Here is a 144,179-nt window from a genome sequence, read left to right as displayed (position 1 = left end):
CGGGGGGCAAGTCAAAGTTGAATCCACAGGCTAAGGTATTTGTGCCTGGACAGGGTCATAACATGCAATGCAACATGGTCGTGTTCTTACCAGCAGATCTGGAAGCCAAGGACAACACTCCAACAGCCATGGAGGGAGACGTTGTAGAGATGGGGCAGACAGCGGAGATCTTAAATGAGTCCTTCTCTGTAGGACTGAATGGGCCTTCAGTGATCGTGTTGAAGGACGAGACCGAAGAGAAGAATGAAGATCGTGCGGCTAGCGTGATCTTTGAGAAGCCGAGTCCTACGATGAACAAACACATCAAGCCCTTGTACATTGCTGGTTGCCTTGATGGGATGCCAGTGAACCGTATCCTGGTAGACAACGGTTCAGCAGCCAATCTCATTCCTAAGGCCATGATGCAGAGGCTCGGGAAGACTGATCAGGACCTGGTTTCATGCAACGCCACCTTGACTGACTTCACTAGGAAAGAGACAGCATGCCAAGGTATTTTGATCATGAACTTAACGATAGGGTCCAAGACTTTAACAACACCTTTCTTTGTTGTTAATTCACACTCTTCCTTCAATGTTCTACTGGGGAGAGATTGGATTCATTCCTGTCTAGCGGTCCCCTCAACCCTTCACCAATGTCTTATTTTTTGGAATCAAGACGACGTGGAGGTAATATGGGCTGACCGTAGACCATTCCAGACCTCTACTAACCATGCTGAGGCCCACCTATATGATGAAGGGGTTGGTCCAATGAAGGTGGCAGGCCTTGATAAGTATGGCCGCCACAGAATAGCCCCTATTCATAATAGGAAGTCAGCTGAAGAAGTGAAGACACTTTTTCAAGAATTAATCGGTCCAATATTACGGAGTCCAGTAGGCCGATTATAGCTTCATCTAAACACCCTTCTCAATGTCAGTAAGCTCTTCAGAAGCAGAGAAACATATGGCCCTTCAGACCACATTGTCAAAGTTTGAAGCCTATTTACTAGAGAAGAGGCTGATGGGAAGTCAAGAGTCTAAGGAAGATTTTTCGGCCTGTGCGGCCGAAGTAATCAACGAAGACGAAAACCTAGTTGAAGATCTTGATGAAATCCGCCTGGAAGACCTTGAAGCAGCCCCAACCAAGTTGGATGATTTAAGGGCTGACGTGCAAGATCCTTTAGAAAAAGTTAATTTGGGAGATTCAGAGATCCCAAACCTGTATATATTAGTCAACTTCTGCCAGAGGACGTGAAGGAAAAGTTCATCCAGCTCTTAAGGGAATTCAAGTCCTGTTTTGCTTGGACTTACGGAGAGCTGCCAGGTCTGTCCAGAGACATAGTGGAGCACAAGTTGCCTATACAACCAGAATTCAAACCTTTCAAACAACCGCCAAGGAGGATGTCCAATGAGGTTTACTTATAGGTCAAAGATGAAATTGAACGCCTTTTCAATGCTGGATTCATACGCACAGCCAGGTATGTTACTTGGCTCTCTAATATTGTGCCAGTCCTTAAGAAAAACGGCAAGGTCAGAGTGTGTGTAGACTTTAGAAACTTGAACTTGGCTTCCCCAAAGGACGAGTATCCAATGCCAGTCGTAGATCAGTTGGTAGATGGAGCTTCTGGTCACAAGGTTTTGTCCTTCATGGACGGACATTCTGGTTACAATCAGATCTTTATCGACGAGACCGATACGGCTAAGACCGCTTTTAGGTGTCCTGGAGCCCTAAGAACCTTTGAGTGGGTCGTAATGCCCTTCAGCCTAAAGAATGTTGGTGCTTCGTTCCAACGAGCAATGAACGCCATATTTCATGATTTCATGGCCATTTCATGGAGATCTACATTGATGATATCGTGGTCAAGTCTCAGTCCTATGATGACCATTTGGAACGCTTGAGGAAGTCTTTCTTGAGAATGCAACAGTTTGATTTGAAAGTAAACCTTTTGAAATGTGCCGTCGGAGTCGTCGCAGGCAAGTTCCTTGGATTCTTGGTCCACAACAGAGGGATTGAGGTTGACAAGAACAAGGCCAAAGCAATCATGGAAGCAAAGCCTCCTACCACCAAGAAGGAGTTGCAGAAGCTCTTGGGTTCATTTAACTTTTTGAGAAGGTTTATCTCAAACCTAGCTGGAAGGGTTCAGGTCTTTTCTCCACTCTTAAAGCTGAAGGACCATGACGTATTTGTTTGGGAGGCAAACCATCAAAAGGCCTTTGATGAGATCAAAGGCTATCTAGCAACGGCTCCAGTCCTTATGCCTCCCATCAAGAACAGGCCGTTGAAGCTCTACATCTCAGCAGCTGAGGGCTCTATTGGAGGCCTCTTGGCTCAAGATAATGCTCAAGGAAAGCAACAGGCGGTTTATTACTTGAGTAGGTTGTTGACTCCTTGTGAAAGGAGGTACACTCCTATTGAAAAGATTTGTCTTGCCTTGTACTTTTCAGCAATAAAATTGAGGCACTACATGCTTCCTGTTTTGGTTTACATTATGAGTAAAACAGACCTAGTTAAATACTTGCTTTCTCGGCCAATCATGAGAGGCCGAATCGGCAAATGGTCTTTAGCTCTAATGGAGTTTAGTTTTCAATATGTTCCTCAAAAGGCTGTAAAGGGCCAGGCCTTAGCGGATTTCCTTGCTGATCATCCGTGCGTGGATATCAGCAATGAGTCCGAGTTAAATCTTAACGCCCTCGAGATATCACTTACTCCTTGGACACTGCTCTTTGACGGATCAAGGACTCAGCAGGCCTCAGGCTGTGGAGTAATTATTATTTCTCCTCGAGGCCTGAGGATTGAATTGTCCTTTCAATTTGATTTCCCATGTACAAATAACCAAGCTGAATACGAAGCAGTTGTTATAGGCCTTGAGATCCTAAGAGATTTAGAGGCCAGAGAAGTAAAGATTATTGGGGATTCAAACCTTGTAATCAATCACTTGGCGGGAATGTTCAAATGCTATAGTGAGGACTTGGTTCCTTATTATATGGCAGCAGTGCAATTAATTCAAGATTTTGATAATGTAACTGTCAAACACGTTGCAAGGAGTATGAATACTGAAGCCAACAGCTTGGCTCAGGCCTCCACAGGTCTGAAGCTAGCTCCAGAAACAATCCACAAAATCATCACAATCCAAAAAAAGTTGTTACCTTCTGTTAGAAGGAGAGGTCTAGGACTGGAGATATTTACTTCTGACTTCACAGGTGAAGAATCAGATGATGAACCAGAAAACGATTGGCGTACACCTATTATTTCCTTCCTAAAGAGGCCTCATCACAGAACTTCTAGGAAAGTAAGGAGAAGGGCTATGAGCTATATCCTCGTGGGTGATGAATTATACAAGAAAAGCTTTGAGGATGATACACTTTTAAGGTGTTTAGGGCACCCCGAGGCCATGAGGGTCATGAGTGAAGTCCATGAAGGAATCTGTGGCGCCCATCAATCTGGAATAAAGATGAGATGGCTAATCAGAAGGTATGGATACTATTGGCCAACCATCTTAAAGGATTGTATTCGTTTTTCTAAAGGATGCCAACCTTGCCAAGCCCATGGCCCAATTCAGCGTGTTCCTGCAGCTGATTATCATGCTGTGGTCAAACCTTGGCCATTTAGAGGTTGGGCCCTTGACGTAATTGGGAAAATTTATCCGCCCTCTTCAGGAAATCATACTTACATCTTGGTAGCCACGGATTACTTCACCAAGTGGGCAGAAGCGGTGCCATTAAAGTCTGTGGATCAACAAGAGGTAATCAAGGTGATCAAGGAAAGAATCATCCATAGGTTTGGACTGCCTGAACACTTGGTTGCAGATAGGGGTACGATATTTATGGGAGAACAAGTGGTTAACTTTGCTGCACAGCAAAATATTATTATCTCCAATTCTACTCCTTATTACGCACAAGGAAATGGCCAAACCGAATCCACCAACAGGACTCTTGTCAACACTGTCGAGAAAATGGTGAAAGATAATCTAAGGGCCTGGCACGAATTGCTTTCTGAGGCCTTATGGGCCTACAGAACCTCAAAGAAGGAAGCCACCAATATAACTCCTTATATGTTGGTATATGGGCATGATCCAGTCCTACCAATGGAAGTAGCAGTAAAGTCAACAAGAATAGCATATCAAAATGGCCTCACTTCTGCAGATTATACTCAGGCCATGCTGATGGAGCTTGAGGACTTGGACGAAGTTAGGCTTGCAGCCCTTGATCACATGTTGGTTCAGAAAAGAAGAGTCGCTAGATCTTATGACAAACGTGTAAGGAAAAAGAGCTTTACTGAGGTGACTTGGTTTAGAAGGCAGTCTTCCCCTTAGGGGAAAAGAATCCAAGATATGGCAAGTGGTCTCCAACCTAGGAAGGACCGTACCAGATTGCTCAAGTCCTTAGAGGTAATGTTTATCTTCTTATGGACCTAAATGGTGATTTATTTAAGCATTTAACAAATGGAAAGTACCTAAAGCATCATTATCCTACTATGTGAGAGATGAGAGACTTTGGAGAAATTCAATCTACCAAACCATAAAGAAATTTCATGGCAAGGCCTGAACGGAGGCCGTAGTACTTACTATGCAAAATTCAAAAAGACATCAAGTTCAGGCCGCCTATCATCAAAATCAAACCATTGCCTTGGCCAATTAAAGGAAAGTTCCAGGCCAGGCAAGAAGCAGATTAACTAATTATTACAAACCAAAGTTCAAAAGTGAAAGTTTTTGAGGTCAAGACCTACAGAAGGCCTTCAAGACTGCTTTTGAGGTTTGCCCACGAGGTGTCAAGGTTGGCCAGCCGAGCTTCAAGTGTATCCCGCTGCCCACGAGGACCTGGGACTTCTTCAACCAGGAGATTCAGCTTCATTTTCTGACTTTTTGATCCAGCCTTCAATTTTTCATGATGTTGGGCCAGGATTTTGGATTCCTTCCGAAAGTCTTGCAGTCGGCCTTCAGCTAGTGCCAATTGGGTTTTGAGATCTTGAATTTCATCGGAGGTGGCAGTGATGTTTCCTTCATTGACCTTGATATCTTCCTTGAGCTGATTCCATTCAGAACTGAATTTGGTAAGCTCCACATCAACCAGATCCAATTCTGCCAACTTGGCATTAACCTTGTTAAGCTCATGGGTGGAAGAATCATGAGATTTGATCATGGTAGGAAATTCTTTCTGGAAATACTGAAGGAAGGTCTCCTCCGTACCCAAGGCCTGGGACTTCACCAGCACCTCCATGGCCTTCTTGATACTCGAGGCTCGAGCTAGATGGACAATAGCCTTGAAGTTCTGTAGAAGGGCCATCCTAAGAGCTGTTTTGGCCTCAGCAATTTCATCTGGTGTAAATTGAGATTGGGAAGTTGATCCAAGACCACTACTTGAGGTACCAGAATTGGCTGCCTTCAACAAGTCCTGAGCAGACTGAAACAAAGTATCCAGATCTTCTTCTTCTTCTTCCTCTATTACGATGACAAATTCAGGTTCAACAGGAGGATCAGTCGAGGGGATAGGTTTGGTTGCTGGAGAGTTGGGCTTCTCTAGAGTCCTAGAGGATGCTTCATGTTCAGGTTCCTGGTGAGGCATATCCAGCCCTTTGTCTTCTATCTATGTCTCTTCTTCGAAGTAATCATCAAGTTCCTTGGGGTTAAAAACAAGAGGGATTAGATGATAGTACGGGGCCATAAATGCTAAAGAGGACATGTCATAATACATCCTTACGATGGGATTGCCTTCTGTGGCAGACACGGTATTTTCAGAGTCAATTGGAGTAGGTTTTTTTTTCCTCAACCTCTTCTTGGTTGGAGCAGAATCAGCTTGCCCTTCCTTGATTTTGGAGGTGGCCTGTCAAGAGGAAGGGGATTTAGCAAAAGGTTTCAATGAGGCCAAGGGCAAGGCCAAGAAGAGTACAAACCTTCTCCAAAGGGTCAGACTCAGGAGAACTATTTTTGGCACTACTCCTTGTTCTACCAGCCACAGTGGTCTGAGAGGCCTGTGAGGAGATTTAAAGCATAAGTAATGTACGGAAGGAATGGGGAAATGCTAAAGAAATTTTACCTCTGGCGCCTGCTTGCGTGCGAGCATCTTAGTCCTTTTCGGTTTCTGTGGGGCAGTTTCAGCAGGGGTCTCATCGGGGATACTCTCTGGACCTGGAGACAAGGAAGAGATTAGCCCAAATATTGATAGAGTTCAAGATGTTTGCAACAGCAAAGGTGTGGATCTTACCTTTTCTCTTTATGTTCAAGGATGGAGAAGGACTGATCTGTTGCAAGGGCATGGTAATGCCATGCTCAGGAACTCCAGTAGATTACGGCAGAAGTGTGGTTAAGACCTCCAGGTAGGGTTTGACGAAATGCATTCTTGTGTAACCTCCCCACCAACTATCAAATTTGGCTCATTTGTCAGTACGTTCAGCATAGCTGAAGGGGGATGAAAACAATTGATGCTTCGGATCACCTTGGATTGCAACGGCTTATTCGTGCCTTTTCACCGGAACCCTAATTTGTCGTCGGAACCCTAATCTGCAAAATAGACAGAGGGTGAGAGCACCTTTGCCTCTCGTGGCAAAAGCCCTCCGATGGCAAAGTTAGTATCACGTACTAAAGAACCCCTAATTATCAGTAGGAAAATATCGAATAATGCAATGTATTGCGTACCTTTTACCTTTAGGTTTACCTCATATTTCTAGATTTGCATATGCTTGTTGCCCAAGCATCCCTATTGCCATAGGATTCTCATCTCGTATAGGAAACCCAGGATATCAAGGATTCTCGTTTCCTTTATCAGTTTAATAGAAAAGAGTCCTACTCGGATTCTTTTCCATAAAAAGCCGAACATCCCATTCTCGTTGGGTATCTATTCTAGATCCTATATACTTGGGATCTCATTCCTTTACTAAATATCACTGTTCCGGAACCTTCTAGAACATTACTGCCGTCTCACGTATTCAGAGTATCCTCGTTTCCTGTTCGGCTATCTTACTGCCGAACAGTCCACATGGACCAATGACCTTATATGTATTTGGTCCTTATCATTTGTATTTGGACAAATGGCCTCTCATGCCTTTTATTTTTATCAGCCGAACAGACTGCATGGATCAATGACTTCCCATATCATTGGTCCATATCGCCGTTCACCATACTGCCCGGCGATAAGCCTTGTCATACTTTCCACGTGCTCCCAAACGCCATGTGTTCGGCAATGAAATGTATCTGTTTGGGAATACCTCCCTACAATTGCTCCCTAGCTTCATTTACATGCCACTGTTCGGGGGCAATACATGAAGCTTTTTAGAAACGAATGTTTTAGACCAGACTCTTCTGATCCTGCGCAGTCATTGTTCTTAACATTTCATTGATGCATTTTGGCGCCTCTGTCATTATACCATTTCGGGGTAATGACTCCATGTGGCATGTTTCGTATGCCTTTCATTAATTTTGAACTGATGTTTTATCAAACGTCGTTAGAACGGCACCTGCTTTCCGTTACTTTAACTTGTAACGGAGTGAGTCCCGTCGGTTCGTCTCCGTGTGGCTCCCTTATAAAATCTTCTCAGGGATGCTTTTGTTAGGGCTTTTATCTTTTTACTCAACCCAGACGAAGAAACTTCACATTCCTCCGCCATTGCTGCTGCCTGTAACTCGTTCGTGTTCCAGGAAAACTGCTCTTTTTGATTTCGTAAGCATTTTACTTATCGTTCTAATCCATTTTAGTTTCTAGGATTTTGATCTTAGCTTTTTCTCCGGGAGTTTCATCTGTTTTACTCTCTAAAAACCTTCTTTCATTTCTGAATCAACAGTCATTCATGGCGGATGAAAACGAAAATATTCTCAAACCCAGTAAGTTTAGAAAACTCTGTGAGACCCCTACAGCCATGGCGGCCTTTAGGGCTGAATACAACATTCCTGACAATGTAGGGCTCGAACTCTCCCCCTTGGGGGCGGATAGGGATGGCGGCTCGTGGGACAGAATGTGCATTCCAATCGTAGCGATTGTCAAGGGTGGAGTCCGTTTTCCCCTTCACCCACTCCTCCGCCAGGTCCTGAATTGGTACCGCCTCACCCCCATGTAAGTTTTAACGAATGTTTTTAGGCTGGTAATGGGGGTCATAGCCTTAAATGAGATTCTAGGGACCCAATTAGGAATCTGGGAAATCCAATGGTGGTATAGTATAGTATTGAACCCTGAGTACAACACGTACTACTTCAAGGTTAGGAGGGCAAATAGACGTCTCGTGCTAAATATGCCAGATTCTGCTCGTGATCACGAGATTGACTTCCTCTATGTAACGAAAGCATTCGATCCAATAGGGGAAGATGGTCAAGTGGTGGGACTCCATTGCCCCCACATATGGGGCTATCCACGTATGCTCTCGATTTCGACTTCGATATTCTCTGTTTAACGCCTTCTTGTAGTCTTTGAATGTTTCTAATTTAGACTTTGAATTTTGATCTTGCAGCTGACAACGCTAACAAGCGTCCTAGACGAGAACCGAGTTGGGTCCGAACAGAGGACATCAATAAGATTTTAAAGTATACAAGAGAACCTGGTACCCGAACAGCAGGTCGAGGTCGTAACGCCGAAGTATTGCTGGAATACGACCCGTCGTACAGAGGGGTTATCGACAGAAGGCTCGCCCATCCAAGCATCAGTACCGCTTCCACCTCCACTGCTCCCCGACCACGGAGTTCTAGATTGCAGGTTGGAGTTACCCTTGCCGGACAGCCAGGTGAAGTTACTATCCCTGAAGGCGTTCCTCAGACACGCGTGGTGTTGAGAAGGTCTGAACGACGGCAAATCATCCCAGAACAACGCGTTCCTCTTTGCGTGTCCAGCGAGTCATCTTCCTCCGGCTACTCCCGATCTCCCCCAACCCCAGGTACAATGACTCGCCAACCTTTGAACCTAAGCACCCTTCTCACTGTCTCAACTCGGGGACGTGGTGCTGCCAATAGGGTGGCATCAACTGGCCCCCCCCCCCCCCCCCCCCCCCCCCGATCTCGTCGTAATAGGGGGGGATCGACACGATCTTCTTCTTCTCCTCGGGAACACGATAGTTACCTTGAGGCTGTCGATGCTCATCGGGACAAACGTCCCAGGAGCGAAGAAACTGGAGACGCCCCTACCCAAGCCACTGCTTCAGTCCAGCAACCTCCTTCATCGAGCATTCAAGTGCTTCCTCAAAGCTGGGCCCCCAATCTCATTAGGGGTGATCGGCTTGTTCACTTTGGGGATAGCGCCAGCTCTTCGAAAACAGCACTCGCCCTTGCACAAGGTCTATTGCTTCCTATTGACATGCAAAAGGAGTCCGAGGCCGCACCTGATCGGCTTGTTTCCACTGGACTCGTCAGTGGTATCAAGGTAATGTGACTTGATCTTTCCATATAAGTTGTTATGTATATTTCGTATACCACATATCATGTATTGCTACACCCGTTACTTACTGTTCGGTGTTTTGCCAGTTCATTCAAAAGATGGTCACACTAGGCCAGAAGTTCCAAGATGCTGATAATGAAAGGATCACGCTGTTGAACACTAACACCAGGCTGCTCCGTACCATCACTAGACTAGAGAGAGAGAGAGAGACAAAGCCAAAGCTGACTTTGAAGAGGGAAAAGACAAGCTTGGAACTGCTGAAGACAGCCTCAACCATGCTTTGGTTGAAATAGAGCAAACCAAAAAAGCTGCATTCGAAGATGGCTACCAGAAAGGCTTCGACGCTATGACGGCCAGCTACGTGGAGCAGATGCCAATCATTCAAGACGAGATCTGGGCTGCTTGCTGGGAGGCGTGTCTAACGAAGGTAGGTGTAGCCGAGGATTCTCCCCTATGGGTAGAGAACGATCTACTAAGCCGCCAAGTTGCAGCCCCAACTGACGATGTTGATCAGCAGATTGACGACTTTGCAGATGCTGATGAAGAAATACAGGTAGAATCACAAAATGATGTTGAGCACTTATCTGTTCGGGAAGTGACCGCCAAGATTGTCGTCCCAGAGGAAAATACTGCTGCTGCTGCTGGTTTAGCTGGAGCTGATGTCCTTCCAGAGATTCAGAACCTGGATTGAAATAGCAAGCAGGTAAGTTTTTGTGTTTCTTCTTTTTGACTTAAACCATCTGGTTGGTCCTGCGAGACCATAGCATTTCAACCCTGCGTGGTACCAGTACTGTTATATACTTTGATAACATAGGTATTTGGTCCCTTGTGGCATAACTTATATGATTTGTTCGGCTATCCTCGTTTTTGCATCTGTTCGGATGCAAATAGTTTAATCTTTAAGTATTTCGTACTTTGATCATATGCTTTGCTTGTGTATAAGTTTTTAGCCTATATTGTGAACATCATCTCTTGTTCTTTCTCACATACTTAGAAACAATTGTTTCTCAGTTTCTCGTACTGTTTACAAGTTTTTTCATACTTGTACTTTTCACGTTGTTAAAAAATACATACAAGTGTATTCATACTTGTATTCTTAAATCATACAAGTGTTGTCATACTTGTATTTGTAAGTTTCACATACTTTAATAATCATACAAGTGTTTCATACTTGTATTTTAAATCATACAAGTGTTGTCATACTTGTATTAGTACTTGTTTTAACTTTTAAGTGTCACGTACTTAAAAAAAGACGTACAAGTGTATTCATACTTGTTTTAACTTTTAAGTGTCACGTACTTAAAAAAGACGTAAGTTTTACGTACTTACGTGTATAAGTGCCCGTTCCCTGCTCCCCAATACGAATGAGGGAAACCAAGCCCGTAGTTCGTATTTTGAAAACAAATACCAAGAACACAATATTTATACTGCAAAAAGTGATTTTTTTCATAATCTATAAAACTCAAGAGGGCGTTATTCATACCCCTTGCAAAAAATAACAAAACTAGAACAAGGGAATTATATTCGTAATCCCCACACAAGTACGTAGTGCAAATCCAAAACAGAACTTAATGCTTTTTAAACAAAGAATTTTCGTAGATTATGGACATTCCAAGGCCTTGGAATTGGATTACCATCCAGATCTGTCAATCTATAGGCCTCTATGCCTACAATCTCGATTACTCGATACGGGCCTTCCCAGTTGGCCCCCAGCTTGCCTTCATTGGCCACCTTGGTGTTGCCAAGCACCTTCCGAAGTACGAGGTCCCCAACACTAAACTCTCGAGGGTGAACGTGTTTGTTATAGCTTTTCATCAGCTCCTCTTGGTAAGAAGCCAGATGCACCAGGGCCCTTTCCCTTTGCGAGATCAAGCTCAATCTCGAGGGCTCTGTCATTGCCTCCACTTTCAACCAAAACGGTCCTGTTGGTCGGCAGACCTACTTCCAGAGGTATGACAGCCTCTGTTCCATATGCCAATGAATAGGGGGTCTCTCCCGTAGACCTCCTAGGCATTGTTCGGTGAGCCCACAAAACTAACGGTAACTCGTCAGGCCTCTTCCCCTTGGCTTTGTCCAGCCTTTTCTTGATCCCATCAAGGATAGTTTTGTTAGACGCCTCTGCTTGCCCATTACTCTGAGGGTAGGCTGGGGTGGAATAATAATTTCGTATTCCATACTGGACACAAAAAGCCTTGAATTTCTTCTGAAATTGGGATCCATTGTCTGTGATCAATGAGTAAGGGACCCCAAAGCGAGTGATGATGCTCTTCCACACGAACCTTTCTATCATGGGTTCAGTGATTTTGGCCAATGGTTCAGCCTCAATCCACTTAGTGAAATAGTCTGTTGCGACTAGCAGGAATTTTCGATTCTCAGTTGCTTTGTGTAGCGGACCCACGATGTCCATTCCCCATTGAGCAAACGGCCATGGACTTGTCAAAGGCACCAGATCCTCGGCGGGCGTTCGAATCATTGGTGAGAATTTTTGACACTTCTCACAAATCTTCACATACACCTTTGCATCTTCCTGCATGTGTGGCCACCAGTAGCCTTGGGTAATTGCTCGATGGGCAATGGATCTGCCTCCAGCATGGCTCCCACATGTTCCCTCGTGGATTTCATGAAGAAACTTCTGCACCATCTCAGGATGTACGCATAGCAAATATGGACCTGTAAAGGATTTTCTGTATAACTTACCCTTTGGGGACAGCCAAAACCTAGCAGATTTTATCCTTATCTTATGAGCTTCCTTTTTGTCAGAAGGGAGTATCTCGTCTCGTAAGAACTCCACTATTGGGTCCATCCAACTTGGGCCTTGGTTCACGTCCAAGACCAAGTCCACACTTCTTCCAATGCTCGGCTCACTTAGATATTCGACTGCTACCTTCCTTTTGAACTCAGCTGGTACAGCTGCAGCCAACCAAGCTAATGAATCTGGATGAGCATTCTGTCCAGAACTTATTTGTTCAATGTATACCCTTTCGAAGGTATCAAGCAAGTCTTTGGCTGCCTGTACGTAGGCTACCATCTTTTCATTTCGGGTTTCATACTCCCCGGACAGTTGATTGACCACAAGCTGTGAATCACAATATACCCTAACCCGTTCTGCTTTTAGGGTTTTTGCACTCCTTAATCCAGCCAAGAGTGCCTCATACTTAGCCACATTATTTGAAGCGCTAAAACCTAGCCGAACAGATAATTCAATCAAAACTCCTTCAGGGGGGAAAAAGGACAACCCCAATTCCTGAACCAGTGTTACATGCTGATCCATCAACGAATAACTTCCATTCTACAGGATCCTGTTCAGCTGAGGACTGAATCTTCTCGGGAGATGTCTTAGTCACCTGTTCCTTTCTCGTAGGAGGTAGGGGAGCCACCGTGGAAGAAAACTCTGCCACAAAATCAGACAACACTTGGCCTTTGATTGCCGTGCGTGGCTAATAATCCATATCGTACTGGCTCAAATCGACGGACCATGTCGAGATCCTTCCCGAGAAGTCTGCTTTTCGTAACAGTGATCTCAATGGAAACTCAGTGTAAATCATAACCTTGTGGCTTTGGAAGTAGTGTGGCAGCGTCCTTGTGGCTGTCCTAAGTGCCAGGACAAGTTTTTCTAAAGGCAGATATCTCGTCTCTGCATCTAGCAATGTCTTGCTAACATAATAAATAGGGATTTGTTCGATTCCTAAATCCCTCAACAGGACTGCACTTACTGCATGCTCGGAAACAGCTAAGTACAGAATTAAAAACTCACCTGGCTGTGGAGTTGATAAAAGCGGGGGCTCGGCCAGATACTTCTTCAAGTCCTGGAAGGTTTGTTCACACTCTGCTCCCCATTCAAATCCCTCCCTCTTTTTCAACAATTGAAAAAAGGGTCTGCATTTGTCACTTGACTTGCTGATAAATCTATTAAGTGTTGCAGCCATTCCAGTCAACCTCTGGACTTCTTTGGTGGTTTTGGGACTTTGTAGCCTTTGTAGGGCCGCAATTTGATCGAGGTTAGCCTCAATCCCTCTCATGGTCACCAAATGGCCCAAGAATTTTCCTGATCCAACTCCAAACGCACATTTCGAAGCGTTGAGTTTCAGTTTGTACTCCCTCAAGATTTCGAAAACTTCTTTCAAATCAGTTATATGCCCCCGTTTATCTTGACTTTTCACCACCATATCATCTATGTAGACTTCCATAGTATTTCCAAGGAGCTTCTTGAACATGATGGTTGCAAGTCTTTGGTATGTTGCCCCAGCATTCTTTAACCCGAACGGCATAACACTATAGCAGTACAACCCTCGTGGTGTGATAAATGAAGTCTTCTCTTGATCAGGCCCAAACATAGCAATCTGATGATATCCTCGATATGCATCAAGAAAACTCATTCGCTCGTAACCAGCGGTTGCATCAACCAACTGGTCAATTCTTGAAAGAGGAAAACTATCTTTTGGACAGCCTTGTTCAGGTCTGTGAAGTCTACGCAGACTCGCCACTTTCCATTCTTTTTCTTCACCACAACGGTGTTGGATAACCATTCTGGGTAGTAGACTTCACGTATTGCTTTAGCTTCCAGTAAACGATCGACCTCCTCAATTACTGCATCCACATGCTGCATGGCTGCTCTCCTTTTTTTCTGAATGATCGGCTTATGCTGAGGGTCAACGTTTAAATGGTGACAAATCACACCTGCATTCACCTCGGGCATTTCCTCTGGCACCCATGCAAATACATCAACATATTCCTTCAGAAATCTTATTGATTCAACCTTTTCCTCTGCTGGTAATGATTCCCCTACCAAGAAATATCTTTCAGGATCAGTTTCGTTGATCTGGATTTTCTCCAAGCCTTCAACCACCTTTTCAGCCGGACTCCTTCCAACATCCTCGATAGTTGGTTGATCTGGTACTTCTAATGTATGAACGTGGTGGACCTTTGGGCCTCTTTTAATGACTGAAATCAAACATTGTTGTGCCACTTTCTGATTGCCTCTAAGTACCTCAACCCCATTTGATCCTGGGAACTTCACCATCTGGTGATAAGTCGAGGAGACTGCTCTCATCTTGTGCAACCATGTCCTTCCTATAATCGCGTTATAGGAAGAAGGAACATCGACAACTAAAAAATTAGTCCTCAACACCACTGATCCAGCCCGAACAGGTAGTGTTACCTTTCCAAGAGGTCAGACTGCTCCTGCACCGAACCCAATCAGAGGTGTTGTAGATTGCTCTAAGTCTGTTTGGGCCAATCCCAGCTTCTTGAATGCATCGTAGTACATCACCTCCGTACAATTTCCTGAGTCCACTAGAATCCTTTCAATGTCATATTCCCCAACTCGTAGGGTTATGACCAAAGCATCGTTGTGGGGTATTTGGACCTCTCCCAGGTCATCATCAGTGAATGCTATGCTCTCATTGCACACATCATTCTCTCGCCCTCTCTTGTTTCCCAATCGCATCACATACTGATCGTGCTTGACTTGCCTTTGTAACAGCCTAACCTCATTTCTCGTATAAGGTGTGGCCAACCCATGTATCATATGGATTACTCCTTTAGGGTTTTGCTCGTAACCCAATTCCATAGCTTTTCCTTTTTCCTTTGGATCCTCCTGGATAAATTCCTTGAGATAGCCCCGAGAGACCAAATCATCAAGGTGTCTCTTGTACATCTCACAATCCTCAGTCATATGGCCCCAATCTTTATGGTAACTGCAGTGCTGATTCGTAGCACGTTTTGCATCCTTGTCTCCGCCTAGACTCGGGGGCCATTTAAAATATGGCTGATTCTTTATTCGATAAAGAATCCTGTATATTGGTTCCTTCCAAACCGTAGTGATAGAAAAGAAAGACTTGGGGTCAGGAGCTTGCTTATCCTTGTACGGCTCTTTCTTAGCCTGCCCATATTCCCTTCTCTCTCTATAAGTTTTGGGTTCTGGCTTATCTACCTTTTTGGCAGGCGCCTTCGGCTGTTCGGCGACAGTCCTGCCATCCTCACGGAGTATGTCATCCTCCATTCTGGCGTGTTGCTTTATCCGTTCCATCAATTTAGCCAAAGTGGCTACCGGATGTTTATTCAATGAGCGACGCAGCTCTCCCCGAACAGGCAAACCAGTCTTCAAGGTGGCAATTGCATACTCCTCACTGCAACTTTCAATCTCATTGAAAGTTTCCCAGTACTTTTTTGCATAATCCCTGATCTGCTCGTTCTCTTCCTGTTTCATGGTGGATAGACTCTCAAAGGTCTTTGGGGATTTTCTACTCGTTAGGAACCGAGCAGTGAATTCCTCAACCAACTGCCTCCATCCTCGTATGGATCGCGGGCCCAGTTTATGAAACCAGGCTAAAGCCACCTTGCCGAGACTGGAGGGGAACATCTTGCATAAGATGGCATCATCCCCTTCATGCATGAACATAGCCTGCTGATAATGCTGTATGTGAGCCACGGGATCCGTATTTGTCTCGTAAAGTACGAATGTACCGTGCTTCACTCTGCTCGGCAACCTAGCCTCTTGTAGCCTCTTTGCAAAGGGGGAGGCTGCAATATTACTTAGGGCCTTGCGTGCTGCTTCTCGTGCAGTCACTGTCCCATCCTCGATCTCCTTAGATTTGTGAGCCGTAGTTTTGGCCCAATCAGCATCTGGTCTTTCGTACCTATCTCGATGATGTTTCCTGGTCTCCTCCTCCTCTGGGGTGGAACTTCGGTCTCTACTCCTCCTTTTTTGTGAAGAAGCCCGTCTCTCCGGTGTTCAGCTTTTACTCATGCTTCTCCTTTTTCGTGGAGAAGCTTCGTATCGCCCTTTATTAGGACTCCTGCTTCTTCTCCTTCGTGAATGAGCTTGCTTATGGACTACCAAAGTCCGTCCATCCTTCTGGGAATTCCTTCGAGAAAGTTCAGAATCTTCTGGGTGCTCTCGTACCCGTTGCAATTCCTATATTTCGTACTCTCGTTTTCTGATTAAACGAGCATACTCCTCGATTTCCCTTCTCTTTTTATCAAGGACATCGTTATCATTGTGTATACTTCTTGAATGTGTAACTGACTCATCTCTTCGATGAGACTTACTCCTTGTCGTGGAGCCAGTAGCAGTTTTATCTCCTTTTTCTTTGGAGTTATCCCCGTTATGTCTACCAGTGGGCTTCCTCGGAGCACCTGGTGGGGATTTATCTCTTCCCCCACCCAACTGGTCCTTTGGACTAAACGGAGTAACTGGATCTTTTTCCATCATGATTATTTTTCTGAAAAATGGTTCGTTTCCCACAGACGGCGCCAATTGTAGGGGGATGAAAACAATTGATGCTTCGGATCACCTTGGATTGCAACGGCTTATTCGTGCCTTTTCACCGGAACCCTAATTTATCGTCGGAACCCTAATCTGCAAAATAGACAGGGGGTGAGAGCACCTTTGCCTCTCGTGGCAAAGGCCCTTCGATGGCAAAATTAGTATCACGTACTAAAGAACCCCTAATTATCAGTAGGAAAATATCGAATAATGCAATGTATTGCATACCTTTTACCTCTAGGTTTACCTCATATTTATAGATTTGCGTATGCTTGTTGCCCAAGCATCCCTATTGCCATAGGATTCTCATCTCGTATAGGAAACCCAGGATATCAAAGATTCTCGTTTCCTTTATCAGTTTAATAGAAAAGAGTCCTACTCGGATTCTTTTCCATAAAAAGCCGAACATCCCATTGTCGTTGGGTATCTATTCTAGATCCTATATACTCGGGATCTCATTCCTTTACTGAATATCACTGTTCCAGAACCTTCTAGAACATTATTGCCGTCTCACGTATTCAGAGTATCCTCGTTTCCTGTTCGGCTATCTTACTGCCGAACAGTCCACATGGACCAATGACCTTATATGCATTTGGTCCTTATCATTTGTATTTGGACAAATGGCCTCTCATGCCTTTTATTTTTATCAGCCGAACAGACTGCATGGATCAATGACTTCCCATATCATTGGTCCATATCGCCGTTCACCATACTGCCCGGCGATAAGCCTTGTCATACTTTCCACGTGCTCCCAAACATCACGTGTTCGGCAATGAAATGTATCTGTTTGGGAATACCTCCCTACAATAGCGATGAAGGGCAAAGGTCTTCCTAAGCTCAGGGAGAGTGTTCCTGACCCTTTCTAAGTCCTTTGGTTGAACCACTGGCCTGTCAGTGAAGTCCTCATTCAAGGACTGGTATGGAGGTAATGGAGTGAGTTGACAAAGGCCGAACTGTCTGGCAAATTGGGCTGCATTATAGTATTCAACTCCACACTTGTAATTGGTAGGAGTATAGGCCATGCCATACATGAGGTCCCTGGAAATCAGAAAGCTGCTCCAGATCTCGAAATGGTCATCAAAGTCATCACCCGGATTTGAGGCTTCTTGTTTCAGCCACCAGGGTACCGTGTCCCTGACAAAGGGCAGCCAGTTCTTCCCCATCCCAGTGAGTTCATGGTAGAAGAATTTGAAGTAGGTCCCGAAAGCGTATCTAGGGCTGCGAGCATCAGTGTAATGGAGGCCGTAGCAGGTGTGTTCTGACTTTTTGACCATGGGTGGGCCAAGTTTAGGGAAATAAGACCATAACCATAGGGTCATGACCCACAGGGGTCCAGGAGCAAAGATAAACTTGTTGCTGATCAGTTCCTTCATACCACGGTAAAGATGGGCTAAAACCAAGGGGCCTAATGCCAGCTTCTGCCCAGAAGCTAGGGCACAGGCCAAGTCTATAAAATCCTTGGTGACCCTATTCGCAGAAACACAGAAGATAAATTTGTTTAACCAATACAGGAGGAAGGCCAATGTGTTCATTATCCTCAATAGGTCCCTTTTTGGCATAATGGTTAATGAAAGGGGCAAAAGACAAGGGTTCTTTATACTCAAAGTAAGAAGTTTTTTATGATAGAAAGTAATTGGCCTCTATCCCATGGGGACGGAGGCCTGTCAGGAAAGTCAAGTCCTGAAGGGTGGGGCTCATGAGGCCTACCTTAAAATGGAATGAGTTTGTGGTAACTGACCAGAATTGAGAAGCAGCCATGAAGAGATTTTTGTCCATATCAATAAGTGATCGACTGAGCAGAATGGCGTCTCGGATCCCTATTTGCTTCCACAGATCACCCTTGGCCTCAAGCATTCGATCAAGCCACTCTACGTACTTGGCATCAGGTCTGTGCCAAAAGGCGATTGGGAATATCAGAGTTGAAACGATTCCAGTCAAGGGACGGAGATTCAAAGGGAAGGACTTCCTCAGCCAATGGGTACATCGGGGCAAGTTGGGAGGGAAACCCTAATTGAAACACAGGCCCCAACCCAACTCGATCAGCGTTTGCAATGACCAGGACGTCGTTGGTAATCGCTATGTGCTCTTCGTCAATAATCTTGCGGATTTGGATGGCGAGGCTGTTGGGATTTGGAGGAGCAGCATTAGCTTTGTGGGTCGCCATCTCTAGTGCAGATCAGAAGACTCGAGTGAAAGAATGGCAGTTTAGGGCTTTTTTCTAGACTTCGTTCGTGCAAGAGGGGAGGAAGCAGAGAAGATGTAGAGAGAGAATGAAAAGAAAGAATGGAGCTTTGTGGATGGCGGCACAATTGATGCCGTTGTTTTTTCCTTTCTATCTCTATCTCTTTGATCGAGATTGAAGAAGCAACTCAAGGGTTGGACTCTTGATTGACGCAAAGAGTCCTGACGATTTGAAAAGCTGCATGGCAGCCAATGCACGGCCTGGGGTGATGACATGTGTCCCTCAGGCCTAAAATGGTGATAGTTGTTGCTGTCAACAGGACTCCTTAAGGGGTTGTTTATCTCAGAAACTGTTGAGATTCAAAATGGAGAATTCAAACCCAATTAATATACGTGCTTTGGAACTTAAAAAGTTGTTAGGCCTAAATATGGCCTGATTATCTTTTTAAGTGTAATTAAACATTTGAACTTTTGAAAAATTCTTAGGCTAAATAAGCCTAATTATTTTTCAAATCTAGCGATAAGAACTCGTTTGGTTATGCTAAAAACCGTACTTTGTCCTAATTTACAAGCCTAGATCTTGAACAAGATCAAGGCCTAGGGGCATTGTTTACACCCGTTTTTGGCACCCAGTCCTGGGCAAGCGTTGGAAGGCTATTTAATTATCTTTTAATTAAATTGGGCCAAAAAAATAGAGATGAATTGGGTTAAAATTAATGGGCCAAACCCATGTTGACTGGGCCCAATTAATTTTAATTTGATTCGGGCTCGAGTTTGGAGGTTTTGGGCCAATTTATAAAAAATTCGGCTGGCCCAAATGTTGGTATGGGCTAAAAATGTTAGTAGGCCATTTAATTTAATTAAATGGTTCATTACCCAAGTGGCCCATGAAAAGTGGAAAGAAAGAAAGAAGTTGTTGCCTGTTGAAAGCCATTTGACTGAATCAAAGGGCTGGGAGTTTTTGCTACCCACAAAAGAAGGAGAAGAAGTAGGCCCATTATCCCATTAATTGCCCATGATCAAATAAACACATGGGTAATTGTTATTTACCTCCAATAACTACCCATGATCCCACTAAATATGTTAATGGGAAGTTACTTGGGACACGTGGCAACATCTGAGGCCTATTCGGGACACATGTCAGCTCGTGGCGAAGGCGGAAAACTCGGCCCAGATCTGGACCAGTGCACTATTTGCCCATGATCTTTTGTAACTTCCAATAACTACCCATTACCCCATGATCTCATGAAGGGGAAGTTACAAAAGACACATGGCGCCATGAGAAGAGGACAACAAGCCCTTTACATGCAGAAAATCGAAGACCCTTGGCCTATAAATACTAGAAGACAAGAAGAAAAAAGGATTCCCACACCAATCAAGCTCAACGCTTAAAACCAAAGCCTTCTCAGCGAAGCAACTATCTCTATTTTCTCACCCTCAGTCAATTACTTCACCAAGTAATTCGGGTTTCTATCTCTCTTGTACCCCAACTTTATTATTACGAAATATAATAAAATTATTCATATCTCTCTTCATCCATTACTTTATTATTACGATATAGTAAAGTAATTCTACGCTGTTACTTTCTTTCCTACACGGTTACGAAATTATTAAGTCCTCCCACGAAGAGGCAAAACCACGGACCTTCACTGCAATCCAGCCCTTAGGTTGCAGCACTATCGCCCTCTCAGATCTAGAAGTCAGAACAGGGACGCTCAGCCCTTTACGTTAGGCGCGACAAGTCTTGGCACGCCCGCTCAGTCCTTGAGCCACCTCGCGCGCGAACACCATCCAAAATGTTTGTTGTAGAGATGTACATACAACTTTTGGAGTTTCAGTTATTTTCAACTTTGGATTATAAGTTACTTATTATAAGATCATTTTTAGCTTTTACTACAAATGTTAGTAGGTTTTTAGTTTTCATACAACTTAATTCATATTCACGGTATTTATTTTTGAAAAAGTTTGCAATTTTTAAGAACATAATTTCATGAAGTAACATTAATTTTTTTTATCCATATCTCAGGGTGTCTGCACCTTGACTAATCTCTGGGGGACCAAATACAATGTGCCAATAACTTAGCAAGGTAGCACGCCAGAGTTATCAATTTTGATAGAAATCTTCCCTTATCTATCCATGTTTGTTTGATGGTTCTTGAGTATTGACTCTGCTATAAAAATCTTTTAATCACTAATGGCCATGTTACTAGAACTTCATAGAGCAACAAAGACGTAGCAAAGTTACATGTCATTATGATAGAATTGATGAAAAGAGTTAATTTCCCCATCTTTCCTTGTTGGTTCCATTTATATAACAATGTGAACTTGATTCATTCAATAAATCTTTCGATCACTCATGACATATTTCTTGGAGTCCATAAAAAATAAAGCACCAAAGACTTGGAAAAGCCCTATGTTATAAAGCTGCAGCAAGGAAATATGAGGAGATGATATTCTTGTCTATTCTTTGTACGACAGCTAGCAAAGAAATATGACTTTTCCAAGTCTTTAATGCTTTATGGACTCCGAAGACAGTACTCTTTCACTACTACAAAATGGTATAAAGATCACGGTCTAAAAACTAAAAAGATCTCACTTTTTGTAAAAGTATTATAAAATGTTATGGACTATAGTTTTAATCTCAGTTATACGAAAAAACTGAGATGGAAAGATTTTTTAATCTCAGTAATCTAAAAAATGAGATTGTAACTTGAAGATAGATCTCATTATCAAAAAACTGAGATTATATATAAAAGAATATATCTCATTTTGAAAAAAACTGAGATGAAAAGATTTTTGAATCTCAATAATCTAAAATTGAGATTGTAACTTAAAGAATAGATCTCGTTTTTGAAAAACTGAGATTGTATATGAAAGAATATATCTCATTTCGGAAAAACTGAGATAAAAAGAACCTTTAATCTCAATCATCTAGAAACTGAGATCGTAAGTTAGAGAATTCATCACATTTTTTTTAACACTTGAGATGAAAGCTCTTATATACAAAAAGTTGAAAGTTGCTTACCCCTTAATCGACTCTGCGCGCAATACCTCTAAATAAATGTCACTCTCAACCATTCTACAAAAATATTTCGTTAAAAAATGGGGTACTTTCGGCGATGAAAATATATTTTGTCGCCAAATGGGTACCCTTTGGTGACAAAATTTATGAAGGTTGCGTTTTGTCGCCAACTGTATTTCGAGTATAACTCTATGCTCATAACTCCATTAATTGAGATAATTGAAATTGGTTTGAACAATAACACAAAGGGTACAACTTTCATATTTATCAAAATTTCTAATTTTAATATTTAAAGATTCAAAATGATGTTCGAAATATTTTAATGTTAAACGCATATGTTATACATTAAATATTTCAATTATATATTGAAAAGTGCATGTGGTGCAATTGGTTGAAGCTTCTATGCAAAACTCAAGAGACTTAGGTTCAAAACCCACCAGGATAAATAAAGTGGGATTTTTTCCCTTAGGAAAATGCCACTTTTAATCTCGGTTTTTTCAAAAACAAAGATTATTACTCTCTAAACAACTACAGTTTTATAATAAAACTGAGATGTTAAGCTATTAAAGGTCACGGCTTTGTCATTTTAATCACAGTTTTTTTATGTTTTTAGTCACGGTTTTAACGAGTTTTAATCACGGTTTTTATCCTGTGGTTAAAAGATAGGGACTTTAGGTTACACTTTGATAGACCACGATTTTGAATGCGAGATTAAAAGTGAAAGATCACACCAGATGACCGAGGTCTTTATCTATTTTTTAGTAGTGTTTGCTTTACGGGCTCCTAGTCTTTGCTTTATGGACTCCAAGTCTTTGCCCTATGTTATAAAGCAGCAGCAAAACTCTATGTTATAGCATCTCCCCATTTTCCATCTCTGTTTTGTTTTATTATAGTGTGGGCATGATTTGAAAAATCTTGCAACCAATGATGGCCATGACCTTAAGACTCTGTACAAAAAAGAAAGTGAAGACTTGGCAAAGCCAATTCAGTGTCATTATCAAATAATAGAACTCGTTAAAAAAATCTTGCAATCAGACTCTATAAAGCAGCACAGACCTGGTTGGGAAATGCTATGGTGTCCCCATTATGTCTTTGTGTGGTTCCATATTATGTCATTGCGTGGTTCTATATTTTGTCATTTTGTGCACTACAACACGGAAGGCCTACTGCGAGGAAATATGGCGAGGAAAAGAGATTTCGTCACTAAAAGTACACAATCTGCGAGGAAATTCAATTTCGTTGCTAAAAAGTTACATTTAGCGAGGAAATTTAATTTCCTCGCCAAAAAGTTACATTTAGCGAGGAAATAATAATTTCCTCGCAAAAGGGTTACATTTGGCGAGGAAATAATAATTTCCTCGCCAAATGTAACCCTTTTGCGAGGAAATATGTTTTTCTTGCTAAATGTAACCTTTTGGCGAAAAATATTTTGTAACCTTTTTTAGGACTCATTAAATTTTTTATATGTAAGTCATTATTAATTATGTTCATGTATCTTTAATATCACGATGGTAAGGGATAATCAACTACATAGTTCAATATCATTAGCAAATTTATTAAAATAAAAAAGTGATAAATGGAAAAAAATAGTTTCCTCGCCAATCGCATTGAATTGATGAAATAAAAAATATGTTTCACACGAATTACATGAATTCACTTTTCCCCTACTGAAATTAATTGTTAACAATGTCAGTATGTTCAAATTCTACTAAAATTTATTGTTTGAATACAAAGATTTTTAAGTCGCTCGGGGTGATTTAACCGTCCAATATATTAGCACCAGGGATCAAATTGCTGATATTTTTACACAAAAGGACTTGCGTCTTCCCGCATCGGACACTGCGTTTCAATCTGAAGGTCATGCCTTGACCATCAGCTTGCGGGGGGATGTCAACCAATCAGTGCAAATCAATTGATCAAGAAAAGAAGTCCTAATAATGTTAGCCAGTTCAGTGGTTATATTTTATCATTTGCAATATCTTTTGTAAAGCTTGTCACTTGTAACCGTATTTGTATATAAATACCCAAGGAATAGAACACTCTAGGTAACAGAGTGCATTCATCAATTATATCGTATTGTTCTTTTGACTGTTATAAACCCAAAAACAGGATTGGACATAGGGATTATAAATTTGTGGATGAATGATGTGCTTTTCAGAAAAAGAATGCATGGGATTTATGGATTGCTTTTCGTAGAGATAATTGATTATTAATTCATACAAAAAAAATTAATGAAAAGCTAAACAAAAGATAAAGTACTTAATAATTGCGAAATGTATTTTCAAAATATCACTAATCTATTTTCAAAATATGTAAGGTTAACCCCATTTAAAAAGAAACATAACAAATTATTACTATTGTAATATTGTAGTTGAGTTAAAATTGTTATGGGCGCATATACACAGTAAGAACAGATTAACCCACCAAAAAAAATATCGTATTTGCAGAAATTTAAAGGGCTCAAACTAATTTAGGCACTACAAAAGATTACTAAACTTAGAGAGAATTAAAACGAAGTATAAAATAAACAAATTAGAAAGGTATAAAGATTTATTAAAGATATATAACAAAATATTAAATTATAAAAAATTCAATAAATGCAAATAATGTTAATGATTTAAAAAGACAAGTTTAAAGAAACACTACGAAGGAACTAAAATTAGAGAGAAATGTTTAAAGAAACAAATTTAGAGAGGTGAAAGGATGTACAAAATGTTTATATATAAAAAAGGCAAAGATTTGAACTGGAAAGGAAGTTGGTGTGATGGATGGAGTGAATGCCTCCATACAGGAGGCCACGGTTCGAATTCGCGCGGAAGCAAATGAGCTGGAGAACTATCTATTTTTAGTTTCAAGAGTTTTAGCGAGGAAAAATTTCCTCTCCTAAACTATAATTCGCGAGGAAAAAATTAGTTTAGCGAGGAAAAATTTCCTCGCCTATTCTGTAAACATCGTATTAGTCTAGTGAGGAAAAACTATAGCGAGGAAAAAATTCCTTGCTAATGGGGTCAGAATAAGCGAGGAAATTTTTTTCCTCGCAAATTCTTTTTGCGACAAGCTTTTTGCGAGGAAAACGGGCGAGGAAAAATTTCCTCGCAAATACATTTTGCGACGAAATCAGCGTTTTAGTGAGGAAACTAAATCCTCGCTACAAGCCTCTCATGTTGTAGTGGTGGTTAGTTATACAAAAAGACATAACAAAGGGGACACCGAAAAAAGTAAATTAAAAAAAATTAAAAATGTTATTCCATTATATTTTCGGTTTTATGTTACGCCATGTTATGCCCTCCGTATGGTTTATGTTATGCCAAGTGGTAAAATGGCATAACATGATGCACGCATTGATATAACATGTTATTTAGTGGTTTTGTTATACCGGTGTCTCCAAAAAAGGGAAGACACCATATCACTATCCGATTTGGTAATGTCACTTATAGTTAATTATTGGCGATTTCGTAGCAATAATTAGGAAAAACACTTATTGGAGACTGTATGCAGAGAAAAAGAGTTGGGTCTCTAAACCCAAACCGAACACAGTCCTAGAGATTTTGACCTCCACAATGGTTTTCTATATATCTATAAAAAACTAAGAGAATGATTTCCATGGCTCGCATCACCAAGGTCGCTGATCATTAATTTAAAGGTTACTGTGTAAGAAGCTTCATCTCCACCCCCAGTGACTCGAGCAAGACCTCAGTGATTCGAGCTAGGCATGGAAATCAATATCTTGAATTTGCCCTGTACGAGAAACACATAACAGGGTAACTAAATGAAAACATGGGCTACATTAAGTATATTAGTATGACTGGTGTAGTTGTGTGCCTTGTGTTTAGAATAAGAGAATATTGTGCAATTTTTAAGAACATAATTCCACGAAGTAAAACTAGTTTTTTATCAATATCTCAGGGTGTTTGCACCTTGACTAATATCTAGGGGACTGAATACGTACGACGTGACAATTACTTAGCAAGGTAGCATGCTAGAGTAATCAATTTCGATAGACATCTTCCCTTATTTGTTTGTGTTTGTTAGATGGGTCTTATGTAACACCCCGTCCCACATCGGAAGTCTACATGGATGATCTTGGACATATAACAAACCTTGTGGGCTACTACTAGTACTTTGTGCTTAAGCTTTTGGGCCATGTGGTGTGGCTTGTGGATCAAAATCAGGGTACTGGGCCAGTGGTCTGCTTGGGGCGTTACAGGTGGTATCAAAGCCATCCATGTACACGACCGTGTGGGCCCTTGGAGTTTAGTTTGATTTGGTTGTTGGTTTGATTTGTATTGGTGATTATAGTGCTCAACCCCTCGCGAGGGCGCGAGGCTATAAAGTTGGGGAGATTGTAACACCCCGTCCCACATCGGAAGTCTACATGGATGATCTTGGGCATATAACAAACCTTGTGGGCTACTACTAGTACTTTGTGCTTAAGCTTTTGGGCCATGTGGTGTGGCTTGTGGATCAAAATCAGGGTACTGGGCCAGTGGTCTGCTTGGGGCGTTACAGGTGGTATCAAAGCCATCCATGTACACGACCGTGTGGGCCCTTGGAGTTTGGTTTGATTTGGTTGTTGGTTTGATTTGTATTGGTGATTATAGTGCTCAACCCCTCGCGAGGGCGCGAGGCTATAAAGTTGGGGAGATTGTAACACCCCGTCCCACATCGGAAGTCTACATGGATGATCTTGGGCATATAACAAACCTTGTGGGCTACTACTAGTACTTTGTGCTTAAGCTTTTGGGCCATGTGGTGTGGCTTGTGGATCAAAATCAGGGTACTGGGCCAGTGGTCTGCTTGGGGCGTTACAGGTGGTATCAAAGCCATCCATGTACACGACCGTGTGGGCCCTTGGAGTTTGGTTTGATTTGGTTGTTGGTTTGATTTGTATTGGTGATTATAGTGCTCAACCCCTCGCGAGGGCGCGAGGCTATAAAGTTGGGGAGATTGTAACACCCCGTCCCACATCGGAAGTCTACATGGATGATCTTGGGCATATAACAAACCTTGTGGGCTACTACTAGTACTTTGTGCTTAAGCTTTTGGGCCATGTGGTGTGGCTTGCGGATCAAAATCGGGGTACTGGGCCAGTGGTCTGCTTGGACCGTTATAGGTGGTATCAAAGCCATCCATGTACACGACCGTGTGGGCCCTTGGAGTTTGGTTTGATTTGGTTGTTGGTTTGATTTGTATTGGTGATTATAGTGCTCAACCCCTCGCGAGGGCGCGAGGCTATAAAGTTGGGGAGATTGTAACACCCCGTCCCACATCGGAAGTCTACATGGATGATCTTGGGCATATAACAAACCTTGTGGGCTACTACTAGTACTTTGTGCTTAAGCTTTTGGGCCATGTGGTGTGGCTTGTGGATCAAAATCAGGGTACTGGGCCAGTGGTCTGCTTGGGGCGTTACATCTTAAGTCTTGCTATAAAAATCTTTCAATCACTAATTAATGGCCATATTACTAGAACTCTATAAAAGCAATAGAGACCGGCAAAGTCATATGTCATTATTATAGAACTAATGAGAAGAGTCTTTTCTCATCTTTCGTGGTGGTTCTGTTTATATAACAATATGACCTTGGCTCGTTCAAAAAATCTTTCAATCACTCGCGGCATATTTCTTGGAGGAGAGAAACTTAAATAAGTTATTCACCGCTCCACACAATTTTGACCATCAATTTCGGTAATTAATGGTTGAGATCTTCTTTTTAATTTTGACTAGTAACAATTAATTTTTATTGGTCAAAATTGATTTTCAAATTGGACCGTCCAAAATACTTTTAAACGCGCGTAGTTTAGCACCGTAAAAATTATTTATTAGTTGCTCCGTAAAAAAGTTTTTCACTTCATGGACTATTATGCAGTGAGCCCAGCAAAGACTGACATGACCAACAAAGACTCCTTATGGAGTGGGCCCAGCAAACACTGATGACCAACAAAGACTCCACAAAGTCATTGCAATCCATTAATGGAGTGGGCCTTAAATGATGACCGGCCGGTACGTTAAACGCAAATGATAAGTCACAAAGACTAGGGGAAATGACGATCCAGAATGTGTTTTGATAATTAACACTCGCTAAAGATATGTTGAAAATATTTGTTAATATTGAAAATATCCTTAACGGATATTAATTATCAAAACACACTATTGACCGTCATTTTCTCCAAAGACTAAGGCCCCGTTCTAGTTTGTAGAAAAAATATTTTTTGAAAAAGAAGACAATTTCAAGCTCAAAAATTATGTATTTACGCAAAAATAATTTTTCTATCAATATAGATCTTATTTGATAGATCTCATTGAGATCTTTTATACTGTGCAAAAAAATAAAAAAATTATTTTTCATTTTCATTATATTTGAGCTTGAAAATTGAAAAAAATAAATTTTTGAAAAGCAAAGTAAACCGAAACTGGGCCTAACATGACCAGCAAGGACTCCACAATGCCCTTGTTCGGTTGTGAGTTTGGAAAAAAATTTCCAAATCCAAATCCACTAATTACTTATATTTTCAATCATTAATTTCATTTCTCTCTTCACTCATTACTCCTATATCCAATCATTTATCTCATTTATCTCTCTACTTATTATCCATATCTTCAATTATTATCCTATTTTCTCTCCTCATTTATTACCCAAAAATCAAACCCAAAATTTTTTCAAACCTACAACCGGATAAGGCCAAAGTCATTGCAATCCATTTATGGAGTGGGCCTTAAATCATAAAGCCACAAAGACTTTCTAACAGTCACACAAAATTGTTGTCAAAATGAGAAGTCTATTCCGCCCATCCAAGAGTCTTTTATTAGAACGTTAGTTGGTTTGGCACCTTCTTTTTCAACTTCTCATTTTCCCTTTTTTATATTTTGGCTGTTTGGTTATTGATTCTCAAAACGGGTTTCAGTTTCCCTTTTCATTATTGCCTTTTCCTATTTTGGCTGTTTGCCACCCCATTCTGAAATTGGGTTTTGGGAAAACACATTTGCTCATTTTGCTCAAGGAGAGGAGAAGTAAGAAAGCGGTCAGAAGGAGCTTTTTGTATTTTTGACTTCTCTCAAATACTATTCCTCTTGCAAAATACATTCTGCACATATTCATCCAAATACTTATCAGGATTCAAAATACATTATGCCTATAATCTAAAAAGCCAAAAGGCAAAAAACTGAAAATGAAAAGTCAAAAAGTAAGCTTCCAAATATTCTACCAAATTTAAACTACATTCTGACCAAAAAAAGTCAAAAAATTGAAAATGAAAAGTCAAAAAGTAAGTTTCCAAACACCCCATATGTCTTAATGGCTTATTTCCCCTTCTTTTTGTACCAATCAAAACTTAAATGAACTATTTTCCTCGCAATTTTTTCACAATTCCTCATTGACCGACCTAGTATTTTTTCTTCATCGGTAATGTCGTTGGTATAGTAAAGTTGTTATCACTATTTTTTTTCTCCAGAGTGACTCAACAGAGAAAATAAACAAAGACAACAACAAAACAGAAGGGGCAATGCGGCATATCTCCAAAGGTGAATCCATGGTTCCACGTTGTGTTTTAGATCTTCATCGAATGTGAAGTGACAGTCAAATCAAATGCGGAATTGATGGCAAGAATAACAATCGAAAACTAATGAAAGATACTTCCATTAATCTCCAATGGTGTATCGACACATACAAGAAAATCAGATAATAGAAATTCTGATTCCTATATATGAGGCACAATAGTTCATTCCATGCTTTGTATCATTTGCAAAAATGCGGTGTTCTACCTGTAACTACTTACTGTATATATATTTGCTTGGGCTGAGCACTAATGAAACGCAAAAGATCAGTAGATAATCTTACCGGGGATTTTGATCAAGGAAAGACGTAATCTGCGAGAAATATCTTCCAACATTCAGTCAAAATGCAAGTAGGTATGCGACCATGTTCAAGAACTTTCTCCATTTGATCAATTTCTTTTGAAAAAATTGATTTTCAAACTCCCTTTTTTTTTTTTGTACAAAAAAAAATACTCCATCCGTACCATAGATTGGAATATAGAATATTACTCTTTCACGTGTGAAGAAGCAAATTAGCAATGAATAAATGAAATTGGAAAACCGGTCATTTCGTATAGAGAGAGCAAAAAATACAGAGATCTTTCTCTGTAGATTCTGTACACAAGCCGAATTCCATTCTATATCCTGGTTTTTAGGAACGGGCTTAGCATTAAAATTTCCTGCTTGCAAGAAATAGTAGAGGTGTGAAACGGGCCATGCCGGCCGTTTAGCTCTATGCTAATCGTGCTTCATGCCGTATTGTGTCAGTCCATTTACTTTATCGTGTCGTGCCGTGCCGTGCTAACCCGTTTACTTAATTGTGTTGTACCATTCCATTTTTTAATGGTCTCGTGCTCATGTAGGCACATCTCCAATCGAGTTTCATCAGGAAAAAAAATTCTGAAAAGTGTATAAATTTTTATCAACACAAAAAGTGTTATGTTACCGTATAAAATAAGAAATTAATATTTTTTTTGGTACTCCTTCCGTCCCTTTTTAAGAGTCTCATTTCGTAAATCTAAATTTTAAGGAGACAATATGATCATTGAAATCTAAAAGTTATACTCTCTCCGTCCCTTTTGTAGTGTCCAACTTCGTAACACTTTTACTTACTCCCTCCGTTCCTTATTTAGAGTCCAATATTTCATTTTGGATTGTCCATTAATAAGTGTCCATTTTGTAAAGTTAGTAAGTAAAAGTTGGTGTATTGTCTATTTTGTCCTTAAAAGTAGATTCAATTTTAAAAAGTTAGTGAGTAAAAATGTAATGATAATGGGTAAGTAGGGAAAGTGCAGGAAAAAATTGATGTGAAAGGTATAATGATGATGTCTTTTTAATAAGTTGGAGTTACGAAGCACGATACTTAAAAAGAGACGGAGGGAGTACTAAATTTTCAAAATGGAATATATTTTTAGGGGCAAAATGAAAAATATACCTACTTTTATCTACTAATTTTACAAAATAAACACTTATTAAGGGACAACTCAAAATGGAATACTAGACTCTAAAAAATGGATGGAGGGAGTAATATAACTTTTCCATTTACCCTCAATGAAAATATTATCATTATATTTTTATTCACTAATTTTCCAAAGTGGAATATATTTTTAGGGGCAAAATGAAAAATGTACCAATTTTTACCCACTAATTTACAAACTGGACACTTATAAAAGGGGCGGAGAGAATATTACAATTAATATTTGGTGTGCCATGCCCGTGTTGTGCCCGTTGAGAACCATATCATGTTGTGATGCGCCAGGCCCACTTTCGTGCAGTGCCCATGCCCGTGCCGTGCTAGTCTAAAACCGTGTCAAGTCGTACCGTGTTCGTATAAAACCGTGCCCATGCCACATTTAAATGTGTTGTGTCTGTATCGTGCCGTACCATATTTAAACGTGTTTTGCAAGTGTCATGCCATGCCAACTTGGTCCGTATGACATCTCTAGATACAAGTACGCCAATCATATTTGTTATACGAATGTGAAATATAATGGAATAAATATGGATGAGAAAGAAACTACTTACGAAAGGCAAGTACGCCAATCATATTTGTTATACGAATGTGAAATGGAATAAATATGGATGAGAAAGAAACTACTTACGAAAGGCTATTATCTTCAAGATATCTGCAATGTTTTAGGGAGTAAGCTATGTCAGCGAACGGCAAATAAAATAAGATGACATAATTAAACATCGATCTCAAAATGACATCTGCATGCAAAAATCTTCTCCCTCAAGTGGGGAAAGAAAGAATTGTTTAGCGTTGTTTTGGTAATGCAGGGTTTCCCGGTCTTGTCTGCTCAAAGCTAAGACAAATTCTATTGGGCCTACTCCCACTTAGGGCTGCAAACGAGCCGAGTTGAGCCGAGCTTTACGGTGTTCAAGCTTGTTTATTAAGTTTTTAACGAACACAAGCTCGAGCTCGAGCTCTCAGTGAAAACTTAAAGAGTCAAGCTCGAGCCGAACAGGCCTTGGCTTAACTCATGCTAGAGCTTGTTCATGAGCCTTAACGAACAAACGAAAAATGTATATATATATATATATATCCTCGCATAGGCCTAATACAACCAAAAATATTTTGATTGTGAAGGTATATATCTTTCATTTTCCTATGGAGCGAAGGTGTACTGATATGCGTGTGCTCTCGCTTCCCTTGGTTGGCTAGAAAGTGAAAATGGAAAGAACAAATTATAAAATAACAATAAAAATCTTAAACTTAAGCATATACATCCCGGCTCGCGAGCCGAGCTTATCCTAGCTCGAGCTCGGCTCGTTTACTAAATGAGCTGAAAAAATCGGCTCGAGCTCGTTCGTTTAACTTTCGAGCCGCAAGCCGCTTGCGAGCGGCTTGGTTCATTTGCAGCCCTACTCCCACTACCATTTGACATGCTTACACATGAAAGGAGAGCAATTTTGTTTACCCACGGCGAGGATGTACTCACTCTGCGTCTCACTTCAATGATCGAAACCGTTTATTTTGTTTGGAGTCATTTGTTAGAAGACTATGGCAAATTACAGCTCAACCGAACCGAATATCGACAATGGTATCATCTAGAAGTTCATTTTTCTGTTGAAAATTCTCAACTAGAAATTTGAACTCTTAGATCAAGTTCTTACTGATATCGCTGATTAGTCTCAATTTTGTCATGGTCTCTAAATGAAAATCTGGACCAAATGAATTAGTTAAATTATCGAAGTGAGATATGGCATGAGCATACTCACGCGAGGGTGAATGGTTAACAAAATTGCATGCTCTCTTGTGAAAGTGTGGGTGCCTAGCTCCAAGAATTGATTAGTGCCCACAAGAAAAAAAAAGTGTTATGGACTAGTAGAATATATTTACTCACATGTATAGGGCCGCATGTTGCACTTGACCTTGTAATAACCATAGTCGAAGGAGTAACGGCCTAGTCCTGTGCTATCCTCACACAGAATGCTGTCCCACGAGACAAGAAACCCACACTCCAATTTTTTGTGGACTTCCGCCAAAGATAAGTTGTTTTTGGGTTCAGGATTTTTACCATTAATATCTCTATCCCTCGACCGCGGCCGCGGCGTCGTAGGAAAGACCTTGTCTACCCTGCAATGATCCGCCAAATCCCCGGCTCTCATGTCGCCTGGCACTACGTAGTACGAGTACCTTTGCCGGTCGTGGTCGTGGTCGTGGTCGTGGGAAGAAGATGAGCCCACTAGTACGTCTCTGTTAATACTACAATCTCTAGAAGCATTATTAACGTCAACGTACTGTGGAGATATCACTGGTTTTTTGCAAGTCACGAACAGGGCTGCATCCGTATGTTCCCAAACAAACATATTCATTATCAATCCCTTCTTATTAACAATCTCTGCATCTGTAAGTAATTTCTGTTATAGTAGAAACAACCCAAAAAAGAGGAAGGCATGGGGATGGCCCTAAACCCAACAGTACATCAAAAGACAAGTAAAGAGGCTATACATTTCCCCATTCCTGGATTGGGAAATCCTGTAGTGCAAGGCCCTGCAAGACACCCTGTAGGGCACACACTGACCATCGATCTTGATAATGAATGATTGAGATATGATTTTGAATTATGACCGGTAAGAATCATTCATTACCGGTCATAATTGATTTTTAATGTGGACCATTGATTGATGAGATCGACGGCTCTGTGCCGCCGTACACGTGCACTACACGGGGTTGCACTATAGCACCCCCGAATCCCCTATTCCTAATGCCCAACCAGTCAGCAGAGTTCTTTGTCCAAATCCAGGAGCTGAGACAAGCTCGGATATCCCTCATGATGCTTTGCAACACCACCATTTGGTCTCCTCACATGGATCTAAACATTTTAGCATTTCGCTAACCCCAAATATAGTAGATGGCAGCAGCAAAAGCTCGCTAGCTTAAGCAAGGTATTTGCAGCAGTTTTTGTTAAAACATATGCGAACATTAAGTCCCACATGGGACAAATAGAAAAAAGGTTGAGACAAATAGAAAAAAGGTTGGACCTTAATATACAATTGGGTGACTTATCACAAGGCTTAGCCAATTGGCTCTTATTTAATTGCTTTGTTTTCGTACAGCAAAGTTGTTGGAGTAATAATGTAGGAATTCGACTAATTTGAAAAAGCTTGCAACCACTAATATGGATAATGGAAAGACCATGACTCAAGGCACTCCATATAAAGTAAAGAAGACTTGGTAGACAAGATCTAGTGCTTCCTCATATCTCTATCTTGTACAGTACTGTAATTATCACAATATAAGGCTTTGCTGTGCTCACATAGAGTTTGAAACCACTAAGAAGGCCGTGTCATGACGCCGACAAAGAATTGGCAAATTTACACGCCAATATTCTCAGAATATTGATGAACAAGTGTATTTTCCAACACTTGGCTAAGAAGGGATTGTCTGGTTTCCATAAAGCCAACGAAGACTTGCCAAAGTCGCGCCAGTATTGTCCATCCTCAACTACGAGTCTTAGTTGTAACAAAAAACTACGAGTCTTTCCGTCTATTAATTAGTTTGTGTAGTGTGTGTTAGTTGGCCATGGATATGTCTTCTGATGTGCTCACGAGGTTAAGGGTTCGACTTCCAACTCCTACACTTCCCATGTATCTTTTGGAAGACAAGAAAAGAACCCTGATCATTGCAAGAGTACATCAGAAAAAGTTCATGTATCACGTTCAAGCTCCAATGTTCTGAGATGTTTATCAATGTTCAATCTTTAAATCATCTCTAGTTAACCATTTTCCAAAAGCGCGCTTATAAGCATCATTATAATTAGTAGATAATAAACCAGATCGTCGGTAGCGAAATTTTTTTCAATGCAACAGTTATTTACAACGCCCTCTCACATAATGTGAAGAATAGACATCTCACACACACGACAAATTATGGAGTGCAGATGCCAAAATTTTCTACACCGCGCAACAGAGAAAAGAATAGCAAAAAATAATTGCCCCATATGGATAAGTGACATGGACATGCATAGATACATGTAGCACTAGCAGAATACGGTGGGAAAAAAGTGAGTAGATAAAGAAACACAGATTCAGATTGATCATGTCAACTAAAGTGAGTAAATAAAGAAACACAGATTCAGATTGATCATGTCAACCTAATAATAATTTGCTAAAAATGTCTTCCATGCTATAGCTTAACGGGCCACTAACCTGATGTGTTACTGATAGCACATGAAATTAAAACCTCACTTTCGCTGCTTTTCTTTAGAAACTATGCTTGTTTGGACTATGTTTTGAAAAAAATTTCTCAACTCAAAATATCCTCATTATCCCTACTTTCAATCATTACTCACCTATATCTCCAATCATTATTCTCATTTCTCTCTCTCTCTCTCTCTCTCCAATCATTACATTTACTTTCAATCATTACTCTCATTTATCTCTCCACTCATAACCCTACAATATTTCTCAAAAACTCATCCAAACACAGCATAGATATCCCCAAGATATCTTTCTCATTTCTATAACAGCAACAAAACATGACTACCAAAAGGGACTCTGGCGAAAGATATCATTGACAAAATATGAGAACCAAATGCCATTAAAAGTCCAAATAATCATGGAAGTTAGATACATAATCCCCTGAAGAAAAAGTGACAAACACATACCTCCTATACAATAACGGTGATTGTACCAGTCAGCAGATTACAGAAAGTCTTTCTAAGAAACTTTAAGTAAACTAGTAGCCAGATTAGAGCATAAATATGTTCTTGTTGTCTTTCTCTAGTTTTTTCCTCTTTCACTTCTATAGATAAATCGAGGATGAAAAGGTTCACTGCATAGCTTCTTTGCTCGTAAGTTACCCTTCTCAACTTTTCTTTGCTTCCTCACATTGATCCTGCTGTCCCGCCACAACCCTAACAAACAGCAGTTCTTGATGTTAGAAAAATAAAAAATCACTTAAGTTTAGAACTTACCAACTAAACAAGTTGAACACGCGACACATATCAAATTCTGGGGAAAAATGCATTGACATCAAAGGCTTCGAACATAGATAGTGTCACAAGATTCAATAACAGCCTCATGCGAATACGAAGCATTAACCTTGAGTAACGACAAGAATAGCAGATGCACAAAATTCAGGTTAAGTGGGAGATGTATAATGCCTGGTTTTTGCATCTTCTTTGCTTTCTATTTCTTCTCTACACCGAACTTCAACCTCCTTTTTCTCTTCACAGGCAACTTCATCCTCCATTGTTTGCTCCGGCCTACCAAGTAAAACAAGGCTTTCCACATATGCCTCTGTATGAAGTGATTCCTTATACCAATCCCCTATATTGTTGTGAATGCCAAGCCCCTTTACTTGTACATCTCTAGGTCTAAAAGAAATAAGATCTTCTCGAGCTTCGATTAGGAGTTCACCTTCCCTTCGAAAACCAATTAGCCTGTGGACAACTTCACCAATACCTACATCAAGAAGTTTAGTACAAGAGCTTGCCACGCCATAGTCTTTCATCACCCAAATGCACCAACTTTTTTCTTGACCATACCCCTTATTCTCCACAAAAGAAAGTGATCCTTGAATAACAGCAGGCCTAAGGTACCAATGCCAATATGGTATACCTGCTGGAAGTGACATACTGTGAAACGACTCATCAGCCATATGGAATGACACAAACATCATGCATTGCCTTTCCCTATCGGCTCCAATCCAATGAGTAGCCCCATTCAAATAAGCCTGTGTTGCCCTTCCACTAATCAAATAAGGAAGACCCAAATGGCTAATGTTTCGCCAAGTGCCCGTGCTCAGTGAGTACAAATCAATCTCTGGCGGGACCTCTCATTCAAAATCAAGAAGATAAACAATCCTGACCACCTTATAGTCATTGGCCTTAGCATCAAAGCCGAAGCCAATTGCACGATCAAACGCTCCGTGTGAAGTGAAGGTAACCGTAGGCTTCGGCAATCTCACCCACTTCTGAATTGAGGGGTTCCGGGTTCCACATAATTGTGTTGTGCACATATGACATCTGATCGTCCGTGAGGCATAGAACCCCGTTGCAGCTTCCAACTATCCGAAAGAACATATTAAAAGCCTTACTGAATGGAAAGTGTAGCTTGGCATACTCATCGAATGATTCGTCATCACAGTGAAGGGAGTAGAGCTCTTTCCCTCCATCATCATCAGAGGAGCAGGTCCGCACAAGCAAAAGGTGGTGGGCATTGTTATAGGTTTGAGTAGGTGGTCGATTGAGGTGGGAATCGATGAAACTAGGGTTTACGATGATGGAGTACCATGATTTGCAGACAGAGGTGCATTGCAAGAGGGTTTTTATGGTTAGTCTGATGAAGATGTTGACTAGCACATCTTGGGGAATGTAGTCGGTCATTTTCTTCTGATTTGGGATTTTCAGGAGTAGAGAGTTATCAACCCTACACTATTTTGGCTTCAGAAATATATGAAGACCCTGATATTAACTTTCAGCCTTGCCTTTGAAACCCTAGCTATGGAGCTCGACAATCTTCACCCTTGTTGTGGAGTTCAATAATATTCTTCACTATCCAAATAAAATTAGTATCAAACATTGCGTTTTCATTTTAGTCTTACTTGTAAAAGTGCACGTGCGGTACACACGGTTGTTTCTTATGGTACTTTTATAATGATATCTCTTAAGCATACAACTTTAAAAAGGACGTGAATTCGACCCCCAACAACTCTGCTTAGGTAATAGATTCTACATGATTTTTGCAAAAGAAGTCATCGAATTAGGAGAAGCTCTCTCTCTATGTAACAAACGACCACACACATAATTTGAAGAGGAAAGTCTCTTGAAAGCAAAATAGGTAGTGACGTTTTATTGCGGTATAATTTCCAAAGCATTACAACCAAATATGAACTTTCATTAAACTTCGACAAAAAGTAATGAACTTTCGTTGCTGCTATACATAAAAATTTATCCTAGGAAGATTCAAACATTGTCACCTACTTGGATCATGTATAAATTTAATCATTGCCAGCGCTTCTCATTATATGCATTGTTCATCACTATTACAGAATTGTTGCTTTCCAGAAATCTGAAAGGTTAGAAGTTGAAACTTCAACAGCATGATCCAAATATTCCCTTCATTGCAATTCATGACTACAAAAGAAATGTAGATTACCCAAACTCTACTGTATGGAATTAAAGGTTAAATGGTTGAAGTTAAATATCTATCGAGACGTTGTGAGATACTTTACATAATTACATGTGAAAATACTAATGCAGGTTCACTGTTTAATGACTTATATTGAGCCATTTTATGCCAATGGATGTTTATGTAACCAAAACAATTTAGCTAAGAATATGGAGGACAATTCCACAGCTACGTAGATATTTGTAAAGGTTTATGTGAATCAATTAACTCTGTTAAAAATACTAATTAGCTAGCTGAACATCAAAACTTCACCTCAATGTGGAATGACATGGATGAGGTGAACTAAATCTGGAGTGATCTTTATTCTCTACTATGATCCAACAAACCATGAATCCCCAGAAAAAAAAATTGGAGATTTAGTTGTACTTTACATCATTCCTAGTACTTGGGAGGGAGCTCCGGCCAGAAGTCAACTTCTCTTTTTAATATGTTGGCCACTATTGTTGTCCCCCTCCCAAATTTAACACAATCCTCTAAGATTTAAAACATGCATTTGTACTTGGATTTGGATTTGGATATGGCAAGATCTATAGTAGGAATTTTCTTTCTCCTTCCATGGTGAAGGTATCAAGAATTTGCGACATAATATCTATAAAACAGAAAATGTACTTATGATCAAATGATGTTCACTAAGTATTTTAATCAGAGTAGCAGAAAAATCAAGCGCGGATTATATGCTTGCTGGTCTTGTAAAGCCTTTACAATGTGATGCATGGAGCTACTAGAGGCAAAGGCAAAAGCATAAGCATCTTGTGCCATGAAACCAATTGACTTGCGCCAGGAAACCAATTGACTTGCTCATTCTACCAAGGGATCTTCTAGAGAAATCTTAGAGGTACCACAACACCCTAAAGATGGAAAAGAAAAGCATAAAGGATACGTCTATAAAGAAGAAAATTATAACTTGGAGTAACTAATCATCTATGGCAGCTAGAAAATCAAATCCAAGAATCAGATATTGGGATGCAAATATTTGGCTTAGTTGATGAAGGATCCAAGCTACAAGCCATCACGGCAAAAGGCACGAACAAAAGTGTAACTCATTTCATTAAATAGTCTAAAATCAAAGCTTAGTTCTAAAAGCATGTTAACTGTAAAAAAATATCCAGTCCAGCTAACTTCTACAACAAAAGGACTACTTAGAATGGGTACGCGGAGAGTATGTATTGTGTACCTCTGAGGTACAGAAAGAATTAGGAAAACATTCGATGTGATTCGGTAGTGAATATGCTCCAGAACAGCACCTAAAACAATATGAAAGTGAGTTGTCTTTCTTCACATAGTGAACCCAATTCAATGCTCAGAGCAAGAAGGTTAATGCCTACATTAGCAGGCAAATAAAATAGTTTGCTAGTAGCTATCTATAGAGGTGTTTTGGTACATAGTGCCGTTAGTGCTATTTTACCTAGACCCTCTTGAAAAAAAGTATCTACGCTTCAAGGTTTACAAAGAGAACATCCAACGGCAAAAATTATAATCCTGCCCAAGCATAATTTTGGCATTTCCCTTCGTTGTTTAAGTTCAAACGTTTGAATAGAGTGGAAAACCACTCTCCAGCACCGTTCTCTTACACGCAAATTCTCCGTACTCTTTTCTGTGCATTAGTGAACTCATGGACCATTGGGTTGTGAACAAAGGCTCTACCAAGCAATTACAATTCATTTTGCAAAAACGAATGCAAAAACAAGTGCCCTACAACGATAATTGATAACTCTGCTGGCACGTTTAGAGTTCAGATTCAGAGAGGCGTTTCTACGAACTTCTTATGAGCGAAACCACTTCTAAAAGGGAAAACAAGGAACCAGGAGAAGGGAATCAGTACAGCTCGTAATAAAATAGATAACTCTAGGAATGGAAAATGTAGTTTCGTTTAGTTGAACTTACTACGCAAATTTTTTTTGGAAGCAGGAACGGGATAGTGGTGGCGAACGTCGGCGGGTTAGGGTTTCAGTGACAGTCGTACATCGATTTGAAGGTTGGAGAGGAAGACGGAAGCGAAACCCCGCCAGTTCTCTTCCTTCCTAACAACCCTTCGATGGAGTGATTTCATCAGAAAAGGAAAGAAAAAGTGATTTCTAGCCGAGGAAAACTTAGGGCAAAGTCTAATTGCACCGTTCTGGTTTGGGTCATGTTCAGATGTATGTCTGTGGTTCAAAACTGTGCTCATAATTCTTATGCTTTTGAAAATATGTTAATAGATTCTCTGTCGTTATGTTTTTTATCAATACTAGTGCTTATCCGTGCCTACGGCACTACGTACCCCAGTTGAAATTGTCCGTGCCTATGGCACTTGCTAGCTAGTGACTCAAACACTAAATCAATTCATTAGTGTGTAGTATGTGATCTTTTTCTTAGAGGCACTAAAGAGAATTATCCGTACTTACTGTACTCCCCCAACTAAACTTTTAAGCTAGTTATAAATAACTATCAATTTGCTTATGGAATCCCAGTAAAAACCAAATAAAAAAGTAAAATAGCACTACTATGGATCTCCTGTAGGGGGATGAAAACAATTGATACTTCGGATCACCTTGGATTGCAACGGCTTATTCGTGCCTTTTCACCGGAACCCTAATTCGTCGTCGGAACCCTAATCTGCAAAATAGACAGGGGGTGAGTGCACCTTTGCCTCTCGTGGCAAAGGCCCTCCGATGGCAAAATTAGTATCACGTACTAGAGAAACCCTAATTATCAGTAGGAAATATCGAATAATGCAATGTAATGCGTACCTTTTGCCTTTAGGCTTGCTTCGTATTTATAGATTTGCGTGTGCTTGTTGCCCAAGCATTCCTGTTGCCATAGGATTTCCAACTCATATAGGAAACCCAGGATATCAAGGATTCTCATTTCCCTTATCAGTTTATTAGAAAAGAGTCCTTTTAGGATTCTTTTCCATTACTGGCCGAACATCCCATTCTCATTGGGTATCTTTTCAAGATCCTATATTCTCGGGATCTTATTCTCTTATGGGACATGACTATTCTAGATTCTTCCAGAATATTCCCTCTGCTCCTACTCTTGATTGGAGCTCTTTCCTTGTTCGGTCATCTCATGGCCGAACAGATGGCTTGGACCAGTTACTTCACATGTAACTGGTCTTTTATCAATTATTTGGACTAACGACCTCACATGCCTTTTGTCTTTATTAGCCGATCAGACTACATGGATCAATGACTTCCCATATCATTGGTCCATATCGCCGTTCACCATACTGCCCGGCAATAAGTCCTGTCATACTTACCACGTGCTCCCAAATATCACGTATTCGGTAACTAAAAGTATCTATTCGGGAATACCTCCCTACAATTGCTCCCCAGCTTTACCTATTTTTCACTGTTCGGGGGTAATGGGTGAAGCTTTTAGAGACAAACGTTTAGACCTGAATTTCCTCTAATACCGAGCAGTCATAGTATTCAATACTTTTTGATGCTCTTTGGCGCCTTTGTCATTATACCATTTCGAGGTAGTGACTCCATGTGGCATGTTTCGTATGCAATTCATTAATTTCAAACTGACGTTTTATCAAACGTCGTCAGAACGGCACCTGCTTTCCGTTACTTTAACTCGTAACATCGTGAGACGAGACGTTTCGTCTCCGTCTTTTTCATTTAAATCGCAAAGAGGGATTTTCTTTGAAATTTTTATCCAAAACACTGTGTCCCGTCTTTCTCTTCCTCAAAAGTCAGGCGAGAAAAAACTCCCTTTTCTACCGCCATAGCCGCCGCCTGCAACTTGCTCGTGTCACAGTGACCTTTTCATTAAACTCGTAAGATCTCTATTTCTTCTGTTTAGGTTTTCCATTAAGATTTCTCTCCTATTCCATTTGTTTCCATCTGAGATCTCATTTCTCAGATTTTGGATCACTGCTAGGGTTTCAATTCGTACCCATTTCGAGTTTTCTTTTTCTTTGAGTATACTCATGGCGGATGCACATGATCCCAAGCCCAGCAAATTTAGGAAACTCTGTGACACCCTTGGTGCCATGGCGGCATTTAGAGCAAAATATAACATTCCTGAAAATGTAGGACTTGAACTTGCTCCATTAGGAGTGGATAGAGATGCTGGCTCTTAGGACAGGATGTGTATCCCAATTGTAGCTATCGTTGAGGGCGGAGTCCGTTTCCCCCTACATCCATTACTCCGCCAGATTCTGAATTGGTATCGTCTTACTCCCATGCAAGTTTCAACCAATGTTTTCAGGCTGATAATGGGGATTATAGCCCTAAATGGGATTCAAGAGACTCAATTAGGAATCTGGGATATCCAATGGTGGTATAGTATAGTACTAAACCCCGAGTACAATACTTACTACTTCAAGGTTAGGAGGGCAGACAAACGCCTCGTACTTAATCGACCAGATTCTCCTCGTGACCATGAGATCGACTTCTTCTATGTAACTGGAGCATTCGAGCCTATAGGGGAAGATGGCCAAGTGGTGGGGCTCCATTGCCCCCACATATGGGGCTATCCACGTATGCTCTTGCTTTTAACTTTTGCAATTCTTCTTTTACTGCTTTCTCGTAGCTTTTCTATGTGTCTAATTTTGGTTTTTCAATTTCGATCTTGCAGCTGAAAACGCTAACAGGCGTCCTAGACGTGTACCGAGCTACGTCCGAACAGGGGACATCAATAAGATCTTAAAGTATACAGGCGACTCTAGTACCCGAACAGCAGGTCGGGGTCGGAACGCTGACGTGCTGCTGGGATACGACCCTTCGTACAAAGGGGTCATCGACAGAAGGCTTGCTCAACCAAGCACCAGTACTGCTTCTACCTCCACTGCTCCCCAACCACGTAATTCAAGACTGCAAACTGGTGTTACCCTTGGCGGACAACCGGGTGAAAGTTGCTATCCCTGAAGGCGTACCTCAGACACGTGTGGTACTCAGAAGATCTGAACGCAGGCAAGTCCTTTTCGAACAACAACCCATTCCTCTCTGCATTACCAGTCAGTCATCCTCCTCCGGCTACTCACGATCGCCCCCAACACCAGGTACGATGACTCGTCAACCAATTGATCTTAGCACTCTTCTCATTGTCTCCACACGGGGACATGGTGGTGCCAGCAAGGTGGCTTCAACTGCCCCCCCCCCCCCGATCACATCGCAATAGGGGGGGATCTGCACGGTCATCATCTTTTCCTCGGGAACAAGATAGTTCCCTTGAGGCTGTTAACGCTCATCGGGACAAACGTCCCAGGAGCGAAGAAGCCGGAGATACTGAAGCTCCAATTACTTCAGCTCCACTGGAAACCCTGGCGCCGAGCATCCAAATTCATCCGGATGTCTGGGCCCCTCAACTCATGAGGGGGGACCGGCTCATAAACATTGGGGACAGCGCCAGCTCCTCGGAAACTGCACTGGCCTTGGCACAGGGCCTATTGCTACCTGTTGATGTGCAGAAGGAGTCCTCGTCTCCCCCTGATCGGCTTGTGTCCACTGGTCTCGTCAGTGTAATCAAGGTAACAAAAACTTCTTCTACCTTTTTCAAGCCCTATTAAAAAATTTTAACTTACGTTTGGTATTTCTGCAGTTCATCCAAAAAATGGTCGTATTGGGCCAGAAATTCCAAGAAGCTGAGGCGGAAAGAATTAGGCTTTTAAATGACAACACGAGGCTGCTCCGAACAGTCTCGAGATTAGAGAGGGAGAGAGATAAGGCCAAAACAGATCTTTCTGAAGCTAAAAGTAAGCTCGAGACTACTGAAGACAGTCTTAACCAAGCTATAGCTGAGATTGACAGCACAAAAAAAGGTTGCATACGAAGACGGCTATCAAAAGGGCTTTGATGCCACGACGGCCAGCTATGTGGAGCAGATGCCAGCCATTCAAGACCAGATCTGGGCATCTTGCTGGGAGGCTTGTCTAACGAAGGTGGGGGTCACCGAGGATTCCCCCCTCTGGGTGAAGAATGATCTTTCAAGCCGCCAAGCAGCAGCCCCTCAAGAGCATGATGGTTCCCCAATTGATGATGTCGATCAGCAGATCGACGATTTTGCAGATGCTGATGAAGAGATACAAGTGGAGTCTCAAGATGTTGTCGAGCATTTATCTATTGGGGAAGTGACCATTGAGACTTTTGTTCCAGAGGAGATTGCTGCTGCTGCTGGTAGCTCGGCTGGAACTGATATTCACCCAGAAGTTCAGAACCTAGACTGAAAGGCAAGCAAATATTTATATGTTTTGTTTTTGTTGACTCAAAACAATGTGGCTGGTCCTGCGTGACCATAGTATTTCAACCCTGCGTGGTACCAGTACTTTCTCTTAGTATGGTAATACTTTTGATAATTCAGGTTTTCGGCCCTTTGTGGCACAACTATATAATCTGCTCGGCTCTCCTCATTTTTGCATCTGTTTGGATGCAAATAGAGTAATCTAAGTATTGCGTACTTTGATCATATGCTTTGCTTGTGTATAAGTTTTAGCAAATATTGTGAACATCATCTCTCGTACTCTCTCACATACTTAGAAACAATCATTTTATGTTTCTAAGTTTCTCGTACTGTTTTGAAGAGCATACAAGTATTTCATACTTGTTACAAGTTACAAGTGTTTTCATACTTGTACTCTGTTAAGTTTCATGTACTTAAAAATCATACAAGTGTTGAGTCTTAAAAATCACACAAGTATTTCATACTTGTGTTTAGTGTTTAAGTTTCACGTACTTAAACAAGACATACAAGTGTTCTCATACTTGCTAAGTCTTAAAATCTTAAAAATCATACAAGTGTTTCATACTTGTGTTTAAGTTTCACGTACTTAAATGTATAAAAATCATACAAGTGTTTCATACTTGTGTTTAAGTTTCGCGTACTTAAATGAATAAAAATCATACAAGTGTTTCATACTTGTGTTTAAGTTTCACGTACTTAAATGTATAAAAATCATACAAGTGTTTCATACTTGTATTTAAGTTTCACGTACTTAAATGTATAAGTGCATGTCCCCTGCTCCCCAATACGAAGGAGGGAAACCAATCTCGTAGTTCGTATTTTTAAAACAAATACCAAGAACACAACATTTATACTGAAAAAGTGACTTTATTCATAATTTGTAAAACTCAAGAGGGCGTTATTTGTCACGCCCTCGATTTTCAACATAATTAAGTAATACATTTCAATAAAAGAGAAACCTCGCATATCATATACGTTACCCAAATGAGTTTCCCACCTGTTTAATTTACAAACAAGTCCTTAAGTTTAGATAATTACAACTTTAGTCAAAAGAAAATTCAGTAATAATTAGTTACAAAACCACCTTTAACAAAATGAGATCTTCACAAAGATGACGAAATAACCAGTGATGTCAGCTTCCAAAAGTCTTTTACTGTCAAGCACATAATGCATGCAATCTATTGCCCGGCATCAGAACCTGAAAAGAAAGATTTGGTTGAGCTACACTAGCCCAGTAGAAAATTCTAAACTCAAGCTATATGCAATTTGAATGAACCATGCACCGAGAATAAATGAGTACTGACAGATACGCCTATACCACAAATGACTACCAACAAGCTGCGAATTATCGCCTAAGAGTCCTAGACTTCAGATCAATGTCACTATCCGTTTACTTCTTTAACTAGTTATGTTATTAAACTCACGTCATCCCACATTTGTCTATAATCAAATCAAAACATCTTATTCTTCTTTGTACGGTAGTACAATCTTTCTCGTGTCCACATTGACCTTCATTAAATCCCTTTATTGCAAAACCTTTCTTTTCTTTTAATCCGGTATTTCCCATCAATCATCACTAGGGTCACCTCGGGTCTAGTTCCCTCGAGCGCAGGGTCACCCCGAGTCTTTTCCCTCAACAATAATAATCAGGTGGGGTCACCTTGGGTCTAGTTCCCTCGAGCGCAGGGTCACCCCAAGTCTTTTCCTCCAATAATATGAATCAGTTGGGTCACCTCGGGTCTAGTTCCCTCGAGCGCAGGGTCACCCCGAGTCTTTTCCCTCAATAACGACCGCTTTGGGTCACCTTTCACACTTTTCACAATCAACATCATTTCATAACCAATTTCATCATCCCTTTGATGGTTATACCACTGAATTTTAATTAATCATTACGTGACTCCACAAATATACGTGTTCATGCCTTTTCATTAATTTAGCCACTCACGTTTGACATAGCATACTAAGCCCGTACATATAATCCTACCATACTTTATCCGTTAATTTCTACACTTGAGCCTCATAGAGAGAGTGTCAAAGGATTAAAAGGCTTGACGAGTCGAGAGGACACTAGTTATTTTATCATCTCAAACAATTCTTTCTCACATCAATTTTCACTTCAAGCATTCCAAACAATCTACCAATCTACCACGTTGATTTACATCTCAAACCGTTCCTAACTGTCATCCATATCAAGACTCGGACTAATTTATTATTACACGCCTATTCCTTTAAGTACACCATAATCTCACGCGTCCTCACCGTACCTCTAAGTACATTTCCCGTACCTTCGCACACCACATATCAACCCACGACTAGACTCTACGATGCCCGATTATCTAGTTTCTATACTCGGAGTCCGTAAAAGAACGTACTAAAGGAATCTAAGAATTTTATGAGTCGAGAGAGAGAACGGATTGCACTACTACTCGTCGAATCCCTAGACATGTTCGCTCTAGTCCATTGAATGCCACTCTAAGTCAGAAACGAGTAATACTCGCCAAAACACTTGGAAGGATGCGTAAACAATCCCATTAAAGTCAATGAAAAGCTTCGACATGCGAGTTGAAAGATATATGGAAGCAGCTGAAAGATACTGCAGCAGCTCAAGAAAGCAGCTGAAAGCAGCTCAAACTCCTAATCTCCTACCGGTAGGCAGGCAAGTCGTCCTACCGGTAGAACTTGAAAACAAAAGGGCCAACATCTGAACAAAGCCGCTTGACCTACCGGTAGGTAAAAAGTTCCTACCGGTAGAAGCACTTGACCTACCGGTAGGTGAGAAGTTCCTACCGGTAGAAATTGGGAACAGAAAGGTCAACAGTTGAACGAAATAATTTTTGTACTTGACCTACCGGTAGGTAATGAATTCCTACCGGTAGGAATCGAATTCGTTGAGCAGCTTTTGAGCTGCTGCTGTACGTTTGAGCTGGTTACGAAGGAATTTCTCAATCGTTCTACCGGTAGGTGAAGAGTTCCTACCGGTAGGGAATCGATTTTCTGGTAAATTAACAACGTTCTACCGGTAGAAAGGACGGGCCTACCGGTAGGAATCCAGGAAAAATAGACAATTCTGACAGCGACTACGAATTTTCAATCCAAACTTAAACACGACATTACAAGCACGATTCATGCACCAAATCACTCATAAAACATATAAAGAGAGGTAGAATTCCCTACCTCAAGTCGGGAAGCGAAACCCACGCAATTTGAGTAAGCCCTAGCTTCCGGAACCTCAAAATCAGTTGAATACTCCTCTCCGAGCTAGACCCAACTGAATACACGCTCAAGACCACGTACGGAGGGTGGAATGGAGGTCAATCTTCATGAGTTTTGAGAGTGGAGGTTGATTGGAGTTGATTTTGAGTGGGAGTGGAGGAGAGCCGAGAGAGAGATATGTGAGAGTTAGAGAGAGAGCCGAGAGATAGAAATGAGAAAGAGGAAAGCATTCCTCTGGGAATAATAGAGGTGGGGGAAATAATCCCATGCCCTCACACCACACACTCACACATGCACCTCTCATCTATTTACCTTTATATCCTTCCACAAATGCGTCAATCCATATATCCATACCGTTTATCTCGACAAGCCGTACAGTTATATAAAAAAAAAAAAAAAAATATAGGCCTAAAATACGGGTCTCTACACCCTACCCTCCTTAAAAAAAATTTCGTCCTCGAAATTAGATAAGGCAAGCCTAATCATGCCAAGCATCACATCAACATACTCCAACTGTAACACTATCCATTATACAACAATTCAATTACCATCAAAGTCTATGTCTAGATTCACATCAAGCAAACCACAACAAACACGCGTATATCTTTCGAACTTCGTACCCCCATTTCCACGTAACCATGCACTAACAACATCGGCTTACCTTTCAACAATGGATTACACGAGTCTACGGTACGCATCGGTTTCTCATCATAGGACACTTAAGCTCCTAATTCAATTTCGGACCTTTCTAACACATGCAAAGGATTTATTTCATACCTCCTCAATCTCCGTATACATAATGCGTCATATATTTTGAAAAAGTTAGGCGGCAACGTCAAACGGTTCACAGTTTCTAAACTTTTCTTTATTATACAAATCCCATACACAATCATCTATCTCACCATTGAGATCTTACCTCCTAAGTATAACCAGATAATCCAATTGACTTCCCGAGACTTCCATCTAGAATGGGCGGTGATCAAGCGCCTCTTCCAAGTGGATTTCACCGGTTGTCGCCTGGGTATCCCAAAACACGCACATAGTGTCCGACACTTAAACTATCTTTCTTACGGTGAACGCTTCTTTTCTGCCCAGAACGAGACAAACCCCAACGCAACTATGCTTTACGAAATTCATGACTTCCCTTCTTCAAATAACATTGGGTGACGTCGACGGTCAACATAATCCTTTGGTCAGCCCTCCGCAGTTAGCAATCTTTGACGATCTTTACCTTTCTCTTTTCGGTCATTCTCCCTCGAGCTTCCAACTATCGTTGGCGAATCGAATTAATTGTTTTAGCGGGTCCATAACACAAGCCAATCCTTCTAAAGGCCGCACCAAATTTTCACTCTAGGTTGGGTCATTCTATATTACGAGAAGGATTCGATTCGTCATCTCAAATGAAACGAATAAGCTACAAAACTCAAGCAGCATTAATCAAGAATTTGAAGAACAGCAATAGGGCATCTGAAATTTAGAGAGCACTTGGAATCTTTACGGCGGTTCGGCAACAAACTCGAAGTACCTATTTATGCCAACTCACGAAATTTGAAGTGACAGGTCATAACTCTCTTATTGCTTTACAAGTCAGAGGAGTCAACGGATAACATTTTTCAAACGAAAGATTTCGATATTATGAATAAGTTCCAGGTAATGAGACTGATCTCGCGCAAACCAATTGATCCAAAATAGGAAATTTTCCATACTAGAAATGAGTAGAACTTTCAACAATTTGAGACTAAGCATCACAAGATGAATCATGTGCCTCCAGAATCGAGGAACCACGACAGAGTAAAATACCATTGAAAGTAATTTCCACAATTGAATTTGTATTGAACGGTGTCAATGAATAGACATCAATAGATATGTCACCACAAGATTTGACTCCAACAATGGAAATTCGAACCAACCAAATAGGCAAGGGCAAACAAATAGATACAAAGAGGATATGAGTTCAAATCATATGACTTCTTAGTCATGGGACCACAATGAATGATGGCCCAAGCAGGCAATGATGGGTACAAGGTCTAAATTTTGATAGTGTTAACGAATTTGTATTTCATACGGTACATAGCTAAAGGTTGGGTTCAACAGATTGATGTTGCAAATTAAATACTCATATGGAATAACGGTTATAAGCAAACGACGAAAATGATAATCGCATCAAGGAAATCTAAACTGACCAATGAAAACTTATCTCAAGCAGGATGATGTCAAATAAGACCTCGAATAGGGAACGAGAAACACTTGTCAAATTTGATAGCAACAGTGTCATAAGATACTTCGCTATAAGAATTTAAATATGCCCAAGAAAAGTTAGGAAGGGATCGCATGACAATTGACTCAAATACTGAGAATTATAACGGGTCATCCACCCACTGGATTTCATGGAAGAATAAATTACGATACAATTCTGGCAATATTCAGCTCGGCCAATGAAAGATGGTAATAAAAGAAACAACTCTTCTAAACTCACATTTGAGATGTCACCAATCATCATGGATACAAACAATCCCTGTCCAAATCAGACCAAATCTCGATATAAGCAATTTAAAGAGGTCAAAGACAACACTTCAATACGGAATGATTAACCTCTAATCTCGGCAAATATGATCTATCGATATTTCTCAACACGCGTGGACTAAGATTTCTTATTTTCTATTCCAAACATGGACAAGAATAGGATTCTCAATGAGTGAAATGCTTCCAAATCAAAGGTATTGTAGAGAATGAGTAGCACAACTAGGAATAAATGATACCTCAAACAAGTGACGCTTCTAAGAGCTAGAGAATAAGGGGGGGTGGTAGTTTAGCGGCGGAACTGCATCTGTTGCTGTTTCGACGTATGTGTTTCCTGCTGCATCGAGCTCGACTCACCATGTACTCCCAATCCCCGAGGACAATTCCTTGCCATGTGGCCACGTTCACCGCAAGTATAACAAGATCCCCCACGCCGTGGACATTGAGAACGAATATGGCCAAACTGACGACATCGATAACACATAGTCTGACACTTGAGAAGAGCTCTTGGAGTCCCGATATAAAGAGGTGGCTTAAAGCCCTGCTGGTCCTGAGTAAAGTGATTTAATACTCTAGGTTTCTGCCTTCCTGAACTCTCAACACTCTTAGAAGATGATTTTGTGCTAACGACTCGATGCCTAATTTCTCCCACATTCACACCACCTTGCGCACCTTCCAGTGTCTCGACACCTTTTCCGCACTCAGCAATCTCAGGAAACATCGCTTCATCCCTGGTACATTGACTCACTTCATTCTCCCCGTTTGCACTACAGCCCTGGTGCTCACGATCCCCAGTCTCACCACACCTATCTCCACGTCTCGAAGACATCCTACTATGGAAGCATAAGAAATGAAATCATCAACATTAGCCACCTAATTATGTGCTACAGGTCTCCAACCTTTCCAACCGAAGTCAACAACTTTGTGCCACTCTATGTGATATATATATGCAATGTCACATCGACATACTGACTCTTCATGCAAGCACACATGTGATTTTTGTAAAAAGATGCATCGATTTTTTTGAACCCATGAGACCAAAAGTCTCCCCACGGTCTCGAGGTGTTCTAAACCTGGCTCTGATACCAAGTTGTCACGCCCTCGATTTTCAACATAATTAAGTAATACATTTCAATAAAAGAGAAACCTCGCATATCATATACGTTACCCAAATGAGTTTCCCACCTGTTTAATTTACAAACAAGTCCTTAAGTTTAGATAATTACAACTTTAGTCAAAAGAAAATTCAGTAATAATTAGTTACAAAACCACCTTTAACAAAATGAGATCTTCACAAAGATGACGAAATAACCAGTGATGTCAGCTTCCAAAAGTCTTTTACTGTCAAGCACATAATGCATGCAATCTATTGCCCGGCATCAGAACCTGAAAAGAAAGATTTGGTTGAGCTACACTAGCCCAGTAGAAAATTCTAAACTCAAGCTATATGCAATTTGAATGAACCATGCACCGAGAATAAATGAGTACTGACAGATACGCCTATACCACAAATGACTACCAACAAGCTGCGAATTATCGCCTAAGAGTCCTAGACTTCAGATCAATGTCACTATCCGTTTACTTCTTTAACTAGTTATGTTATTAAACTCACGTCATCCCACATTTGTCTATAATCAAATCAAAACATCTTATTCTTCTTTGTACGGTAGTACAATCTTTCTCGTGTCCACATTGACCTTCATTAAATCCCTTTATTGCAAAACCTTTCTTTTCTTTTAATCCGGTATTTCCCATCAATCATCACTAGGGTCACCTCGGGTCTAGTTCCCTCGAGCGCAGGGTCACCCCGAGTCTTTTCCCTCAACAATAATAATCAGGTGGGGTCACCTTGGGTCTAGTTCCCTCGAGCGCAGGGTCACCCCAAGTCTTTTCCTCCAATAATATGAATCAGTTGGGTCACCTCGGGTCTAGTTCCCTCGAGCGCAGGGTCACCCCGAGTCTTTTCCCTCAATAACGACCGCTTTGGGTCACCTTTCACACTTTTCACAATCAACATCATTTCATAACCAATTTCATCATCCCTTTGATGGTTATACCACTGAATTTTAATTAATCATTACGTGACTCCACAAATATACGTGTTCATGCCTTTTCATTAATTTAGCCACTCACGTTTGACATAGCATACTAAGCCCGTACATATAATCCTACCATACTTTATCCGTTAATTTCTACACTTGAGCCTCATAGAGAGAGTGTCAAAGGATTAAAAGGCTTGACGAGTCGAGAGGACACTAGTTATTTTATCATCTCAAACAATTCTTTCTCACATCAATTTTCACTTCAAGCATTCCAAACAATCTACCAATCTACCACGTTGATTTACATCTCAAACCGTTCCTAACTGTCATCCATATCAAGACTCGGACTAATTTATTATTACACGCCTATTCCTTTAAGTACACCATAATCTCACGCGTCCTCACCGTACCTCTAAGTACATTTCCCGTACCTTCGCACACCACATATCAACCCACGACTAGACTCTACGATGCCCGATTATCTAGTTTCTATACTCGGAGTCCGTAAAAGAACGTACTAAAGGAATCTAAGAATTTTATGAGTCGAGAGAGAGAACGGATTGCACTACTACTCGTCGAATCCCTAGACATGTTCGCTCTAGTCCATTGAATGCCACTCTAAGTCAGAAACGAGTAATACTCGCCAAAACACTTGGAAGGATGCGTAAACAATCCCATTAAAGTCAATGAAAAGCTTCGACATGCGAGTTGAAAGATATATGGAAGCAGCTGAAAGATACTGCAGCAGCTCAAGAAAGCAGCTGAAAGCAGCTCAAACTCCTAATCTCCTACCGGTAGGCAGGCAAGTCGTCCTACCGGTAGAACTTGAAAACAAAAGGGCCAACATCTGAACAAAGCCGCTTGACCTACCGGTAGGTAAAAAGTTCCTACCGGTAGAAGCACTTGACCTACCGGTAGGTGAGAAGTTCCTACCGGTAGAAATTGGGAACAGAAAGGTCAACAGTTGAACGAAATAATTTTTGTACTTGACCTACCGGTAGGTAATGAATTCCTACCGGTAGGAATCGAATTCGTTGAGCAGCTTTTGAGCTGCTGCTGTACGTTTGAGCTGGTTACGAAGGAATTTCTCAATCGTTCTACCGGTAGGTGAAGAGTTCCTACCGGTAGGGAATCGATTTTCTGGTAAATTAACAACGTTCTACCGGTAGAAAGGACGGGCCTACCGGTAGGAATCCAGGAAAAATAGACAATTCTGACAGCGACTACGAATTTTCAATCCAAACTTAAACACGACATTACAAGCACGATTCATGCACCAAATCACTCATAAAACATATAAAGAGAGGTAGAATTCCCTACCTCAAGTCGGGAAGCGAAACCCACGCAATTTGAGTAAGCCCTAGCTTCCGGAACCTCAAAATCAGTTGAATACTCCTCTCCGAGCTAGACCCAACTGAATACACGCTCAAGACCACGTACGGAGGGTGGAATGGAGGTCAATCTTCATGAGTTTTGAGAGTGGAGGTTGATTGGAGTTGATTTTGAGTGGGAGTGGAGGAGAGCCGAGAGAGAGATATGTGAGAGTTAGAGAGAGAGCCGAGAGATAGAAATGAGAAAGAGGAAAGCATTCCTCTGGGAATAATAGAGGTGGGGGAAATAATCCCATGCCCTCACACCACACACTCACACATGCACCTCTCATCTATTTACCTTTATATCCTTCCACAAATGCGTCAATCCATATATCCATACCGTTTATCTCGACAAGCCGTACAGTTATATAAAAAAAAAAAAAAAAATATAGGCCTAAAATACGGGTCTCTACATTATTCATACCCCTTGCTACTTAAAATAACAAAACTAGAACAAGGAAATTATATTCGTAATTCCCACACAAGTACGTAGTGCAATCTAAAACAGAACTTAATGCTTCTAAACGAAGAATTTTCGTAGATTATGGACATTCCAAGGCCTCGGAATTGAATTACCATCCAAATCTGCCAATTTATAGGCCCCTATGCCTACAATCTCGGTTACTCGATACGGGCCTTCCCAATTGGCCCCCAACTTGCCTTCGTTGGCCACCTTGGTGTCGCCGAGCACCTTCCGCAACACGAGGTCTCCAACACCTAATTCTCGAGGATGAACGTGCTTATTATAGCTCTTCATCAACTACTCCTGGTAGGAAGCCAGATGGACCAAGGCCCTTTCTCTCCTCTCCTCGGCGAGATCAAGCTCGATTTCAAGGGCCCTGTCATTGCCCCCACTTTCAACTAGTGTAGTCCTATTGGTCGGAAGACCAACTTCAAGAGGTATAACAGCCTCTGTTCCATAGGCCAATGAAATGGGGGTCTCTCCCGTAGACCTTCTAGGTGTTGTTCGGTGAGCCCACAGTACTAATGGCAATTCGTCAAGCCACTTCCCTTTGGCTTTGTCCAGCCTTTTCTTGATCCCATCAAGGATAGTTTTATTAGACGCCTCTGCCTGCCCATTACTCTGAGGGTAGGCTGGGGTTGAATAATAATTTCGTATTCCATACTGGACACAAAAAGCCTTGAATTTCTTCTGAAATTGGGATCCATTATCTGTAATCAATGAGTAAGGGACCCTAAAGCGAGTGATGATGCTCTTCTACACGAACCTTTCTATCATGGGTTCAGTGATTTTGGCCAGTGGTTCTGCCTCAATCCACTTAGTAAAATAGTCAGTTGCAACAAGCAAGAATTTTCAATTCCCAGTTGCTTTGTGTAGTGGACCCACAATGTCCATTCCCCATTAAGCAAACGGCCAGGGACTCGTCAAAGGCACCAGATCCTCGGCGGGTGTTCGAATCATTGGTGAGAATTTTTGACACTTCTCACAAATCTTCACATACACCTTTGCATCTTTCTGCATGTGTGGCCACTAGTAGCCTTGGGTAATTGCTCGGTGGGCAATGGATGTGCCTCCAGCATGGCTCCCACATGTTCCCTCGTGGATTTCATGAAGAAACTTCTCCACCATCTCAGGATGTATGCATAGCAAATACGGTCCTATAAAGGATTTTCTGTATAACTTACCCTCTGAGGACAGCCAAAACCTAGCAGATTTGATCCTTATCTTGTGAGCCTCCTTTTTGTCAGAAGGGAGTATCTCATCTCGTAAAACCCCACGATTGGGTCCATCTAACTTGGTCCTTAGTTCACGTCCAAGACCAAATCTACACTTCTCCCAATGCTCGGCTCACTCAGATATTCTACTGCCACCTTCCTTTTGAATTCAGTTGGTACTGCTGCAGCCAACCAAGCTAATGAATCTGCATGAGCATTCTGTCCAGAACTTATCTGTTCAATATATACCCTTTCGAAGGTATCAAGTAGGTCTTTGGTTGCCTGTACGTAGGCTACCATCTTTTCACTTCGGGTTTCATATTCCCCGGACAATTGCTTGACCACAAGCTATGAATCACAATACACCCTAACCCGTTCTGCTTTTAGGGTTTTTGCACTTCTTAATCCAGCCAAGAGTGCCTCATACTCAGCCACGTTATTCGATGCACTAAAACCCAGCCGAACAAATAGTTCGATTAGTACTCCTTCAGGAGGAAAAAGGACAACCCCAATTCCTGAACCAGTATTACATGCTGATCCATCAACGAATAACTTCCATTCCATAGGGTCCTGTTCGGCTGAGGATTGATTCTTCATGGGTGATGTCTTAGTTGCTTGTTCCTTTTCTCGTAGGAGGTAAGGGAGCCACCGTAGGAGAAAATTCTGCCACAAAATCTACCAATACTTGGCCTTTGATTGCCGTGCGTGGCTGATAATCGAGATCGTACTGGCTTAACTCGACAGACCAAGTCGAGATCCTTCCCGAGAAGTTTGCTTTTTGTAGTAGTGATTTCAATGGAAACTCAGTATAAACCATAACCTTGTGGCTTTGGAAGTAGTGTGGCAATTTCCTTGTGGCTGTCCTAAGCGCCAGGACTAGTTTTTCTAAGGGTAGATATCTCGTCTCTGCATCCAGTAGCGTCTTGCTAACATAATAAATAGGGATTTGTTCGATTCCCAAATCCCTCAACAGGACTACACTTACTGCATGCTCGAAAACAGCTAAGTACAAAATTAAAGACTCACCTGGCTGTGGAGTTGACAAAAGTGGGGGCTCGGCCAGATACTTCTTCAGGTCCTAGAAGGCCTGTTCACATTCTGCTCCCCATTCGAATCCCTCCCTCTTTTTCAATAACTGAAAAAAGGATCTGCACTTGTCACTTGACCTGCTGATAAATCTATTAAGTGTTACAGCCATTCCAGTCAACCTTTGGACTTCCTTAGTGGTTTTGGGACTTTGTAGCCTTTGTAGGCCTGCAATTTGATCATGGTTGGCTTCAACCCCTCTCATGGTCAGCAAATGGCCCAGGAACTTTTCTGAACCGACTCCAAACGCACATTTCGAGGCATTGAGTTTCAGTTTATACTCCCTCAAGATTTCGAAAGCTTCTTTTAAATCAGCTATATGTCCCTGCTTATCTTGGCTTTTTACCACCATATCATCTATGTAAACTTCCATAGTCTTTCCAAGCAGCTTCTTGAACATGATGGTTGCAAGTCTTTGGTATGTTGCCCCAGCATTCTTTAGCCCAAACGGCATAACACTATAGTAGTACAACCCTCGTGGTGTGATAAACGAAGTCTTCTCTTGATCAGGCCCAAACATAGCAATTTGATGATATTCTCGATATGCATCGAGAAAACTCATTCGTTCATAACCAGCAGTTGCATCAACCAACCGGTCAATCCTTGGAAGAGGAAAACTATCTTTCGGACATGCCTTGTTTAGGTCTATGAAGTCTACGCAGACACGCCACTTCCCATTCTTTTTCTTCACCACAATGGTGTTGGATAACCATTCCGGGTGGTAGACTTCACGTATTGCTTTGGCCTCTAATAAACGATCAACCTCTTCAATTACTGCATCCACATGCTGCACGACTGCTCTCCGTTTTTTCTGAATGATTGGTTTATGCTGAGGATCAATGTTTAAATGATGACAAATCACACCTGCATCCACTCCGGGCATTTCCTCTGGCACCCATGCAAATACATCAACATATTCCTTCAGAAATCTTATTGATTCAGCCTTTTCCTCTGCTGGTATTGATTCCCCTACTAAGAAATATCTTTCAGGACCAGTCTCGTTGATCTGGATTTTCTCCAAGCCTTCAACCACCTTTTCAGCCGGACTTTTTCCAACATCCTCGATAGTTGGTTGATCTGTGCTTGCAACCTTAGAGTGTGTTGCAATAAGAATACCTCAAGCGTAGGGCTAGGTCGGTTGAAAGCATAATAAAACCCGAAAGTCCGGGGTCGAATCCACAGGGAGCGCATCCATAACTTGGTTTGAAGATTAGCTTGCGTAGAGAATTTTGGCGTTAAGACCGCCAACCAAAGTTCGGTGTTAAGACGGCCAACTGAGCGATTTAGAAAGTGGCTACTTAACCTAACTACGGCTTTTTAACTGGAGATTAAACTAAAGGCTAGGTTTAGGGATAATTAGCACCCATAACGTAAGGATTAACTCGATTCTTCTCTTCTTAACAACGGTGTTAAACATGACTAGGGCTCTTTTGATTCATTTTAACAAACACAAAGAGGGACATAGCTCCAAGTATCAAATGTGGCAAGAAGCTTAACCCTTGCCTACATTTGATCAAAGAGATTAACACCTCAAAGTTTTGATACATAAAATTGACCCTAGCACATGCTTAAGCTAGAAAAACGAAAATTACATGAGAAGAACAAGCAACACCCTTGGTTACGGGATGCTAACCATCCCACAACCTAATATTACTACACTACTCACACATATCGAAAGAAGACATGAAATGAGTAAGGGTAAAGATAAGGAGAAAACTAAACATTGATTAAATTCGAAATAAAGACAAGATCCTCGAAGAGGAGAAGATTCCTTACAACTTTAATGAAGGTGAAATGCTTCGGAAGTAAATGGATCGTACCTAAAAACCTTGCTCAAAGCATAAATGAAGAGAGAGATGGGAGCTCCATTAATGGAGGTAGAGAGAGAAAGTGCAAAAGATGAAGATCCCTATCCCAATCAGGTCTGGGGGTATTTATAGCCCCTTAAAAATGAGTTACAAAGGTCCTAAATGCCCCTAGAAAGCTACAAAAGTCGGGCACAAAAAGCAGATTTTTTCCAGGTTGTACCGGTACCACGAAATCTTGGTACCGGTACAAGTCTTGTTTCTCAGCATTTTGAAACAAATCCGTCCGAGTTGTACAGGTACCACAGATCCGCGGTACCGGTACACTGCTGGCAGAAAACTTCCAAATTGTTTTCTTCTTTCCAACGGCCACTTTGATGCCCCGAATAGCCTTCAACCCTTCTTTACATGCTCCTTGGGACTCGGTGGCGGGATGCCACATGGTCTTGGCTCTTTGGATGCTTTTGGGTTGTTCTCCTAAGCGTTCAAAACGTCTTATTTCCACATTTTTACCTATAACTCACAAAAACACAACCTCTGTGCAATATCATCTAAATAAAGCAAGTTACGCACGTGAGAGTGACAAAATAGGGATCCATAAGCCCATTTATTTACACTATTGAGGGCTTATCAATTTGGTACTTCTAATGTATGAATATGGTGGACCTTTGGGGCTCTTTTAATGATGGAAATCAAACATTGTTGTGCCACTTTCTGATTGCCTCTAAATACCTCAACCCCATTCGATCCTGGGAACTTCACCATCTGGTGATAAGTCGAGGAGACTGCTCTTATCTTGTGCAACCATGTCCTCCCTATAATCGCGTTATAGAAAGAAGGAACATCGACAACTAAAAAATCTGTCCTCAACACCACTGATCCAGCCCGAACAGGTAGCGTTACCTTTCCAAGAGGCCAGACTGCTCCTGCACCAAACCCAATCAGAGGTGTTGTAGATTGCTCTAAGTCTGTTTGGGCCAGCCCCAGCTTCTTGAACGCATCGTAGTACATCACCTTTGTACAACTTCCTGAGTCAACTAGAATCCTCTCAATGTCATATTCCCCAACTCGTAGGGTTACGACCAAAGCATCGTTGTGGGGCATTTGGACTTCTCCCAGGTCATCATCTGTGAATGCTATGCTTTCATTGCACACATTATTCTCTCGCCCTCTCTTGTTTCCCAGTCGCATCACATGCTGATCGTGCTTGACTTGCCTTTGTAACAGCCTAACCTCATTTCTCGTATAAGGTGTGGCCAACCCATGTATCATATGGATTACTCCTTTAGGGTTTTGCTCGTAACCCAATTCCATAGTTTTCCCTTTCTCCTTTGGATCCTCCTGGATAATTTCCTTGAGATAGCCCCGAGAGACCAGATCATCAAGGTGTCTCTTGTACATCTCGCAATCCTTAGTCATATGGCCCCAATCTTTATGGTAACTGCAGTGCTGATTCGTAGCACGTTTTGCATCCTTGTCTCCGCCTAGACTCGGGGGCCATTTAAAATATGGCTGATTCTTTATTCGATAAAGAATCCTACAAATTGGTTCATTCCAAACCGTAGTGATAGAAAAGAAAGATTTGGGGTCAGGAGCTTGCTTATCCTTGTACGGCTCTTTCTTAGCCTGCCCATACTCCCTTCTCTCTCTATAAGTCTTGGGCTTTGGCTTATCCACCTTCTTGACAGGTACCTTCGGCTGCTCGGCAACAGTCCTGCCATCCTCACGGAGTATGTCATCCTCCATTCTGGCATGTTGCTCTATCCGTTCCATCAGTTTAGCCAATGTGGCTACCCGATATTTATTTAATGAGCGACGCAGCTCTCCCCGAACAGGCAATCCAGTCTTGAAGGTAGCAATTGCATACTCCTCACTGCAGCTTTCAATCTCGTTGAAAGTTTCTCAGTACTTCTTTGCATAATCCCTGATCTGTTCATTTTCCTCCCGTTTCATGGTGGAAAGACTTTCAAAAGTCTTTGGGGCTTTTCTGTTTGTCAAGAACCGAGCAGTGAATTTCTCGGCCAACTGCCTCCATCCTCGTATGGATCGTGGGGCCAGTTTATGAAACCAGGCTAAAGCCACCTTGCCAAGACTGGAGGGAAACATCTTGCATAAGATGGCATCATCCCCCTCATGCATAAAACATAGCCTGTTGATAATGCTGTATGTGAGCCACGGGATCCGTATTTGTCTCGTAAAGTACGAACGTATCGTGTTTCACCCTGCTCGGCAACCTAGCCTCTTGAAGCCTCTTTGTAAAGGGGGAGACTGCAATATTACTTAGGGCCTTTCGTGCTGCTTCTCGTGCAGTTACTGTCCCATTCTCGAGCTCCTTTGACTTGTGAGCCGTAACCTTGACCCAATCGGCATCAGGTCTCTCGTACCTATCTCGATGATGTTTCCTTGTTTCCTCCTCTTCTGGGGTGGAACTTCGGTCTCTGCTCCTCCTTTTTCGTAAAGAAGCCCTTCTCTCCGATGTTCGGCTTTTACTTCTGCTTCTCCTTTTCCATGGAGAAGCTTCATATCGCCTTATGATAGGACTTCTGCTTCTTCTCCTTCGTGAATGAGCCTGCTTATGGACTACCAGAGTCCGTCCATCCTTTTGGGAATTCCTTTGAGAAAGTCCAGAATCTTCTGGGTGCTCTCGTACCCGCTGCAATTCCTGTATCTCATACTCTCATTTTCTAATTAAACGAGCATACTCCTCGATTTCCCTTCTCTTTTTATCGAGGACATCGTTATCATTGTGTATACTTCTTGAATGGGTGACTGACTCTTCTCTTCGATGAGACTTACTCTTTCTCGTGGAGCCAGTAGCAGTTTTGTCTCCTTTTTCTTTGGAGTTATCTCTGTCATGTCTACCAGTGGGCTTTCTCAGAGCGCCTGGTGGGGATTTATCTCTTCCCCCACCCAACTGGTCCTTTTGACTAAATGGAGTAACTGGATCTTCTTCCATCGCGATTACTTTTTAGAAAAGTTTGTTCGTTTCCCACAGACGGCGCCAATTGTAGGGGGATGAAAACAATTGATCCTTCGGATCACCTTGGATTGCAACGGCTTATTCGTGTTTTTTCACCGAAACCCTAATTCGTCGTCGGAACCCTAATCTGCAAAATAGATAGGGGGTGAGTGCACCTTTGCCTCTCTTGGCAAAGGCCCTCCGATGGCAAAGTTAGTATCACGTACTAGAGAAACCCTAATTATCAGTAGGAGATATCGAATAATGCAATGTAATGCGTACCTTTTGCCTCTAGGGTTGCCTCATATTTATAGATTTGCGTATGCTTGTTGCCATAGGATTCCCAACTCGTATAGGAAACCCATGATATCAAGGATTCTCGTTTCCCTTATCAGTTTACTAGAAAAGAGTCCTTTTAGGATTCTTTTCCATTACTGGCTGAACATCCCATTCTCATTGGGTATCTTTCCCAGATCCTATATTCTCGGGATCTTATTCCCTTATGGGACATGACTATTCTGGATTCTTCCAGAATATTCCCTCTGCTCCTACTCTTGATTGGATCTTTTTCCTTGTTTGGCCATCTCATGGCCGAGCAGACGGCTTGGACCAGTTACTTCACATGTAACTGGTCCTTTATCAATTATTTGGACTAACGACCTCACATGCCTTTTGTCTTTATTAGCTGATCAGACTACATGGATCAATGAGTTCCCATATCATTGGTCCATATCGCCATTCACAATACTGCTCGGCGATAAGTCCTGTCATACTTAGCACGTGCTGCCAAATATCACGTGTTCGGCAACTAAAAGTATTTGTTCGGGAATACCTCCCTACATCTCCCACCACATACATTAAATCCATTTGCAGAAATGAAAATACATATCAGAACCCAGAAATCAAAAACCTCAATATAACTTCAATCACTAATAGTTATCAAACGATATAAACTAACCTAATAAAGAGTAAAAAAAAATAGTTCGGACCGCGAGAAAAAACAGGCTATCGAAAAAAGTTATAGAGACCTCAGGCTTTGGTTGAAATACCTCAGTGTAAACGATCATAAGAGGCATAGTACTTGTCCGTGCCTACGGCACTACCCATCCAGATTGGAATTAACTCAATTTGCTGAAAATTATATTCCCATGGAGTTACTATTCTGAAGTTCAATATCTACCAAGACTTGCATCAATTTCTACCCATGTAGGCACGAGCAACTCGATAATAATAGAAAAAGGAAGGGAGAAAAAGAAAAAAAAGGGTCTGAAAACACATGAACTTAAGCGCGGATTACACTACTAAACTATCATTCAAAACGGAACGTCAAGATGAGTCAAAATAACAAAATTCAATTATGTGTAACATGTAACAACACACCCACCCACCCGCACCAAAAAAATCACCCAAATTTTTTGAACACTCGGAACAGACACAAATTTTACCTGGAACAGTAGCTAAATTGAAATTTAAACATTACTTGCACCTTGAAAAGAAACAGACAGCAAAAACTCCCAAAGGCATGTTTCACACGGCTTTCAAAAAATGGTTTCTTTGTTAGACCCATTATCTTTGCTTTCACGGAGCTTTCTTGGCCCAGCTTTCACGTAGCTTTCTTCAGCCAGCTTCGCTGGAATAAATCAAAAATCCCAAATGAATATTTCTTTTTTTTTTTTGATAATCGAAAGGAATATTTTTTCGCCTAACTTTCGGCAGAATTTGTAGACCTCGATGGGGATTCGAAAGATGACAGGAGCGAGAGAGAGAGATAGGCGGTAGGGGGATTTTTTTTTTTATTATGCTCACGACAAAATTTGGGTAAAAAGAAAAGATGACATTTTTGTGAAATATTTGAAAGGTTGATGCAACCAAAGATACCCATAGATAATGTAGAGAGAGAAACTCCCAAATGGTATACACAAGAGACTAGCTCTTGATAATATTGTTCAAAATGATAAAAAGTTGCAAAAGAAAGGACTCTAACACCTATATATAGACTCAATACAAAAGACATAAATACCCATCCTACATACTACATCTTACTCCCCTACTAAAAGAAACTTGTCCTCAAGTTATAGTAGTGTCCTCCGGCAAATAGGGCACCAAGTGTTGCACATTGAATGTGTTGGAGATGCTCAAGTGAGAGGGTAAGCGGACTTGATAAGCGTTGTCATTGATCTTCCGCAAGACTTCACAAGGACCCACTTTCCGATCGTTCAACTTCATGTAAGCACCGTGATGATGCCTATCCTTACTCAAGATAACCCAAACAAGATCCCCTTCTTTGAACAAAACCTCCATTTTGTGTGCATCAACGGCTGCCTTATACTTCGCATTAGACTTCTCAATGTTGAGCTTAACTTGAGAGTGGATATTCTTCATAAACGTAGCCATATCTTCCGCCTTGGAGTGTCCCCTCTTAGGGATTGGCAAAGGAACGAGGTCAACCACATTAGAAGGTTTCAACCCGTAAATCGTTTCAAATGGGGAAGTGTGGATGGTGCGGTTTAGAGAAGAATTGTAAGCAAACTCCGCCAAAGGAAGAATTCCATCCTAACTTTTTGGATGTTCACCAACTAAGCATCGCAACAAATTCCCAAGACTCCGGTTTACCACTTCCGTTTGACCATCGGTTTGAGGGTGAAAAGAAGTACTAAAGTATAAGTTGGTGCCAATCTTCCTCCACAAGGTCCTCCAAAAGTGGGCAAGAAACTTTTCATCTCTATCGGAGACAATAGAAGTAGGGACACCATGCAACTTGTAGACCTCCTTGAAATAGAGATTGGCAATGTTAGTCGCATCCATAGTCTTCTTACAAGGAATGAAATGAGCCATTTTTGAAAACCGATCCACTACCACCATGATAGAATCACTCCGCCTTTGCGTAGGAGGAAGCCCCAAGACAAAATTCTTACTCACGCATTTTCAAGGACTTTCCGGCACCGGTAAAGGCAAATACAATCCCGCATTAGTGGTTGTTCCCTTACTCCGTTGACAAGTTTGGCACCTTTGCACATAGCCCCCCACATTTTTATTCATTCATGGCCAATAGTATGCATCTTGAAGTAATGCTAGAGTCTTATCCTTGCCAAAATGACCCAACTTGTGACTTTCGGCCAACAATTGCTCCCTTAAAGAGCATGTAGGGACACACAATTTAAGTTCTTTGAAGAGAAATCCATCCTTCAACATGAAACATGGATCGACAACCTTATTACCCCTTTGTAAAGCATCGATTATCTTACTAAAATAAGGATCTTTGGCATAGAAAGTGCGGAATTCTTCAAACCCAACAACCTTGTTCTTCATTTCCACCAAGAGAGCCACTCTTCTACTCAAACCATTGGCCACTTTGTTGAGAATCCTCGATTTGTGCCTCAAAGAGAACGTGAATTGTTATAGATAAGCCACCCACTTGGCATGCCATTTATTGAGGTGTTGTTGGCTATTGATGTACTTAAGAGTTTCATGATCGGTGTTGAGGACAAATTCCTTGTAGGCAAGGTAGTAACTCCAATGCTTGATGGCTTGGACAATGGCATAGAATTCCAAGTCATAAGTAGAGTACTTGAGTTTAGCACTGTTCAACTTCTCGCTAAAGAAAGCAATAGGTTGACCACCTTGGCTTAAGACTCCACCAATTCCCACTCCCGAAGCATCACAATCAAGTTCAAAAGTTTTGTCAAAGTCGGGTAAGACCAAGATAGGAGCTTCCATAAGCTTGGACTTCAACAATTTAAAACTCTCGGTGGCTTCTTGGGACCATATAAACACCCTTTGCTTGAGGCAATCGGTTAGAGGAGCTGCAATACTACTAAAGTTGGCGATGAACCTCCGGTAGAAGGTAGCTAACCCATGAAAACTCCTCACTTCATGAACACTCGTAGGCGTTGGCCATTCCACAATGGCCTTAATCTTGTCTTCATCCATGTGAACCCCTTTTGAAGACACAACATACCCCAAAAATACCACCTTATCAACAGCAAAACTACACTTCTTCAAGTTCCCATAAAACTTCTCTTTTTGTAAGATTTCAAAGACTTGTTGGAGGTGGGATGAGTGATCTTCAAAACACCGACTATACACCAATATATCATCAAAGTACACAACTACACATATACCTAAGAGAGGTTGAAGCATTTGAGTCATTACCCGCATAAAAGTGCTTGGCGCATTGGTAAGACCAAAAGGCATCACAAGCCATTCAAAGAGGCCATGAGGGGTATTGAAAGCCATTTTCCATTCATCTCCCGGGCGAACTCGAATTTGATGATAACCACTTCTTAGATCAATCTTTGAGAAGACCTTTGAACCGGCAAGGCAATCCAACATATCATCTAGCCTTGGAATGGGAAAGCGGTACTTGATAGTGATCTTGTTGATAGCTCTACTATCCACATACATCCTCCACGAACCATCCTTCTTCGGAGTCAAAAGAGCCGGCACTGCACAAGGGCTAAGGCTAGCCCTTATGTAGTCTTTCTCTAGAAGATCTTTAACTTGCCTTTGAATCTCTTTCCTCTCCCTTGGAGACATTCTATATGCAGGATTGTTCGGAAGGGGCGCCTCAGGTACCAAGTCGATACAATGTTGAATATCTCGCAAATGAGGCAAGTCGGGAGGCAACTCTTGAGAAAACACATCAACATACTCCTTCAAAAGTTTAGAAATTGCCTCGGGAACATCCGACACACCCCATATCCGCCATAGGAACCAACACTAGAACATACCCGATTTCATGACTTTCCTTGAGAAATCCTTTATAAGCAAGCAACGTAGTGGGAGGAGGCTTCGTAGTCACCTTCTCCGTCATAGGTAACAAAGTGAATTGTCGCTTCTCCTTAAGGACGGTGTAAGTATTCTTCTTTCCATCATGGATGGAATGCCTATCATATTGCCACGGGCGACCAAGTAGTATATGACAAGCATCCATAGGTACCACATCGCACCAAACTTCATCAAAGTACTTTTACCGAATGGAGAAAGATACCAAGCACCTTTTAGTCACCTTGATTTCATTATCCTTCTTGAACCAAGAAAGGGTATAAGGATGGGGATGCTCCTCCACTTTGAGTTGTAACTTGTCCACCACCTCTTGAGAGACTACATTCTCACAACTTCCGTTATCAATAATCATGTTGCAAACTCTACCACCAACATTGCAAGTGGTGTAAAAGATATTGGTACGCAACCAATCTTCATTACCAACATCCTTAGGAGTAAGGAGAGTCTTTTTTATCATCAACGCATAGCCTTCTTCTTCCTCATTATCGCATCCAATTTCTTCACATATTTTTTCATCATAAATGGGAATATCATCTTCACAACCTTGTTCCGTAACCTCCTCAATGAAAAATGCCTTGTTACGACCTCCGGAAGTCTTACGACAATCCGAAGACTTGTGACCCGGTTCCCCACACTTGAAACACTTGAAACCCCCACTTTGGAATTGATTTCGAGCCCCCGAAGCACCGGATTGAGACTAATTTTTGAGCGGGTGTTGAAGCTTTATCTGCTCGGTTTTGAGTACCAACTCCAGAAGAAGCACCTTGGCCACCACTAGAGGAAGAACCACCTCTAGCATAAGGGTAAAAGGGCTGCCCGGACTTGGAACCACCTTGATATTGTTGCCCGGATCTCGAAAACTTCCTCTTTTCTTGCTTTTCGGCCACCAAGGCCCGATTGTAAGCTTCCGAAACCGTCCACAAAGTTTGCATAGCGAGGGTATCTTGGATTGTGATTGTCAACCCACTTATGTACCTTGCAACCATTTGATCTTCACTTTCATTCAAATCAACTCTAGCAACAAGTTGATGGAAAGCCTCCGTGTACTCATCAACACTTCCAACTTGTTTGAGATTATGCAAATTCTTGTAGAGATTTTGCATATAGTTGAAAGGCAAGAATTGTTCATTGAGTTTCTTCTTCATTTTCTCCCATTCTCTAATCTTTCCCTTTCCTCCTCGTAGCCTAGTTCCTTGCAATTGCTCCCACCAAGCGGAAGCTCTTCCTTTGAGGCGGATAGCCAATAACTTCATCTTCTTCTCCTCGGAGACGTCTCCATAATCAAACACTCTTTCAACCGTATTAATCCAATCAACAAACTCATTCGGGTTAAGACTTCCATTGAACTCGAAAAGTTCAATCTTAATGTTTTTCTCCCACCTATAAAGAGAGTGAGTGGAAGGTGGCCCAAGCCAATTCGGATTACCAAAAGGATTGTCAAAGTGACTTTAAGAGTCCTCGGACCCTCCACTACCCGCACGTGACACTTGCAAGCCTTGCACCATCGCCGTTACGGTAGCAACTTGTTGTCTCAACTCTTGAATCTCATGGTTTTGGTTGCCAAACTCATTCTCCTCACCATTGTTCACCACAAAGCCTCTACCTCTACCTCCTCTTCTACCTCTAGCCCGATAAGCCATTACAATACCCAAATTCAACTCCAAACAAGTAAATCCACCCCAAATAATGAAAACCCAGTCAACTCAGCAACCAATTTCAACAAAACAACCCCAAAAACACATAATCACCAATAATCATACTCGAATTGATAACTACGGAGTAATCTAGCAACAATCCAGCAAAGAAAATAAAGAATCGACACTTACCCACCTTAGATCTTGTTCGAAATCAGCAAAAATCAGTCCGAAAACTCTCAAAACTCACAGATCTGACTTGAAAACACTGTAGCAAGCTCCAAAATCACTGTAGCTGTGCTCGAAATCACTGTAGCAGTTCCGAAATCACTGTAGCAGTTTCGAAATCACTGTAGCAGACTCGGAATCACTGTAGCAACTCCGAAATAGCTCCGAAATGGTCCGAAACAGGCAGATCTGGGTTTGAAACTTCGATTTGAGTTCCGAAATTGCAGATTTGAGCTCGAACAAGGCTGGGTCTTGTTCAAACAGGTCCGAACAGTGCCGAAATGGGTAGATCGAGCTTGAATAGTGCCGAAATGGCTGATTCAAGTTCGAACAGGTCAGATCTGAAGGGTTTTGGGTTCGATTCAGGGCTAAATAGGGTCGAAATCGAAGTATAGGGTGTTGGGTTGGATAGATCTGAGGATTTGGAGTGATTTGGGGGCTCCGGCGAGATTTTTCAGCTCCGTTTTAGGTTTCCGATGAAATCTCCGGTGAGATTAACGGTGGGGATCGAGCCTAGAAGCTCTGATACCAAATGATGCAACCAAAGATACCCATAAATAATGTAGAGAGAGAAGCTTCCAAATGGGATACAAAAGAGACTAGCTCTTGATAATATTTATTCAAAATGATAAAAAGTTGCAAAAGAAAGGACTCTAACACCTATATATAGACTCAATACAAAAGACATAAATACCCTTCCTACATACTACATAAATTTTGGGCACATTCTTAAGAGAGTTGAAGAGCACACATCAACTCTTGGATCAAACAAATCTGAGCCATTGCAATAATTTGTCCCCACACCCTTCTATTTTATAATAGAGATCAACGTACACAACATTAAAAGGCCGATATGCCCTTATTATCTCCCTTGATTCTTCATCTTTTTTAAATCTAATCAAACCATCCCTTATATCAAAAAATGGATCCAAGCCATTGATATTATAGAGTTTGACAAGTACTACATCTATGCCAGAATTCAAGTCGATCAAAAAATAAAAATCTCATGCTCGAATCAATTTTATTATGAAATTAAAATTTTAAATTTTAAATTTATCAAGAATTAAATCACTGGGTTATTGATGCCTGGTCGAAATTATTTTTTCACAGAGATATTCCATTATATATTTAATACATTATGAACGACTCAAATTATATTTTAGAGGAGTGTGAAATACACCTCTGTTAATATGTGCATACTTTTGAATTATAAGAGGTGTATCTGCACATGACCCAAACCACAAGGGTTGAAAGTGGACTTTGCCCAAAAGTGAATCGCGCGTGTCCAAAAGTGTTTTGGACGGTCTAGATTTTAAAAAAACTTTTCCGGGGAAGAGTTCCAGAAAAGTTCTTTTAAAATCCAGACCATTGATTGTCGAGATGGACGTGTGAGATTGTGCAACTCCGTAACGGCTCCGTGAATAAGTATCTCTCTTTCTAGTTAAATCACTCATTTAGATTGACTATTTTGATGAGAAATAGAAAGAAATGTACAACAATAAAATATTTTGATTGGCTCCTCCCCTTTCTCAGGGCTGTAAACGAGCCGAGCCGAGCCGAGCTTTGTCAAGCTCAAGCTCAAGCTCGACTCGTTTAGTAAACAAGCCCAAAATTCTAGCTCGAGCTCGGCTCGTGCCTTAATGAGCCGAGCCCTTATCGAGCCAAGCTAAATCATTTACTATACAAGCCTCTTTAATTGAGTTGAGTCACCCTTAACGAGCCAAGTTTTTGTCAAGCGCCGAGCTCGGCTCGTTTACTAAATGACCCGAGTTGAACTGAGCCTTAACGAACCGAGCCGAGCCAAGTCCGCGAGTTGCTCGGTTCGTTTACAGCCCTATCACCCAATCTCACCAAAAATGATGAGATTTGATGAGAAAGGCCTCCCTTTTCTTATCTCACATTTTCTCACCATCCAAATAGGCTATATAAGGGCATATCTCCAATGCAAGTTGTAACGCCCCAATTTTCAACTGAATTTTGGAGGTATTATTAAATAATTTTCTTAGAAAATATTAATTTTAATTAACCATGATTAATCCAAAATAGTGATTTAAATTATTACAACCTGAAATTAAAGTACAAAATTAACGAAATAATTAAAGTCTAATATTATATTTTAAACAAAAACAATCGAGCCAACTCTAAGTTTGATACGGATCCCAAGCGAGCTCTTGCTTGGTCTCTGTCCTTGAAAACCCTCCTGTCATAAATGGTTTATAACCATCAGCAAATCTGGACCATTGAAAACACGATCCAACAGTTGACAACGATGACCACATTTTCTTTATTTGAGGGTGTCTGTATAAGAAGGGGATTGTATATATATAAAACAGAGCGGTTTTCTTTAAAAATGTCTACGCATACAAACAAAGCAGCATTTATAGCCATTCGATCGTACTTTCTAATAAGGTTATAGCCGTCGTATTGAATGAATATTTATATCCAACTACACTAATGTTAAAAAGAAGTTACGTGTTTCCCTCATAGAGAAATATACTCTCCTCCCTTTTTCAATAGATTTCTCTAAAGTTGATTTCCGTACATTTAATTCAATATTTGCTTTTAAGTTGATTCTTTTAAGTTTGATTTTCCTACGGTAAAAAAAGGAAACAATCATTTTTTGATTTATACGCGAAAAGAAAACAATCTTTTTTATAAGAATACACATAATTGTTCTACATGTTTCTTCGGGGAAAAAAATTGAACTATTTTGAGATTTTTTTAAATAAATTGATGAGTAAAGAAGGATGCTATGTTGAGTTTTTTTGGCCTTTGCGTTAAAGAGGTTAGAGGGATATTCAAGAATAATTTTTTAACCATCGATTCGGAGCCGCGCCTTCAGCCACGGGCATGCGCTGGTATATGGAGTAATATTTGAGCTCGCGATTCAACTTGAGCCGAGTTTGAGGCAACTCGAGCTCGGTTCATTAACAAAACGAGCTAAATTTCGAGCTCGAGCTCGTTCATTTATATGACGAACCGAGCCATTATCGAGTCGAGTCTAGAGCTGTTCGCGAACGATTCGGTTCGTTTACAGCCATAGTGGTGATGTTATAACTGTGTACATACAAAGGTCTACGTGTAATTATGATGCGGTTCGGTTACAGTTACGATTAAATTTGATTTACGGTGCGGTTACTTTTCATGAAACTAAAACCGGAATCAACCATTCCTACCTAAATCCACAACTGGGGACTTCGTCTTCGAATGGTACTTTGGTAGGATTCTTTATGTGGGAGAGTCGAGAACCATTTGAGTTCCTTGGAAAAATTCTCATTTTATGGTGACATTATAAACATTTGATGGGTTCGAAGGCCAAGAACAAATAGAAGAGCATCTTTTTGGGTTCATAAGTTCCGAGAGAGATAGAGTAATATTAGTAATAATTGGAGAGAGAACTAATTAAGTACTGCGATGATAGAGGGGGGTGGTTACGAGAAATCAAAGCAAACAAAGCCTTGACGTATATGCTACACATAATTCTCGTAATTTTTGTTTGAGTGCCGTTAGCATGGTATGTGCAAAAATGGATGAACTAGGCCAGTTCAAGTTTACTCCCAAACTCATTAGAAGATCGGAAGAATCTTAGTCAATATACTGGTGCTCCAAGACGACTGAATAATTGTTGTTGGAAGTTTTTTTTTTTGTTGGCTGTTATTTGAAGCTTTAATAAGTCCCCACTCCCTGTTATGGCTCTCCTATTCCTATCCTATACTCCCTCCGTCCTTTATTTATAGTCCGGTATTTTATTTTGGACTGTCCCTTAATAAATGTCCATTTTGTAAAGTTAGTGAGTAAAAGTTGGTGAATTGTCTATTTTGTCCCTAAAAGTATATTCCATTTTAAAAAGTAAGTGAGTAAAAGTGTAATGATGATGGGTAAGTAGGAAAAGTTCAGGAAAAAGTTGATGTGAAAGGTATAATGATGATGTCTTTTTAATAAGTTGAAATTACGAAGCAGGACACTTAAAAAAGGACGAAAGGAGTACATAAAAGAAGTTGCTTTTAAGTAAATGAACCATAAGACAAGACATCTTGATATTAATGTCTTCCCATCACTTCATATGGTTGATAATAGCAAAACTCCATCTCCTTTATTAGCACACACTACCAGGACAGAGAACCCCCTCTTGCCCATTCATGCACATCAATGTGAAAGCAAATTCCGACATCAGCTTTCAAGCTCCATCCATGTATCTCTAATCAACGTCATTTCACTTTTTATCACCATTCACCAACATATTTCATTAAATAATTTAGGCAAACGACTTACTATTCTCTCATCTTTTCTTATTTTCTCTCACCAAAAAATCAAAACTGATCACCATTCTCTCATTGCCTCACCCGGCCTGCAATTGAAAAATAATCCCAAGCAATTTCCCTCTTCTGATTAATTTATCTCACATATTCCATGCTCTCTCTTTAAATCAACTTCTCTCTCCTCTTATACTTCTTTCGTCAAAAGTTCCATACCTGATGCATACGGAGACCGACTTCTGTGAACAAAATTGGCAGAAGAGATGAGCTAATGTGTTTATGATGCGATTCAAAAATGACACAACCTTTCAATTCCACCAAATCAAATTGAACTAAGATTGCCCAAACAATTAGTCCGATTTTGAAACAATAATAAGAATTGCAAACTCATTAAACACATCAGAGCATTACCACAATGCAGAAAACGAAAACAGATCCAATCAAAGAACTCACATACTGTTCATCAACCCCATCTATGGAATCAAAATCAAGCCCTCCCTCTTGGGCAAGATGACAGTCTCTCATAGTGAGAGGAAAGTGGAGAGAAAAGTGTAGTGTAGTGTCAATAGGGAAGAGGAGGAAGGGGAGAAACAGGTCCGCTCCAAATAGAGAACAAAGCTCAGATGAGAGAGAAAGCAGGAAACCGGATAAGAGGGAAAACGGGTAAATCTATAATTGAACTGAAACGTTCGTGGCATTATTGTTAACCGATAATTTTCAAAAATCCTGTCATATGTACCTATTCACAATTAGCACGCATTTGGTTACCCAAGTAGAAGAAAAAAGCTCTTCATTACACAAATCACCTCTTTTGCCTCAACCATATAGTAACCAACAAGTCGACGTACCAATATTGTGCTCAAGGTAATAAAACTACACGGAAATCCTCCCAACAAAAGAATATATCTGTTCGCATTATGTTCCAGTCTTCCGACGGCCAACACGGGCTACAATACCAGCCTTGATTGGAGCAACGGATCGCCAGAGCCTCACTACAACAGCACAAAAATCATAATAAATGTCGGTTAATTTCCCAGCATAGGCAGCAAAGTTATAACTGAGCTATCATTTTCATTTTCTTTTTCTTTTTACCGAACCGAAACCCAATGCTCGGTTGTTAAATTGTAACCGATGAAACAAATGAACCAAGTACAGACATACCAAAATCAGACGCACAAGGAAGCAACTTTTTCTTTCTATATTTATGAAAAGAACTTCTCTTTCATTCGATTACATTATAAAAATATGAGAGAAGTACTCAAGGAGTGCAATTTTGTTCATCCTTTTTAAAAGAGGGTGAACATTACCCTCTCTCTCATTGGTTGAAATGGTGTGGATCCCACCACAAAGTGATATCCTTACCATGCAAAACACTTTTTGGTAAGCATGACATCACTTTGTGGTGGAGTCCACATCATTTCAACCAATAAGAAGGAAGGTAATGTTCACCCTCTTGAGTGGAGGTGAACAAAACTCATGTGGCCTCAGAACAGACATTTCAAAATCTCTGTCATGAACAATCGGACAATGTAGGCAAATGCTCAAATCCATCATAGGCCTTAAAGGAACATAGGAGCTAAAAAATAGAGGTAATTTTGTTTTTCTCCCCTACACTGTGCAAAGAGTTTTTACTTCGTCCATAAACTATGGACATTTTCCATCGGATATGTGAGGTCCCATAACGATCAGACGTTGAAGGTTGAAATCCAATAGTTTTGGTACGAAATAGGTACGTTTCACAATTTAAGGACGAAGTAAATTAAACATTTTGCATAGTTTAGGGGAGAAAAACGACATTAACTCTAGACGACATCGTTACTTTAAAAGAGAACTAAGCAAACTAGAGAAAATAACAAACTTCTTACACCACAATATGATGTTCAATGTCTGTATCTATAAGAGGCGAAACAAATCCCTCAAACGGGTGAAATATGGAACAAGTGGAAAATTTATCAAACTTCGGGTTTCAATTCTTCAGACAGGCGAGAAGCACTAATGCAGCCTCAGGACAGTTCAAAATGCTCCATCATGGATATCAATATCGGACAATGTAGGCAAAATTTCCAACCATCATAGGTCTGAAGAAAGATAAGTAATAACTTACCCCAAAAAAAGTAAATAGGTATCATTACTTTCAAAGAAAATTAAAGTAACAGAAAATAACAAGCTTCTTGCACCTAAATATCATGTCCCAAAGTTTGTCATTTAAAGTTACATTTGTACAATTTCATAAAATAATCTCAACAAAAAGGGACTTCACCCCACGAAATGCAATTTGTCTTAGCTTTCTTGATTATAATGCAGGGGACTAACTATGAAATATCAACAGGCCTCAAAATAGCTTTGGATTCCTCTTCATTGATAATAGAATCAGACAATGTAGGCAAAAACTTAAACATTGTGGGCCACAGACGAAGATACGTAACAAGGAAAAACATCACCACTTTCTCATTCAGAATATGAAAAAAGGGAAGATAACGAACTTTCTACAAAGCAATAATGTGTTCTATAAGCTCGTATCATTTCATGTTAAAGGGTTTTGCACAACGAGAAAAACCATCAGAGCATGTTTAAGAAGATGTTTATATATATAAAACCACGGCCTTACACAGAGAGAGATATTTAAAGACTAATACCTTTTCACATCTTAGAAAGAAGAGTCGATTCTCCTTTGAGAGAATTGTGTCTGGACTATTGCAACCATTGCAGATGACATATTTTGCAGATGACATATCCTTCTGCACAAAACGCGGAAAATATAACCACCACAGGAACACAAGGATCCAAAGAACTCAAACAGGAATGTGCTTAATTGGAAATAATTAAATACAGTCAATGTCAATCAGTTTTTAGCCCCTTTAGGCAGTCATCTTAGTTACAAGCAAGCAAGGAGTCCACTTCTCCATACTATTGCGACCTTTAGGCAGTCATTTTAGTTACTCCTATTGTCAGGTAGCATAGAGATGGAACTTACTGCCATATCTCTGCAAGATTCCCTCAAAATTTTTACGCGCAAATCTACCCTTCACAACCAATCTTTGTAGCCCATCAAGGGATACTCTTGTCCCCAATTCAGCCAGCAAGAAAGTCATGACATGCTCTGGTTGCCTATGCATCCTGGAGCTCCAACAGAAGTAAAAAAAGGACACGCAATCAACTGCTAGAAAGGATAAACACAAACTGGAAAAGAAGAAGCAGTTTTCAATTACATCCATGAGCTAAGTTACAAGCATGCATTTTGTGCAGGTTGATTGCCTAGCAAAGCTGAAAAAGCCACCCCAAGCACAAGGTAGGCAGAGCTCATGAGCAGCAGCAAAAGATAAATCATCTAAACAAGAAAAGATATCTAAGACGTTGAGATCCTTGACGCAATGAGATTTCATACACAAGTCAAATATGAGGACTATAGACATCATAAAACATCATTCTGAAGTTCAAAACTAGAATAGAAGAGGAATATGCAGAAGGAAATCCAAAAGATCTTGGCCATACGTTTTGCAGAGATCCATAAAGTTCACAAAAAAGGTTTTCTTTGTGCCTTTAGGAAGAACTTGTGGCGGCCTCATGATTGTTCTACGTCTATCTCCGGCAAGCTCCAGATTATTCTCACGTAGTATGTTGAATACGCGGCCCAGAAGCTGCACATGACCACATGTTTTGATGCAAGGCAATGAGATCTGACCTCAACAAAAGAGCAGTTCGCATTTTTTTTTTACTGAAATTAGATAAAATTACTGAAATGAGAAAGACAGAATTAATAGCAAGATGAAAACATTTGACAAAAACTACCATTCAGCAACAGCAACTCTTGATGTCTAGTATGAAAAGCAAACAAAATCAATTTTTGGCAAGATAACCTAAACTAATGGCAAATTAGTATCAAATGGTTCACCAAAGTTGCACTAATACACACAAAGCAAGAAAGAAACACATCCTTGAAGATAAGCCGAGAGTAATATGCGAAAAAATAGCAAGTACGCCATTAAATGAGGAAACCAAACAACATGTCAACAACTCCACATCAAGCACGCATTAAGAACAAGGAGATTACCGAAGGTAACTCTATGGGTAGCCAAAGCATTGTTTAAAGGGAAGAGAAACCTCTTCGTATTCATAATCTCAGTCACTCCCTACCCATTGAAACTATGGTTGCAGGATGATACCTTCTCCTTCTTCATCCTCTCCGAAATGATCTACAAAGTGGAGGGAAGCTTCTCTCTCAAGTTCATTCCAACAAGACAACCATAATTGCAAGACTTACCATCCAAATCATCTACTACATTTTCATTCTCATCGCTCAAGGTATCGTTCTGCACCTGAAATAAATTTAAGCAACACCTTTAAAAGATCCTATCGCTCAAAACAAATAGCATGATGACTTGCCGATTTTTTCTTCTTCTTTTTCAAACCATTGAAGGTACTCTCAAGACCATCAAAAACTGCAAGCACAAAGTTATGAATTGGGTCGGGTTAACATAACAATGGTATGTAGAACAACGTATGCAAGGAAGTTTTCAATCGTTATGTGGAGTCCATATACCTGACAAACTTTCAATTTTCTCGGCCAGCTTGTCCACATCATCGTCTGTAGGATCTTGAATTACGACTTTCTTCTTTTTCTTCTTTCTTGAAGGATCAAATGGGGAAATCTGTAATGTAATTATGTATATTGAGAAACATGAACCAAGGTATATCCCCTCAGCAATGCCATGTGGCTAAGGTGGTCAAGTGCCACAAGATTGTAAACCAATGGAGTATCAAAATACAGTGATGGGAATTTAATTTTGTTCACCCTCCACTTAAAAGGGCGAACATTACTCTCCTTCCTATTGGTTGAAATGGTGTGGATTTCATCACAAAGTGATGTCATGCTTACAAAAAAGTGTATTGAATGGGTGAGACCTACATCATTTCAACCAATAAAAGGGGGTGAGACCTACATCATTTCACCCTCTGTTAAGAAGGGTGAACAAATTGCACTCCAATGATGGATTAAAAGACTAAAACATTCAAAATGAACAAGAATCAGCACTCACGAGGTATCCTAATTTACAGTGAAAGCCCACACGCCAAGACACATTTGCATAATCTAATAAGTTGGCAGTAGATTTTTTTTCTTCTCTTAGGCTCCATTCCGCTAAGATAGATATCATATTTTATGATTTCAGTTAGCCTATTATTTTAAGTTTGAAAATTGTAAATAAGTTCTTGTTTTTTAAGGTGCCTTGGCAAAACACACCCTTAGTTAGTGAAGAAAAAAAAGGGCAAATTTCACTGACCTCCCCTGAGGTTTCTGACACTGACAGATACCTCCCCTGAGGTATCTGAAATATCACTGCCCTCCCCTCCTTTGGCTGACAATACCAAAGAACCCCCTTCCGTTAAACTTCAGTTGGAAATTGGATGGAAAAGATGATGTCACCCCACACAAACTTTTATTACCCTCACCCATCCTCTTTTGCTATAAATATGACCCATAGCAACTCCAACTCACAAATTTAACACCCAGGAAATAGAAAGGAAAGCAAAACAGAGCATACACCATGAGAAATTAAAGATAGGAACCCATTTTCCATCATATTTCACATTTGCTACAAATATTAATAGCAACTCACTTCAAATTTCTGCATTCTCTTCTCCTTTTTTCCCCATAAAACATGTGTTGCTCAATCCCATAGACTTTTTTGCCATGTGCAAGTGTCCAAACATGTAATCCAACTGTCCATGGCCATGTGCAAGTGTCCAAGCATGTAATACAACTCAAAGTTAATGAAATGCAGACTTCTTCCCATCATATGCAAATTTCATTCATCCAAATATCAGTCAAAGCATTAGTTCCAAGTTTACTGTCAACCAAATTACATAACAGGGCTATACAAAAAGTTGTATCCAATACTGGGTCACAAAAGTACTGAATCCATCTTGGCCTATACTGCTATACAAAAAAGTGGTATCCAAGACAAGGCCAAAAAAAACTGTTGGTAATTTGCTTTTTACATTTTGTGGTGTCCAAGTATACTACCACATTAGCACTATACTACAATATACAAAAAGTTGGCCTTCATATGTTCAATTAGCTCACAAAAAAATGCCCAAACTTCATGAACATCTACAAAGCAAAAAGAGACTGGACTGTTACAAGATACATTGCAAGTAAATGAATGTAATAGGTAAGAAGCACGAAAACAGACACATATATGGACACGGACACTGTTATGGACACGGGAATCGGGACACAACAATTTTACAGAAATGGAAACACAAACACGAAGGGGGACACAGAAAAAAGAAAATATATGTATTGTAATATTTTTAGTTGTTATTCATGAGTATTGCACCCACAAACAAGAAAAACTAATGAAATTTAACATTTATACTATATGGAATATAGGATCCACCACAAAGACAAATGGCACAAGTGACGTATATTATAATCCTTATCTTTTTGGTTTCATATATACTATGATTAACCCCCAAAATGAGTTTGTTACTTTATTAATCGACCTCCTGCCATATCCCCAAACGTGTCTCAAATGAGAGATGTGTGTCCCTGGTGCGTCCCAATGTGTCCCTTGCTTAAAACTTAATAAAATTAATCAAGACACACAACTTGGCATGTCCCATACGTATCCCACCGTATCCTCTGAGTATCCATGTCCTCTTAGTATCCGACACGGATACGGAAACCAATAAAAATACTACTCACTTAGAAAAGAGACCACTCTGATAGGCTTTGAGTGACACACTGTGAAGGCTGTGTCTGTGATGTATACCCCCTTGATTTCCCAAATTTTTTGCCAATACATAAATAAGTCCATGAGACAAGGCCTAGGACTATGTAGGTAGTTGAACTTGACCATATTCATATTTAGGAGTGGGGTGAACTGCTCTGACTTATTTGAGTCTTGCTTTCTGTTTGATTGGTACTAACATTAGTGCATGCAAACCCAGCCCCATAAGGTTCCTTCCCATTATAACTTATATCTAACCCAGCCTCATGCTCTAAAACCTCATCACTCCCACTAGACATGTTGCCCTCATCATCACCTGATTGGTAGTCACTAAATCCCTCATTATCTACCCCACTAATCTCATTTATAAGTCTACCCCATCATTTGACTCTTCCTCCCCTTTCCTATCCAAATTCCAATCATCCTCCTTATCGTTATAACCATATTCAGATTGAACAAAGAATCCAAAAATTTTTACAGGAAAACCAAAAAAACACAAGAAAAATTATTTACAGTGTGTGAATGGTAAAGGCTTTCATATGAACGGCAAAAATTTTTAGTAAGTGGATGGTTACATTCACTATTTGATTTCGCAAAAAAGCCCCAAAAACCCCTAATACCCGAACTTAACTAATCTGATTTCACACAAATTTTTCTTATTTTTCACAACATGTAACACCACTTACCCAACAATCTAATCTATCAAACCAAAGCCTCGAATGACATTACACTAACTATTCTGATGTCACTAGAAATCCAACAAAAATAAAAAATAAAAACAGAAAAATCTACATGGATCATGTCGCATGTACCAAAAATACTAAAATGGTTACATGCACTGTTTACAATAGCCGTATTCAGATTCAAAGGGGAACACAAAATCCCCTAATTTCGAAACCCTAAATTTTTGGATTGAACAAAAAAACCAAATTTTTTTGCAGGAAAACCAAAAAACACATCAGAAAAACTATTACAGTAGCCATGGTTACCTCTATTAGCGTCAAGAAGCAACGATCTTCAAGGGTTGAACGGTTAAGAAGTTTCTACCACGCGATCTTCAGCAAAAAAAACGAAGGTCTTGGTGTCAAGATCTCGATCGTGGTCGCGATTACATGATCTCACCACCATTCTCCATCATTGTCATTGTATCTCTCTCTCCCTCTCTTTCTCTCTCTTTCTTTCTCTCTCTTTGCCTCTCTTCTGGGTGTCGACGAGTATGCCAGATGTGGAATGGGAGGGGAAATTCCCAAGTGTTGCTTTATATACCAAAGGGCACTTTGGTCTCTTTCATGTAATTATGTAAACTAATGGAGGATTTAACACCGTGTGGCGGGATGGACTTGATTTGGTATTGTCAGCCAAAGGAGGGAAGCGCAGTGATATTTCAGAAACCTCAGGGAGATATCTGTTGGTGTCAGAAACCTCAGGAGAGGTCAGTGAAATTTGCAAAAAAAATTCAAAATAGCCCCATAATCAGATGCCATCCTAATGTTTGATAATTTCTTTGCCTTTTTTCCGTGATTACTTAGTCAAGGGAAACACGTGCATTGCTGAATCAGTACAAAGAGAATACCTTAAAATTCAACCGTACTGGGATTATAAATTCAAAGTACAATAATATATAACATAGAAAAGAATTCCTTAGTTAACACAATATATATATATATATATATATATATATATATATATATATATATGACATAAAAACGGGAGAGATACACATACATCAGCCACCAACTCCTTCCTCCTTCACTTCAAATTTTCTATGATGCCCCAATGTGGTATTGGGGCATCATTCTCCCATTTAATCTGGGCCTTTAGATCACGTTTTGGATGAATCTCAGCCGTTGGATGAAAACCACTCCCAAAAAGTAGGGTGGTTTTGCCCATTTTTTCAGAAAAAACGTCATTATACTTACCATGAACACTGGTTCTACTTACCACAGCTTATGTTGACACTTACCACAAAATATTGTATACTTACCACAACAAAAGACTACACTTCAATGTTTTTGCCCTTTCTCTCTCTAACTTGTTCTCTAGGTAGCCGGTTTTTGGCGGGAAAATAAATTTTTTGGGCAGAAAAATGTACCTTTTTGCAAGAATTTTTTTAATTATTGAAAATTTATAAGTTCACACCACATTTGTCCTATTTACCCTATCTTTTGTCATTTTTCTAATCATTTGTGTAATAAATTATCAAATATTGGGTGAAAATATGAATTTAATAATACTTAATTTGTAAACAAAGTTGTTATAACAAATTTTCAAAACTAGATATTTAAGCCAAAAAATTGCCTTGATTTTAGATTCATGTTGTTAATATATTTCATTAAATTATTTTTAATTAAAAAGTACTTTACAAATATTATTGAGAAAATATTTATTCATTTGTTGTTTTGAATAACTTACAATTAATGTTGTTAATATATTCTATTAAAATTTTACTTTGTGTTTATATGTTTCTTATAACAAATTTTAAAAAATAATAAATATAAACCGTATAATTGTAATAATATCCTAATTATATTTAAATAATTTATTTGAAATGATGTAAGCAATCGTTTAACGTGATATTATAACAATTACTCCCTCCGTCCCTTTTTTTGTGTCCAGTATTCCATTTTGGGCTGTCCCTTAATAAGTGTCCATTTTGTAAAGTTAGGGAGGTAAAAGTTGGTGTATTGTCTATTTTGTCCCTAAAAGTAGATTTTATTTTGAAAAGTTAGTGAGTAAAAGTGTAATGATGATGGGTAAGTAGGGAAAATGAAGGAAAAAGTTGATGTGAAAGGTATAATGATGATGTCTTTTTAATAAGTTGGAGTTACGAAGCAGGACATTTAAAAAGGGACGGAGGGAGTAGTAGTTATAATTGACATTAGACTATTCAATTAGTGATAGGGTAGCGATTAATCTCTATAATCTACTATAGTAGTCAAAATCATTTGACTGAAAGCTTAATTGATTGATCATATTCAATAAGTGATGATATTGTGATGATTGAGTATTAATTTACTTGGCTAAAACGAATTGGTTAATGTAGGTTAATAGTGATCAATGTTATTAGTAGAAGTAGTAGTTAACAGTAGTCTTAGTTGCAATCAATAAGTAATTGATACAATTGGCTAATGTAAGAGTAACCACTAACTATTGATCTCTAATGACCCATTCAATACGTTATTTAGTTTTATTAATCATTAAGGTATTATGCTTTAATTATAAGGTAATACAAATTAAGTAGAACTAACTAACATCACATTTATTGTGGTAGTTACCGTATTAACTACCCTCATTATGGTGCATTAGTTATGTTACATAAATTCGTACCAACCTGTCATTAATGTCATACTTACCACAAAATCAGGCTATTTATACCACTGGTTGGATTTAGTTACCATCACAATATTCGGTTGTTCACGGTATATGTGTACATACCACAATTCTTGCTGGTACTTACCTTATGTAAAGGCTTTACTTACTTTTGAAAATGATTCACTTATTGTCAAACTTGTGAAATAAATGCTTACCTACCCCACATTATGCCATTAAAGATACGAAATTCCTCCCTACCTACCTTAAACTCCTCAAACTTATCCATCTGATTTTTCACTTTTTCACACATATTCCTTCTTGTCTCAGGAAATGAATATTGAAGAACCTCTCTAACTTTCAAGAACAATAAGTTGAAGAATTTGGCCAAGTAAGTTTATCCTCATTCTGTAGTCTTTATTTAGTTGTTATTCTTAGATATTGAACATAATTTATTATTTTTAGCAACAAGTTAATGATTATGTTTTTGGTTTGTTGTTGATTTGTCAAGATAAAAATGACCATAATGTATATCAGTCGATTACCACGATATATGAAAATACTTACCACAAACTATGATCGTATTTGAGCAGATTCAGAATTATCTCCATAATGTGTTGTATTTTTACCACTATATATGAAAACACTTACCATCGATTGTGGTCGTATTTTACCAGATTCAGAGAGATGGATGACAGTTTGAAAGGGAAGAATGTAGTGATAGACATTAGTGATGGCACTAGTGATGATGACGGACATAGCGATGATGATGGATATGGTGATGATGATGGACATAGCGATGATGCGGATCAAGTTCTTGCATCCTATCATAAGCCGCCTTAAGTTGAGTCCTTGATATAAAGGTGTTCTAAACACAAAATCAACAACTCTAATCAATTTCACGAGAGCAATAAAAACTGAAAAGCATATGAATGAACATAGATACTATTACCACCTTCGGACCCTTCGGAAGATCAAGCTTAATTTTGTGCTCTTTGTATTTCTCGGTACTCCTGATAGATTTTTTCTTGTACTTTCGCTTAGCATGGTCTCCTAAAGCTTTCCACTTTTCAAAAATTTCCTCCATTGACTACAATTATTGAAAGAGTACAAATTCTAGCTTGAGAAGTTCAAAATCCATATAAGTGTAAACACGGAAACACCAATATAGCAAAAATTAAATAATTACCATTGGCTTTAATGGATCATTATCCTTCAACTTGCATTGTTCTTGGCTACAATCAACAAATTACAAATCAAACTACAATATCACAAATCTATGCCATTGCATTAATAGATTCACAAAGCTGCAAAATGACATACTAGAAAAATATCCATGCATTACGAGGGTGCTTCGGAACTTCATTATGGCATTTTTCATCCATTTCTTTCAACTCTTCATTACGGCAATCTACAGCTGCCACATTCCCCTTAGTTTTCTTTTTTGGTGGAGCCATAACACTACAAAACAATTCAAAAGATTGAACAAAAAATATAAAACTGTAAAAGAGAACAAAGTGATTTTTCTTTTGCTTCAGACCAATGCAAGCGCATCATTCACTAGAGAACAAATTGATTTTTCTTTTGTTCAGATCACATCAGAGAGTTACTTATTGATCACTATATGAACTTATCACTACTTGACTCCTTTTCAAAAAATTTCCAAATAAAGAAACTCAACTTTCTTTCCAAGTTAAGGAAATTTCTCAACCAACCAATTAACAAATGCACGCACAGTCCAGCCTTGAAACCTTACAATAAAAATGACAACCATTGATTTGATAACCATTTACTGGGCACAAAGGCTTTAATGCCGAGACTACTTGCACAAAATAAAACTACAGAACCTTGTAGCTGTTGGGTATTCAATGCCGAACTTGGATTCACGATTTGCTAGCTGTTGGGTATTGAGAATGCCCCAAAAGTTTCTATTTTCACAAAACCCTAAATCTGTCCTGTGAAACAAAACCCTAAATCTGCCCTGATTTTCACAAAACCCTAAATCTTCCCCCATTTTCCCAAGCAACCCACGCCATGTGTGTGTTCGGCCGAGAGAGAAAGAGGGGGGGCGGGCACAATGTGTGTGTGCCGTGTGTGTGTTTTGGTCAGAGAGAGGGAGAGGGCAAGTACCTTGAGTGATGCTGTGGAGAAGCGTCCGAGAATGCTGTGGAGGAGTTGCTGTGGAGGGACTGTTATGGCGGAGTCCTACTCTGGCGTGAGAAGAGATGCTGTGGGCGTGAGAAGAAGAGAAGATGCAGAAGATAGAGAGAGAGTGAGAGTCAGAGGAGTAACTGGTTTAGAAGGTTAAGAGGAGAGAGAGGGGGGAATTGATCAAGGGCTGAGATTGAATAACAAAATCCAATGGTTTAAAAATGAAGGGGGGCATGATGCCCCAAAACCGGATTGGGGCATGGGAGCCGGATGCCCTTCACTTCATTCGAAATTTCTTCGTCAGCCATGATTGTACTATCAGAAGTCAAAACCTTCAATAAAGAAACAAACTGAACAGCAGATTATAAATAAATAAATAAAAAACCACCCATTCTTTCCCCCGCCCCCCCTCTCTCTAGACCTGCGGAGGAAATGTGGCGTTCACTCTTCCGAACCTTCGCTTCAGCCCCCATCAAACCCCTCACCAACCTTGTCTCATCTATGGTCTTCTAGAGAATATTCCGTGGAGAACAATAAAGCGGTAGTAACGCAGGCCAAGAAGGGCAAATCCAAGTCCGATGCCAAATCCGACACCTCCTCCTCTGCCGTCTCCGCCACCGCCGACGAGTTCGACGATGAGGACATGCGCCCGCCGCCTTGCTGAGGACGAGAGCGACAGGTCCCTCGACGTGGGGCCTAGGCCGCCCCTTTTTTACTTCCACTCCTTCACTCTCTCAGTTCTCCCCGTACGGACACCTGCACTTACATGAAATTCAGGTACTTAGGGTGCGTTTGATTGGATGAAATGAAATGTAAGTTGGAATAGAATTAAGAATGGAATGGAATTGGAGGAATTGAGATTGAAATAATCATTTCTATTCCCATGTTTGGTTGTGGCTAGGAATCAATAGAAAGAATGGAATTCACATTCCAATTCCTGTGTTTGGTATGCTAGAATCACACATCAATGGAATGAAATTAATAAATACCCCTGCACAATATCAGGCTAATTTTTGCACGTCTCCCAACAATAAAATCTCACATGGCAAGTATGCCATGTTCATAATTCACACCTATTTTAGCGTATCTCTCTTCTACAAAAATCCAGGAAAGGCAAGCTAAATGGTCTCATTTATAAAATCCTAATGATAGAGCTAAAATATGAGAATTCCCAACACTTCAAATTTAACATCCAAAGTAAATCTTCTTGAAAAAGAAACAAAGCAAATTAAAATAAATACATCAAGTAGTAACTTCACAGATCTCCCCTAAGCAAAGCCATCACAAAATCTTCTTTCTCATCATCTTTCAAGGTAAAGAAACACGCAGTCGTCGCATGATCACGTGCTATGACAAGTAAGGCTCTATGGCGTTGAATCATAGATAGATTTGAAAGCTTCCAAAGCTCATCATTTACTTTGTCCCTCATCTTAGCTATAGCAAGATCGACACCAAGAGCTTGACTGAACTTATTAGTTGTTTCTTCAATCTTTGAACCAATGATCGTTGCTGCTTCACGGAAAGCATCCAAGCTATCATCATTCCTCTTTCTTTTTTTCCCGTTAAAATTACTCTCTTCTCCGCTTGAATGCTTCATATTGAAATATTCCTCCCGAGTTGTAGGTTGACGTCCATCCTTCCAGTCATTCAAATGGTATCGTTGACCTCTATACGGTGCAAGAAATCCTTCACCATTGGTATACCCCGTATCAACCAAATAGTATGTACCTTTACAAATGAACATAGTTTAATTATGTCAGTGATCTATGACTTCAAAAACAAAAGTCCAATTGTTTTTGTTGTCATGGTGTCTTACCAAGTGGAACAACTAGACCATGGGTTCTATTAATTGCATCTCGTAACACCCGTCCATCCGCTGCTGATCCCTCCCAACCAGGTAACACATAAGTGAATTGAAGGTTTGGGGTACACGCTGCCAAGACATTCGTAGCAGTTTGACCTTTTCTGTTTCGATACCTAGGCCTATCAACAGCCGGCACTTGGACAGGTGTGTGTGTTCCATCTCTCATCAGTGGAGTTCTGTGGTATTGCATGGTTCAGGTGTCTTATATAAATGCCCTTGTAGATTAATAACCGCAACCAAAACTTTACTGAAAGACCTACTAATTGCCTCTGCTGAGTGATGGAAATTATTCTGAAGGGTCCTGTTTTTTATATGATGAGCAAGGATATGCAAAAAAATTGCCACTTGCTCATCAACTAACATGTGCCTGGTTGGCTTTAGCTTCCCAATTGTACTAAGCAAGTGGCACAACTTCAAAAATGGCCGCCTAGGCATTCTAAAATCATTCATACATTTACGATCACTTTTATACACCCATTTTTCAATTACATCTCTATTATCATAGAAATCTAACTGATACCTAGATCTAACCCCATGCACGCATTGTCTTTCAACCATCCTATATGCTAATTCCATGAATAACCCAAGTAAATGTAGAATGTACAACCACCACTGCATAGCCATTGCCAATTTGCTCCTTTTCATTTTCTTTTTCGATAAACTAAGACGTGCCATCGCTGAAATTTTTTTGGCAGCAATAAACCTACAAAAGGGCACCAACACATGTCCAAATTACAGAGGTGCATGAATCCACTTAAAAAAATTCAACAATCAATAAACAATTTCTATTAGAAATCAAGGGTCTCATGTGCACTTGCATAAGGAATTTTTGCCCTTCTCCACTTTTTCTATTAGATAACAAAAGCAGTCATGCCTATATAGAATCTTACGCAAAAAAAACTAATGGCAAATATAGATACATGTATTATACAGACATGAATATATGGTATACCAGATTCCTGAGTCACCACAACGAAATTTTCACAACTGTAGGAGCTAATTGTCCATTGCAGATTTAAAGCACACACAACACAAACTAGGATAGGTTCTCTTTTGTTTGATGAGCTTTAGAATCGATGATTTACAACAACCAATGTTCAAATCAATTATCAAACTATGGACCTAGAAAATCAAATAGCAAATCTCCATCATACATAGGAAGAACTAATCGATCGATCGATCAGCTTATCAAAAGGAGAGAGCAAAAGTACATATAGAAAGCACGTACTGCAACTGGAGAGAGAGAGAGAGAGAGAGAGAGAGAGAGAGAGAGAGAGAGAGAGAGAGAGAGAGAGAGAGAGTATACATATGAGATCTAGATCGACGAGAGAGAAGCCCTTTGAACCCGATCAAGGTGAGAGAGAGAGAGAGAGAGGCGAGAGTGGAGAGAACTGATCGATCGATCTTTCTTTTCTGTAGTTGTGAGAGGCGAGAGACACGCTTCGTAGTTTTGAGAGGCAAGAGATATGAAGCGTGGGTTTCCAGACAAAACGACAAAATATAGAAAGCACCGGAATAACTATTTCCTTCTCTTTTTAATGGAATTCCTATTCTCTCATTTGGGGGATTTGTTATTCATTTTGGAATACATATTCCTTCATTTATTTGTGAACCAAACACAGGAATAACAATCCGTTGGAATAATAATTCCATTCCAAAACTTATTCCATCCAACCAAACACACCCTTATAGATGTAGATATTGATTTCTGTGGTTTTGGTTGTAAATGAGCGTAAATTCAGTTGAAGGCCACATCTCAGGCAAGGAGAAAAAACCTGAATTTCCCTCAACTCCTCACCAACGGGCCACAGGGGGAGGGTCAAGGTTTGCCTTATTAAACCTTGTGTCTGTAAACAGATTGGCTCGTTGATCTTTGATTCGAGAGACACAATTTCATAACAAAAATAAAAATGAAAAGAGCGTGCGTAAAAAGAAAATGTAAATTAACAGGAGCTCTTCCCTCTAGGAAGGGCATTTCTACCTCCCTCCACAGTGGAGGCGGAGGTTCAAGCCCGATGGGAGGCGAGGGTTGATCCCTTGTTGACTAGCATATTAATACCCCGCTAACCCGGCTGATGTATACAATATTGGCCAAAAAAAAAAAAAAGATTTCTTGATCAAATATTTTGGAGAAGAGTTGGCTCCTCTCCAATCCGGACCGTCTTGTTGGGTCCTTCCTTGCCCTATTTGGCGGCACATTTTTAAAATTTAGAGCTTCATGATTCTCCTTTAACTTTTTTTGTCTTCTCGTTTCGTGTATTTTGTTTGTTTTTCTGAATTTTTGTTACATTCGTGTTGTATTCGTCTGACGGAAGGAGTCTAAAAAGTAAAAAAAAAATTATGACCAAAAGCAAAAGAAAATTCAATAAAGACGGAAAATACAAACCAGTCTTTTTTTCAACATCAGTCCACATTATTATACTTTTTTGATTTCTTTTGTCAAGACAAATGATTAACCCCAATACTTATGTAGAAAAGCTCAACAAAAAGTTGCGAAAAGTTAAAGAAAATGGAAAACAGTTTTAGACAAAAAAGTTTAGGAGAATGGAGCCTTAGTGATGCCAAAAAATTACATTGATTGGATATTATTTGATATGCTTTTGGAACACATGAGGAGAAAAATTGCAACACTCTATCTGAACCTTTTTTTTAATGTGGATGTATTCCGAAAATATATCAAACAATATCATATCAGTAGTGAACTTTGTGTGGCTGATACTTTCGACAAGCTCTAAAAAATGAATGGATTGTACGGTGAACCAGAAAAGGGCCAAATAATGTTATGAACTGGATGGTCCAGTCTCTTTCAAGGACTACAGAGAATACATTGGGTTTTTGGATTTCCCAACTTACCCTAACGAGCCACTTAAACTATTTTCTATGGAAGAATTGAATGCTTCAATCCTTGCATCAAATACTTTTAGGAGATTTGAAGCTTCTCCCCATTTCACCGAATTTGGTGAGTTGAAATTTCTTGGTTTGAAATAATTGTTTCCTTTTGATACTATGGTGAAAGATTGGAGATTTTGTTCAGGACTTTTTAACGAATTCAAATTTGAGAAAGGTTTTTTCTGAGTACAGGTTTGAGTAAAAGCTTGATTTGATACCATGCAAGGGTAAACAAACATCTATGTAACAATTTGAGTAAAAGTTTGTTTGAATTGCGTACTTGTAGATTTGGGCGACACAAGATTACCTTAAAAAATATGGCTGATTTTGAGTCTCCGTTGATTTGAGTAAAGATTCTAGTAGAACTAAATTTCATATAGGTTTCTGAGTAAATGAGTGAAGGGAGTCTAAAGGGGTTTTTTCTAAAATTTGATAGTGGAGATTTGAGGAAGGACCAGAGATGCTCTAATATTAAACATTTCTCGAGTATATGCATTTTTCTTTGATGATTTGGTTTTGAAATGTCGTAGCATGGAGGAATTGAATGTGGTGTTGCCCGAGGGATTGCCTTTGGGGATGTTGAAGGAGTTCGAGGAGTCAAAGCGAACCGCATTGCTTGTTCGACGGAGTTTCTTGGACCTTCGTGACAATTTCAGGCGGATTGTTGACCCTCCCTTGCAGTCCTTTGATGCCAAAGGTATGGTTTTGCCACTACATTGTCTCTATTTATTATGTTTATTTTCCTTGACTGTAAATATGACTTGGAATAGACAAGTAGGTGTTTTAGATGTAACTGGAGAAGAGTTCTGTTATAATCCTTGTCCAAAAGGTATGGTTTCAATTATATTTGTGTACATTATCTCTAGTTTCCTAAACTTCAGAGTCGGTGACTAGGTGTTCGGCTCCGAAATGGCTCAAGGACTGAGCGGGCGTGCCAAGATTTGTCGCTCCACTACCTATTCCCATGCGTAATTGACAAATCATGGGCCATGTCATCCCTTTTTCCATGGGTGATAAAACTTTCAACCATTTGACTCGATCAAATGGCTCTTACCAGGCAACAACTTCGTCATTTTTTTCCACCTTTCATGGGCCACTCGGTTAATAGGCCATGCCAACATTTGGGTCAGCCGAATTCCTTTATAAATTGGCCCAAATCCTCCAATCTCGGGCTCGAACCAAACTAAAATAAATTGGGCCTAGTCAACATGGGTTTGGCCCAATAATTTTAACCCAATTCATCTCTATTTTTTGGCCCAATTTAATTAAAAGATAATTAAATAGCCTTCCAACGCTCGCTCAGGACTGGGCGCCAAAAACGGGTGTAAACAATGCCCCCCTAGGCCTTGACCTTGTTCAAGATCTAGGCCTGTTGATTAGGACAGAGTACAGTTTTTGGCAAACCATACGAGTCCTTATCGTTAGATTTGAAAAAAAAATAATCAGGCTTTATTTAGCCTAAGAATTTTTCCAAAACAACTCAAATATTTACATTTAAAAAGATAATCAGGCCATAATAAGCCTAACCACTTTTCAAGTTCCAAAGTATATCTCCTTAATTGAGTTTGGATCCCTCCATTTTGAATCTCAACAATTTTGAGATAAATAACCCCTTAGGGAGTCCTGCTGGCAGCAACAACTATCACCATTTTAGGCCTGAGGGACACGTGTCATCACCCCAGGCCGTGCATTGGCTGCCATGCAGCTTTTCAAATCGTCAGGACTCTTTGTGTCAATCAAGAGTCCAACCTTTGAGTTGCTTCTTCAATCTCGATCAAAGAGATAGAGAGAGAAAAGGAAAAAACGACGGCATCAATTGTGCCGCCACCCACAAAGCCCCATTCTTGCTTTTCATTCTCTCTTTCTACATCTTCTCTGCTTCCCTTTTTCTTGCACGAACGAAGTCCAGAAAAAGCCCTAAACTGCCATTCTTTCACTCAAGTCCTCTGATCTGCACCAGAGATGGCGACCCACAAAGCTAATGCTCCTCCTCCAAATCCCAACAGCCTCGCCATCCAAATCCGCAAGATTATTGACAAGAGCACATAGCGATTACCAATGATGTCTTGGTCGTTGCAAACACTGATTGAGTTGGGTTGGGTCCTGCGTTTCAATTAGGGTTTCCGTCCCAACTTGCTCCGATGTATCAATTGGCTGAGGAAGTCCTTCCCTTTGAATCTCCGTCCCTTGACTGGAACCGTTTCAGCTCTGAAATTCCCAATCGCCTTTGGCACAGACCTGACGCCAAGTACGTAGAGTGGCTTGATCGGATGCTTGAAGCCAAGGGTGATCTGTGGAAGCAAATAGGGATTCGAGATGCCATTCTGCTTAGTCGATCACTTATTGACATGGACAAAAATCTCTTCTTGGCCTCCTCTCAATTCTGGTCAGTTACCACAAACTCATTCCATTTTAAGGTAGGCCTCATGAGCCCCACCCTTCAGGACTTGGCTTTCCTGACAGGCCTCCGTCCCCATGGAATAGAGGCCAATTACTTTCTATCACAAAAAACTCCTTACTTTGAGTATAAAGAATCCTTGTCTTTTGCCCCTTTCATTAACCATTATGCCAAAAAGGGACCTGTTGAGGATAATGAACATGTGGCTTTCCTCCAGTATTGGTTAAACAAGTTTATCTTCTGTGTTTCTGCGAATAGGGTCACCAAGGATTTTATAGACTTGGCTTGTGCCCTAGCTTCTGGGAAGAAGCTGGCATTAGGCCCTTTGGTCTTAGCCCATCTTTACCGTGGTATGAAGGAACTGATAAGCAACAAGTTTATCTTTGCTCCTAGACCCCTGTGGGTCATGACCCTCTGGTTATGGTCTTATTTCCCTAAGCTTGGCCCACCCATGGTCAAAAAGTCAGAACACACCTGCTACGGCCTCTATTTTACTGATGCTCGTGGCCCTAGATATGCTTTCGGAACCTACTTCAAATTTTTCTACCATGAACTCACTGGGATGGGGAAGAACTGGCTGCCCTTTGTCAGGGACACGGTGCCCTGGTGGCTGAAACAAGAAGCCTCAAATCCGGGTGACGACTTTGATCACCATTTCGAGATCTGGAGCAGCTTTCTGATTTCCAGGGACCTCATGTATGGCATGGCCTATACTCCTACCAATTACAAGTGTGGAGTTGAATACTATAATGTAGCCCAATTTGCCAGACAGTTCGGCCTTTGTCAACTCACTCCATTGCCTCCATACCAGTCCTTGAATGAGGATTTCACTGACAGGCCGATGGTCCAACCAAAGGACTTAGAAAAGGTCAGGAACACTCTCCCTGAGCTTAGGAAGACCTTTGCCCTTCACCGCTATGCTGAACGCACTGACAAAGGAGCCAAATTTGATAATTGGTGGGGAGGCTACATAAGAATGCATTTCTTCAAACCCTACCTGGAGGTCTTAACCACACTTTTGCCACAATCTGCTGGAATTCCTGAGCCTGGCCTCACCACGCCCTTGCAACAGATTAGTCCTTCACCATCCTTGACCATGAAAAGAAAAGGTAAGACCCACACCTTTGCTGTTGCAAACATCCTGAACTCTATCAATATTTGGGCTAATCTCTTCCTTGTCTCCAGGTCCTGAGAGTATTCCCGATGAGATCCCTACTGAAACTGCCCCACAGAAGCCCAAAAGGACTAAGATGCTTGCCCGCAAGCAGGTGCCAGAGGTAAAACTTCTTTAGCATCCCTTCATGCCTTCTGTCCATTACTTATGCCTTAAATCTCCTCACAGGCCTCTCAGACCACTGTGGCTGGTAGAACAAGGAGTAGTGCCAAAAATAGCTCCCCTGAGTCTGAACCTTTGGAGAAGGTTTGTACTCTTCTTGGCCTTGCCCTTGGCCTCATTGAAACCTTTTACTAAATCTCCTTTCTCTTGACAGGCCACCTCTAAGATCAAGGAAGGGCAAGCTGATTCTGCACCTACCAAGAAGAGGCTGAGGAAGAAAAAACCTGCTCCAGTTGACTCTGAAAATACCGTGTCTGCTACAGAAGGCAATCCCATCGTAAGGATGTATTGTGACATGTCTTCTTCAGCATTTATGGCCCCTTACTATCATCTAATCCCTCTTGTTTTTAACCCCAAGGAACTTGACGATTACTTTGAAGAAGAGACAGAGATAGAAGAGAAGGGGCTAGGTATGCCTCACCAGGAACCTGAACATGAAGCATCCTCCAGAACTCCAGAGAAGCCCAGCTCTCCGGCAACCAAACATATCCCTCGACTGATCCTCCTATTGAACCTGAACTTGTCATCGTAACAGAGGAAGAAGAAGAAGAAGATCTGGACACTTTGTTTCAATCTGCTCAGGACTTGCTGAAGGCGGCCAATTCTGGTACCTCAGGCAGTGGTCTTGGATCAACTTCCCAATCTCAATTTACACCGGACGAAATTGCTGAAGCCAAGACAGCTCTTAGGATGGCCTTTCTGCAGACCTTTAAAGCTATTGTCCATCCAGCTCGAGCCTCGAATATAAAGAAGGCCATGGAGGTACTGGTGAAGTCCCAGGCCTTGGGTATAGAGGAGACCTCCCTTCAGTATTTCCAGAAAGAATTTTCTATCATGATCAAATCTCATGATTCTTCCTCCCACGAGCTTAACAAGGTTAATGCCAAGTTGGCAGAGCTGGATCTGGTTGATATGGAGCTCACCAAATTCAGTTCTGAGTGGAATTAGCTCAAAGAAGATATCAAGGTCAACAAAGCAAACATAACTGCCACCTCCGATGAAATTCAAGATCTCAAAACCTAATTGGCACTAGCTGAAGGCCGACTGGAAGACTTCCAGAAGGAATCCAAAATCCTAGCCCAACATCATGAAAAATTGAAGGCTGGATCAAAAAGCCAGAAAATGAAGCTGAATCTCCTGGTTGAAGAAGTCCCAGGTCTTCGTGTGCAGCGGGATACATTTAAAGCTCAGCTTGCCAACCTTGACACTTGATGGGCAAATCTCAAAAGCAGTCTTGAAGGTCTGTTGTAGGTCTTGACCTCAAAAACTTTCACTTTTGAACTTTGGCTTCTAATAATTAGTTTATCTGCTTCTTGCCTGGCCTGGAACTTTCCTTTAATTGGCCAAGGCAATGGTTTGGTTTTGATGATAGGCGGCCTGAACTTGAGGCCTTTTTGGATTTTGCATAGTAGGTACTACGGCCTTCGTTCAGGCCTTGCCATGAAATTTCTTTATGGTTTGTTAGATTGAATTTCTCCAAAGTCCCTCATCTCCCGCATAGTAGGATAGTGATGCTTTAGGTACTTTCCATTTATTAAATGCTGAAATAAACCACCATTTAGGTCCATAAGAAGATAAACATTACCTCTAAGGACTTGAGCAATCTGGTACGGTCCTTCCCAGGTTGGAGACCACTTGCCATACCTTGGATTCTTTTCCCCTAAAAGGAAGACTGCCTTCCAAACCAAGTCACCCTCAGTAAAGCTCTTTCTCCTTACACGTTTGTCATAAGATCTAGCGACTCTTCTTTTCTGAACCAACATATGATCAAGGGCTGCAAGCCTAACCTCATCCAAGTCCTCAAGCTCCATCAGCATGGCCTGAGTATAATCTGCACAACTGAGGCCATTTTGATATGCTATTCTTGCTGACTTTACTGCTACCTCCATTGGTAGGACTGGATCATGCCCATACACCAACATATACGGAGTTATATTGGTGGCTTCCTTCTTTGAGGTTCTGTAAGCCCATAAGGCCTCAGAAAGCAATTCGTGCCAGGCCCTTGGGTTATCTTCCACCATTTTTTCTATAATATTGACCAAAGTCCTATTGGTGGACTCGGTCTGGCCATTTCCTTGTGCGTAATAAGGAGTGGAGTTGGAGATAATAATATTTTGCTGTGCAGCGAAGTTGACTACTTGTTCTCCCATAAATATTGTACCTCTATCTGCAACTAAGTGTTCAGGCAGCCCAAACCTATGGATGATTCTTTCCTTGATCACCTTGATTACTTCTTGTTGATCCACAGATTTTAATGGCACTTCTTCTGCCCACTTGGTGAAGTAATCCGTGGCTACCAAGATGTAAGTATGATTTCCAGACGAAGGAGGATAAATTTTCCCAATTACGTCAAGGGCCCAACCTCTAAATGGCCAAGATTTGACCACATCATGATAATCAGCTGCAGGAACACGCTGAATTAGGCCATGGGCTTGGCATGGTTGAGATCCTTTAGAAAAACGAATACAATCCTCTAAGATTGTTGGCCAATAGTATCCATACCTTCTGATTAGCCATCTCATCTTTATTCCAGATTGATGGGCGCCACATATTCCTTCATGGACTTCACTCATGACCCTCATGGCCTCGGGGTGCCTAAACACCTTAAAAGTAAATCATCCTCAAAGCTTTTCTTGTAAAATTCATCGCCCACAAGGATATAGCTCATAGCCCTTCTTCTTACCTTCCTAAAGGTTCTGTGATGAGGCCTTTTTAGGAAGGACATAATAAGTGTACGCCAATCATTCTCCGGTTCATCATCTGATTCTTCACCTGTGAAGTCAGAAGTAAATACCTCCAGTCCTAGACCTCTCCTTCTAACAGAAGGTAACAACCTCTTTTGGACTGTAATGATCTTGTGGATTGTTTCTGGAGCTAGCTTCAAGCCTGTTGAGGCTTGAGCCAAGCTGTTGGCTTCAGTGTTCATACTCCTTGTAACGTGTTTGACAGTTTCATTATCAAAATCTTGAATTAATTGCATGGCTGCCATATAATAAGGGGCTAAGTCCTCACTATAGCATTTGAATGTCCCTGCCAAGTGATTGATGACAAGGTTTGAATCCCCAATAACTTGCACCTCTCTGGCCTCTAAATCCCTAAGAATTTCAAGGCCTATAACAACCGCTTTGTATTCGGCTTGGTTATTTGTACATTGGAAATCAAATTGAAAGGACAATTCAGTCCTCAGGCCTTGGGGAGAAATGATGATTACTCCACAGCCTGAGACCTGCTAAGTCCTTGATCCGTCAAAGAGCAGTGTCCAAAGAGTAAGTGATATCTCAAGGGCGTTCAGACTTAACTCAGACTCATCGCCGATATCCACGCATGGATGATCAGCAAGAAAATCGGCTAAGGCCTAGCCCTTTACAGCCCTTTGAGGAACGTATTGAAAACTAAACTCCATTAGAGCTAAAGACCATTTGCCGATTCGGCCTCTCATGATTGGCCGAGAAAGCAAGTATTTAACTAGGTCTGTTTTACTCATAATGTAAACCAAAACAGGAAGCATGTAGTGCCTCAATTTTACTGCTGAAAAGTACAAGGCAAGACAAATCTTTTCAATAGAAGTGTATCTCCTTTCACAAGGAGTCAACAACCTACTCAAATAATAAACCACATGTTCCTTTCCTTGAGCGTTATCTTAAGCCAAGAGTCCTCCAATAGAGCCTTCAGCTGCTGAGATGTAGAGCTTCAACGACCTGTTCTTGATGGGAGGCATAAGGACTGGAGCCGTTGCTAAATAGCCTTTGATCTCATCAAAGGCCTTTTGATGGTTTGCCTCCCAAACAAAAGTGTCATGGTCCTTCAGCTTCAAGAGTGGAGAAAAAACCTGAACCCTTCCAGCTAGGTTTGAGATAAACCTTCTCAAGAAGTTGAACGAACCCAAGAGCTTCTGCAACTCTTTCTTGGTGGTAGGAGGCTTCGCTTCCATGATTGTTTTGGCCTTGTTCTTGTCAACCTCAATTCCTCTGTTGTGGACCAAGAATCCAAGGAACTTGCCCGCGGAGACTCCGAAAGCACATTTCAAGGGGTTTACTTTCAAATCAAATTGTTGCATTCTCAAGAAAGACTTCCTCAAGTGTTCCAAATGTTCATCATAGGACTGAGACTTGACCACGATATCATCAATGTAGATCTCCATGAAATGGCCAATGAAATCATGAAATATGGCGTTCATTGCTCGCTGGAATGAAGCACCAGCATTCTTTAGGCCGAAGGGCATTACGACCCACTCAAAGGTTCCTAAGGCTCCAGGACACCTAAAAGCGGTCTTAGCCGTATCGGCCTCGTCGATAAAGATTTGATTGTAACCAGAATGTCCATCCATGAAGGATAACACCTTGTAACCAGAAGCTCCATCTACCAACTGATCTACAACTGGCATTGGATACTCGTCCTTTGGGGAAGCCAAGTTCAAGTTTTTAAAGTCTATACACACTCTTACCTTGCCGTTCTTCTTAAGGACTGGCACAATATTAGAGAGCCAAGTAATGTACCTGGCTGTGCGTATGAATTCGGCATTGAAAAGGCGTTCGATCTCATCTTTAACCTGTAAGTAAACCTCATTGGACATCCTCCTTAGCGGTTGTTTGAAAGGTCTGAATTCTGGTTGTATAGGCAACTTGTGCTCTACTAAGTCTCCGGACAGACCTGGCAGCTCTTTGTAAGACCAAGCAAAACAGGACTTGAATTCTTTTAAGAGCTGGATGAACTTTTTCCTTCACGTCCTCTGACAGAAGTTAACTAATATATACAGGTTTGGGATTCTCTGAATCTCCTAAATTAACTTCTTCTAAAGGATCTTGCATGTCAGCCTTTAAATCATCCAACTTGGCTGGGGCTGCTTCAAGGTCATCCAGGCAAATTTCATCAAGATCTTCGACCAGGTTTTCATCTTCATTGATTACTTTGGCCGCACAGGCCGAAAAATCATCCTCAGACTCTTGACTTCCCATCAGCCTCTTTTCTAGTAAATAAGCTTCAAACTTTAACAATGTGGTCAGAAGGGCCACATGTTTCTCCGCTTTTGAAGGGCTTACTGACATTGAGAAGGGTGTTTGGATGAAGCTATAATCGGCCTACTTGACTCCGTAATCATTGGACCGATTAATTCTTGAAAAAGTGCCTTCACTTCTTCAGCTGACTTCTTGTTATGAATGGGGGCTATTCTGTGGCGGCCATACTTGTCAAGGCCTGCCACCTTCATTGGACCAACCCCTTCATCATATATGTGAGCCTCAGCATGGTTAGTAGAGGCCTGGAACGGTCTACGGTCAGCCCATATTACTTCCACGTCGTCTTGATTCCAAAAAATAAGACATTGGTGAAGGGTTGAGGGGACCACTAGACAGGAATGAATCCAATCTCTCCGCAGTAGAACATTGAAGGAAAAGTGTGAATTGACCACAAAGAAAGGTGTCGTTAAGGTCTTGGACCGTATCGTTAAATTCATGATTAAAATGCCTTGGCACGCTATCTCCTTCCCCGTAAAGTCAGTCAAAGTGGCGTTGCATGAAACCAGGTCTTGATCAGTCTTCCCGAGCCTCTGCATCATGGCCTTAGGAATGCGATTGGCTGCTGAACCGTTGTCTACTAGGATACGGTTCACTGGCATCCCATCAAGGCAACCAGCAATGTACAAGGGCTTGATGTGTTTGTTCATCGTAGGATCCGGCCTCTCAAAGATCACGCTAGCCGCACGATCTTCATTCTTCTCTTCGATCTCGTCCTTCAGCACGATCACTGAAGGCCCATTCAGTCCTATAGAGAAGGACTCATTTAAGATCTCCGCTCTCTGCCCCATCTCTACAACATCTCCCTCCATGGCTGTTGGAGTATTGTCTTTGGCCTCCAGATCTGCTGGTAAGAACACAACCATGTTGCACTGCATGTTATGCCCCTGTCCAGGCACAAATACCTTAGCCTGTGGATTCAACTTTGACTTGCCCCCCGAGTCCTGCTTTCTAGGTTCGAAGGCTGTCTTCTGGAGTAAAGTAACTTGTCTTGGTGGAGGCTGAATCCTAGCCTCCTTAAGAGTTCTTTCCAGAAGAGGTTGCTTCATGGATACAGCTGTTTGCTTTGGAGGCGGGTTAGCAACTACCTCCTTGTACGTCTTCTTGAACGGGACTTGCTTCTGAGGTAAAGTCCTTGGAGGAGGCTCAACGATAGCCTCTTCCATAGTCCTTTCCAAAGGCTTGTATACTCTTTTAGCCTTAGGTTTTTCGACCATAGGCTCTTCTACCAGGACTTCCACTTTCGTCTTCCCCTTGGGATCATCTCCATTCACGAGGTCGTCTTCATTCATAGGATCGTCAAGTAGGTCTGCTTCTTCCTCAGCCCTTCTTGCTACCTGTCTGAATCATTGGCGGCGCCTCTTCTGAGATCTAGATAAAGGTGGGGGTTCAGAAGGAAACTTAGGATGTTCAACCCTGTGCCACTCATCTGGAGGAGTGACTGGAGGTCTCACAGCCCTTGGTTTATCCCTGGAAGGAGCAGATATCCTCAAGTTGACGAGCTCATCTTCAATTTCAACCAACCCTGGCTGAATTCGGTTGAACACAGATTCGCGTACAACCCTTCTCCCTTTAGACCTGCGTGGCTCCTTAGGACTTGGTTCAGCCCTTCCCACAATAATGCTTTTCAGAACTGGCTTGCTAGGACTGGCATGATATCCACACTCTGTGCACACCATGGAACAAGTTGGTTTCTCTGGTTTCTTCACTCTTGACGGTCTGGACCACCAAGAGTTCAGCTTTTCAAACCTTCTAACCCGCTCAGTCCTGACATCACCCTTATCATAATAAGGATCCCAATACCTGCCTGGGCTGGACTTATAGACTGCTCTGAAGGGGCTCCCAAACTTATCTTCTGCCTAGGAACAGTCCTAGGCATGTCCCTCATGTTGACGGAGACCATATTTGTACTCAGTCCTGAAGGAAAGGGATTGCCATCCACCCCCATGAGCTGCTTGTCTTTCTCAGGGAATTTGAACTCTCCCCACTCAATTTTGTCCTGGATATCATTTCTAAATACTATGCAGTTATTAGTAGTATGACTCCAAGAATTGTGATACTTACAATATTCTTTGCCCTTCAGTTCTTCCGGAGTTGGAATCTTATGACCAAAGGGCAGTTTGAGCAGCTTGTCAGCCATGAGTTGATCAAAGATAGCTTCAGCCCTACCTACGTCGAATGTATAGGTCCTAGTTGACTTATTGAAAGTGCTCTGGGCTGGCTGCTTTGTGGGCTCCATCTTGACAAAGGCATTGCACACGTATGGCTTTTTGTTGATGATTTCAGCCACTGCCACGTCTGGATTTGCCTCTGCTTCCACTGCAGCAACCTCGTAATTAGGGTCGTGGTAATACGTCCCTTTGGATGCCGTCTTCCTGTCCTGCTCTTCCGCCAAGAACTTTTCATAATGAGAAGCCTTAGAAGATAATTCGAACAGGTCTCTGAACTCCGTTCCATAAAACTTCTTCTTCATTTCAAAGCCCAGGCCGTTTAGTGCTATACGCATGTATTCGGCCTCAGGAAGGACTATCTTGCATTTGAATCGAGCAGTTTTGAAACGTAAGAGGTAGGACTCCACAGACTCTAGATGGGTTTGACGATAGCACGAGAGGTCTGCCAATGTCACTTCTGGTTCTACCTTGTAGAACTGCTGGTGGAACATCTCTTCCAGTTGAGCCCAGGTCTACACGGAATTGGGTGGAAGGTTGATGTACCAAGTAAAGGCTGTCCCAGTCAGAGAATTGGGAAAAAGCCTCAACTTCAGAGCATCGATGGTCCCAGCTTCTCCACATTGAACTTGAAACCTGGCAATGTGCTCCATCGTTGACTGCATGCTCTCACCATTGAAGGTCTGAAATTCTAGGACTCTATAACCCTTTGGGAAAGGTGTATTGTCCACCTCCTCGGTATGAGGCTTCCTATACATTGGCCTTCCCAAAGGTCTGAAACCAGGTCCTAACTGCTCCTGGAGCAAGTTCAAGACTTGATCCCTTCCCATGACTAGGTCTGGCTCAGGAGGTGGCTGTGGGTGCGCCTCTTGTGCCTGCTGGTTCTGGGCTGGACTTGCCCGCCGAGTATCAGAGCTTTGAGGAGTATGTGCTCCTTTGTCCTTTCCAGAGCCCTGGCCTCCTTGCAAAGGCCTTCTGTCCGTCTTGTCAGACTTGTCAAACTTGTTCTGGTCCTCGACCAAAATAAACCTTTGATCATTATTCGGAGGCGTCGAAACTCCTCCAATCACGACTCCCTTCTCTTTTTGCCCCCCGAGTGCAGGGCTATTAGACGAAGTGGCGTGGTAAAATGTTTGAGGAGGGGGAGGAACCCCCAATAAGCCAGCTTGGTCTTGACCGTTGCCAAGGACACCAAACTATGGAAAGCCCTGCTGCTGAGGAGCGAGTGGTAGCCTCTCTGTAAGCGTAGCAACCATTTTGTTGACTGCTATGGTCAGAGGTTCCGAGGACTGAGTGAACGATTGTGAGATTGACTGCGTAACGTTGTGGGAGATCTCACGTCCTGCCATGAACATATAGTTTTTGACGCTGTCGGTAGCATCGCTAAGATCTTGGGCGCTGATATGAGGACCAGCTTCCTCGAGTAATGGCACGTCGACTGCCACTCCCTCAAGACTCTGTGGTGGATCCGGGATGGGTGGATTTGGTTGTTGCTGCGGCTTCCTGACCATGATAAAACCCTTAGACGATTAGGGTCTTACAGGGCGTGCCAAAAAGATGTTCGGCTCCGAAATGGCTCAAGGACTGAGCGGGCGTGCCAAGACTTGTCGCGTCTAACGTAAAGGGCTGAGCGTCCCTGTTCTGACTTCTAGATCTGAGAGGGCGATAGTGCTGCAACCTAAGGGCTGGATTGCAGTGAAGGTCCGTGGTTTTGCCTCTTCGTGCGAGGACTTAATAATTTCCTAACCCTGTAGGAAAGAAAGTAACAACGTAGAATTACTTTACTATATCGTAATAATAAAGTAAGGGATGAAGAGAGATATGAATAACTTTATTATGTTTCGTAATAATACAGTTGGGGTACAAGAGAGATAGAAACCCGAATTACTTGGTGAAGTAATTGAGTGAGGGTGAGAAAATAGAGATAGTTACTTCGCTAGGAAGGCTTTGGTTTTAAGCGTTGAGCTTGATTGGTGTGGGAACCCCTTTTCCTTCTTTGATTCTGCTATTTATAAGCAATGTGCTCCAAGGTTTTTGCATGAAAATGGATTTCCCGTCCTTTCTTCTCGTGATGACAAGTGTCCCATGTCTCTTCTCATTATGGGATCATGGGCGGTTGAGAAGAGTGAACATCAATTTACCCATGTGTAAATTCTTGGTCATGGGCGGTTAAAAGAACAATGGGCCATGACCTTCTCCTCCACTACCTATTCCCATGGGTAATTGACAAATCATGGGCCATGTCATCCCTTTTTCCGTGGGTGATAAAACTTTCAACCATTTGACTCGGTCAAATGGCTCTTACCAGGCAACAACTTCCTCATTTCTTTCCACCTTTCATGGGCCACTCGGTTAATAGGCCATGCCAACATTTGGGTCAGCCGAATTCCTTTATAAATTGGCCCAAATCCTCCAATCTCGGGCTCGAACCAAACTAAAATAAATTGGGCCTAGTCAACATGGGTTTGGCCCAATAATTTTAATCCAATTCATCTCTATTTTTTGGCCCAATTTAATTAAAAGATAATTAAATAGCCTTCCAACGCTCGCCCAGGACTGGGCGCCAAAAACGGGTGTAGCTTAATTTGTTTCAGATGCAATGTGATAAGAACTATTTTGTAGTCCTTGTCCAAAAGGCCTCTACTGATAATAAGTGTCTTGCCTGTTTTTCATTATGCAAACCAGTTTTCTCGTGTTAAATAATGTCAGATTTTGAGGGAAATGTTTATCAATACTGTCAATATGCGAAGACAAGTCTTCAAGCACAAACAGTTCTTTATTGATAGCTGATTGCTAGGAGTTTTGATGTCAATATGTCATAGTTAACCAATGTGTATAGTTTAATGTCCATAAAAATCTGGTAGCGATAACTGATTATTATTGACTTGTCGAGTACTTACAAGGAGCTTATGTATGGAAGATTAGTGTTCATGGAATGTTCAGGGTTTGAGTAAGAAATTCTGTTGCATATGACAGATAGCGAAGGCTTCAGGAACCAACTTCCTATCAATTGGGATTTATAACCAGATGCTGAACGGTTCTGTAGACAAGTTTGTTTTCTAAACTGTTAAATGGTAAAGGTTTCCAGATGAATGGCCAGTAAGAATGATTCATAGCATCAACTTAAAAATATTTAGGAGATACTTAAAGCTGTTTTGATTTTTTCCGGTAAGTTAGAATCCCTGCAAGATATTCTAGTATTCGACTGTTTATTATTAGTCGGTCCTAAATTGCCATTCTATTAGGTCTTAGTTGAAGAACTCATGTTTTGCCTTTATATTCTTTTCTCCTGATCATACTTTTTTTTTTTGAAATGCTTCTGATCATACTTGCGCCCCTTAATCCTTACCTGCCTCACTCAGATTCAAAGGTTCGAAAGCAAATTGTTTTGGATGGTCCTGTTAGTTGTGGCAGAAGTATTGCACTAGCAATGCTTGTTCACTGGGCCCGTGATGAAGGTTGGCTTGTTGTCTATGTCCCAAATGGTCGAAAGTGGACGCATGGAGAGTTTTCTACAAAAATCCACAAACCGGTTTTTGGGACACGCCTGTTCAAGCAACAAATGCACTTCAGGCAAGAATGCGGTTCTTCTTGCTGCTAGGTTTGGGTTTTGTTTGGTATAATCTGATTCATTGATTTTTATCCTTTCCGTTATCTTCAGTATTGAATTTACATTTCTTGTAACTTCTGATTGGTTGGAATTTTAAGAGAACCTAATGCTGATATCTGGCATTTGATTTTGTTGAAGATGCACGATAAACTAAGAACTCCTTCAAATGCACGAGTCCATTAGCTCCTATGTTACATGTATCCTCATTTTTTGGCAAAGTACCCATGTCGACACGACACAAACACAAACATGTGTGGGATGTGTATCAGGTATGACTAATTTCATTCGGACACTGCTGGAGTGAGGACTGGTATCGTGGAGCTGATCGATGAAAAAACAAAAATAAGGAAAGAAAAGATTAGGAGAAATATAGGGATATAATACTTGTTGATGAGGAATGGTGCAGCGAAGCAGCAGAGCAGCCATTGTCAAAGGACGAAAAACCATCGGGAAGATGAAGAACCAGTAGATCGATTTCGTCAGTTAATGAAACAAACCCCTAATCGAGAGAGGAAGGGAGATGTGTGCTGGTGTTTCTGAGCGCCATTCTTGAGTTGAGGGACCGAGATAGATTAGAGACATAAAAACCGAGACTCATATATTACCGACCCAACAGTTGTTACTCTTTGTACAGAGTACAGCTGTAAATCATGGCATGGGCTTCAAATATGGGCTTTTAATGCATGGGTGATGAGCTTGAAAATTCTTACACTATCAAGCATTAATCAATTTGGTGGGCTTGAACAATGGGCCGATCTCTCCACATTTTAATTACTAATAAAAATATGGGCAAATTTTTGTAGTTGTCCCTCTAGTTTTACGGTTGTCTCAATTTCGTCATTTTAGTTTCAATTGTCACCAAATAAACTTTCAATTGTCACCAAATAAACCCTGTAGTTTGTTTTACGTTTCAAATTTGTAAAATCGTTAACACCGTTAATGAAACTAACGGAAAAATATGATTAAAAAATTAAGTACTCTAATTTTCAATCCGGTTGAATTAGTGCGAAGATCTTATTTTTATTATTATTTTTTTCTCGATGTTCGTAATGAATTTTTGGCTCGCAGGCCTTTCAACGAGCATCCGAAGATTCCTTATTTAGTTTCAGGGTTCTTTTAGGGTGCTCATTAAAAGACCTTAGAGCCAAAAATCCATTATGATCATTGAAGATAAAATAATCAAAAAAATAAGATCTTCGCACCGGTTCAAACGGATTGAAAATTGGAACACTTATTTTTTACACCGTTTATATATTAAAAAATATAGTTAAAAAATTAAGTGTTCCAATTTTTAATTTGTTTGAACCAGTACAAATATCTTATTTTTTTGATCATTTTATCTTAAATGGTGATAATGGATTTTTGGCTTTAAGGCCTTTCAATGAGTACTCTAAGAGAGCCCTGAAACTAAATAAGAAGTCTTCGAGTGCTCGTTGTAAGGTCTTAGAGCCAAAAATTCATTACGATCATCTAGGATAAAATGATAAAAAAAATAAGATCTTCGCACCGGTTCAACCGGATTGAAAATTGGAGCACTTAATTTTTTAATCATATTTTTCCGTTAGTTTCATTAACGGTGTTAACGATTTTATCAATTTGGAACGTAAAGCAAACTACAGGGTTTATTTGGTGACAATTGAAACTAGATGGACGAAATTGAGACAACCGTAAAACTAGAGGGATGACTACGAAAATTTGCCCTAAAAACTTATCAAAAGAAGTTCACAAATCACATGAAGTATCCCAGTACCCACATCCCAACTTGGATCCATCTCCGCGTGTCCTCTATTGTTAGATTTTAAGTGCCGGACCGTTAGATATAGCAGTAGTGTCCATTCAACAAAGAGTAATTCGTACTTTACTTGTTTACCTTGTCTGTGATTTCCAGGGCTGCGGAGTTGAAGCTTTTACTGAGTACCAAGTATGTATTTTTTGCTTAAAAGAACTTAACTATGATCTACGTCACCTAATTTGTGTCAGCGTGGTTCATACTTCTTGAAAGCCTTTGCAGTTAGAAGGGATGAATCTCTGGACGAAGGATCCTTTCTTTGGAGGATTACCCATTTAACAAGAGTTTATGAAGATTATCCCTAGCATAGTTGAATATTAGATTTTTTTAATTAAGTGCATATACGAAGGATCCTTTCTTTGGAGGATTACCCATTTAACAAGAGTTTATGAAGATTATCCCTAGCATAGTTGAATATTAGATTTTTTTAATTAAGTGCATATAGTTAGGCCGGAGTTGATACATTTACGTGATGCAGTTGTTATATCTGGTAATCTAGAAGACTATTATTTCCTCTCTCTTTTCCCCCTATGTTTCTTCAACTTTTTTGGCCTTCCACAGTCCTCTACCTTCATCTTTATAACTTGTTCGCAATGATTTCTGGTGAATCACTTGATTTGGCTTCTTAACTTCTTGGAGATTATTTTCAGGACTTTCTGAAGTACAATGAATCCCGCTTACAACAATTGCCATGCCAAATATCTGATCCTATCCTGTTGGGAGAGGGTGCAGGTGTTGGGTGGATGAAAGGGGTTGATTCCATGGAAATGCCCGAAGGTTCAACGCTATACGACCTCATTCAAACTGGAGTCACTCACACGCATGCTGCAGTAGGAGTGCTAGTTTGTTTGAGGAAAGAGTTATCGCTTGTAAAGGACATACCCGTCCTCCTTGCTATCGACCAAGTAATACGAACAACTTCCTTTAACATTCCATTTTGTGTAGTCCTTTGTATTCATGTAGCTTATTTTAAATATTTTTTGTTGCTGCTTGTGTCTGGAGTATAATAATTGGTTTACATTCAGTGGCTGTGAGGAACCTGTAACTGTTCGTTCTTGCCGGCCTGTGCTTGCTAGAGAACTTGCAATGGTTAGTTTTAAAGTTTCAATTTTGTTTACATTTATGTTCATTGAAGATTTCTTTGGTTTATAGTTTTTTTAGTTTGTTTAAAACCTACTTGCCCGGTCAACTGACCTTTTTGGAATCACGAGGAGATAGTTCTCGGCTTGTTTTCTCGCATATATACAGAACTCTCTCTCTCTCTCTTGTACGTGTGTGTGAGTATTATTATGGAGTTATCGTTGCTGATTGAGCTATATAGTGGAAAGTAAGTTTCAGTTGTACAAATGTTAATTGGCTTTTAATTTTCCGGTAGTATGAGTTTTGCTCATTATGTTGGTAACTACTGCTATTATTTGTTCATAGTGGCCCCTAGGCTTCCTAACCATTGGAGAGCTGGACAGGAGGGCTTAGATGGACCGTAGATGCTCTCTCAAGTCGATCGTAGAGCTTGAGCTATAGCATGACCCCAAACCTACCTAGGACACAGTGGTGGTCATGCCAGCCTTGTCCGTGACTAGGGCTGTAAACGAACCGAATCGAGCCGAACCCTATTAAGTTCGGCTCGGGTTCGTTAAGGTACTAGTTCGGCTCGAGTTCGATTCGAGCCTGAACAACTTGGCTCGAGTTTGCCTCGTTAAAATTTTTCAAGGCTCGGGTTCGGCTCGGTTGGGTTCGTTAAGATACTAGTCTGGCTCGAGTTCGGCTCCGGTTCGATTCGAACCTAAACATTTTGGCTCGTTAAACTCAAACGAATCGAGCCGAACCGAATCTAAGCTCGAATTGAGCTCGTCAAGACTCGGGTTTGGTTCGGCTAGGCTTATTAAACTCAAGCAAACCCAAACTCTCTCATTGATCATATATAATTTGGGAGAAAAATAAGTATTGAATTATATATACAACCTTAAAATTTTTTATATTTACAAATAGACCCCTATTGAATTATTAATTAAATTTAAGTATAGATTCGCGAGCCTAACCGAGCCGAATACCATTAGGTTCAGGTTCGGCTCATTTACTGAACGAGCCTAGAATTGAGGTTCAGGTTCAGTTTGTTTAGCAGACGAATCGAACTCGAACGAGCTCTTGCCGAACCGAGCCTCGAACAGTTCGCGAACGGCTCAATTCATTTACAGCCCTACCTGTGACTGCAGATGTTGCTCCAACCCTTATTCTCCTGCCCACAATACCCCATCAGAGTATGCTTTACCAGCCACGACCATTTGATAAGAGGGAAGCTTTGTCTGGCATTACTTTCTCATGTCCTCCCAGAAATTTGATCGTTTAGACAAAACAGGTGAAAACGTACGAGGTATAATTACCATTATGTGCAATTCTAAAAAATGGGTATTCTATTCTGTTGGCACTTGGTTTAAAGTTGTGTCCATGGAACCACGTGGCCATCTCAGGAAACAGCTTGAAGCGCTAATTTGTCCAGTAGCATGAATTACATTCATCTTATAGGTCACTATTGCAAGAGTCTACGTTACATGGACTCGGATGCGGGAGGTGTATCCAAAAGTTATATATATCTTTGGGCCGTGGGGGATATGTATCCAAAAGTTATATATTACTCATTACTTATTTTTTTTGGTAAGTAAGTAATTATATTAGAATCATGGCATTAAGGGAATACCGCCCGTATACAAAAAGGAGGCCACATACACAAAAAGGCCCTATACACCACCCTTATTCGACAATAAAAGCTCAAACCAATCTAAAAATTGATCAATAGAAGAATTACAATTTCCCTTGTCCCAACTATACAAACTACTAACAACAAAACTTTTGATTTTAAATAAAGGCTTTTCGATCCCTTCAAAGCATCTCGAATTTCGAGATTACTTATTACTTTTGAGTATGGGAACTTGGCTTGAATGAGTATTTGGATTCTGCATTGTATAGCTTCATGATAAATGTTATGAATAAAATTTAGAAAATGTACTTCTGAAGGTGAAATCAAATGGGATTAAGCGATGTAGAATTTCTATTTCCCATTAATGTGAAAGATTAAAATTGGTTGTATGTCTTCTCTAGGTGAATGCATTTAGGTCTATGATGCACAATGACATGATGGTGGGTGCTTTCTCTCACTCAAATGCAGTAGGGAAGTTACGCAAGGACTTGCCAGATGTTCCCGCAGATGCTCGATCACGTAAATTTTGCCCGCTACAATTTAGATGAAGCCGCCGCTTTTTGCCACTACTACCTCAGGTATTTTGTTTCGATGAATGATCGCCAAGCTTGCATTATTTTGCAGTTTCTTCAACATTGCTTTTGGTTTCAGTTCCTGGATTAATGATCGAGTAGTGTCGGGTAGACAGAATTATTGTTATCAATATCCGAATGAATGTCCTCATTTTCTTTTTCTGGTTTGTGTCTTGGCTAGTTGAACTAAATCATGACGAAGACACTGTGAATATATGGCAGTAGGTCAACCATCGACAACAGTGGCTTTTGTCAAATATTTAGACAAAAGACCTATTCCATATCTGGTGGACCAAGTAACTTGGATTTTTAAGAGTCTAGAATAATTAGAGAATGTGCGGAAACTTAAGAGACTATTTCTTTTGGGTATACTTTGATTGACTTTCTTTATTATGTGAGTCTAGAATTCTCCTAAATCGTAATGCATGCATTATTTTGTGCCATGAGTTAAGAGAAAGAGAGCAGGAGGGTGAAGAAAGAAAGGGAAGAAAGCTGTATGGCAGTTCACGACAGACTCCATAAGAAGGGTGCATTGGGTAAAAGTAAAAGGGGGGTTTTTTCAAAAATTTCAGCAATTAACATGCTTACAAAGACCTCAGCAGTGATAGCACCCCAAAAGTTGCAACAGTATCCTTACCAACCCAAGGGTTTCTGTAAAGGTTTCGATATGTAATGGGCTAAGGTTAACTGTTTTTTCCCGGTGAATGTACTTCCCATTAAAAGGCTCAAACCAATAGTACAAAACAACGGTTAAGGGGCATACCCTGCTTACGACATAAGGCCCTCAACAGGGCTCCAAAAAACAAAACAAACAGCACATCTGGCCTAAACCAAGCATGAAATAGCAAAACCAAACTGAAAAACTGAAACTACTCTAGCTCATTTTTACAAAGGGGCAGATTCCGAATGTAGTAGAAACCAGGGTCGGCCCTGAGAATTTGAAGGCTTAAAGCGACTTTTAAAATTGAGGCCTTAGGTTTTCTATATAAAAAAAAATCAATATAGGTGGTTAATATAAGGTAAAAATATTGAACATGGTATTTTAGTTTCGTAATTTAACTAAAATAAAATTTTAAAATATTTTATACCAATAGAAAAAAATCAAACATAACGAAATACCACTCATACACTGCATTTTTTTAACGAATCATGTTATTAACTTTAACCATAAGAATGCAAAAGGTGTAAGAGCATCCGCAATGTAATAATCAAAAGTAAATAATCAAAACTTGTCACGTCAGCTTTTGATTATTCATTTAGAGTGTTGCTAAAGTTAGCAATGTGAAGTCTCCCATTGTCACTTTGGATTATTCAAATGCCCAAATTTGATTATTGGTTAGGTGGGATGTTGCTAACTTTGATTATTACAATGTGAGTATTTTTTAAGCACACATTGCTAATTTTAACAATCTTTTGATTTTGATTATTACATTGTGGATGCTCTAAGAGCTGTATATTATTTATTCTAGATCCAAAAGAAAAAAAAAGGAAAAAAACCCTTTGTCAAAAGAAAACCCCCCTAGCAGTTGAACCAAAGATCTCCCATCCCAATTTCACGTACCTCACACAGACTACTTGTGCTAGAATTGACATTGTGTTGAAACACGAAACATTTATATAAATATAATATATTTGATTTTTTTTTTATGAAATGAGGCTCTCGTTTTTCTGAAATTTCGGAGGCCTACAGCGCCGGCACCTCGGGCTTTAGCCCAGGGCCGGCCTTGGTAGAAACATTCCAAAATCCAAACACTGCAGATCTCCCTATTCACAGGGCTTGTCTTCACTCGCAGAAACTGCATCTCTGGTAGCGTTGAACACCATAGTATTGAGAGAGGCAGGATCCGTCCCTTTTTTTTGAAAGACCCTCGTGTTTCTCTCACCCAGTTGTTAGAATATTGTTAGTCTTTGTCCCACATTGGTAGTGAAAAATCTTGTAATGAGATATCCATAATATAAATAATAATCGTTGTGTTAGTTAATCAACACCCTAATTAAACACTTCTTCCTCTCTCTGGTAACATGGTATGAGATAGACTTTCGGAGAATTTTAGACAAGACTCTCTTAATTGATTGCTCCGTTGTTTGTGCCTCAAGTGTACGTTGTTTCATTGTTCGTTGTGATCCCTATGTTATAAATCCGTTGTTTACCTTTCCACATAAGAGTTTGTTCTACATTGGTTAATTAACACCTCCAAAACTAGGTATATGAGCTTGGACGACTTTTTCACTCATTGCTAATCGGTTTTTTGTTGGATGCTTTAACAGTATTATTAATGGCTACAGACACACACAATTTTGGGATAACTTACCTAAAGCTTTTACCCTTTGATTTCTGCACGTACCAACCAAGGTTGTGAATCCTGTTCTGTACCGGCCGGTACGTATCGGATTTGTGTAAAACCAGTAACTTACCCCTCAAATACTGTCTCGGCTCTGATACCGCTTGTTACCGTCGATTCCGGCCGATCTCAGACGACATGGAGGTACCGGAGAGGAATCCGGTTCCATTCTGGCAGTACAAACACATCTCTGATCGGTTTCAGATCGCGATTGAGAAGGAGCGGCCAAGTGCGCGCTTGAGAGAGAGAGAGAGAGAGAGAGAGAGAGAGAGAGCTATACCTATTTTAGTGTTTTGCCATGGCTGGTTGAGAGAGAGAGAGAGAGAGAGAGCTATACCTATTTTAGTGTTTTGCCATGGCTGGTTGTGAGAGAGAGAGAGAGAGAGAGAGAGAGAGAGAGAGAGAGAGAGAGAGAGAGAGATGCAGCAGAAGGTAAAGAACGGCAGCTGCTGGTGAGAGAGAGAGAGAGAGAGAGAGAGAGAGAGAGAGAGAGATGCAGCAGAAGGAAAAGAACGACAGCTGCTGGTAAGGGAGAGAAGATTTATAAAAAGGAAACCCTAAAATGGCAAAGGACCAAATTACCCTTATCTTTGTACTTTTCAAATGGTTATTATGGGGTAGTAGTATTTTGTTGAAAAAGGTAAAGGGTTGGCAGAATGATTTTTTTTTTGTATAATTATTTTTATGAGCTTAAAGTTAAGGGTGTTTTATTTTTTATTAGAAAAAGTTTATATAATGAGTGTAATTTTTGTTGTCCAATGAGAGTTTATTTTATGATTAATGAGTAAAGTAATTGATTTATAACTATATTTAATGGTAATAATGCTAAATCAGAAATGGTATCCAGTATTTGACCGGTTCCGGTACGTACCATACCAATAAAAAAAAATAGTACCCAAGCCAGTACGGAATTCAGAACCTTGGTACGAACCCATTTCATCAAGCAAAGCTATAGGAGCTATGAAAATATGATTTCTTCTTCGGACGACCTTCCACACTTCTGCAGAATATGAGCATTCAAAAAACAGGTGATTGTGACACAGCCTGGATAACTGACCACTCCCCAATTAGCATATGTAATCTCTAGTATTCAGCCTATTCTGCATAGTAGGGATATTGTTTACACCCGTTTTTGGCACCCAGTCCTGGGCAAGCGTTGGAAGGCTATTTAATTATCTTTTAATTGAATTGGGCCAAAAAATAGAGATGAATTGGGTTAAAATTAATGGGCCAAACCCATGTTGTCTGGGCCCAATTAATTTTAATTTGGTTCGGGCTCGAGTTTGGAGGTTTTGGGCCAATTTGTAAAAGAATTCGGCTGGACCAAATGTTGATATGGGCTAAATATGTTAGTAGGCCATTTAATTTAATTAAATGGCCCATTACCCAAGTGGCCCATGAAAAGTGGAAAGAAAGAAAGAAGTTGTTGCCTGGTGAAAGCCATTTGACCGAGTCAAATGGCTGGGGTTTTTTTTGCTACCCACAAAAGAAGGAGGAGAAATAGGCCCATTATCCCATTAATTGCCCATGATCAAATAAACACATGGGTAATTGTTATTTACCTCCAATAACTACCCATGATCCCACTAAATATGTTAATGGGTAGTTACTTGGGACACGTGGCAACATCTGAGGCCTACTCGGGACACATGTCAGCTCGCGGCGAAGGCGGGAAACTCGGCCCAGATCTGGACCAGTGCACCCATTGCCCATGATCTTTTGTAACTTCCAATAACTACCCATTACCCCATGATCTTATGAAGATGAAGTTACAAAAGACACATGGCACCATGAGAAGAGGACAACAAGCCCTTTACATGCAGAAAATCGAAGACCCTTGGCCTATAAATACTAGAAGACAAGAAGAAAAAAGGGTTTCTACACCAGTCAAGCTCAATGCTTAAAACCAAAGCCTTCCCAGCGAAGCAACTATCTCTATTTTCTCACCCTCACTCAATTACTTCACCAAGTAATTCGGGTTTCTATCTCTCTTGTACCCCAACTTTATTATTACGAAACATAATAAAGTTATTCATATCTCTCTTCATCCCTTACTTTATTATTACGATATAGTAAAGTAATTCTACGTTGTTACTTTCTTTCCTACACAGTTAGGAAATTATTAAGTCCTCGCACGAAGAGGCAAAACCACGGACCTTCACTGCAATCCAACCCTTAGGTTGCAGCACTATCGCCCTCTCAGATCTAGAAGTCAGAACAGGGACGCTCAGCCCTTTACGTTAGACGCGACAAGTCTTGGCACGCCCGCTCAGTCCTTGAGCCATTTCAGAGCCGAACATCTTTTTGGCACGCCCAGTGGGACCTTAATCGTCTAAGGGTTTTGTCATGGTCAGGAAGCCGCAGCAACAACAGGATCCACCCATCCCGGATCCACCACAGAGTCCTGAAGGAGTGGCAGTCGACGTGCCATTACTCGAGGAAGCTGGTCCTCAGATCAGCGCCCAAGATCTTAGCGACGCTACTGACAGCGTCAAAAATTATATTTTCATGGCAGGACGTGAGATCTCCCACATCGTTACGCAGTCAATCTCGCAATCGTTCACTCAGTCCTTGGAACCTCTGACCATAGCAGTCAACAAAATGGTTACTAAGCTTACAGAGAGGCTACCGCTCGCTCCTCAGCAGCAGGGCTTTCCACAGTTTGGTGTCTTTGGCAACGGTCAAGACCAAGCTGGCTTATTGGGGGTTCCTCCCCCTCCTCAGACATTTTACCATGCCACTTCGTCTAATAGCCCTGCACTCGGGGGGCAAAAAGAGAAGGGAGTCGTGATTGGAGGAGCTTCGATGCCTCCGAATCACGATCAAATGTTTACTTTGGTCGAGGACCAGAACAAGCTTGACAAGTCTGACAAGACAAACAAAAGGCCTTTGCAAGGAGGCCAGGGCTCTGGAAAGGACAAAGGAGCACATACTCCTCAAAGCTCTGATACTCGGGGGGCAAGTCCAGCCCAGAACCAGCAGGCACAAGAGGCACACCCACAGCCGCCTCCTGAGCCAAACCTAGTCATGGGAAGGGATCAAGTCTTGAACCTGCTCCAAGAGCAGTTAGGACCTGGTTTCAGACCTTTGGGAAGGCCAATGTATAGGAAGCCTCATACCAAGGAGGTGGACAATACACCTTTCCCAAAGGGTTATAGAGTCCCATAATTTCAAACCTTCAATGGTGAGAGCATGCAGTCAACGGTGGAGCACATTGCCAGGTTTCAAGTTCAATGTGGAGAAGCTAGGACCATTGATGCACTGAAGTTAAGGCTTTTTCCCAATTCTCTTACTGGGACAGCCTTCACTTTGTACATCAACTTGCCACCTAACTCGGTGCAGACCTGGGCACAGTTGGAGGAGATGTTCCACCAGCAGTTCTACAGGGTGGAACCAGAAGTGACGTTGGCAGACCTGTCATGCTATCGTCAAACCCATCTAGAGTCTGTGGAGTCCTACCTCTTACGTTTCAAAACTGCTCGATTCAAATGCAAGATAGTCCTTCTTGAGGCCGAATACGTGCGTATAGCATTAAACGGCCTGGGCTTTGAAATGAAGAAGAAGTTTTATGGAACGGAGTTCAGAGACCTATTTGAATTATCTTCTAAGGCTTCTCATTATGAAAAGTTCTTGGCGGAAGAGCAGGACAGGAAGACGGCATCTAAAGGGACGTATTACCGCGACCCTAATTACGAGGTTGCTGTAGTGGAAGCAGAGGCAGACCCAGACGTGGCAGTGGCTGAAATCATCAACAAAAAGCCATACGTTTGCAAGGCCTTTGTCAAGATGGAACCCACAAAGCAGCCAGCCTAGAGCACTTTCAATAAGTCAACCAGGACCTATACATTCGACGTGGGTAGGGCTGAAGCTATCTTTGATCAACTCCTGGCCGACAAGCTGCTCAAACTGCCCTTTGGTCACAAGATTCTAACTCCGGAAGAACTGAAGGGCAAAGAGTATTGTAAGTATCACAATTCTTGGAGTCATACTACTAATAACTGCATAGTATTTAGAAATGATATCCAGGACAAAATTGAGCGGGGAGAGTTCTAATTCCCTGAGAAAGACAAGTAGCCCATGGGGGTGGATGGCAATCCCTTTCCTTCAGGACTGAGTACAAATATGGTCTCCGTCAACATAAGGGACATGCCTAGGACTGTTCCAAGGCAGAAGATAAGTTTGGGAGCCCCTTCCAGAGCAGTCTATAAGTCCAGCCCAGGCAGGTATTGGGTCCTTATTATGATGAGGGTGACGTCAAGACTGAGCGGGTTAGAAGGTTTGAAAAGCTGAACTCTTGGTGGTCCAGACCGTTAGGAGTGAAGAAACCAGAGAAACCAACTTGTTCCATGGTGTGTACAGAGTGTGGACATCATGCCAGTCCTAGCAAGCCAGTCTTGAAAAGTATTATTGTGGGAAGGGCTGAGCCAAGTCATAAGGAGCCGCGCAGGTCTAAAGGAAGAAGGGTTGTACGCGAATCTGTGTTCAACTGAATTCAGCCAGGGTTGGTTGAAATTAGAGATGAGCTGGGCAATCTAAGGATTTCTGCTCCTTCCAAAGATAAGCCAAGAGTTGTGAGACCTCCAGTCACTCCTCCAGATGAGTGGCATAGGGTTGAACATCCAAAGTTTCCCTCTGAACCTCTACCTTTGTCCAGATCTCAGAAGAGGCGCCGCCAACGATTTAGGTAGGCAGCAAGAAAGGCTGAGGAAGAAGTAGACCTACTTGACGATCCCATGAATGAAGACAACCTCATGAATGGAGATGATCCCAATGAGAAGATGAAGATGGAGATCCCGGTGGAAGAGCCTATGGTCGAAAAACCTAAGGCTAAAAGAGTATACAAGCCTCTGGAAAGGACTATGGAAGAGGTTATCTTTGAGCCTCCTCCAAGGAAATTACCCTAGAAGCAAATCCCATTCAAGAAGACGTACAAAGAGGCTGTTACCAAACCACCTCCAAAACAGGCAACAGTACCCAAGAAACAACCTCTCTTGGAAAGAACTCTTAAAGAGGCTAGGATTCAGCCTCCACCAAGACAAGTCTCTTTGCACCAGAGGACAGCCCTTGAGCCTAGAAAGCGAGACTCGGGGGGCAAGTCCAAATTGAATCCACAGGCTAAGGTGTTTATGCCTAGATAGGGTCATAACATGCAATGCAACATGGTCGTGTTTTTACCAGCAGATCTGGAAGCCAAGGACAATACTCCAACAGCCATGGAGGGAGATGTTGTAGAGATGGGGCAGACAACGGAGATTTTAAATGAGTCCTTCTCTGTAGGACTGAATGGGCCTTCAGTGATCGTGTTGAAGGATGAGACCGAAGAGAAGAATGAAGATCGTGCGGCTAGCGTGATCTTTGAGAGGCCGAGTCCTATGATGAACAAACACATCAAGCCCTTGTACATTGCTGGTTGCCTTGATGGGATGCAGTGAACCATATCCTGGTAGACAACGTTTCAGCAGCCAATCTCATTCTTAAGGCCATGATACAGAGGCTCGGGAAGACTGATCAAGACCTGGTTTCATGCAACGCCACCTTGACTGACTTCACTGGGAAGGAGACAGCATGCCAAGGTATTCTGATCATAAATTTAACGATAGGGTCCAAGACCTTAACGACACCTTTCTTTATTGTTAATTCACACTCTTCCTTCAATGTTCTATTGGGGAGAGATTGGATTCATTCCTATCTAGCGGTCCCCTCAATCGACAAATGGTCTTTAGCTCTAATGGAGTTTAGTCTTCAATACGTTCCTCAAAAGGCTATAAAGGGCCAGGCCTTAGCGAATTTTCTTGCTGATCATCCATGCGTGGATATCGGCGATGAGTCCGAGTTAAGTTTGAACGCCCTTGAGATATCACTTACTCCTTGGACACTACTCTTTGACGGATCAAGGACTCAGTAGGCCTCAGGCTGTGGAGTAATTATCATTGCTCCTCAAGGCCTGAGGACTGAATTGTCCTTTCAATTTGATTTCCCATGTACAAATAACCAAGCTGAATACGAAGCAGTTCTTATAGGCCTTAAGATCCTAAGGGATCTAGAGGCCAGAGAAGTAAAGATTATCGGGGGTTCAAACCTTGTAATCAATCACTTGGCAGGAACGTTCAAATGCTATAGTGAGGACTTGGCTCCTTATTATATGGCAGCAGTGCAATTAATTCAAGATTTTGATAATATAACTGTCAAACACGTTGCAAGGAGTATGAACACTGAAGCCAACAGCTTGGCTCAGGCCTCAACTGGTTTGAAGCTAGCTCCAGAAACAATCCACAAGATCATTACAGTCCAAAAGAGGTTGTTACCTTCTGTTAGAAGGAGAGGGCTAGGACTAGAGATATTTACTTCTAACTTCACAGGTGAAGAATCAGATGATGAACCAGAGAATGATTGGCGTACACCTATTATTTCCTTCCTGAAAAGGCCTCATAACAGAACCTCTAGGAAGGTAAGAAGAAGGGCTATGAGCTATATCCTCGTGGGCGATGAATTATACAAGAAAAGCTTTGAGGATGATTTACTTTTAAGGTGTTTAGGGCACCCCGAGGCCATGAGGGTCATGAGTGAAGTCCATGAAGGAATCTGTGGAGTTCATCAATCAGGGATAAAGATGAGATGGCTAATCAAAAGGTATGGATACTATTGGCCAACCATCTTAGAGGATTGTATTCGTTTTTCTAAAGGATGTCAACCATGCCAAGCCCATGGCCCAATTCAGCGTGTTCCTGCAGCTGATTATCGTGCTGTGGTCAAATCTTGGCCATTTAGAGGTTGGTCCTTTGACGTAATTGGGAAAATTTATCCGCCCTCTTCAGGAAATCATACTTACATCTTGGTAGCCACAGACTATTTCACCAAGTGGGCAGAAGTAGTACCATTAAAGTCTGTGGATCAACAAGAAGTAATCAATGTGATCAAAGAAAGAATCATCTATAGGTTTGGATTACCTGAACACTTGGTTGCAGATAGGGGTACAATATTTATGGGAGAACAAGTAGTCAACTTTGCTGCACAGCAACATATTATTATCTCCAACTCTACTCTTTATTACGCACAAGGAAATGGCCAAGCTGAGTCTACCAACAGGACTCTGGTCAACATTATAGAGAAAATGGTGGAAGATAATCCAAGGGCCTGGCACGAATTGTTTTCTGAGGCCGTATGGGCCTACAGAACCTCAAAGAAGGAAGCCACCAATATAACTCCTTATATGTTGGTATATGGGCATGATCCAGTCCTACCAATGGAGGCAGCAGTAAAGTCAGCAAGACTAGCATATCAAAATGGCCTCACTCCTATAGATTATACTCAGGCCATGCTGATGGAGTTTGAGGACTTGGACGAGGTTAGGCTTGCAGCCCTTGATCATATGTTGGTTCAGAAAAAAAGAGTCGCTAGATCTTATGACAAATGTGTAAGGAGAAAGAGCTTTACTGAGGGTGACTTGGTTTGGAAGGCAGTCTTCCCCTTAGGGAAAAAGAACCCAAGATATGGCAAGTGGTCTCCAACCTGGGAAGGACCTTACCAGATTGCTCAAGTCCTTTGAGGTAACGTCTATCTTTTAATGGACTTGGATGGTGGCTTACATAAGCATTTGACAAATAGAAAATATCTCAAACATCATTATCCTACTATGTGGAAAATGAGGGATTTTGGGGAAAACCTACCAAGGAGGCCATAGAAGATTGGATAAAAAATAACTGAACTGAGGCCATGCTATTCATTCATACATAAAGGCCTCGAGTTTAGGCCACCATTAACAAAGTTCTAAGGCCAAGATAGAGCCTAACAACTTTTTGAAGAAGTGATGACAAGGACTCGTTTGGTTTGTCAAAAACTGTACTCTGTTTTAACTAACAAGCCTAGATCTTAAATAAGATCAAGGCCTAGGGGGGCATTGTTTACACCCGTTTTTGGCACCCAATCCTGAGCAAGCTTTGGAAGGCTATTTAATGATCTTTTAATTGAATTGGGCCAAAAAATTGAGATGAATTGGGTTAAAATTAATGGTCCAAACCCATGTTGTCTGGGCCCAATTAATTTTAATTTGGTTCGGGCTCGAGTTTGGAGGTTTTGGGCCAATTTGTAAAAGAATTCGGCTGGCCCAAATGTTGATATGGGCTAAATATGTTAGTAGGCGATTTAATTTAATTAAATGGCCCATTACCCAAGTGGCCCATGAAAAGTGGAAAGAAAGAAAGAAGTTGTTGCCTGGTGAAAGCCATTTGACCGAGTCAAATGGCTGGGGGTTTTTTTGCTACCCACAAAAGAAGGAGGAGAAATAGGCCCATTATCCCATTAATTGCCGATGATCAAATAAACACATGGGTAATTGTTATTTACCTCCAATAACTACCCATGATCCCACTAAATATGTTAATGGGTAGTTACTTGGGACACGTGGCAACATCTAAGGCCTACTCAGGACACATGTCAGCTCGTGGCGAAGGCGGGAAACTCGGCCCAGATCTGGACCAGTGCACTCATTGCCCATGATCTTTTGTAACTTCCAATAACTACCCATTACCCCATGATCTCATGAAGGGAAAGTTACAAAAGACACATGGCGCCATGAGAAGAGGATAACAAGCCCTTTACATGCAGAAAATCGAAGACTCTTGGCCTATAAATACTAGAAGACAAGAAGAAAAAAGGGTTCCCACACCAATCAAGCTCAACGCTTAAAACCAAAGCCTTCCCAGCGAAGCAACTATCTCTATTTTCTCACCCTCACTCAATTACTTCACCAAGTAATTCGGGTTTCTATCTCTCTTGTACCCCAACTTTATTATTACGAAACATAATAAAGTTATTCATATCTCTCTTCATCCCTTACTTTATTATTACGATATAGTAAAGTAATTCTACGTTGTTACTTTCTTTCCTACACGGTTAGAAAATTATTAAGTCCTCGCACGAAGAGGCAAAACCACGGACCTTCACTACAATCCAACCCTTAGGTTGCAGCACTATCACCCTCTCAGATCAAGAAGTCAGAACAGGGACGCTCAGCCCTTTACGTTAGACGTGACAAGTCTTGGCACGCCCACTCAGTCCTTGAGCCATTTCGGAGCCGAACAGATATCAAACGGGTGAGTTTGGACGGGTTGTAAATGGGTAAAGGGTTTTTAAAAGGTCATTTACCCATTTACAATCCAATTAGTTCGGTAACTATTACCCGCACCCAACCAACCCATTGTTTGAGCGAAATCCAACCCACTCATTAACCCAATAAAATGTCCATGTTTACCATTACATATCAAATATATGTTGTATACATGGGAAAAATATGGTGTGTCGTTAGTAAATTTTGGCGGCATTAGTGATTATGTTGTGGTAATAGTAAATTTATGGTGTGACGGTAGTAAATAAGGAGGGGCAATATTAGATGTGGTGTGGAGATAGTAGTTTGTAGTATAAATGGATGACTTATTGGGAACATAGTTTGACCCTTTAACCCACCCATTGAGGATTCATTTGAGGTGAGTCTAGTTGGGTTAGGACCTATGAAGACCCATTTGTTGAGTTTGAGCAAATTTAGCGGGTGGGTTGGGAGGTTTGGGTCAAACATTGACACCCCTAATGCATAGCAAGCCAGAAAATAAAATCCCACCTTCTAACAAGCTTGTCAAACCAGACAGGAGGCATCTGATTCTCGACCTCATAGGATACCCTTAATGCTTCCCGGTGAGATTTCAAAGTGTATTCTCCATGCCGAGATGGAGACACGAGGGACAGATTAGTAGGGGTGTTGACCATGATTTCTTGAGTAGTGCTACTTAGGGCTGGCCACAGTCGGATTTTTGGTCGGATTCAGGTCGGGTTGTACCCGACCCGACTTTAGTCAGATTGGGTAAATGGCCACCCGAGCCCGACCGAAGTTCTTGTTGGGCTCTGACAGAAATGCACTTGGATTGAATTTACTGGGTTCGGTCGGGTTTGGAACTGGTGCAAACTTTTGAACACAAACAGATCGAAGAAGAAGAGAGAGTGAGAGAGAGAGACGGTAGAGTGAGAGAGGAAGGCGCTGCAAACAAATCAAACACAAACAGAAATTCTTCACTGATTACATACGAAATTGGTTACAGACTTACAGGTATGTAGGGGGTTTTTTTTTGTTCGTTTTATACTAAAAAGTTGGTCAGGTATGTTAGGAAAATAATCATGCGTATCCAAAACCCAACTGGCATCATGAAAAATCTTAGATTTTGGACCCGAATCCGACCGATCCATCCGATCTGAACCGTCCACTGTGTTTGTTTTTGGGTCGGGTGGTCAGGTGAGTCGATTTGGTGGACAGCCCTAGTGCTACACCTTTACCTTGGCCATTTCCAAACCTCATTTTGGTTTGATACTTGATAGTAGATGTAGGGGTTCGATTTAGGAGGAGGGACCTTGGCCTGAACTAGTACTTCTCCTCCGCTGCTCTGTTCCTCCGCCGCTGAACCTGCAATAAGTCACTAAGGCTGGAATAGCCTAGTGACCCTCCGACGATCAAGTTAGATGTAAAGAGAGATGCTTTTAGGTCTAGGGTTAGGGAAAGATGGCATACCTCTCAAAGATGAGTACCCCTTTGTATTTATAAACCTAGGTTAACTTGGGCTCCAAGCCAGTGCGTGGAGGTCATGCTTAGGTAACCGCCTTGGGTGATGTCATAGATGACGCACCGGATAAGACGGTTACGAAGCACATGGCCAGACCTGGCCTAGATGATTCCTTCCGCCACGTGTCACTCTTGGTCCCCTCTTGCTATGCAACATTCTTCCAAGAGGCCTTAACGGAATGCATACTTCGGTATTTAACCGAAACATAAACAGGAGACTCGATACCAACCGAGTAAACAGAAGGATATACATAGGCCCGTGCTGATATGAGGCCTCGGTTAATGGTGGTCCGGTTAGATTACCGAGGTCATTACCGAAGCCTCCACAATAGCCCCTCAAGCCCCTGGAGCTTTGCACCTCTGCTTCAGGGTCTTGATCCCATCGTATGAAATATCAGGCCTTGATCATTTTTAGAGAATAACCGGAGAGTGAATTTGCTTCGGTAGATTCCGTTCAACCCGCACCAGAGAAAAGCCACGTGTCAGCTGTTGCCGAGGTCTCAGAATAAAAAGGCTGTCTCGGCACGTGCCATGTCAGTTGATTGGTACGAAACGTCGCTTCGGTGTGACACGCGTCACCATGCCTAAGGTCTGAATATCCGGCGCCTGTCCTCGATGCAGACCCCTCAAATCTGGCTGTCTGATGGCGACACACGTCGAAGATCTAACGGCTCGGTGCACGACGCTTCGTTTCCCGCGCTTCTCTCCGTCTATCTTATTATAAATAGGGAAGACGGCTATTCTCTCTCTGCTTCTAAAGTCGAACCGCCGCCGCCGTCTATTTTCAGCATTCAATCGAGATTTTGAGCGTTTTGGACGCGGATCTCGTCTCGAAACTCAGGTATGACGATCTTCAGTCGCTGATTTTCACGTTTTGATCATTTCCTTCAAGTTTTCTTCACTCCAATCCACATTTCTTAAGCGTTGTGACTGTTTCGCCGCTTGCCGTCGTTCGTCCCACGGCGGCGCTGGGCGTTTCCTGCGCTGTTCTTAGTTTTCCCGAGCTCGAGATTCAACCCGAGGCCCACGTTCTTCCCGAGGCCAATCTTCAACCCGAGACCATAGAAATGACCACCGGCCTCGGGCACCTTTCTCAGGGAGAGGTCCCTAGAAACTTATCGAGGAGCGATGATCATTTCGCCCCTGCTTGCTAGGTCATGTTGCTTTTCCCTGAGCATATAGCTAACGGGTTTTTGCACGTCTTTTCTTGCTAGGTAGGGACGAATGGTCATTGAAGTCTCCTCGGACAGTACCAGTAGCTCCCTTTCTGCCGATCTTAAGGAGATTTTTGAGGAGTGTCGTGCCCAGGCCGTTTACCCGAATTCCGCTGGACGTCATTGAGCCTTTGGACCCCCTTAGAACTTCACGCCCAGTTACAGCCTTCGCTTTTTGGGAGATGGAAACCCCAAGCACTTCTGGCCGTGGACCGGGCCCATTCGCCGATGCCCCCGATGAGGTTCGGGGACGAAGGAGGCCGATGAGGCCATGCCCTTACTTGAACCAATACTTTAATGGGACACCGGCTGCCCTCGCCAAGTTCAGAAGGGTTTACAGCATCCCTCCGGACGTGGAGGTCCGGCTGCTTCCTGACAACAACCCAAAGACCCTTCCTCACCGACCGGGGGAATTGATTTTTCCTTTGATGGCAATCACCGAGGGAGGGATTAGATTCCCCCTCCACCAATTTGTCCGACGAGTCCTGCGAACTGTTTCCCTTACCTCATCCCAGCTTACAGTAAACTCCTACCGAATCATCACAAGCATTATTGAGCTGAGGAGGCAATTCAATCTGACTTTTGGGGTCGAGGAGCTCTTCAGAGTATACCTCCTAGGAGTCAACCGGGAGAGCAACCGATACTACCTCTCGTGCAGGACGGGATACGATACGTTCCTTGTCGATCGTCTCCCGACTCCGAGGAGTGGGCAAATATTTACCTCTCAGTAACCAGCAACTTCATGTTCGGGCCCGGGGAGAATGCCGATACGACTACCAGGGTGCAATTTGGGACCGGGGCTTCTGGTCGGTAGAATTTATTCTTCGGCAGAAGTTTTGTTTGTTTTCGTTATGCCCTGCGTACTTTGTAGTAATCCCTTGTTTTGATTTTGCCTTGCAGCCGAGAAAATCGTTCAGCAGCTTCGGGAGAAAGCTGACCGAGCCCAAATTACAACGGCTTTCGCCATCCCGATCTCCAGTCGGTACGCTCCGGAGCTACTCGGGTACGTCCCAACCTATACGAGCTTTCTGAAGAAGAAGCCGAGGCAGCAGGGGGTACTGCGGGCAGGCCGAGGACGAGGCCGAGGAGGGAGAGCCGGAAGAGGAGCAGAAAAGGGGGGAGAGGAGGGCAGGAGAAGAGGACGAAGCCGAGGGCAGCACATCCGCGCCTCGGGGGGTTATACGAGAGGAAATCAATCGAGAGACGCCGGAGAGGACCGGTTTAAACGCGGAAATGGCGGGCCCAGGAACCCGAGAGGTGTTGAACCTGAGGCGCCGAAGGCCTGCTGGCTGGGGCAGGGGGACAGTCCCCGGTACTCCTGGTGCCGGGACTTCAAGGGCGACCCCAGTCTCACCGTAGGAGCCTCCGGAGAAGAGGACTCGGCGGGAGGGGGGAGACGGAGACGGTGGAGGTCAGGAGACGATCCTGATCGAGGAGGAGCGGGAAGAGGCCGAAGGGGGGACCGGAGGAGCGGAGGAAGGCTCTTGGGTCAATCCGAGGGAACTCCCCTGGGCTCCGGAGTTTCGCCACTTTGCTGGCCGCCCTATCCACCATGCCGACAGTGTCAAAAACCTCGGCGTGGCCTTCGGGATGCTCCAAGGAAGCCTTCTTCCTAGGGACGCCCGAGCTGTCACCGGCTTGACCGAGGACATTACGGCCGAGATAGCTCAGGCCCTCTTCAATGTAAGTTAATGGTTTGCGTCCCATTTTCTTCAATCTGAAAGTTTGCACTTTATTGAATTTCTTGTATTTTTGTGTTTACAGGCTGGAGCTCGTGCATTGGCCATCAATGACCGATGCAAAAAGCAGGAAGAAAAGACTGACAAGCTTGCCCGGGAGCTGGCTCCGAAAGAGGAAGACCTCAAATTGGCTCGGGAGACTTGCGAGCTCTACCTGGCGGACTTCCGAAGGTGCGACAGGGAGAGAGTGGAGGCAGAGGCCAGAGCCGCCAAGGCCGAGGAGGATGCCAACACAATGCGAGTCACCAGGGCCACAGAGGTTGACTTCGCGAGGAAGGGAGGCAACGATGAAGGCTAGGATGCAGCCGGAGTAGTGTACTAAAAGCAGGTTCGGGAGATTGAGGCGGAGCTGCATCGGGACCGTTTCTTGGACGGCCTTCGGTATGGCCATGAAGCCTTGGTGAAGAGGCTTGACCTCCCCGAAGACTCTGATCTCCGAACCCTCCCCGAGGCGCCTCCCGAGGAGCTTGTCCTTCCAGAGGAAGAGGAGGAGGTGGTGGAGCCGGCGTCCGAGGACCAAGGTCCTGGGAACCAAGCCGATCCAAATGCCCCAGCGTCCGAGGACCAGCTCGACCACCCAGCTCGCTCTTAGGATAGTGTCTTCTTTTACTTTTGTCTTTGAATTCTGTAACTTTTGACTGAACGGCTCCGAACATTGGGAATTTGCTGTTCCAGAGTTTGTAAATATTTGCTATTGAAGCAGTAACTTTTTTGTTCATGGATTGTTGCTGAAACTTTATAATGCTTTGTTTTCTTGAATGTTAATCTTTGAAATGCTTGTATGATTGGTTTGCTCCTTCAGTTAAGATGCCCCTACTTCGGTGAGACTTGAAAAGTTTGTAGAAACAAGTATAAACCGAAGCATTAACCGAATCGCTTTGCCAAGCATAAAAAAGATGTTTAATCAAGAAAAAGTGATTTGATTCGAAGCCCCTGCTAGTAGGAGGGTCGGTAGGGATCGAATCAGAAGCAACCGTTTTAATGAATTTTTGACTTGCACGCCCCTGCTTATTAATAGAAATGAGCCTATCGGGCAGACGCGAGATGGTATTACTGCTAGGGGACGTAGGCCGGGGTCACAAAGGGATATGGCTTCTGCCATAGGTTCGTGACGCAGCGAGTCCGAGCAGTGGAAAACTTCTGGTGGGTCGGTATAAGGGGCTTGGAGAGAGGCCGAGTATCCTTAGAGCGAGTGACCAGAAATCCAGACGACCGAAGAGGCCTGGGCGACTTGGTGGGAATTTTGTCCGAGGGTATCACCTATGGGAGAACAATATCCCTGAAGTCGGTATAAAATGGTCCGGGCAAGAACGGACCAAGTATAAGTAATTTAAGCAATCATTGCACGAATAGTGCCAAAGAGATAATTCTCATTAAAACTCGGTGGAGTATTGTCAATACATAAGCAGATTGCCTTCAAAACTTTCTTAAAAGAAAATGCAACGTAATAAAGACCAAACGAGCTTCGATATCCGAGCACTATCCGTAGAACTTCTTCAAGTTGTTTGCATTCCATGACTTAGCAATGGGGGAACCATCCAGCTTCTCCAATTTGTAGTTACCCGATCCGAGGTGCTTGAGAACTCGGTAAGGACCTTCCCAATTGGGCATTAGCTTTCGCTTTTTGGACTTCTCCACCACCTTCTTCCAAACGAGATCGTCAGGCTTGGACGACCTGAGGCGCACGCTTCGGTTGTAACCCTTTGCAACCTCCTGTTGTTATGAAGCGAGCTTGATCCTTGCGTTGTCCCATTCTTCTTCGGCTAAATCGAGGTCCGAAGCAATGGTGTTGTTGTTGACCGACTCATCAAAATTTTCTGTTCTCATTGTTGGGAGTCCGACTTGGAATGGGATGACCGCCTCCATTCCGAATGCCAATGAGAAAGGAGTGCGACCGGTGGATCGCCGAGGCGTCGTACGGTAGCCCCAGAGTACCCTAGGTAGCTCTTCGGCCCACTTTCCTCGCCGTGACTCGAGTCGTCGCTTAAGTTCAGATGAAATTGCCTTGTTGCAGCCTCGGCTTGTCCGTTGCCCTGGGGGTAAGCCGGAGTGGATGTGTCCCATTTGATACCGTATTCGTCAAGCAGGGCTCGGTACTTCTGCCCTGTAAACTGCCTTCAATTGTCTATAATTATGGCGAACGGCACACCGAAGCGAGAGATGATGTTTCGCCATACGAAGCGGATGATGTCTGTTTCGTCAATGGTGACCAGGGGCTCGGCCTCGACCCATTTTGAGAAATAATCGGTGGCGGTTAGGAGGAACTTGAATCCACCTGGAGCGACTGGGAGCTTTCCAACGATATCCATACCCCATTGGGAGAAGGGCCAGGGGCTGGTGAGAGGGCTAAGGTCCCGGGCCGGCTGATGGATAATGGGAGCGAACATCTGACACTTCTTGCAACGCTTGACGAACTCTTCAGAATCCTTCTTCATTGTCGGCCACCAATATCCCTGAGTGAGGGCTCGGTGAGCGAGCGACCGTCCACCGGAGTGACAACCGCTGTCGCCGGCATGAAGCTCTGCAATGATGCCCGGAACTTGGTGTGGGTGCGCAACCAATAAATACGGCCCGGTAAATGATCTTCGGTAAAGCTTGCCGTTGGGATTGAGCCAGAAGAGAGCGGCTTTGTTTTGGAGTCGGTGAGCCTCCTTTTTGTCAGTGGGAAGGGAGTCATCCCTCAGGTAAAGGACGATTTCATCCATCCAGCTCGGGCCAAGCTCTATGTTGAGTATTTCCTTTTGTAGATCTTCGAGCTCGAAACTGGGCTTGTCAATAGAATTGAAGGAAATGGAGCGGTGTCCGGTACATGAGAATGCCGAAGCGAGCCCTGCAAGGGCGTCGGCGTCGGCGTTTTGTTCCCTTGAGATATGCTCGACTCTGATTGCTTTAAAGCGTTGAATGAGCTGGACTGCGGCGCTGAGGTAGGTACGCATGCGATCATCCCGAGCTTCATATTCTTCAGAGAGTTAGTTAACCACCAATTGGGAGTCGCTGTAAACGACGAGCTCTTCGATGCCAATGGCTTCGGCAGTCTTGAGTCCCGAGATAAGTTCTTCATATTCGGCCTCGTTGTTTAGAGGCTGGGAAGTTGATGAAGAATGAGCTTTCGTGCAAGACACCGGAAGGTGAGAGAAGAACGACGCCTGCACCTGCGCCTCGGCTGTTGGAGGCACCATCGACGTACATTTTCCAAACATCTCCGTGAAAAAGCTGCCATGCTATGCTAGGGTTGGCCTGGAGTACTACCTCGGTGCTCGGGGTGGGTGCCGAAGCGGATATGTTGGGCGGTGTAAGCTCGACAATGAAGTCGGCCAGCACCTGAACTTTTATTGCTGTCCGAGGTTGAAAGTGTATTTCAAAATTTGCAAGCTCGACGGCCCATTGTGAGATTCGGTTTGAGAGATCGGCCTTCCGGAGAAGAGATTTGAGGGGGAACTCGGTCAGGACGATGACGCGATGTGACTGGAAATATGGGGCAAGCTTTTGGGAGGCTGAGATGAGGGCGAGCACGAGCTTCTCCAGGGGGAGGTAACGCGTCTCGGCGGGAGTCATGGTTTTGCTGGAGTAATAGATTGGCTGGTGCTCCCGGCCCTACTGTCGGACGAGCATCGAGCTTACGGCGTGCGGAGAGACAGCTAAGTAGAGGAACAAATCCTCTTGGTTCTGAGGGGTGACGAGGAGCGGAGCCGTGGAAAGATACTCCTTTAGTCGCTGGAGGGCTCGGTCACAGTCTTCTGTCCAGTTGAAGCTTCGTCGGCTGCCCTTTAATAGTGCGAAGAATGGCTGACATTTGTCCGAGGAGCGACTTATAAACCGATTCAGAGCAGCAGCCATACCGGTTAAACGTTGAACATCGCGCTTGTTGTAGGGAGCCGAGAGCTGATCGATAGCGCGAATCTGGGAAGGATCGGCCTCAATACCGCGTCGGGAGACGAGGTGGCCAAGAAATTTGCCGGAGCTAACACCGAAGACGCATTTCTCGGCATTGAGGCGGAGCTTGTAGTTCTTGAGTATCTCAAAGACTTCGGCGAGGTGAGTTAGATGATCACCGGCGCGAAGACTTTTAACCACCATGTCGTCAATGTACACCAGCATAGTGTCGCCTAGTAATCGCTCGAACATCTTGGTTATCATTCACTGAAAAGTTGCTCCGGCATTTTTTAAACCTAAGGGCATGACAAGGTAACCGAAGATCCCGTGGGGGGTAATGAAGGCGGTGTTCTCGATATCGCCTTCGCTCATGGCGATCTAGTGGTAGCCCCGGTACGCATCCAAGAAACTGAGTCGCTCGTGTCCGGAGGTGGCGTCGACGAGCTGGTCGATACGGGGAAGAGGAAAGAAGTCCTATGGGCAAGCGTCGTTGAGGTTTGAGTAGTCGACGCAAACACGCCACTTGCCGTTCTTTTTCTTGACCACGACGGTGTTGGCCAGCCACTTGGGATACTGGACCTCTCTGATTGCCCCTGCGTTCAGGAGTCGGTTGACCTCTTCAATGACAGCCTCGGAGTGAATAGAAGAGGACCGTCGTGCCTTCTGTACGACCGGTCGTTTGGCTTTGTCGATGTTGAGCTCGTGGCAGATGAAAGAGGGGTCGAGCCCGGGCATCTCATAGGGGGTCCAGGCGAACACTTCAATATTGCAGTTGAGAAAAGCTACCGTCTCATTCCGATCAGTATCACTAAGTGAGGAACTGACAAGGAAGAAGCGGGAGCCGTCCTCGGTTATTGGGATGGTGGCCACGTCTTCAACGGTTTTGTCATCGGGGGATCTACCGACGTCCTCCAAAACTGGGGCTTCGGGGGCTTCGATGAGATTCACCCGGGAGGTCTGTTTGGTGCTTCGAACGGCGTTGACGTAGCACTGCTTGGCCGCGGTCTGGTCTCCGTACAAGTCTTCCTGGTGCCCGTGAGTGCCAATGAAATGTACCACTTGGTGATAAGTGGAGGCAATCGCTTTAAGCCTATGCAGCCAGGTTCGACCGACAATGGCGTTGTAAGGGCCAGGGATGTCGACCACCACAAATTCCATTTCAAGAGTTACCGAGCCGGCACGGACAGGAAGAGTGATCATACTGATGGGCCAGACAGGAGCTCCGTTGAAGCTGATAAGGGGAACTTCGGAGGGACGGAGGTCGGTCTCGGGAATCTTCAGATCCTTGAAAAGAGAGTAATACATGACTTCGGCCGAGCTACCCTGGTCTACGAGGACGCGACGGACGTTGAAATTTTCGATGCGTAACGTGACCACGAGGGCGTCGTTGTGGGGAAGCTAGACGCGGTCGAGATCCTTCTCGGTAAACGTTATCGTCCATTTGGAGCCATCATCGGTTCTAGGGCGCTTTGGTTCGGGGCCGACTAACATGACCTGCTTGGAGGATGAGGCTTCATTCAACTCTGCCCGGATGACTCGAGCGGCCTCGGGGTTCAAGGGACCGTGTATGACGTGGATTGTCTGGACCTCTTCCTCCGTATTTGTTTCGGTCCGTTGCGCCCGAGCCGTCGTCTTTTCGTGATCGATGAAGTTGCCGAGGTGGCCTCCAGTGACAAGCTGCTCCAAGTAGGCTTTGAAGGGCTTGCAAGCTGTGGTGAAGTGACCTTGTTCGCTGTGGTAACTGCATCGGACGATGGGATTCTTGATTTTCCCATTCTCGGTTCCTAGCTTTTGATTTGGGAAGGAGAAAAAGGGCTGATCCTTTACTTGATCGATGATCCGGTAGATAGGAATAGCAAAGACGGTCTTTTCGGCGTTGAAGTCACTTGGCTTCGGTCCCCTCCTCGGCGACTGCTTGATTGTGTTGACCTGTTTCTTCGATGTTGGGACTGGTGCGGGAGCCGGTATGGACACCGAGGTGTTTAACGTCTTTGAACCTGTTGGCTTCCCGATGCCTCTCTCTGCCTTGGATTCGATGAGCTGACACCAGCCCTCAATTCGAGTCATAAGGTCCTTCATAGAGTTTGGCTTATGGCGAGCGAGGTCGTCGTAGACTTGCTCGTCCTGGGAGGTGAGACCGAGCTTGAATCCTCAGGCAGAGATGACACCGTCGCAACCCTCTATCTCATTGAACAACTCCCAATAACGCCCGGCGTACTACCGAAGCGTTTCATCGTTCCTCTTGCGGAGGGCTAAGAGGGAGTCGATCTCCTTCTCATGCTTGCTGCTTGTTACGAACCGGGCCATGAAGGCATCACAGAGGGAATCGAACGAGGAGATTGACCGAGCCGGGAGTTGATTGAACCAGGTGAGGCCCAGGTTGCCGAGGCTTGCAGGAAACACTTTGCACAGGAAGGCGTCGTCCGAGGGTTCATTCCGAAGAAAGAGAGACATGACAGTTTTATACTGAACCAGATGCGTGTACGCCTCGGTCTTGCCGTCATATTTGGCAAACTTGGGTTGGGAGAATCCCTTGGGTGGGGGGGGGTAACCGAGTCGATCTCTCTTGTGAAGGGAGAGGTCGTGAGTCGTGCAAGTCGCGCATCGCGATGAGGTCGGATCAAACGGTCGGGGCCGTCTGGACGCTCAGTCGCTGTACGCTTCTTGGGGACGAGTTTGTCCAATCGTTCATGCTCCTTTCTCTTTGGATCAATACTAACTGATTTCCTGGGAAAACGCTCTTGGTGGTGATGTCGGTAGCTATCCCAAGCGGAAGGCTCGAGGCGCTCGGTGATCGGGCTCCTGCTGTGTGCGCCGCCGGGGTGCGAGATGGTGGGACTTTTGGCTCGGGGGCCCTTCAGGCGCTCGCGGTACCCTCTAGTTTGGATCTCGACGAGGCCATCATCTCCCCTGGATGCCCTTGTGAGGCTAGGGGTAGATTCCCAGCCCGTCCTGCCCACAAGGACCGAGTGGGTGGAAGAGGCAGAGACGCTCCCACCACCGAGCCTGTCAAAGGCCGATGGTCTCCTTCGAAGTTGCACAAGAGAGCGAGAACGGTCCTTGCGCGATGTGTCTTTTGGGGCTCGAGTGTCCACCGCTCTTGGTGACTCAAGACGATCCTTGACTGAGGGGCGGGGTCTGTGTTCTAGAAGGTGACCGGCTTCGTGACTGCGTGGGGGGGTGTGACGGTTTGTCCTTCCGCCGCGGCTCCCGGAGGAATGAGATGGGGAGATGAGGAGGTGTTTGATCTCCGCCAACTCATCTCGGACATGTCTGTCGCGGTCCACGACCGTCGTGAGGTCGTCGATTTTTCGCTCGAGATGGCGAATGTAGGAATGGAGCTCGGAAGATGGGCCTGCATCTGGAGCTGACGCTCCAGCGCCAATTTCGACGGATACATGGGTCGTTCCAAGGGCGGCCGCTACGCCAGAAGCCAGGCTGTCGTCCACGAGGGAACCGAGCCCGTGGGCGGTACCACCGTGATGTGCGTCGTCGATCTCCACCATGTTTGATTCTGGACGTTTGAACGGAGCAGAAAGGGGGAGGTGAAAGTTGAAAGGGTGGCTAGGTCCCCAGTAGAGTCGCCAATTGTAGGGGTTCGATTTAGGAGGAGGGACCTTGGCCTGAACTAGTACTTCTCCTCCGCTGCTCTGTTCCTCCGCCGCTGAACCTGTAACAAGTCACTAAGGCTGGAATAGCCTAGTGACCCTCCGACGATCAAGTTAGATGTAAGGAGAGATGCTTTTAGGTCTAGGGTTAGGGAAAGATGGCATACCTCTCAAAGATGAGTACCCCTTTGTATTTATAGACCTAGGTTAACTTGGGCTCCAAGCCAGTGCGTGGAGGTCACGCTTAAGTAACCGCCTCGGGTGACGTCATAGATGACGCACCGGATAAGACGGTTACGAAGCACATGGCCAGACCTGGCCTAGATGATTCCTTCCGCCACGTGTCACTCTTGGTCCCCTCTTGCTATGCAACATTCTTCCAAGAGGCTTTAACGGAATGCATACTTCGGTATTTAACCGAAACATAAACAGGACACTCGATACCAACCAAGTAAACAGAAGGATATACACAGGCCCGTGCTGATATGAGGCCTCGGTTAATGGTGGTCCGGTTAGATTACCGAGGTCATTACCGAAGCCTCCACAGTAGATACTTCAGCCACAACAGATTTACCAAGATCAAAATCTGTCACCATCTCTTTGCAAGATATCCAAGGGGTGCCACTTATCCAACCACATAACCCTAGTAGCACCATTACCAATCTTGTATTAAAGGTTCGCCCAGTTCTCTAGGTTAAAGAACTTTTCTTACTGTCCATGAAAAAATAATGGGGACAGAAATAAGCCGAAGGTTAACTAGTTTGTAATGAATGCAATCCACGTTTAAATTTCTGATATGCATTATCTGTCGACTTGTTTTGCAACCCACTGTCCATTTTTTGTCCTGTTAATTCCATTTAGTAGAAGTTTAATCTTCCTCGAGTGTCTGTGCATAATTTCAGCTCCATGTTCCCCTGTGTTATCAATGGCAGGCAAAGACTCGTATGCCGTGAATCATTCTCAAAGGAAGGTTGGAAGAAGATATTCTACTTGTCCAACGGAAATGGATCAGAGATGAGATGGATACTCACGTTTATGAGGTGATCATCCAAGGTGCAATGTACTTAGATTCAAGACAGCAGAGCTGATTTTTTTCTCTCATGGCCTTTGGCTTTTGAGACTCCGGCAGCATATAAATGTGATATCACTATTATTGGTTCTTGATGTCTCAAGGAGGTCGATGCAGTCAGCTATCCGAGAGTCAGATGACTTTGTGTCTCATATTTTGGTTGAGGAAAGTAGTTTTTTGTATCCATTCGATTTGTAGACTGCAATTGCAACATATGTATACCGGGCCTTCAAATTCCTACTAGGATCACAGCTAGGAAAAATAAGGGGAAAGAATGCCTCCTCTGTTGATGTTTAACGTTGCAGTTGCATTGTTGTGTTCAACCATCAAATATTGACTGATTATCCTATGTGCGTGGCTTTTTTCTTTTTCTTTTTTTTAGCTCTTTCTTTGTCAGCCCATCATTTTGAGTTTTGGATGGGGACACACTTGTAAAACTTGCACACATGCTCGTATAATGTGGGGGATCCACACACAGACCGTAATGTGGGGATCCACACGCGGACCGAAAAAATGTCCTTGGTTTGTTGGGTTCTTGCCCAGATTCTGAAGCTTTTAAAAGGATTTTCTAACTTGTGATCGTAACTTTGGAAGGCCGATCCTTGTAGGGGGTACCACTTTCCATTGGTTTTCCCAACTAAGTACATCGACTTTCTTGATGATGAAAGTGAATAATTTGTGATGAAATTTTTTTCCTCGCTTATTGTGCTGTTTGACGACGAAAAAGTTCGTCACCAATATAAGAAATCGGTGACGAAATTTTTCGTTGCAAAAGACGTTTTCATATGGGAAAAAAATCATTCTTTCTAGCTCTTACTGGGTTTCAAACCCGAGTCTCTTGAGTTTTTCGCATAAGGCCCGACCAACTGCACCACACACTTTTTTCAATAAATATTTGAAATATCTAATTTATAACATATATGTTTAACATGAAAATATATTTCGAATGTAATTTTGAATCTTTAAACATTAAAACTAACAATTTTGATAAGCATGAAAGTTATAGGCAATTGAGTTATTGTTCAAACCCAATTTGAATTATCTCAATCAGAGTTTTTAGTAAGGAGTTATGTCCGAAATATATTTAGTGACAAAACGCAATTCATAAATTTTGTCACGAAAGGTACCCATTCAACGACGAAATATATTTTTCGTCACTGAAAGCGTTAAAATGGTAACGAAATTATTTTTCGTCACCAAAGTTAAGCTTTTGGTGATGAAAAAAATATTTCGTTACTAAATTGGTCTCATTTGGCGACAAAATATATATTTTGTCACCAAATGATTATCTTTGGTGACGAAAAATAATTTCGTCACCTTTTTTAAGCTTTCGGTGACGAAAAATGTATTTCGTCACCAAATGGGTACTCTTTGGTGACAAAAATATTTTTTTCGTCGCTAAACAAGTATAATTGGTGAAGAAATTATTTTGTCACGGAAGTTGTTAAAACAGTGATGAATTTATTTTTTCGTCGCCAAATATACTCATTTAGTAACGAAATTAAATTTCATCGCCACTTTTTCGTCAGCAATTTTCATTTTTGTTGTAGTGTTTAACACAAAATTAGATTATTCGTATTCGTAGAACCGAACCAAACCTTCAGTGAAACCCAAGGATCCGAGGTGAATAAGATCAAACCAAGTTTTTCTTTCCTCAAACCTCAAATACACTAACCCGATAAAAGTCCAAAACAATAACCAAGCTTAATTGTTCAAAGCACTTGAGAAATGACCAAACAATAACCAACCTCAAAGCACTTGAGAAATGACCAAGCTTAATTGTTCCATTTTCTGTTTTAATTTGTCAAGAAACACGCACTTCAGCACTTATTTTACAATCTGTTTTCATGTAAATTTTCAAAAAGCTCACTTATTTAGAGTTTAGACTAGCCTAGTTGACCACAATAATCACTCGTCATTAAGAAATCACATATTCTAAGTCTTGCCAGTGCAAAATTCCTCTTCTCGGTCACAGACACCCAATGTATCAAAAGAAAAGGCCACCATTAAGAAAACTCTAATAAAGGTTCTCAATACTTTCTCAAAAACTGTTTTCGCACAAAAATAAAAACAAATGAGAAAAAGACAAGGTTTTTTTTTTTTTGGATCCGAAAGACAAGTGTTTTCAAAATTTATGTTTTAGGAAGTTCCAAAAATAAAAATGCTACATAGAAGAACAAAAATAAAAGGTAATGAAAACCAATCTCTTACCTTTCCACCCAGGACAAAATAGTCATTAGACATTACTGAGCCAGGTTTCTTGCGTGACAGATTGACAATGGACATAGCAAGAGTTTATAAACAATCCTGGAGATGAAGAGCAGCCTGGTCTTTTCAATGCATGCAAAAATTCCAACCTGAAACCTGAAAATAAATTACAAACTCGCTTTATAGATAAAAATTCCAAAAGGCGTTTTTTCCCAGGAAATTTAGAGGTTGTACTCATTTTGTATGCCGTCTTTTTGGTATCACAACGATACTTGAGGATGTACAGAATGTAGCATGAGACCAAGAAAAACTTGGATTGTAAAATTGTTATAGGAACCATGGAATTTATGCGACAAAGGCCAGAGCAAAGGCGCGTCAAAAGAGAGATTGTTGACAAGAACCTTCAATGATTTTGAGTTGATCTGGCGACGTTGAGTAATATTGAGCTTGCAACTCAGAGGATGATTGTGCTACTATCAGGACAAGACTTCTAATTTGGGCGTGCTATTATGTGTATCTTGTAATTTGGGAGTTGTTTGGATTGATTTTTTGTCAATCCTTAGAACTTGAATAGCATATGATTGTCGTGGTGTAAGGTGTCAACCTAGTTGGGATGCTACTCTCACGTAGTGATGCTATCTTACCTTGTTCTCAAATTATTGTACTTCTTTCATTATTAATATATTATTTCTTTTTCGCCGTTAAAAAAAAAAATAAAGTGAGTGGGAAAGAGAGTTCGGACGCAAAGATCACGGGCAAAGGTGCCGCCAAAGCCGAATCCTACAAAGCACATGCCAAACTCGTGCACTCCGACAAAGTAGAGCAGCAGAGTCGGGTACTAGTGGCGTGGGGACCCATTATAATAATAATCGAGGGATCCTCGCGAGCGACATCTTTCGGCACTGATTTTCTTGGCCATCGAAAATTGTTGATTTTCATTTTCTTTCGTTCGAAAATCTGCCCACCCATATTGATGGGCTTTCATGTATCCCCCTGGTTCATAGTTTGGGAAAATGACAGTCCATGAAGTATTTTGATAATTAATATCCGTTAAGAACATTTTCAGTATTAATAAATGTTCTCAGCATGTCTTTAGCGGATATTAATTATCAAAATACGTCATTGACCGTCATTTTTCCTCATAGGTAGTTTATGAATTTTTGGACCCTAGCTCCGTGACCCACGTGTTGCGTGAAAAAGCCATTTGTCATTTTCAAAGAACAGACAAGAATAGTCTTTCATATCATCTTTATATATGTCTCTCTCTCTTGTATTTGGCCATTTTAGGCCTCACTCGCTCAAAAAATCTTACAATTACTAGTAGCCATGTTAATTCCTAAGACTCCAAAAGGGAATCGGCCTCGATCACTCGCTCAAAAAATCTTACAATTACTGATAGCCATGTTAATTCCTGAGACTCCAAAAGGCAAAGATTCCATAAAGAAGCATTTATGGAATATCACTTATCTAAAAACAATAAACCTACAAATTAAAATACGAGAAACACATAAATTCTATCCAAGTAAAGAATTAAGATAACGGGGTAACTAAACCAAAATTGGGGCTACGGTTAAGCACCTATCAGACGGTTGCAGATCTATCCAAACATTTGATTTGGATTTCCATGCGTTGTATTGGTAACTAGATCTTAGAGTAGATTTTACTTCTGGAATTTGATAACGTATGGAGCCTGCAATTTTTATACGATCATCTCTAATATAAATTACATCTCTTTATTCGCAAATAAATTGGATTCATACATGATTGTGGAGTGGCTAATGACTTTGAACTAAAGCGCCACGTACCCATATCGCGAGCGCACCGAGTAATTTTTATTTGCAAAAACAAAACATACTAAAACTGACATTGACAAGTTTGGTGTACATCATAAAGTAGAAAAAGCCTCTGCAATTATTCAGTGCTCTCGGGGCACCACGTGGCAATGCCCCAAATCTCTCAGTACCTCGCATTATTGTGGGATCTTTCATAGTTATACTTAGTCTTGAGCCTCACAAAAATGTGTGGTTGAGGAGAGGCCTGAAGCACTGTCATGTGGCTGGTGCCCAGGGCATTGAATAATTTTTCTACTAATGCATTTGTGGAGTAGGAATGTGGGCCCTAACTCATCAAAGGACGAAGACTTTCTAACAGTAAAGTTTGCTATGTCTATTGGCTTATTAAAATCCCTTCGTTATACTTATCGTTACAGTCCCGGAACTTAACGAACCCATTTCCTCGCAATTTCTTCATTATTTTGCGTTGACTTGATCGATCTTAGCTCTAGGTATGGCAATTTTATCTGAAACCGATGGGTAATATGTGTATAGCTTTATTTACATATGGTAATGAATTAAGACTTAGGATGTTATTCAGTTTGAATTTGAATTTGGGTTCAGCGTGGAGACTTTCTTATACCAAACCAAAATTGGTCAGGTATTACGATTTCAAAATTAACAGCGCCCCACGGGTAGATTAAGTTAAGAAATATGGGCTATTCAATCGGTTTTGTTTGCATACCTAACGTAATAATTTTTTATTTTTTTTATCGTCCCTAACGTTATAATTTATCATAATATCTTTGTTTTTGCAGTATAAACAAGAGGTTGTGTTGCCATACTGTGCTTGTGGAAGTTCAAGATTTTACATATTTTGAATAAATGTGTTGACTGGGAAATGATGGTAGCTTATTAAAGATTGATTTTCTTTTTATTTTAGAATCTAGTCTTTTATCTTTTGTTGATCAATAAAACAAGTATTGTCGTGGGTATAGTGCGGTTCGGGTAGTAATCAAAGGCTATTTAGTTCTGTTATGGTACATATAAATCGTATCCGTCGAGTGTGGGTTCGATTTCATGTGCAAGTAACAAGGTTTCGACATGGTAGTAGCAAAACGTCCAAAGTCTAATACTAGTAGCAGCCTCCATAATAATATCCGACTTTTGAGAGAAAATCGGCATTAGTAGCTTTGAATACAGCTTCATCAATAGTATTCCGACCACAAAAAACTTCCCCAGTACTACACCATCCAAACTGCTTGTTGTAGAGATATTGTACCACTTTTGGAGTTTCAGTTATTTTCAACTTTGGGATTATAAATTAGTTATAAGATCACTTTTAGCTTTTAACACAAAAGTTACTAGGTTTCAATTTTCGTACAACTTAATTCATTCATACTTCCCATTTTAAAAGGTTTGCAATTTTTAAGTACATAATTTCATGAAGTAAAACTTTTTTTTTTTTATCCATATATATCTCATGGTGTTTGTACCTTGACTAATCTCTAGAGAACTGAATATGATGTGACAATAACTTAGCAAGGTAGCACGCAAGAGTTATCAATTTCGATAGAAATCTTCCCTTATTTGCCCATGTTTGTTAGATGGGTATTGAGTCTTGACTCAGCTATAAAAATCTTTCAATCACTAATGGCCATGTTACTAGAACTCCATAAAGCAACAAAGACTAATTGACAAAGTCACATGTCATTATCATAGAACTGATGAGAAGAGTCTTGCCACATCTTTCCGTGTTGATTTTGTCGATATAACAATGTGAGCTTGACTCGTTAAAAATCTTCCGATCACTCATGGCATATTTCTTGGAGTCCATAAATGCAGCAAAGACTAGGAGAAGCCTTAAAGTAATTATCAAAGCAAAGACAAGGATAGCATCTCCTCATCTTTCCATCTATGTTTTGTTTTATTATAATGTGGGTCTGATTCAAAAAATCTTGCAATCAATGATGGCCATGTCCTTAAGACTCCGTACAAAAGTTAGTGAAGACTTGGCAAAGCCAATTCAGTGTCATTATTAGAGGATAGAACTCGTCAGAAAAATCTTGCAATCAGACTCCGTAAAGCAGCCCAGACTTGGTAATGTCACGTGTATTGAATTATTGGTGATATTGTCTCTGTCTCCATCGGTTTTTGCATATATTGTACAACTCGGCTCATTGAAAAATCTTGCAATTAGTATTTATTCACTACTATTGATATGGCGCATCAACACCTTAATTATTTTATAATTATGTAAGACTTAGGGGGGCCTCCATTTAAAAAAAGGTTTATGCTGCCCAGAGGGGAGCTCTAGGGCTTCTCTTTAGAGGTTTAATTTATGAATCCGGGGTGCGTGATGTTCTTTAGGGACAACATGTGTATTGGGCCAATCTGGACCGTCCATGCTCGACAATGGATTGCTCAGATTGCATTTCAATCGAACAGTAATGAACGGCCGAGATCTGCTTGGCCAAGATGCAATCTAAGCTGTCCATTGTCGAGCATGAATGACCCAAATTAATCCAACATGCTTGATAGATGGCACCCCTAATTCGGATTTTGCCACTCCTCGAGTGTTAATTCTCAAATAGTTAAATGATTATGCGGAGGTTAAAGACTTTTGCGTGAATTTTGTTTGAAAAATGAATTCTCAGGAGGAGTGGAGTGGACAAGCCAAAAAAAAAAAGTAGAAAAAAGGAACTTATTTCCTTGCATATGTTCATGTTAGTCAAGAACTTTCACAACAAAACTAGAATATTTTATTTATACATCTATTTTGGAGTAAAGTTTTTACACTCGAAATTTTTTTGTTAGGGTTCCTTTCCCATTTTTTCTAGAATCAAATTCTTTATACCAAAATTCTCTGTGCTTCTATACTAAGTGCATTTCTGGCCATTGGATCACAAAAAAATTTTAATACATAAACAAAAACTCGCACAATCTAACGGTCCAAAACATCTTGGTACAGGAGCGCACCATTTTTTCGGCACGGATGATCTCAGTGATTAATGTTTTCCGTCTAACTAGACAGATGCTTCATCCGTCGATATATCAAAATATATGATCACGCTAAGTGTAGGGCTAAAACGTCCTTTTAAGCATAATAATCTGGAAGTCTGGGTATTGTACCCAAAGGAATATCATCACGGCTCGATTGGATTTGTAGAAGTAAGATTCGCGGCCTTGAGACGGTCAACTTCAGGAATAGTTTGATACGGAGAAAAAGTGCGATAAATGTGTGACTTGAAATCGATTTAAACTAAGCGGCTAGGTCTAGGGGATTTCAACACTCACAACTCGAATCAATCAGCTTTTCTCGTGAATTACTCAGGTTGAGATACATGTCAACGATCTCCTAACCTGAAAGATTTGACACTAAGCCCGTTTAACTAGAAAAAGAGTTGAAATACCAAGCGAGTTTTAGTATTCATCTAGCAAACCTAATAGATGACAGAGCTCCAAGCATCTATGCATGGCAAGTAGGCTTGCTCTTGCCTACCCATGATCAAAGAGGTTAACACCGTCAAGATTTGATAGACAAACACGAACTACCTTGATTTTCCAACTAAACATGAAGATTTATTGAGAAAAACATGATCAATCCGAATCACAAAGTGCTAATCACCCCAAGACCAAGCCTAATTAATTACTCACTCATGCTAGAAATTGAATCAACAAAGCTAATTATTGAAAACATAATGGAATTCAAATTAAACTAGAGATTAAGATAAATCAAGAGCGTAGCTATAGCTTTTATGAAGAGTAAAATAACAAACTACAACTAATTAAAGGAGAGAAGTGCATGCAGAATTAACTAAGAACACCAAGAACAATGAAGAACAAGCAAGAGTAAGCAACAAGTAATGAAAAATCCTATTCTAGATCTAAAAAGGTACTGTCCTACTCTACTATTCTATTGTGAGATAATGAGGTATTTATACAAGCCCCTTTTCATGCACGAAATCTCTCAAAAATGCCCTAAAAATCTGCTATGAAACACCTCGGTATTGATACAAGAGTTTGTTGTATCGATACCGAACAGCTTTGAGCGGTTTCCACTTTGGCCGCCGAAGCGAACAAGTATCGATATAGCAAAAACTTGTATCAATACCCAGAATTCTTGAGCCCACTGGAATCCTGATTACAAACGGATATCGATACAGCAAAACCTTGTATCGATACCCATTTGCCTCGATCTGAAACTCAGCTTTGGCCTCCACCTTGGCTTCCCATGGTCTTGGCCACCCGACGGGTCTTGGACTCTTCGTTCTCAGTCCCTGGTGACTCCATTCTTGATCATATTTGAGTCTTGGATGCCTCCGACGTGCTTTTAGTTTTAAAACCTCTTTTACTAAGCGGTTTTCCTACAAAATGAAAATAACATACCCTACGTGCAATATGAAACAAAAATCTAAATTAACTAAACATAAAGTGATAAAACTAAGGACTTAAGTACCAAGAATATACATTATTGGGTGCTTATCAATAGACCTAAAGTGCCATATACCGAGTACTACATCCCCAACGCTCTACATCCCTAACGCTCAAGTGATTATTCAGTGCCACAATGGCATTCCCAAGTGGTGCCTAACTTTCTCTCCACCGCACATTTGTGTGAGCTCAACATAATTTGCAATATGGATCACACGAATGTGCGGTGAAGAGAAGAATTGGAACATCACGTACAATGGCACAATAATTTTTCTTTGCAACAACGTACCAAACAAAAACTGACATTTCTAGGTACACCATATAGCTAAGACTGCATGAACTCATATCATTGAATTTATGGAGGAATAATTAGAACGTTAGTTGGCTATGTCTAATGGCTTATTTCCACTTGTTTTCGTTAATCAAGACTTAAAATGAAACCTTTTCCTCGAAATTTATCCACTATTCCTCATTGACTGACCTTAGTTTAGAGATGCTAAATTTATCCGTAACCGAGGGCAATGGAACCAAATATTACTTGTTTCCCAAGTGGAATCGCACAAGCTTCTTTTCTCTACGTTGCTGGTGATTGCCTCGTCACTCATACGGAACGACACAAGCATAATGCAACGCCTCTCCATGTCCGCTCCAATCTAGCGAGCAGTACCATTCAAATAAACTAGATTAATGCCCTTCCACTAATCAAATACGGAATACCCAAATAGCTAATGTTCCGCCAAGCACCCGTGCTCAGTGGGTATAAACATCTCTGGCGGTACCTCTGAGTCGAAATCAACAAGAGGAACAATCCTGACCTGTCGGTGATTCCACACAAGCTCCTTTATCCTACATCACCAATTCAAGCCTGTCTAGTGATAACCAATTGTCAAACTACATGACATAACAATCAGAAAAAAAAAAAAAAAAACTGGATGTCTTAAAACCAGAGTCTACCATTCTTAGTTTTTACATCTCGGACCATGACTAATACCCACCCATTGCAGAGACATGAAACAAGAGATACCTCACACGACAGAATACGGAGTGCATATTCCCAAATATGATGCACATTTAGAAACAGAGAAATAAATACTAGAAACGACCTCAGCAATCGCATACATACAACCATATGTTTTCCATGCTGCCAGACATACAAAAGTACAATCACCAACCAACTTAGAGTTGTTCCATAACAACTTCGGAGGACAGAACTCAGGAAACATTTGCCAAGAGTTCTCATCAAATCATGGAAGCCAATAAAGATCCTTGGGATATATGCTCAAGTGCATATATTGATAACTGACGTGGACATGCATCAACACTTGTCCTCCATTAGAGTATATGGGGTGGGAGGTAAAATTTTATCTTCCAATAGCCCATTAGATACTGATCTTCAAATAATGAAAACTAGACTGATCTTCACATCAACCCAGTATAAATCAAATTGCCACAAATCTAAGCCTATAACATTAATGGACACGGAAACGAATACAAACACGGGACATGAAATTTCTAAAAAAAAAAAAAGAGGACAAGGAGGCAGCAGGGATGTGGGGATAATAAATGAACAAAAGATAGTGAAATAATTATGTATAGCAACATGAAGCATGAATAGAAAAACTTATTCATGAATAGCATGAATAGAATAATTAAGATATAGCTACTTATAATCTTAAAAATATCGGTTAGTTTACATTCTCATTCCTCAATTTCTTTCACAAATAAAAAATAAGCACGTGACAGTTGAATAGCCTAAAGTAAAAACAAATGATTGGTATACTTAAATTGAATTAGGCTAGAATCATTTCTATGTACAAATGTAATGTATTGGAAAGCAAAAATCTTATGATATATAATAAGTATATGTTACGATAAAAAAATGTGTATAAAGCCGGCCCCGTCAGGTTCAAAATCCTGGCTCCGCTACTGATCCACAGTGTAGGACACAAGTATGGAGACCTGTAGGTGCTTCATAAACTAAGCCTCATGGAGCTTTGTTCCTAAACTGTTATTTATTTGGACAAAAAAATCACTCTCTTTTCCTGGAGCCAATTAGCAACATCAAAAAGGTTTCTCCAAATTTTACGAAAAAATAGCCATAAAAGTATCCTAGCCTCAGTTACTTACTAATACCCACAACTATGAATGATGTCCCATTAAAGTAGACAGATTCTTCAGAGGTGAGATAATAATTTGGTTAAAAATGTCTCCCATACTAGTTTAACAGGCCAAAACGAAGGCACAGAATAAAATTAACTTGATGAGTCACCATTAGGATATGAAATGATGAGCTCTGTTTTGATGATTTTTGTAGAAACTAGCTAGAAATCCCCAAATCCACTCTATCCTTCTACTTTCTTTCCCTTCAAATGTCTTTAACTTTGGAAAAAAGGTAATTTTGCTTATACAGTTCTACCATGAAACAAACTGCTCCCAGTAATGTTAGATTATTAGCAGGGCCAAGCACACACAAGACAAAATGACATTAAGAACGACATTTACGCATGGAGAATGACAGTAAGACTTATACTGAATTACTGGTATCTTCAGTATAAAAGCAACAAAATGTGACTAACTTAATGATTAATGACCTACAGTGGAAGATATCATCGTCATATTGTAGACACCCTAATCTGGGCTTCCAGATTAGTTTACTTACGGTTTTTGATTCCCCAATGATGAAATGGATCAAGAATATCCTGGGAATGATTGCATGTTTGAGTTTTGAGTGTTTGCAAAGCCCTTGAACCTAACATAGCCTAAGCCACTTCAAAAGAGCCAAAAACCCTATTGGCATGCATTGGTTGAGAGCCTGCACGCGTAGATCAACTTGACAAGTGTTGGCCATTGGTCAAAGCTTGATTGTTGACCAACGCATGAGTAGGTGGTACACTCGCACCAGGGCGCACCATCGCGCGACGGACTGAAACCGTCGCTCGATGGTCAAACTGCCAGGTGGTGGTCAATAGTCAAAGCTTGACCGTTGATCATCGCGCGCCAGGGCGCAACATCGCGCGCCAGACTGACTCCATCGCGCGACGATCCAAGATGTCCCCATCACCTTGATTAGCTGAGAA

The 144,179-nt window shown here is 41.5% G+C and overlaps 4 protein-coding genes, 2 long non-coding RNA genes, 1 other non-coding gene and 1 pseudogene across 9 annotated transcripts; 2 read left to right on the top strand and 6 right to left on the bottom strand.

Moving 5' to 3' along the window:
• Positions 1-906: 906 nt before the first annotated feature.
• On the top strand, positions 907-4,288 carry LOC131328535 (uncharacterized). Its single transcript, XM_058361472.1, has 5 exons — positions 907-1,044; positions 1,554-1,748; positions 1,814-2,376; positions 3,019-3,299; positions 3,354-4,288. Exons 1-5 carry the CDS (start codon positions 907-909, stop codon positions 4,286-4,288), a joined length of 2,112 nt encoding a protein of 703 aa, XP_058217455.1.
• Positions 4,289-35,324: 31,036 nt separating this feature from the next.
• Positions 35,325-40,054, bottom strand: LOC131329963 (F-box protein CPR1-like). 3 transcript variants are annotated; one of them, XR_009200897.1, is made up of 2 exons: positions 39,852-40,054; positions 35,325-35,689 (listed from the first exon to the last, which is right to left on the bottom strand). XR_009200897.1 is itself a non-coding variant. In XM_058363411.1 (2 exons), the coding sequence occupies exon 2, from the start codon at positions 37,160-37,162 to the stop codon at positions 36,695-36,697; it is 468 nt and encodes a 155-aa protein (XP_058219394.1). In that variant the 5' UTR covers positions 37,163-37,330; positions 39,852-40,029; the 3' UTR covers positions 36,336-36,694. The 3 variants fall into 3 exon arrangements, 2 of the variants coding, with proteins under 2 accessions (XP_058219394.1, XP_058219395.1); XM_058363411.1 differs by lacking the exon at positions 35,325-35,689 and adding an exon at positions 36,336-37,330 and having other exon boundaries at positions 39,852-40,029; XM_058363412.1 differs by lacking the exon at positions 35,325-35,689 and adding an exon at positions 36,336-37,325 and having other exon boundaries at positions 39,852-40,029.
• A 33,139-nt stretch (positions 40,055-73,193) lies between these two features.
• Positions 73,194-73,278, bottom strand: LOC131331705 (small nucleolar RNA SNORD34). Its single transcript, XR_009201504.1, has one exon. It is a non-coding gene; the product is annotated as a small nucleolar RNA SNORD34 (small nucleolar RNA).
• Positions 73,279-74,456: 1,178 nt separating this feature from the next.
• LOC131329977 (uncharacterized) lies at positions 74,457-76,046 on the bottom strand. Its single transcript, XR_009200909.1, has 3 exons — positions 75,978-76,046; positions 75,818-75,909; positions 74,457-74,833 (listed from the first exon to the last, which is right to left on the bottom strand). It is a non-coding gene; the product is annotated as an uncharacterized LOC131329977 (long non-coding RNA).
• Positions 76,047-77,501: 1,455 nt separating this feature from the next.
• On the bottom strand, positions 77,502-79,732 carry LOC131329975 (uncharacterized). Its single transcript, XR_009200903.1, has 2 exons — positions 79,437-79,732; positions 77,502-77,825 (listed from the first exon to the last, which is right to left on the bottom strand). It is a non-coding gene; the product is annotated as an uncharacterized LOC131329975 (long non-coding RNA).
• Positions 79,733-82,495: 2,763 nt separating this feature from the next.
• LOC131328534 (uncharacterized) lies at positions 82,496-83,960 on the bottom strand. Its single transcript, XM_058361470.1, has 5 exons — positions 83,887-83,960; positions 83,080-83,217; positions 82,946-82,991; positions 82,712-82,846; positions 82,496-82,624 (listed from the first exon to the last, which is right to left on the bottom strand). The coding sequence occupies exons 2-5, from the start codon at positions 83,211-83,213 to the stop codon at positions 82,496-82,498; spliced, it is 444 nt and encodes a 147-aa protein (XP_058217453.1). The 5' UTR covers positions 83,214-83,217; positions 83,887-83,960.
• LOC131328532 (uncharacterized) lies at positions 83,834-133,013 on the top strand (annotated as a pseudogene).
• LOC131329959 (uncharacterized) lies at positions 85,525-86,906 on the bottom strand. The gene is made up of 2 exons (XM_058363406.1): positions 86,181-86,906; positions 85,525-85,947 (listed from the first exon to the last, which is right to left on the bottom strand). The coding sequence occupies exons 1-2, from the start codon at positions 86,444-86,446 to the stop codon at positions 85,710-85,712; spliced, it is 504 nt and encodes a 167-aa protein (XP_058219389.1). The 5' UTR covers positions 86,447-86,906; the 3' UTR covers positions 85,525-85,709.
• Positions 133,014-144,179: the final 11,166 nt, after the last annotated feature.

The sequence above is a fragment of the Rhododendron vialii genome, chromosome 6a (genome assembly GCF_030253575.1).
Source record: "Rhododendron vialii isolate Sample 1 chromosome 6a, ASM3025357v1".
Classification (NCBI taxonomy): domain Eukaryota; kingdom Viridiplantae; phylum Streptophyta; class Magnoliopsida; order Ericales; family Ericaceae; genus Rhododendron; species Rhododendron vialii.
This window is presented reverse-complemented; position numbering and strand designations above follow the sequence as displayed.

Coding starts and splice junctions, on each gene's coding strand:
- LOC131328535 (XM_058361472.1), top strand. CDS start 907: ATGTCAGTAAGCTCTTCAGAAGCAGAGAAACATATGGCCCTTCAGACC. Junction 1,045..1,553: donor TTTCGGCCTGTGCGGCCGAA/GTAATCAACGAA, acceptor GCTTCCCCAAAG/GACGAGTATCCAATGCCAGT. Junction 1,749..1,813: donor TGCCCTTCAGCCTAAAGAAT/GTTGGTGCTTCG, acceptor CATTTCATGGAG/ATCTACATTGATGATATCGT.
- LOC131329963 (XM_058363411.1), bottom strand. CDS start 37,162: ATGACCGACTACATTCCCCAAGATGTGCTAGTCAACATCTTCATCAGA.
- LOC131328534 (XM_058361470.1), bottom strand. CDS start 83,213: ATGGCTCCACCAAAAAAGAAAACTAAGGGGAATGTGGCAGCTGTAGAT. Junction 82,992..83,079: donor AATGCATGGATATTTTTCTA/GTATGTCATTTT, acceptor TGTTGATTGTAG/CCAAGAACAATGCAAGTTGA. Junction 82,625..82,711: donor ATCTTCCGAAGGGTCCGAAG/GTGGTAATAGTA, acceptor TTTTGTGTTTAG/AACACCTTTATATCAAGGAC.
- LOC131329959 (XM_058363406.1), bottom strand. CDS start 86,446: ATGGCACGTCTTAGTTTATCGAAAAAGAAAATGAAAAGGAGCAAATTG. Junction 85,948..86,180: donor AGGCGGCCATTTTTGAAGTT/GTGCCACTTGCT, acceptor GCAATACCACAG/AACTCCACTGATGAGAGATG.